We start from the raw sequence: 143,767 nt of genomic DNA, 5'->3' as shown, positions 1-143,767 counted from the left end.
TCCGAGATGGCCGTTGGAATATCCATGGCCACTCTGTTGAACCGCTGGATGTAGGCTCGGAGCGATTCGCGGGCTTCTTGTTTGATGGCAAATAGACTAACACTAGTTTTTTGATAGCGCCAACTGCTTGCGAAGTGGTGGAGGAAGGCAGTTCGGAAATCTTTGAAACTTGTGATGGATCCGTCCGGCAACCTCCGAAACCACCGTTGAGTCGATCCCGAGAGAGTGGTCAGAAAAACTCGACACTTTACTCCGTCTGTGTATTGATGAAGGGTAGCCGTGTTATCGAACTTACCCAAATGATCGTCCGGTTCGGTGGTTCCATTGTATTCACCGATCGCGGGGGGCACATAGTGCTTCGGCAAAGGGTCTCGTAGAATAGCCTCTGAAAATTGACGGTTGATCCGCTCGGGAGAGGCGTCCGCTCGGGGGGCTTTCCCTTTTTTGTTGTCTCGTCTTGGCATTTCATCCGAAGAAGATCCTCGATTACGATTAGTTGTTGCGGCTTCAGGAGTGCGGAATAGGGCCAGATGGAATGCAACTGTGGCCTACAGTGCTTCCGCTCGGCCGCCTGATGCTGATGTTGCTTGCTGCTCCGCCCGCTCGGCTTGTGACTTTTGTCTCTGTTCCATAAGCTTGGCGGCTCTTGTCTCGATCAAAGCATCGAGCTCCTCTGTGGAGAGCATCACCGAGTGCTGTCGTCCAGCTTCGTCCATTGCTTCCGATCGGATGCAGGAGCGTTCCCACAGACGGCGCCAAATTGATCCTGTCCGAAAGTTGAATCAACGGACGCTGGGCACGTGGTGCTCTCTTTGCTGACGTAGATCTCCGACCAGTCGTATGTCGCTCCGGCGAACCTGCACAGAAGTCGGGCCGGGGAGGGATTCCCGGCGACGACCCTCCGACGCTCAAGTCAGGCAAGCAAGTAACGAAGAAGTGGCTCCAAATATCGTAGCATGCGTACCTCCGGCGAAGGGTGAGGGCCTTTATATAGGGCTGTGGGGAAGCGAGTGCACACATTCCGAGGTGTACACATGTCCTTTCCCATACCATAGTGTGGGCTTGTCAGAGGAGCTTACCTTACACCATACTGCTACAATTTGAGCACGTCTTTGATGGGACAGCGGATCCTTCTGTCGTAGGATTTTGAGTATGGCTTGAACGTAGAACATGCCCGCTGTCAGAAAAAGATGTCCCTTGTCCTTTTCCCCTTACTCCCTGCCGGACGTCCGGCCCTGCCGGGCGTCTGGCCGGCCAGCCTAGGCCTTACGTCCGGCCGGACATATATAGTGGTCTACTTGGGAGATTCTTGGTAATGTGTTTTGTGGAGACTGTTAGCGGTATGCTACCTTATGTCTTCGGTCGAGCTTGTCATCCGCTCAGCCTTACGATCCTGTTCAACGAGTGTCGGAACCCCGACTCCCGCCGGGGTACTTTTTGCCATCAGTTGGACCCGGTCGGCTGGCCAGACGGTTGGCCCCCCACTCTCCGATCGGCATATCAATCCAACATTTTCTAAGGCGTCTGGTCGGTCCATCCTTCGCCGATCGGTCACCGGGACCGTTGACTTCCACGTGGCGTCGACTCTCCAGGATGGGGGTCCCTTGTTCTTACCACCGGATCAATACCTAAATCCATAATTTTGAATAGGTACATCATTTTCATTATTCCTAACAAGTATAAAGGAATTTGAACTTAGATTAAATATTAAATTAAGGATTACCTTCCCTTTTACCTTTGGAGCTCCCCTTCTTTTCCCATTTATTCAAATATGTCAATTTCTTTACCTTTGGAGCTCCTCTTCTTTTCCCATTTTTTCAAATATGTCAATTTCTTAAGCTCTCCTCTCCTTGGACACTTCATGTGGTAGTGTCCCTACTCACCACATGTGAAACATCTAATGTGCTTCTTCTCCTTGACTCCATCCCTACAATCCACGTTAGTTCTTAAAGTAACTTTACCAGGTTTAGGGATTACCTTTTTTTACCTTTTTGAGCGAAGGACACATATTCTTGTAGTGCCCCATCTTACCACACTCAAAGCATTTGATGTGGTCCTTTGTGCTCTTCTTGGTAGTTGAGGTGGAGGGTTGAGCTTCCAAGATCTTCTCTTCCTTAGATTTCTCTTCTTCCTCTTCACTTGAAGATGTCGACGGTTCCACTTCTTCTTCCCTTGAAGATGTGGATGATACCTCCTCATCTTCCTTCTCCTTCTCGGATGTTGAGCACATGCCAACATCCGATTGGTCCTTCCCTTGGACCAATGAACCCTTCTCCTTGGGTTCCTCCACTCCTTAGAGTTGTGTAGTATCTTCATGGAGCACAATCATCTTACTCCAAAGCTCATGAATACTCTTATACTCACCTACATTCAATACCACATTAGGAGGTAATAAATTAATTAAAATTCTAGTTACCTTCTTATCCGTCTCTGCTTGCTCTCTTTGCTTCTTGGTCCAATACCGAGGTCGGAGATGCTTCCCCTTCTTGTCCATCGGAGTTTCAGACGGAACTTCCAATACAATCCAATGATCCCAATCCATTTGGAACCAAGTCTCCAACCGCTTCCTCCAGTACTTGAAATCATCTCGATCGTATAGAGGTGGGATTCAGATATCCCATCCTAGAGGTCCTTCAGACTCCATCTTCCTCTAGAGCTTTGCTCCCTCGACGATTAGTCATTAAAAGAGCGACCCACTCTGATACCGCTTGTTGGGACCTTGACGCCGCTAGAGAAGGGGTGAATAGCTCATCATTTCCTACGCTTGTTAGTGCACAACGAAAATATAAAACTAAATTAACAAATAGAAAGCTAAACCTAGATGCAATAACCAAGACAATCAAACCTCTAACACGTTTATGTAACGTGGTTTGGAGATCATTTACTCCTATTCCACGACTATCCATAAGGTGGACAATCCTAATCCGTTGGTGGATGATTCCCTGGAGAACTTTCGGCTAGCTCGTGTAGCTCCTTATTGTTGGTGCAACCTTAGGTCAAGGTTGACCTGGTTGACCCGACTCGAGGTGACGTGACTCGAGTTGTATTTTGATGTTTGACTTGGAAAGATTGTTGGTGCAACCTTAGGTCAAGGTTGACCTAGTTGAGTTGCATGTTGATGTTTGACACTCGTGAGAGAGTTCTATTCTTGATGTTTGACAAGAATAGGTGTTTGGGAGATTGTAGGTGCAACCGTAGGTCAAGGTTGACCTGGTTGACCTGATTCGGGAAAAAGTCCAAGTATGGAGACTTGGCAACGGAAAAGTCCAAGCAGGGAGCTTGGCACGGGAAAAGTCCAAGTAGGGAGACTTGGCACTGGAAAAGTCCAAGCAGAGAGCTTGGCACGCGAAAAGTCCAAGTATGAAGACTTGGCACGGGGAAAGTCCAAGTATGGAGACTTGGCACTGGAAAAGTCCAAGTATGGAGACTTGGCACGGAAAAGTCCTAACTGGGATGTTAGGCAGTTGGAAAGTCCTGGTGAGTGAAGCCAGGCAGTGAGAAAGTCCTAACTGGGATGTTAGGCAGTGTGGAAAGTCCTGGTGAGTGAAGCCAGGCAGTGGGAAAGTCCTAACTGGGATGTTAGGCAGGTGGAAAGTCCTGGTGAGTGAAGCCGGGCAGGGAGAGTCCTAACTGGGATGTTAGGCAATTGGAAAGTCCTGGTGAGTGAAGCCAGGCAGTGTGGAAATCCTGGTGAGTGAAGCCAGGTGAAAGTCCGGGTGAGTGAAGCCAGGCAAGGGAAAATCCAGATGGATCAGGGATGATCGGACATCTGGTGTGGAATAGTCCAAGTAGGTCAAAGGGATTGACCGGACACTTGGCGAGGATTTCTAGCAGGTCAAGGGAGTGACCAGATGCTAGGGATGAAGTACCAATAGGTCAAGGTTGACCGGATATTGGTTTGGAAGGTTTGAGACTTGGTTTGGGCAAAAATCAAGCTCTGGATCGGTCTGCAGACCGATCCAGTGATACGTTGGCTGTGGGCTTACTGATCGGTCTGGGGACCGATCAGCATGGAGCCTGATCGGTCCCCGGGACCGATCAGGGACGCTGGGATCGGTCCGAGGACCGATCAGATTCCACACAGAGAGTTGGGCAACTCTGAAGCCTTCGATCGATGCGGGGACCGATCGGCCTGATCGGTCCCCGCGATCGATCAGCATCGATCAGTGCCTGATCGGTCAGTTCTAGCTTGCTACGCGGCTAGTTCTCTCTTCTTCTTCGCAGTATAAAAGAGGGCTACGGGACTTGGTGAAGGCTCTCTTTAGCTACTTCTTCTTCATGGAAGTTCTCTCCTCAAGCTTCGCTTCTTCTTCTGCCGAGCTTTGTTGAGCTCGTTGGGTGCTAAAGCTTCGTGAGCTTCCTGCTGGTTTTCTAGCTAGGCTTGGATCCGAGAAGTTGCTGCGGTTCCTGCTGACTTCAAGAAGGCAAGCAAGTGTTGTTTACATTTCTGTTCTTGTTTTCTTGTTCCTATTTGTACTCCTATTGCTGTTGCAAAGATTGTGGTGAGGTTTCTCCACCCACAAGGAGTATCTATTAGCCGGGTTTCCGGGGACTCATCCACCGACGGATTGGTAGGCTTCGTCCACCTTACGGACACGCCGAGGAGTAGGAGTTCATCTCCGAACCTCGTTATATGGTTTGTCTTTCTTTTCCTGTTTTCTTTCTACGTTGTATTTCTGCTGCACTAACCTAATCGTAGGAAGAAACGCGAAAGATTGGGGTCGGCTATTCACACCCCCCCTCTCTAGCCGTACGAAGGATCCCAACAAGTGGTATCAGAGCAAGGTTTGCTCTTCATCGGATTAACACCCGGGGAGCACGAGCTAGAGGATGGATCTACTCGGAGAAGATGCTACCATTCCACCCTTCTACGAATGCGGCGACTTCGCGTATTGGAAGGTAAGGATGAAGTACTTTCTTATGACTAACATAATGAATTGGTTTTGTGTACAAGAAGGCTTTTCTCCTCCGGTGGATAGGGAAGGAAAACCTCTTGAGAAGAAGGAGTGGACCGGAGAACAAATTCACAAATCCGAAATCAACGAAGAGGTAACGAAAACAATTGAATTTTCATTACCTACTAATATTTTGTGTAAGATAGGTAAATACAACAATGCCAAGGAGTTGTGGGATAACTTGGCCAAGTACCATGAGGAGAGCTCCACTTCAAGCCATGAAGAGGAGCCTAGTGAGTCAAGTAGCTCACATCATGGAGGGAGCGAATTGGGAGTTGACGGCTACTCAACATCCAAGGAAGAAGAGGAGGAGAGTTCCTCTTGCTCAAGTTCGGAGCAAGAAGAAGAAGTTTCCACCTCCGGAAGGGTTGAAGAAGAAAGCTCATCTCCATCCACAACCCTAGGTAACTCAAACACTGTGATTTCAAGCAAATTACACATAATGTGTTTTGAGTATAGGGAACATGGACATTACAAGAGTAAGTGTCCAAAGAGGGTAAGAAAGACTCCACCGGCGCCAAAGGTCAAGGAAGCCGGAGTCCCGAAACGCAAGGGCAAGGAGCACATCGTGTGCTTCCAATGCAAGCAAAGGGGACACTATAGGAGTCAATGTCCAAGGGGGAGGCAACCTCACAAGGACAAGAGGCCAAACACATGTAAAGGGGGAGCTAAGGCAAACCCTAAGGTAACCTCTAAGGTTCATTTTTGCAATTCTAATAAAATGCATGCTAGGAATTTTATTGCACTTGTCGATAATAACAAGCATGATAACCTTAGGAATCAATACATGTGCTTAGGAGCTAAACATGTGAATCTAGATAAGGATAATTCTAGAAAGGCTAACCCTAGGATCAACCCATCTAAGGCTAAGGATAACCTAGGTAGGAATCCTAAATCAACTAGACATATGCCTAGGAATACCTCAAGGAAGTGTGATAAATCAAAAATTGAGGTATTAGAGAAGGAGAATCAAGTCTTGAAGTCAAAACTTGATACTTTGGAAAAGACTCTTAAGAACATGGAGAAGTCATCTCTAGGGTTTAAGAGTCAAAAATCCAAGTCCAAGGACAAGAAAGGTTTGGGTCACAAACTTAAGTCCCAAGTGGTCAAGCCCACTTATCATAGTGTTCCATTCGATTATGGAACAAAACCTAGGGCTAGGAAGACCACAACCAAGGTCACAAGGGGAGTCACCCCTAGAATTGATCTTGATGAGTCCCAAATGACCAAGGCTTCAAAGCCTAAGAGGGTCATTAGGAGGGTTGCTAGGGAAGTCATCCCTAGTGAATATTTAGTGAACCCAATGAGCTCACATAGATATTGGGTTCCTAGGAGCATCTTCTCTACCCCATAAATGGGTTAGAGAGTGTCAACTCCAATAAGAAGGGTAGTTAACCCAACTTTGAGGAAATTGACACTCAAGGAGTAGTTTCAAGGTTTTGTGAACCTTTGAAAATGAAATGGAATTATCATTTACTCCTTGGAAGAGTAAAATGTGCCATTATGGAAAAGAATGATTTTAATTGGCACAATTTGGGAAAATCTAGAGAACTCTTGAGGAAAAATGAAACATGCCAAGTTTTGAGGATAAATTTGATCTTTAAGTGACATGAATTAATCTAGAGTTCAAGAAGTGTCAAAATTAGGATTTTGGCATTTTAGGGCAATCAAGGGTTAAATTTTAGATTAGCAAAGTGGTTAAAGGATACTTAGATAGGTAATCTAGGTATATTTATTCATGCTAAATCTTGCCATGATTGTTTGCCCTCACATGTCATGACATCATGTTTAGGTTTATTATCATTTGAAATGTCATGATAATGCTTAGGCTAGTTTTTATGTCATGTTTATTTAAGTTTCAAACTTTATGCCATGACATCATGACATTGGTACATGTTTTCATTTATGATACCATTTTATGCCATGTCATCATCTCTTGCATTAATAATCAATTGAATTAATTTAAGGATGAAAAATACACTTTGATATTGAGATCAAATTTGTGTTTAGAAAATGCATGAGACCTTAGTCTAAGATACCTAAACCCATATCTCACATCAAAATTGACTTGGATGTGTTTGATACACTTTAGATGTGAGTGAGATATTAGGATCATGAGTTAGGATCAAGGTGCATAGTTTTTGTACCTAGATGAGCCTAATTCAAGAAAATGGGGATCATAGGGAAAGCTTGTGTACAAGTCATGTACATTTAGCCCTAAGATTATGGTCCTAAATTCAAATGGTTTTAAAAGCATTTTAAAATTGATTTGAAAAACTTTGATGAAGCTTTCCTAGTGATAGCATTCATCATTGAACATTGTGATACAAAGTTGAGTTAAACTTGAACTATTTCAAAGTTTTTGAACTTTGTATCAAGATTGAAAAATGGAAACTATTTTCATAGAAAACTATTTTTCCTTGATAGTGTAAGATATGAGGAATGTATCCTCAAGGTTTTATAATTTTTGAAATTTTCTGGAATTGTTTATGGGTTTCTGAATTTCGGGTGAAAGAAATTCAGGAATTCTGATAAGGGAGCTTGGATCGGTCACTGGACCGATCCAGAAAAGAGTGGATCGGTCACTGGACCGATCCAGGGAAGTGTGGATCGGTCCGGAGACCGATCCAGTAAGAGGCAGTGAGGCAGTCCGATCCCAGTGAATGTGGATCGGTCTGGGGACCGATCCAATGGGATCCTGATCGGTCTGGTGACCAATCAGAGCGTGCCAGTTTCTGATTTTCAGCTGTTGGTCTGAAATTTCAGCTGGAAGTTGGGTTTTGTGGATTTCTAAAGGTTTGGAACTCTCAAAGGCATTGTTGGTGCAATGGTCAAAGGGGGAGTTGACCTTTAGGGGGAGTTTTACCTAATTGTCAAGGGGGAGTTGACTTTTAGGAGGAGTTTTTACTCCTTAAGACTTTTGAGGATTAGTGATATGGGATTATCACTAAGTTGATTGTTGAGTTTAGTATAAAGGGGGAAATTAAGAGTTTCAATGAAAGGTATGGGACTTTCATTAGGAAGAATCTCTTGACCTTGATACCCTCCTTTTTCTTTTTGATGTGTGTCAAAAAGGGGAGAGTGTTCATTGGAGAATTATTGGAGAACCCAAGTTAGGTTATCGGGTTAACCTAAGCTAGGGGAAGAATGTCAAGGAATGTTCAAGGAAGAACATTAGAATTCTTTTTGATGTGTGTCAAAAAGGGGGAGAATTATTGGAGAACCCAAGTTAGGTTATCGGGTTAACCTAAGGGGAGAATGTCCAAAGAATGTTCAAGGAAAGAACATTGGACATTGGAAGATGGTTGGAAAACCTAAGTTAGGTTATCGGGTTAACCTAACTTGATTATGGGTTTTGTCAAACATCAAAAAGGGGGAGATTGTTGGTGCAACCTTAGGTCAAGGTTGACCTGGTTGACCCGACTCGAGGTGACGTGACTCGAGTTGTATTTTGATGTTTGACTTGGAAAGATTGTCGGTGCAACCTTAGGTCAAGGTTGACCTAGTTGAGTTGCATGTTGATGTTTGACACTCGTGAGAGAGTTCTATTCTTGATGTTTGACAAGAATAGGTGTTTGGGAGATTGTAGGTGCAACCGTAGGTCAAGGTTGACCTGGTTGACCTGATTCGGGAAAAAGTCCAAGTATGGAGACTTGGCAACGGAAAAGTCCAAGCAGGGAGCTTGGCACGGGAAAAGTCCAAGCAGGGAGCTTGGCACGGGAAAAGTCCAAGTAGGGAGACTTGGCACTGGAAAAGTCCAAGCAGGGAGCTTGGCACGCGAAAAGTCCAAGTATGAAGACTTGGCACGGGAAAAGTCCAAGTATGGAGACTTGGCACTGGAAAAGTCCAAGTATGGAGACTTGGCACGGAAAAGTCCTAACTGGGATGTTAGGCAGTTGGAAAGTCCTGGTGAGTGAAGCCAGGCAGTGAGAAAGTCCTAACTGGGATGTTAGGCAGGTGGAAAGTCCTGGTGAGTGAAGCCAGGCAGTGAGAAAGTCCTAACTGGGATGTTAGGCAGTGTGGAAAGTCCTGGTGAGTGAAGCCAGGCAGTGGGAGAGTCCTAACTGGGATGTTAGGCAATTGGAAAGTCCTGGTGAGTGAAGCCAGGCAGTGTGGAAATCCTGGTGAGTGAAGCCAGGTGAAAGTCCGGGTGAGTGAAGCCAGGCAAGGGAAAATCCAGATGGATCAGGGATGATCGGACATCTGGTGTGGAATAGTCCAAGTAGGTCAAAGGGATTGACCGGACACTTGGCGAGGATTTCTAGCAGGTCAAGGGAGTGACCAGATGCTAGGGATGAAGTACCAATAGGTCAAGGTTGACCGGATATTGGTTTGGAAGATTTGAGACTTGGTTTGGGCAAAAATCAAGCTCTGGATCGGTCTGCAAACCGATCCAGTGATACGTTGGCTGTGGGCTTACTGATCGGTCTGGGGACCGATCAGCATGGAGCCTGATCGGTCCCTGGGACTGATCAGGGACGCTGGGATCGGTCCGAGGACCGATCAGATTCCACACAGAGAGTTGGGCAACTCTCTATGAAGCCTTCTGATCGGTCTGGGGACCGATCAGCACAGGGCCTGATCGGTCCCTGCGACCGATCAGGCAAGCCCCTGGCTACGCTGGTTCCCAAACATCTTTTCCAGTTTCGAGAGAGCTTTTCACTCTTCTTCTTCGGTATAAAAGATTGGAAGCCTCTCCCTTTTAGCCTTCTTCTTCCTTCTGGAAGTTCTCTCCTGCCTGAAGCTTCTGCTTCTTCTTCCTGCTGAGCTTTGTTGAGCTTGTTGGGTGCTAAAGCTTCGCGTGAGCTTCTTCCTGTTGCTGGTTTTCTAGCTAGGCTTGGATCCGAGAAGCTGCTGCTTCACCAGGGTTCCTGCTGACTTCAAGAAGGCAAGCAAGTGTTGTTTATATTTCTGTTCTTGTTTTCTTGTTCCTATTTGTACTCCTATTGCTGTTGCAAAGATTGTGGTGAGGTTTCTCCACCCACAAGGAGTATCTATTAGCCGGGTTTCCGGGGACTCATCCACCGACGGATTGGTAGGCTTCGTCCACCTTACGGACACGCCGAGGAGTAGGAGTTCATCTCCGAACCTCGTTATATGGTTTGTCTTTCTTCTCCTGTTTTCTTTCTACGTTGTATTTCTGCTGCACTAACCTAATCGTAGGAAGAAACGCGAAAGATTGGGGTCGGCTATTCACACCCCCTCTCTAGCCGTACGAAGGATCCCAACACTTATGGGTGGAGAAACCTCGCCACAATTCGCACAAAGTCACACTAGATCACTTGAAGAGCTTGGAACACTTAGGATACTTTTAATAAACTTTAACCAAGTCTATTTCGTCGACCCAAACCAAGCTCTAAAGCTTTGGTTATATAGGACTCGGATTAAAAAACCTCGCCTACCAGTTGACTAGTATACTAGTCGACTGTCCTCTGTGTAATTCAACCATTACATGTCAACGGATCGATACTAGTTGATTGATGAAAACACCAGTCGACTGCTACAGTATTACTATAGTGCTACTACAGTAACTGTTATAGTGTTGCTACAATGCTACTACAACAATTGCTACAGTGTCAGTTTACTGTTTTCATAGCCATCATGCATAGAAATATTCTATGCCTTAGCCCATTCGACTGGTCCAATTGCCAGTCAGTCGACTAGTAAAATCCTAACCCTAGAGTTTTGATCCCCCCCCCCAAGTACATTCACTCAGCACTCATCCTTGCACGACCAACCTAGACCTAGCCTTCTAGCCTCCTCCATCATCCTCGCGTCCCTCGGATGCCTCCTCATCCTTTACGCCTTGCCTTCTGGAACTTCATTCGGCCTTGTCCTGGTTATCGGGTCTTCCTTTGCCAAGAGGCTCTTCGCCTCCGGGACTTCAATTATTTCCAAGTCATACTTAAACTTACATTACCAAGACTACATACTTGGACTTAAACTGCCAAGACTTCTCTTGGACTTTTCTTCTTTGCCAAGATCACACTTGGACTTTCTTATTGTACCTGTATCTTACACACTTATAATGCATATCAAATACAACAATAAATCTAACTTAAACTTTTTCCTAAACATCAAAACCTACGGTCATATAGATTGCTCCAATAGGCTTCTCAGCGGCAATCGGATGTGACAGAGTCGTAGCAAGGCAACAACAAGAAGTTAGAGCAGTTGGAAGGCCAAAAGGATATATAGAAACTTGTAGAATTGATGTATACAATGTCTTGGTCAAACATCCCTTTTAAAAGGGATGGAACGCCTTCCATAGCACTAAAGGCACCTTCCATTGGCAAACTTTTATCCCGACAAAGCTACGTCTTATTGTCGACAAAGCCTTCTAACTTATTTGACTGAAGGTGTCTTCCATGCACTTAAAAATGTCTTCCATGAATAGTACTCAAGGGGCCTTCTAAGCTCTCAAAGGCGCCTCAAATACTATTCACCCAAGACATTTTATGCTCCTTTTATCCTATAAAATATGTTAGTCCAACATAAAAATATTTAACCTGTCAAATAAAGTTAGTACAATAATAATAAGCAATAATAATTAGTTCTTGTTCTTCCAAGATTAGGAATTAGTCAAGGTCTCAATTTAGGTTTCCAAAATAGACCTAAATTGGATTGCCGCCTACTGTCCTTTCAACCGGGACATGTCCTCACTGAGTCTCTCTCCTCTCGTGACTTACCTCCACTTACCTATCAAACATCTGGTCTTCTAGACCTGTTTGGACTTTCTCTAATCTTATTTAGTATCTGACCAAAATGATCTACTAAGACTTACCTGCAAGAATGAGTTAGCATAATAGGCAAAATAGTAAAGTAAAATAATGTTAATAGATTTCAGAATTCGCCAACCGAAAACCAGTCAGTCACATATGCTTGGAGTTTACTCTTCCAATACTTCTCATTACTTAGAGTTACCTCCACCTAGGATTGCTCAGCTTTACTCACTAGGACTTCCATTGTCTAGTTTCACTCACTAGGACTTTCACCACCTAGCTTCACTCACTAGAGTCCGACTTCACTCATCAGGACTTCCACTACCTACCTTTACTAACTAGGGCTCGACTTCACTCACTAGGACTTCTACTACCTACCTTCACTCACTAGATCTCGTCTTCACTCACCAGGACTTTCACTACCTAACTTCACTTACTAGGACCCGACTACTCACCAAGACTTCCACTTGTCTAACTATTAGTTAGGCTAGTCACTCAGTAAACTGCTCACCTGCCTATCCTTCGGTTTGTTGGTTGCTACTCGGAATATCGTTCTAGTTTCCCTGTATAAAAATTTATACAAGCATAGAATTATCCTAGCTACCCATGTGCTCTACTGAAGTTAAATTTGGATTGTAAATGATGCTTAACATTATTAATCCAAATTATCCTTCATAAGTTAAACTTGGATTGGAAACGATATTTAACATTTTTACTCCAAGTTTGACCGATGTGCTCTTCATAAGTTAAACCATATTACAGAAGTTAATTAAATATCTATTTCAAAGATCGGCTTCCAGGTTAAACATGGCGAGGCACTAGACCTTCTTGGGTATGAGATCATCCACCACTTCCTAGACAAAATCTTTCAAAGAAATCAGATATTTAACTTCTTACAGTAAACTAGGTTTAACTACAGAGACCTCAATAGAAGCACAATATCGAAATATGAAATCAAAAAATAAAATTGATAACAAAACGATAACCTAAAACCAATAGCCTCTTGTGTTTGATTTTTCAAGATCTATACAAAATGATGAACTAGTTATGATGCGAAAACAAATAACTAGTTATACCTTTTTTATAGCTTATAGACCTCTTGATATTCTGTTGTATTTCTCACCTTCTCTTGGACGTCGTATGAGCGACGATCTACCAAGATGAAATCCGCCCAAGCCTCTTCCTTTGCTTCCAAGTTTCGGCCACCAACTAACCTCCAAGGGATGCTAGACAAGAGTGCTTCCTTCTCTTCTTCTTCTCCTTCAAGCAACCGGCCACCAAGAGAAAACCAAGCTTGATGCCACCAGCCTCCAAGAAAGAAAACAAAAGGAGAAGAGAGAAGGAAGAGGGTCGGCCACCAAGGAAAAAGGAAGAGGAACAAAAGATGTTATTCTACCGTGAAGGCACCATCTACCTCTCTTTTATAATCCTTGGTGAATGTAAAAAAGGAAAGTTTTAAAATAAAAAATTCAAAATTCCTTTTATTTCTTTACATGGTCGGCCACATCATGTCCAAACAAGGAAAGATTTTAAACAAAAATTAAAATCTCTCTTTTAAAATCCCTTTTGTGGATAACTATAAAAGGCATGCTTTATAAAATTAAAATCTTCTCTTTTAAATCTTTTTGTGGATATCTAGCTTTCAATGTGAAACTTTGCTTGCAATCATTGCAACCCAGTAGAAGCTCCTCCCCATCCAACTGCATCTAGTCGAAAGTTGCTTTAAAGATGATGTTGACAGAACTGTCAGTATTGATTAATACTCACTTCACTCAATAATTGGTGATGAAAGCCTCGATTACTAAAGTATCATCATGAGGGGCCTCAATTCCTGTCAAATCTTTGGGTCCAAAATTTATGGAAGGACCTTGTCCTTTTTCTCAACTAGTGTTATCAACGTAACTTTCCAGCCTTCTACTGTGAGCCCTTTGGGCTCGATTGGAGTCCCCATTTATGGGTCCACCAAGGATTATGATTACAGTCTCTTGAGCATCAATCTTATTTTTACTTGTATCTTTTTCTCCTGCCTTCTGATGAGACCGAGAGGACTCTTGGGGTTCCTTTGAGGGAGAATGAGATCGCTGACTTGTGGGTCGGTCGATATTAGCTTCATGATGAAGATGACATTTGTAGGGCCTAGGAGATTTTCTTAGCCCACTTCGACTGCATTCGTTAATTAGCTATTTGTTTCAATTCCCTTGCATACTGCTTGCAATCCCAAATTGAATAAGTACTTGATTGATAGCAGGTGCAATATTGAATCACCTAGGGGGACCTTCGATCAGATTCAGGAGTCGATGTCGGGACTGTAAGATTGTAAATACGCTAGAAGGGGGTGGATAGAGTTTTTTAAAAGTTGCGAATTAAAGTGAAGTTACATAGCGGAATAATAAATTAAAAGAAGGAAATAATAAGGAAGAGGACAAACCAAGCGCTAACACAAGTAGTTTTTTACTTGGTTCGGAGCCTTCGGTGACTCCTACTCCAAGGCTCGCACTCATCGAGTGCTTTCGTTGGGCAATCCACTAATAGTTCGAATAGTTACAAATAAAGTATAGGAACTATATATGAAAATTACCGACAACAAAGAAATCTAAGTAAAGTTGAAGTTCGGTTGTCGGTGGAGCGTTGTAGCATCGTTAGAGCCTTTTTGATGCAGCGCACGGGAATGAAAGTTGTAACGGTTGGTGTTTTTTTAGCTGCTGGTCAAAGGCCCTTATATTGGCCCATTTCGGGCACCTAGAACCCCCTTCGGGCGCTTGGACAGTCGACACACTCTAACTCAGCTCATGGATGAGTTTTTGGGTCTAGATGCCTAGACCAACTTTGGGCCCCCGGACCACCCAAGTGCCCGCGGCACCCGCCCGGGCGAGCTAGTCCAGGCGCCCAGACTCCTCTTTTTTAAGACTTCTTCTCTACAAAAAAAGAGTTAGTCTTGGGCAACAAAAAAAAGTATATCCTACAAAATAGAGTTAGACCAATTCAGTAAAATAGTAGTAATTAGATCATGTCTCCCCGAGACCAGGATCTAGTCAGGGTCTCTGCTTAGGTTTCCCAAATGAACTTAAGCTGGACTGATGCCTACAATTCCCTCAACGAGGAACGCGTCGTCACTGATCTCTCCTCCAGTTGCTTACCTTCACTTACCACTTGCAGTAGCTTGACTTGCATTTGACCCACCAGGTTTTTCCGCCAGTTGTCAGGTCCATAGACCCAACTGGACTTTGGCCAGTTGTCAGGTTTCACGAATTCAATCGGACTTTCTGCCAAATATCGACCCCCGCGGACCTATCTGGACTTTCCACTAATTATCGGATCCACAAACCTAGCTAGATTTTAGCCTGGTGTTAGGTCCTTCAGATCAGTTAACTCCTGCACACTTGGTAAAGTAATTAGACTACAAAATACTCTAACTTTAAACTCCTTATCATTCATCAAAACCTGAGTTAGATCATTAGTTAAATTGCACCAACAGGGACTACTTCCACTGTATGTACCATATTTTTCCTTTTTTGATTTGTGAGCTCTCGGTTTTGTAAGGGTGGAGGAGGGGCTCTACGATCTGGATAAGTGGGGATGGGAATGGAAGTCAGAGCTTCCTTTCACTTTGCAGATTACTTAAGCACTGTTGGGGGCCTTTTCACTAAAGACCTAAAAATATCTCCATCAATCAAGCCTTGCAAGAAAGAACTAACCTGCACCTCTGGGTTGTTGGAACCCCAAGGTTATTTTGGTGTGATCAACAAGTTAAGTTAGGTCCTGTGTATTTAACCTTGTGTTTAAGTGTGCAGGAGCTTAGGAACACAGGTAGTCGAGCGGAAGACGCAGCTAGCGAGAAGGACGGCACGCTGTGCGTCCGAGGGACGAGGCGCTGCGGAAGATTATTGGTTGCTACTCGGAAAACCTATAGGTTCCACTGTACAAAAATTTTGTACAAAGATCTGAACCTTTTCCTAGCTACCATGTGTTCTTTTAAATTAAATTTTGGATCGCCTGCGGAACTTAACACGTTTGATCCAAAACTTAATCTATTTGTTCTTTTAGGTTTTGACTTGGATCTCTTGCGGAACTTAACACGTTCGACCCAAGTCTCCTTAAGTTATTAATTCCATTAAATATTAATTTCCATAAAAGGTTCCCAGTACTGACGTGGCGAGGCACATGGCCTTCTTGGATATGGGAGCAACCACCACCGACTAGACAAAACCTTTAATAGAAAGCTAATATTTAATTTCCTAAAATAACTTTAGGTTAACCAAAGAGAACAATCAAATCACAAGGAAAAGAAAGAAACAAAAGAACACAATATCGAAAAACATATTCGAAATACTAGAACGTAAGCCTCTTGTATTTGGTATTATTTCCATAAATAACTAGCATGATGCGGAAAAGGAAAAACTACTAGTTATACCTTCTAGAAAGACCTCTTGATCTTCTACCGTATTCCTCTTCTAACCTCGGACGTTATGTGGGCAACGATCTACCAAGATGAGAAAACACCAACCACCTTCTTCTCCTCCAAGCAAGGTTCGGCCACAAAGGAAAAACTTCACCAAGGAGGAAAACCAAAATACTAACCAAGCTCCAAGAGATGCTAGCTTTCTCTCCTTCTTCTTCTTCTTCTCCGAGTAGTATCCGGCCACCACAAGAGCTCCAATGGAAGAGGGAGATTCGGCCACCACAAGAGGAAGAGAGGGAGAGGTTGGCCGGCCACACCAAGGAACAAAAGAGGGAGAGAAATAATAGATGTTGTGTCTCATGAAGGCACCCTCACCCCTTCTTTTATATTCCTTGGCCTAGGCAAATTAGGAAATTTAATTACAATAAAATTTCCTCAATTTCCTTGATATGATTTAATTGAGAAAAATAAAATAAAATTTCCCCAATTACAATCACATGGTCGGCCACATCATTGGAGAACAAATTGGACAAGTTTTAATCAACAATTAAAACTTCCTAATTTATTTCCGGAAATTTTAAAATAAAATTTCTCTTTAAAATCTCTTCATGGTTGATAAAAGGAAATTTCTATAATTTTAATTTTATCAACATGTGAATAATTTTTAAAGATAAAATAAAACATCTCTCCAATCTACAAATAAGGAAAGAGATCTAATCTCTTTCTTTAATCTTTTGTAGATCTTTTACAAGAAAGAGATTTTAATTTTAATTCTCTTTAAATTATATCTTCCACATAATAATAAAATTAAAATTAAATTTCTTTTTAATTTAATTTGGGCCCTACTAGCTTGGGTTCAAGCTAGGCCACCCAATTTATACCTAGGCCGCCCTAGCTTGTTCCAAGCTAGCTTGGCCTACCCCTATTGGTGGGTATAGAAGGTGGGTATAGGTGGGTATAGAACTCTTCAAATAAGAGGCTACGATAGGGACCGAGAGGAGGAATTGGTTTTGGTCTCCCGATAAAATTAAGCATCCCGTGTTCGCCCCGAACACACAACTTAATTTTATCAATGATAATTCATTCCACTAGAGAACTATCATTGAACTACCGCACCAATCCCAAATTACATTTTGGGCTCCTTCTTATTATGAGTGTTAGTTTCCCTGTGTTTAAGACATCGAATGTCCACTAATTAAGTGAGTTACTGACAACTCATTTAATTAATATCTAAGTCCAAGAGTAGTACCACTCAACCTTATTATCATGTCGGACTAAGTCCACCTGCAGGGTTTAACATGACAATCTTTATGAGCTCCTCTTGAGGACATTATCAACCTAGTATCTCTAGGACACAGTTTCCTTCTATAATCAACAACACACACTATAAGTGATACCATTTCCCAACTTATCGGGTTTATTGATTCATCGAACTAAATCTCACCCATTGATAAATTAAAGAAATAAATATCAAACATATGTGCTTGTTATTATATTAGGATTAAGAGCACACACTTCCATAATAACTGAGGTCTTTGTTCCTTTACAAAGTCAGTATAAAAGAAACGACCTCTAATGGTCCTACTCAATACACTCTGAGTGTACTAGTGTAATTATATAGTCAAGATAAACTAATACCTAATTACACTACGACCTTCTAATGGTTTGTTCCTTTCCATTTTAGTCATGAGCTTCTGTTTATAATTTATAAGGTACTGATAACATCATCTTCTATATGTGACACCACATACTATGTTATCTACAATATAAATTAAATGAACAACTACAAACAAATGTAGACAATTAGACCAAATGTGATTCTTTATTCATAATGAATGTTTACAAAGCTTAGGCTTTCAGTATACACTCCAACAGAGTACACCGGCGGACGAGAAGGAAGCGCGCGGTGGTTCCGAGGGGCGAAAGCCGGAGCGGAAGATTGCTCGGGGAGCAAGAGACGCAACTAGCGAGAAGGTCGACGACCGAGGAACGAAGACTGTGGATGAGTACGCTGGCGGACGAGAAGGAAACACGTGACAATTCCGAGGGACGAGAAGCCGGAGGGAAGCACGCTCGAGAAGACCGGAAGTTGGGTTCGGGTGAGCCCTTTTTCCGGATGGCAGAGATCACCCAAGCAAGCTGATCCGGAGTAGAAGACCCGGACCGAGCCGAACCAAACCGGAGCAGTGGTCCCCGGATGAAAAAGTCAACGTTGGTTGACTTTGGGCTCCGGGGCGCCCGGAACAGCCCGGGGCGCTCGGAACCCTTCCGGGCGCCCGGACCCAGTATTTTGACCAGATCGAGTCAAAACTCGATCTAAACGTTGGGGGATAAAATTTATCCCCCCAGGGCGCCCGGAACCCTTCCAGGCGCCCCGACCAAGGCTATAAATATAGCCTTAGTCCAGAAGCTTTGAATCAACTCAGAAATTTACATTCCAAACACTTGTGCGCTCCTGTTCTAGTTTAGTTTCTATCTTTTGTGCTTTCACTGCTGTAAGAGGCTTCTCCGCCTGAAGGAGATATTTTAGTGCACGTTCATTCCTTGGATTAACAACCTCCTCGGTTGTAACCAAGTCAAATTGTGAGCCTCTTCTTTTAGTTTATTTCTTTCTTAATTTCATTGTATGCAAGTGTTTAAGTTGAAAGTTCGAGAAGGGTCTTTTATGTTTATTTTTTTTAGGACTATTCAACCCCGCTTCTAGCCGGCCAACGAGGTCCACAAGTGGTATCAGAGCCGGGACGTCAGGAGGACTAACCGCCGAACGAAGCAACGAGATGGTCGGATCTAATATCCACCCACCAAAATTGAGGGGACTTTGCAAGTTGGAAGCACATGGAGGTATATTTTCGCACCGATTTTGATTTATTACTAATAATGGAACTGGTTTTGAAGCTCCCAAAAGCAAAGAATGGACAAAGAAAGGAGCACAGTGGCTGGTAAACAAGAAAGCGAATTCCATCTGCTAACCGTACTTCCGCCACAAGAAGTCAACCGTGTCGGCACCTACAACTCGACAAAGGAGCTTTGGGAGAAGTTCCTTGAATTACACGAAGGAACATCCGAAGCCAAGCTTGCGAGACGGGACTTACTTCGCAACCAGCTCACCAACCTCCGTCTTGAAGAAGGTGAAACAATTGCACATCTACACTCGAGGATACAGGAGCTCATCACCGGACTTTCGAATCTCGGAGAAGAGGTAAGTAACCGAGATTCGCTCAGGTACGCTTTAAATTCCTTCCCTAGAAATTCAAAATGGGCATCATTAGTAGATGCCTTTTACATTTCGAAGGACTTAGAAAAAATTTCATTAGAAGAATTTTTTTCAACATTTGAAGTGCACGAGTCAAGATGTGCAGGAATGAGGGAGCCAAAGAACAATGTCGCCCTCAAAGCTTCGAGAGACGAACCTGAATCGGAATCTTCTCTCGACAACGAGGAAATGGTAATGATGGTAAGACGATTTAAGAAGTTATACAATTCTAGAAAAACTAACCATCCACAGGGTAGAAAGAAAAGAACGATCCGCTGCTACCATTGCGACGAAGAAGGGCATGTCAAGGACAATTGCCCCAAGCTGAAGAACAAAGACAAGGAAAAGGGTAAGAAGCCTATCCAAAAACGAAAGGCCCTGAAGGCGACGTGGGACGATACGTCGCCCGAATCGGAAGTCGAAGCATTCTCCGGACTCGCACTGATGGCGAGTCATCAAGACGACGACTGCGATTCAAGCTCTTCCGAAATGAGCATCGAGAGCATCGATGAAGGGGGAGACACGTCGGAAGAAAGCAGCTCAGGGGGAGAAACGGACAACAAGATCGACAAGGTAAATCAGGTACGATCTCTTCCTCCCGATAAAATGTTTAAGTTCGTTAAACTTTTAACAAAAGATTGCTGCAAATTAGAAAGTGAAAATAAAAATTTAAAAGTAATTCTAGCTAAGTTTTGTCCCTTAGAAGAATTAGATAAATTAAAAATAGCAAATGAAAAATTGAAAATTGAAAATGATGACTTGAAAATTCAAGTAGATAACTTGAAAAACTATGCATGTTCATCTAAAACCAATTTTAGAAGATTTAATAATTTAAATTGGTACTTTAAATATCACCCGGGACAAATTAGGAACATTTCAAGAAAATATGTCCCTAAAAGCTTTTTAAATAATCCAGTAGGATGGAATCTATATTGGGTTCCTAATGTTGGTGCAACCTTAGGTCAAGGTTGACCTGGTTGACCCGACTCGAGTTGACGTGACTCGAGTTGTATTTTGATGTTTGACTTGGGAAGATTGTCGGTGCAACCTTAGGTCAAGGTTGACCTAGTTGTGTTGCATGTTGATGTTTGACACTCGTGAGAGAGTTCTATTCTTGATGTGGGACAAGAATAGATGTTTGGGAGATTATTGGTGCAACCGTAGGTCAAGGTTGACCGGGTTGACCTGATTCGGGAAAAGTCCAAGTATGGAGACTTGGCACTGGAAAAGTCCAAGTATGGAGACTTGGCACGGAAAAGTCCAAGCAGGGAGCTTGGCACGCGAAAAGTCCAAGTATGGAGACTTGGCACTGGAAAAGTCCAAGTATGGAGACTTGGCACTGGGAAAGTCCTAACTGGATGTTAGGCGGTTGGAAAGTCCCGTGAGTGAAGCCAGCAGTGGGAAAGTCCTAACGGGATGTTAGGCAAGATGGAAAGTCCCGTGAGTGAAGCAGCAAGGAGAAAGTCCTAATCGGATGTTAGGCGGTGGAAATCTCGTGAGTGAAGCGGTGAAAGTCCCGTGAGTGAAGCCGTGCAAGGAAAATCCAGATGGATCGGGGATGATCGGACTGGTGTTGAAAGTCCAAGTAGGTCAAAGGGATTGACCGGACACTTGGCGTGGAGTTCTAGCAGTCAAGGGAGTGACCAGATGCTAGGGATGAAGTACCAATAGGTCGAGGTTGACCGGATATTGGTTTGAAGTCTTGGGACTTGGTTTGGGCAAAATCAAGCTGGATCGGTCACCGACCGATCCAGGATACTGTTGCTTCGATCGGTCCGGTGACCGATCGATACCGAATGTAAGCTCGTTGCCATCGATCGTCCGGTGACCATCAGATAGTTCTGATCGGTCCGCCGCATCGATCGCACAACGCATCGAGGCGCAGCAGTTCGGGAGAAGAGAGCTCGATCGGTCTACGGACCGATCAAGAGGTTCCGATCGGTCCGTGGACCGATCAGAGTTTGATCGGTCCATGGACCGATCGACCGAACAGAAGGTTAGGGAATGGATCGGTCCGTGGACCGATTCATGGAGCCCGATCGGTCCACGCATCGATTCAGCACCAGCCGCTGCACAACGGCCAGATTTCTTCGTGTTTTTCGCCGGGTTATAAAAGGAGGGCCGCGAGCCTACTCCTTCTTCTTCTTCTTCCTCCTTCCGATTGCTAAGTGGTGCTTGAGCTTTGTTGAGCTCGTCCAAAGCTTCGCGTGAGCTTCCGGTCAGTTGCTGTTGTGTTTGTCTTAGCTAGGTTATGACAAGAAGGCAAGCTAGGGTTATTACATTCTTGTATTGTACTTAGTTTTCTTGCTGTATTCTTGTACTTCTGTTTATCTTGCTGTTGCAAGACATTGTGGCGAGGTTTCTCCACCCAGAAGGAGTTTGATTTAGCCGGTTTTCCGGGGACTCATCCACCGACGGATTGATAGGCTTCGTCCACCTTACGGACACGCCGAGGAGTAGGAGTTTCATCTCCGAACCTCGTTACATCGACGAGTTTGAGGTTTGATCTTTCCGCTTTCGTTTCTTTGTATTTTCCGCTGCACTAACCTAATCGTAGGAAGAAACGCGAGAGATTTGGGGTCGGCTATTCACACCCCCCTCTCTAGCCGTACGAAGGATCCTAACAAGTGGTATCAGAGCGAGGCCGCTCTTCATCGGATTAACACCCGTGGGAGCAAAGCTAGAGAATGGATCTCTATGGAGAAGATGTCACCATTCCACCCTTCTACGAATGCGGCGACTTCGCGTATTGGAAGGTAAGGATGAAGTACTTTCTTATGACTAACATAATGAATTGGTTTTGTGTACAAGAAGGTTTTACTCCTCCGGTGGATAAGGAAGGAAAACCACTTGAGAAGGAGGAGTGGACAAGAGAACAAATTCACAAATCCGAAATCAACGAAGAGGTAACGAGAATAATTGAATTTTCATTGCCTACTAACATCTTGTGTAAGATAGGTTACAACAATGCCAAGGAATTATGGGATAACTTGGCCAAGTACCATGAGGAGAGCTCCACTTCAAGCCATGAAGAGGAGCCTAGTGAGCCAAGTAGCTCACATCATGGAGGGAGCGAATTGGGAGTTGAGGGCTACTCAACATCCAAGGAAGAAGAGGAGGAGAGTTCCTCTTGTTCAAGATCGGAGCAAGAAGAAGATTCTACCTCCGGAAGGGATGAAGGAGAGAGTCATCCTTCCCAAACCCTAGGTAACTCAAGCATTTTAGTTTCAAATAAATTACATATATTATGCTTGAGTGTAGGGAGTATGGACATTACAAGAGCAAATGTCCAAAGAGAGTTAGGAAGACTCCACCGGCGCCAAAGGTCAAGGTAGCCGGAGTCCCAACACGCAAAGGCAAGAAGCACGTGGTGTGCTTTCAATGCAAGCAACGGGGACACTATAGGAGCCATTGTCCGAGGGGGAGGCAACCTCACAAGGGCAAGAGACCGGGCACATCGATAGGGGGAGCTAAGGCAAACCCTAAGGTATCTTTTAAAGCTCATTCGTGCAAGTCTAGTAGGATACATGCTAGTAATTTTATTGCATTAGTCAATAATGATAAGCATGTTAACACTAGAAATCAATACATGTGCTTAGGTGCTAAACATGTCAACCTAGATAGGGATACTACTAGGAATGCTAACCCTAGGATTAACACTTCTAAGGTTAAGGAAAACCTAGGTAGAAACCCCAAATCAACTAGACACATGCCTAGGAATGCCTCAAAGAAGAATGACAAATCAAAAATTGAGGTATTAGAGAAGGAGAATCAAGTCTTGAGGTCAAGACTTGATACTTTGGAAAAGGCTCTTAAAAACTTGGAGAAGTCATCTCTAGGGTTTAAGGGTCAAAAACCAATGTCCAAGGACAAAAAGGGTTTGGGTCACAAACCTAAGTCCCAAATGGTCAAGCCCACCTATCATAATGTTCCATTCGATTATGGAACAAAACCTAAGGCTAGGAAGACCATTACCAAGGTCACAAGGAGTCACCCCTATAGTTGACCTTGATGAGACCCAAATGACCAAGGCTTTAAAGCCTAAGAGGGTCATTAGGAGGGTTGCTAGGGAAGTCATCCCTAGTGAATTTTTAGTGAACCCAATGAGCTCAAGTAGGTATTGGGTTCCTAGGAGCATTTTCTCTACCCCATAAATGGGTTAGAGAGTGTCAACTCCAATAAGAAGGGTAGTTAACCCAACTTTGAGGAAATTGACACTCAAGGAACATTTTCAAGGTGTTTGGGAACCTTTGAAAATGAAATGGAATAATCTTTGTCATTCACTCCTTGGAAGAGTAAGTTGTGCCAAAGTGAGAATATATTAATCTTACTTTAAATTGACACAATTTTGAAAAACCTAGAGAAATATCAAATTGGGATTTTGATATTCTCTTAGGTAATCAAGGCAATCCGGGCCTTAACTTAGAAGTGCTACTCTTGTAGAATTTTAAATGGTATAAATCAAACAAGAGATCAAGAAATGCCAACTTGGGTTTTGACATTTTCTTGGAGCACTTTGGGCAATCTAGGATTAGAATTTAAGTTAGCTAAGTGATTAAGGATACTTAGATAGGTAATCTAGGTATTTTATTTGTGTTAACTTACCATGGTTGTTTGCCATTTGCCATGTCATGACACCATATTTAATTTATGATCATTTGAAATGTCATGATAATGCTTAGGTTATTATATGTCATGCTTTATTTAAGTTTTCAAGCTTTATGCCATGACATCATGACATTGGCACATGTTTTTACTTATGATATCATTTATGACATGTCATCATCTCTTGCATTAATAATCAATGAAATTGATTTAAGGATAAAAACACATTTTGATATTGAGATCAAAGTGTAGTTTAGAAAATGCATGAGAACTTAGCCTAAGTTGACCTTAACCCATATCTCACATCAAATTGACTTGAATGTGGTTTGATACACCTTAGATGTGTGTGAGATATTAGGATCATGAGTTAGGATCAAGGTGCATAGTTCTTGTACCTAGATGAGCCTAATTCAAGAAATTGGGGATCATAGGGAAAGCTTGTGTACAAGTCATGTACATTTAGCCCTAAGATTGTGGTCCTAAATTAAAAGGTTTAAAATCATTTTGAAATTGATTTGGAAAACCTTAATGAAGTCATCTTAGTGATTGCATTCATCATTGAACATTGTGATACAAAGTTGAGTTAAAACTTGAACTATTTCAAAGTTTTTGAACTTTGTATCAAGATTGAAAAATGGAAGTTATTTTCATAGAAAACTATTTTTCCATGATTGTATATGTTATGAGGAGTGTATCCTCAAAGTTTCATAATTTTTGAAATTTTCTGGAATTGTTTATGGGTTTCTGAATTTCGGGTAAAGGAAATTCAGGAATTCTGATAAGGGAGCTTGGATCGGTCACTGGACCGATCCAGGGAGGTGTGGATCGGTCCGGAGACCGATCCAGTAAGAGGCAGTGAGGTAGTCCGATCCCAGTGAATGTGGATCGATCTGGGGACCGATCCAATGGGATCCTGATCGGTCTGGTGACCGATCAGGGCGTGCCAAAAGCTGAATTTCGACTGTTGGTCTGAAATTTCAGCTGAAAATTGGGTTTTGTGGATTTTTAAAGGTTTGAAACTCTCCAAGACATTGTTGGTGCAATGGTCAAGGGGGAGTTGACCTTTAGGGGGAGTTTTTATCTAATTGTCAAGGGGGAGTTGACTTTAGGGGAGTTTTACTCCTTAAGACTTTTGAGGATTAGTGATAGGATTATCACTAAGTTGATTGTTGAGTTTAGTATCATAGGGAAATTAAGAGTTTCAATGAAAGGTATGAGACTTTCATTAGAAGAAACTCTTGATCTTGATATCTCCTTTTCTTTTGATGTGTGTCAAAAGGGGAGTGTTCATTGGAGAATTATTGAGAACCCAAGTTAGGTTATCGGGTTAACCTAAGCTAGGGAAGAATGTCAAGGAATGTTCAAGGAAGAACATTGGAATTCTTTTTGATGTGTGTCAAAAAGGGGAGAATTATTGGAGAACCCAAGTTAGGTTATCGGGTTAACCTAAGGGGAGAATGTCCAGAGAATGTTCAAGGAAAGAACATTGGACATTGGAAGATGATTGAAAACCTAAGTTAGGTTATCGGGTTAACCTAACTTGATTATGGTTTTGTCAAACATCAAAAGGGGAGATTGTTGGTGCAACCTTAGGTCAAGGTTGACTGTTGACCCGAGTTGACGTGACTCGAGTTGTATTTTGATGTTTGACTTGGGAAGATTGTTAAACCTTAGGTCAAGGTTGACCTAGTTGTGTTGCATGTTGATGTTTGACACTGTGAGAGAGTTCTATTCTTGATGTGGGACAAGAATAGATGTTTGGGAGATTATTGCAACCGTAGGTCAAGGTTGACCGGTTGACTGATTCGGAAAAGTCCAAGTATGGAGACTTGCATCGAAAAGTCCAAGTATGGAGACTTCGGAAAAGTCCAAGCAGGAGCTTGGCACGCGAAAAGTCCAAGTATGGAGACTTCGAAAGTCCAAGTATGGAGACTTGGCATCGGGAAAGTCCTAACTGGATGTTAGGCGTTGGAAAGTCCCGTGAGTGAAGCCGGGAAAGTCCTAACTGGGATGTTAGGCAAGATGGAAAGTCCCGTGAGTGAAGCCAAGCAGTGAGAAAGTCCTAGTGATGAAAATCCTGGTGAGTGAAGCGGTGAAAGTCCCGTGAGTGAAGCCGTGCAAGGGAAAATCCAGATGGATCGGGGATGATCGGACTTGGTGTTGGAAAGTCCAAGTAGGTCAAAGGATTGACCGGACACTTGGCGGAGTTCTAGCAGTCAAGGGAGTGACCAGATGCTAGGGATGAAGTACCAATAGGTCAAGGTTGACCGGATATTGGTTCGAAGTCTTGGGACTTGGTTTGGGCAAAATAGCTCGGATCGGTCACCGCACCGATCCAGGATACTGTTGCTCGATCGGTCCGGTGATCGATCGATACCAATAAGATCGACGGTGACCGATCAGATTAGTTCCGATCGGTCCGCAGACCGACAACAATCGAGGCGCAGAAGTTCGGAGAAGAGAAGCCTGATCGGTCTACGGACCGATCAGAGGTTCCTGATCGATCTCGTGGACCGATCAGACTTTGATCGGTCCATGGACCGACCGAGACGGAATGTAAGCGGTTAGGAATGGATCGTCCGTGACCGATCCACATGGAGCCTGATCGGTCCACGCATCGATTCAGTACCAGCCGCTATGGCACAACGCCAGATTTCTTCCGTGTTTTCTTCGCTTTCAGCAGTTATAAAGGAGGGCCGCGAGCCTACTCCTTCTTCTTCTTCTTCCTCCTTCCGATTGCTAAGTGCCGTGCTTGAGCTTTGTTGAGCTCGTCCCAAAGCTTCGCGTGAGCTTTCGGCTGGGTCACCTGCTGTTGTAGGCGCTTGGAGCTGTTGCTTCATCCAGTCGACAAGAAGGCAAGCTAGGGTTATTACATTCTTGTATTGTACTTAGTTTTCTTGCTGTATTCTTGTACTTCTGTTTATCTTGCTGTTGCAAGACATTGTGGCGAGGTTTCTCCACCCAGAAGGAGTTTGATTTAGCCGGTTTTCCGGGGACTCATCCACCGACGGATTGATAGGCTTCGTCCACCTTACGGACACGCCGAGGAGTAGGAGTTTCATCTCCGAACCTCGTTACATCGACGAGTTTGAGGTTTGATCTTTCCGCTTTCGTTTCTTTGTTTTATTTTCCGCTGCGCTAACCTAATCGTAGGAAGAAACGAGAAAGATTGGGGTCGGCTATTCACACCCCCCCTCTCTAGCCGTACGAAGGATCCTAACACCTAAATCATGCCTAAACTAAATTGTAAAATTAGCGCTTTAAGTGACAAAATTAAACAAAGAATTTTCTTATGAGGCTTTGTCAAGGAAGTGTTTGTTGCTCCAATAACCAAGAAGGCCTAGTGTCTCGCCACGACCTGGAAACCAAAATATTGAAATAAATGTTTAATTAACTTACTAATAAAGCATTAATACAAAAATTAATTAGTGCTTTAAAAAGGTTATTCAAAACATTTTATTTTAGAAATTTACTTACTTAGAATTTTTTTTCCCTAAGTCATTTTTTTTTGTGCTTAAAAAATTCTCAAAAATTTAAGTTAGGATTTTTTTTGGGATTTTTCTTACTTAGAAAAATTCTCAAAAATCATTTCTTCCTAAGTTAAAAACTTTTTCCTGAAACTAGAAATCTCAGCTTAAATTACTTAGAAAAATTTTCTAGAAAAAATATAATTTTCTTAAAAATCTAGAAAATTTTTTTCTCTAAGTTTTTAAACCCTTAGATTGTTTTTCTTGGAACCCCATTTTTTTGTGATCAAAGGGGGAGAAGGGAAGTATAAGTCTAGGGGGAGGTAGATAGATTTAATTTTTTCTATCTTTTTGCACTTAAATTACAAATTAAGTTCATTTACTTAATTCTATTTTATGTCTATTTTAACCCTAGCTTAACTTGGGTTGATCACACCAAAAAGGGGGAGATTGTTGGAACCCCAAGGTTATTTTGGTGTGATCAACAAGTTAAGTTAGGTCCTGTGTATTTAACCTTGTGTTTAAGTGTGCAGGAGCTTAGGAACACAGGTAGTCGAGCGGAAGACGCAGCTAGCGAGAAGGACGGCACGCTGTACGTCCGAGGGATGAGGCGCTGCGGAAGAGTACACCGGCGGACGAGAAGGAAGCGCGCGGTGGTTCCGAGGGACGAAAGCCGGAGCGGAAGATTGCTCGGGGAGCAAGAGACGCAGCTAGCGAGAAGGTCAGCACGGGGAATGAAGACCGATGGATGACTGGCGGACGAGAAGGAAACACGCGACAATTCCAAGGGACGAGAAGCCGGAGGGAAGCACGCTCGAGAAGACCGGAAGTTGGGTTCGGGTGAGCCCTTTTTCCGGAAGGCAGAGATCACCCAAGCAAGCGGATCCGGAGTAGAAGACCCAGACCGAGCCGAACCAAACCGGAGCAGTGGTCCCCGGATGAAAAAGTCAACGTTGGTTGACTTTGGGCTCCGGGGCGCCCGGAACAGTCCGGGGCGCCCGGAACAGCCCGGGGCGCCCGGAACCCTTCCGGGCGCCCGGAACAGCCCGGGCGCTCGGAACCCTTCCGGGTGCCCGGACCCAGTATTTTGACCAGATCGAGTCAAAACTCGATCTAAACGTTGGGGGATAAAATTTATCCCCCCAGGGCACCCGGAACCCTTCCAGGCGCCCCGACCAAGGCTATAAATATAGTCTTGGTCCAGAAGCTTTGAATCAACTCAGAAATTTACATTCCAAACACTTGTGCGCTCGTGTTCTAGTTTAGTTTCTGTCTTTTGTGCTTTCACTGCTGTAAGAGGCTTCTCCGCCTGAAGGAGATATTTTAGTGCACGTTCATTCCTTGGATTAACAACCTCCTTGGTTGTAACCAAGTCAAATTGTGAGCCTCTTCTTTCTGCTTTTTATTTACTGCTAATTTACTTTATGCAAGTGTTCTGTTGAAAGTTCGAGAAGGGTCTTTTTTGTTTATTTTTTTTTAGGCTATTCAACCCCCCCTTCTAGCCGGCCCAACGGTCCTACATGGGTAACTAAGGGAGTGTTCATGGCATCCGATTAAATCATTACAAATATTCTTTCAAAACTTCTTTGAACTTCTGCCTAAGAGCAAACAAATCATGTACCGTTTTTTTGGTATTTTCAACCTGTTACAAAGTGTTGTATATGAAGACAACTTTAAACTCCTCAAAAGTTTGAATAGGAGAAATAGGGAATTGACTAAACCATCTTTGAGTTGAGCCCAAAAGTATAGTTAAGAAAACTCAACACTTGACGTTATCCGTATATTGATATAATAAAGAAGCATTCTCAAATTTACAGATGTAATCTTCAAGATCTGTAATACCATTATATTCTTCAATCTGCAACACCTGAAAGTATCTCAACAACTCATCCTAAAGGATATCTCTTGAAAACGGAGGACCTCAAAGAGCTTTTGGTCCACTAGATTCAAGACCCTTTTCTCTTAAAAAATTGTGGTGATGGGTTTCACCAGAAAATTCTATAGAGTGTTCTCTCATAACAGACTTATCGATTGATATAGAAGAAGTAATCTGTGACATTCCTGTAGGCTAAGGTACCCTCTAGTATGCCAGAGTTGCTTCAACCAATCAACTGTTGGGGTTGCAAGGTTGCAAACATAGTCCCACATTGAAAATACATGGGAAAGATCATGGGTTTATAAGAGAAAGATATCTCCATTAGTATGAGGCCTTTTGGGTAGAGCCCAAGAGCAAAACCATGAGGGCTTAGGCCCAAGATGGACAATATCATGTCATTGTGGAGATATCTAAATTCTTTTCGATCCTACAATTGGTATAAGAGTCAGGACTGCCAGAAGGTTTAATCGCCAACTGTGCATAAGAGCTATGGTCTGATTGAGCCATGTGGGTGGAATATTGACCTCGAATGAAGAAGTAGGGGCTCCTGTGCCCGTATCAAGAGAACCAGACACTAGGCAGGAAGTCCTAGTAGGTCGGATGGACCAAGGGGCAGAAAGTCTTAGTTGCGGCTAGGCAAGGAAGTCCTACTAGGTCGGGTGGACCGAGGGGCAGGAAGTCCTAGTTGCGGCTAGGCAAGGAAGTCCTAGTAGGTCGGGTGGACAGAGGGGCAGGAAGTCCTAGTGGGTTGAGGATCGGACGTTAGAGAGCCTATGGTCCTTTGTTTGAGGGGGGATTGTTGGGGTTGCAAGGTTACAAATATAGTCCCATATTGAAAATACATGGGAAAGATCATGGGTTTATAAGAGAAAAATATCTACATTAGTATGAGGCCTTTTGAGTAGAGCCCAAAAGTAAAACCATGAGGGCTTAGGCCCAAAGTGGACAATATCATGTCATTGTAGAGATATCTAAATTCTTTTCGATCCTACACCGACGTGGTGGTTTGGTTGAGGGATTGATTGTTGGTGAAGGATGCGAGGGTTTCCCCTTTAACACCGCTTGCACTATCACCGCTACCAATTTGTCAAAATCCTTGGTTGCTATGGGGATGACGTTAGATCTAGCATCATCCATCTTAATGTCTCGCTTCAGGTTTTTAACTCAATTTTCCATAGACAACGTCAATTTGATCCTACTTGTGAATGTCGATGAGTAAATCACCAGTGAGTTAACTTTATTACCAACTTAATCGTCAATCATTAGATGACAACAAGGATGATATTGTTTTACAAGCCTAGATGATAGCAAAATAGGAGAAAAAAAGGTTAGAACGATGGTCATAGGGTTTTGTGGTGCAGCCACTCTGACGCTTAAGTTAGAAGATGAAGAAGGAAAAGAACAATATTAAAGTTTTTATATGTGTAGGTGTGTGTATATACCTTGAATGTTGGAAAGGGCTACCTTTTATAGAGAGACAACAAACTTTTTTTTCTTTTGTTTCAATCATCATGTTATCATTATTTAATTCCTTAAATAATGCAAAACTTATTCATGTCACTATCTTTTTCCCTAAATAATATGATATTTATGTGATAATTATCATTTTCCTGAACTAATCCTATATTTATACTATAATTATCCTTTTCCTAAAATGATCATACGTGTTGGTGCAATCAGCGTCCAGGGTTTTGATATTTGATAATGTACCAAAGTTTGATCAATTTGACCTAGGCTTGATCTAAACAGAACTTGATATTTGGAACAGAGAAGTCTAGTCAGAACTAGATGATTATCAAGGGTAAGTCCTAAACGTAGATTAGGTAGGTAAGAAGTCTACTAAGTGACTAGTCTTAACTGGAGGTTAGGCAAGGGAAAGTCCTGGTGAGTGAATGCAGACAGTGAAAGTCCTAGTGAGTGAAGCTAGGCCCTAGTGAGTGAAATTAGATGGTGGAAATCATAGTGAGTGAAGTCAAGCGATGAAAGTCCCAGCGAGTGAAACTAGGTCCTAATGAGTGGAGCTAGATAGTGAAAGTCCTAGTGAGTAAAGCTAAGTAGTGGAAAGTCCTAGTGAGTGAACTAGACAATAAAAAGTTCTAGAGGAGGTAACTTTAGGTAATGAGAAGTCTTAGTAGAGTGAACTCGAAGCATGTGTGATCGAATGGTTTCTGATCGACCGCGCCAGTTGACCGGACTAGCGAACCTTGAATAGTGCTAACTCTGCTTTACTTTAATTATTTTCCCATTGTGTACTCCAACTTTTGGCAAGTATTTTAAAACCAAAAAGAAAAGTTTTAAAATAAGATTCACTCCCCTCTCTCATTCGTTTCGATCCTACACTACATTTCAATGTGTGTCGCCAAAGAGATGGGCATTGGGAGCTGGGAGGCCAAGGAGCCTGGAGACTAAAGAGGCGGGAGGTCTGGGAGTCAAGAGGCCAAGGAGCTGGGAAGCCTAGGAAACTAAGGAGTCGAGAAGCCCGAGAGCTGAGAGGTCAAGGAGTCGAGAGGCCAAGGAGCCAAGAGGTTCGAGAGAGGGAGGCCTAAGAGTCGAGCATCGACTCGACTTCCCCTTTGTTAGAACCACCACAACAAGTTCACCAAATTTCCCTTATCCTCGTGGCGCACAATGAGTCGAGAGGACATGGAGCCAGGAGGCCTGGGAGCCGAGAGGCCAAAGAGCTAGGAGGCTAAGGAGCCTGGAGGTAGGGGTGTCAAAAATGAACCCGATCCGATGACCCAACCCGAGTTGACCCAACCCGAGTTGACCCGAAAAAAATCAAGTTCGGGTTGAACATTTTCGGGTTCGGGTCGGGTTCGGATTGGAGGGTTAAAATTTTTTGGGTTGGGTCAAGTTGGGTTTAGGTTGACCCGGATTGACCTAGGTTGACCTAAATATAGGGTTTAGTGGGTTTTTTAGATTAAATTAAATTTTATTTTAAAAATTGAGATGTTTTTATATATATTAATATTATGTTTGTATAATAATGATGGAGTATTGAGATAAAAGTGAAGAATTATAAAAAAAATAGCCAAAAAAATCATTTTGAATTAGATTTTTGGGTTATCCGAGTTAGATTCGGGTTGGTCAGGTTTGGGTTCGGGTTTAGGAATTTTGGGTTGAACTCGAGTTCGGGTCGGGTTTGGGTTGGGTTAAAAAAACTCAACCAGATCCAACCCGATCTAACCCACCCGAATTGACACCCTTACCTGGAGGTCCGAGAGCGGGAGGCCCAAGAGCTATCCTCGTGGCACCCACTAAGCCGGGAGACTTGGGAGCTGAGAGGCCAAGGAGCTAGAAGGTTCGGAAGTGAGAAGCCTAGAATTTAGGCGTCGACTCAACTTCTCCTTTGTCGGAACTATTTCAGTAAATTCACCAATTTTTACTTATACTTGTGGTGTCCACCGATCATCCCTAGATGATATGTGCAATGAGGCTAATTTTTGTTGAGAGAGTAGATGATAGCAATTCCTTCTCAAGGACTGGCGCACGACAAATCAATGGCATGGCTCCAAAGCCCTCCTTGTTGATACAAACTCTGTGTTTGTCCTCTAGTTTTCTCATTGATAGTTGAAACAATTGTCGAATCCAGCTTCTAAAATTTGTCTCTCTTGCAAAAAGTGTGAAAGTTGGTTGTAACATTGCATAACTATAATAGCTATAACAAGTAAGGTTTATCTATCGTGGGATCGACTTTATGAATCCTTCGTTTGTGTTATTATTGCTCGATTGGTTATCAGGGATGGAGCTAGACATTTTGTCCGAGGGACAGTGGAGTCAAGGGCAGGGGGTCAACTAAGTACTAAACCCCTCTTCTAAAAAAATGTCGAGGGTGATAGAGTCAACTAGGTACTAAACCTAGTACCTTTTAAAAAAATTAAAAGGGGGAGGGGGGCAGTGGCCACCATCTGCCCCTAACTCTCTGTCATTGTTGGTTGTGGAGCTTACTTATATTGGACCTTGAGTTGGTTAAGATATTATTACAGGCCAAGCTATAAAAGGTATTGCAAGACAACTGAAAGCAAAGGGTAAAATATGAAGTACTTTATTGCTTAGTTTAAAAATTGATTAATCAGGTTAGGTAATATCGAATCTGGAATGACCGGTATGACCTCACAAAAGTTTTCCATCAGAAGCCATGATATATTGAGGAAGTGCATATGGAAGCTCATCCTGATAGCATGGTATTCTCAGATCCACTAACAATTAAGAAAAAAAAATACAAGATCCGCCAAGATAAAATACGAGGTACTTTATTGCTTAGTCTAGATTTTTTGAAAGCATTAACAATTTATGGACTCATTGGGGGCATTATCACTTTTATTCATGAATCCTTTTGTTTAATCCTCAAAATATTAAAATAATAATAATAACTTAGAGACTTTTTTTCTTCTTAATTAACTCTTAACTTAGAACTTTGCCAATTGGACTTTATCCTATACTATATTATCATTTATATTTAAATAAATTTTATTTTATTATTGTTAACCAAGTCTTTTTTTATCTTCTTCTTCCTCATTTGATATGCACATTTGTCATAGTTTATATCACCTAACTGTATCATTTATTGATTGTCTAAGTACATATTTGTATCATCTTAAATGTGTCTTCCAGAGTTTTCCTCAATAAACGTAATCACAACTTTCTCTTTAATATTTTTATTCCTTATCTTTTTTCATTCTTATATGTCCGCACATCCATCTTAACATCTTCATCCTACAACTTTTATGTTTTGCTTATGTGCTCGAGTCATAACTCAACATTCAACTTCATATAATATAACATGTCTAACTATGATTTTGTAAAACATTCCTTTAAATCTTAAAAGATATTTTACGATCACAAAGGACACATGATGTTTTCCTTTATTTCAACCATCTCAATTGTATTATATATAAGACATCTTTCTCAATTCCTCTAGCCTTTTATAAAAATGAACATAAATGCTTAAAACTCTAACAATTCATTATCTCCTACCTTAACAATTGTCTCATTACGTCTAATATTATTAAACTTAAATTTTATATATTATGTCTTTACTCTACTAAACCTAAAACCTTTCACTTTTACTATTTCCTACTAAGATTCGAGTTTAACATTTATTCATTTACGTGTCTCATCTACTAAAAAAATATCATCTATAAATAACATGCACTGTAGTACCGTATCTTAGATGTGTCTAGTGAGTTTTTCATGATTAAAAAGATAAGGACTTAGAGTAGAGTCTTGATATAATTCTATCTTTATGAGAAATGTTTCGATTAATCAGCTTGAAGATTTCACTCTTATCATTACATCCTCATACATATCCTTAATTAGTTCAATATATGTTATGCTAACGCCTCTCTTTTCTAGAATTTTTCATCTAATTTTCCTTGGGACTATATTTTAAGTTTTTTCTATGTCAACGAATATCATATGTAGGTCTTTCTTATATTTTCAATATTTTTCAATTAGCTATCTAAAAAGATGTATAGCTTCTATTGTCGTCCTTCCAAGTATAAATCTAAATTAAATTTTTGTCATCGTAGTCTCCTTAGTTTGTTTTATTACTTTTTTCTAAAAATTTTATGGTATGACTCATTAGTTTAATACCTCTATAGTTTGCATATACGTCTTTTTTATTTTTATAAAAGGGAACTAGAATACTTACCCTCCGTTGATTAGGTATTTTTTTAGTTTTCAATATCAGGTTGAATAATTTTGTAAGTCATTCAATACTTTATTTCTTTAGACACTTCCATACATCTATCGGAAAATCATTTAGTCCAACTATTTTTTCATTTTACATCCTATTTAAAGTTTGTTCTACTGCTGAAATTTAAATTCTATGATAAAAATTTAAATTTTTATACTCATTTGACATACTTAAATTACTCAAGTTAAATTGGTCACATAAACCTTCATTAAAAAGTTAATAAAAATATATCTCCCATCATTTTTTTATTCTCTCATCATTTACTAGTACCCTATTGCATTCATCTTTATACATCTTATTTGGATAGGATATATTGTCTTCTTCTCTCTCATTTTAGTTATTCTATAAATATCTCTTTCCATTTCTTTTATATCCAATTTTTTATATAAGCATTCAAAAGTTTAATTCTTAACTTCATTCACTGTTTTCTTAGCTACTGTATATTTTTTAAAAAATTTTCATCGTTCATATAAGTATATAATTTCTTATACGTTGTTCATTTTTCTTTCAATTTCTTTTATACTTTCTCATTCTACCACTAAGATTCTTTATTTGATAGTGCATATCCATTTGACTTAGAGGTGTTAAAATAAACTCAACTTGACGACCTGACTCGAAAAAAATTAGATTCGGGTTGGAGATTTTCGAATCGGGTTTGATTGGCCCGAAATTTAGATTTTAGAAGGTTTTTTAGGGTTAAATCAAATTAGATTTTAAAAATTAAGATGTTTTTATATATATCAATATCAATCTTAATATGATAATGATGAAGTATTGAGATAAAAGTAAAAAAATTATAGAAAAATAACAAAAAAATCATTTTTAATCAAGTTATTCGGGTTGGATTCAGGTTGGTCAAGTTCAGATTCAAGTTTAAGGGTTTCGGATTATATTCAGATTCGGATTGAAATTTTTTATAAAAATAATTTTCCAACCCAACCCGAACCTGATCCATCCGAATTGATACCCCTAATTTGACTCACCGAGTACAATTTTAGATATTATTTTCAACTTTGATATCATCTTATCTCATATTGTATCTAAGTCATCATATATTTCTCCTGATACTTATACTACTACTCTCTTCTTAAATATAAATATATTTTACTTGTCATCTATTAACTCCACTACTTAATTTTAAGAATAGTACATGTTTTATTTTTATTGATAATGACTTAAAATGTATATCTAATATTGTTGATTTATATTGGATAGTTAAATTTTCTCAACTAGAGGAATTGCCTGCTTCGTTTGCAGATCAAATAGCAGCATATATTTCAGGAGTGATTTCAAGAAAGGAAAGTGAAATAAGTTGCAAATGGACGGGCCTCACTCACACTGCAAAGTTTGTGATGTGTTTAACATTACTCTAACAAGAGTGTTTCACAAATTGAGTTCACTACGAAAAGAGTGAAGCAAAAAAAACTGACTTTTAACTAGGGTCTAAGAGAGTACCACAGTTAGTCAACTCAGGCACGTAATCTACTAGTTATGACATGACATTAACATGCAGATGGATTAGGGGTTTATTTAAGAAGCAGATGGATTAGGGGCTTATTTAAGAATATATATAAAATGATACCCTCCGCATTTTGACCTACGCGATGATGAATGACATCTAATATTCATAATTTAACATGGCCAAAAATTATTATTTTTTATTTCTCTTTCTCATCTACATGTAATTCTTTTCTCTCTTCTATCTATAAGGTGATGCTAATTTATACAAATCAACACCTAAGTGGTACTAGTTAATTTCTACAAATCAGTACCAGCACTGGTTTGAAACTATCACCAACCAACACCAACGTAGTGTTGATCTTTAAAGACTAGCACTAGCGCTGGTTTGAAACCCAGCACCAGGCCAGCACCAACATGGTGCTGGTGCACCCATGCTAGTTTCAAACTAGTGTTGGTGTTGGTCTTTAAAGACCAACACTACATTTATGTTGGTTTGTAGAAACCAACACGAATGTTGTGTTGGTGTAATTTGCACTAATGATTTAGTTTAGGTTTTGATGAATGACAAGTAAATTAAAGTTTGAGTGTTTTGTAGTGTAATTATTTTACCAAGTGTGCAGGAGTTAACGGATCTGAAGGACTTGATACCAGGTTGAAATCCAGCTAAGTTCGCAGGGCCCGATAGCCGGTGCGAAGTCCAGATAGGTCCGTGGGACCTAATATCTAGTTGGAAGTCCGATTGGATCCGCGGGACCTGACAATCGACCAAAATCTAATTGAGTCTGCAGACCTGACAACTGACGGGAAGACCTGGTGGGTCAAAGGTAAGTAAGCAACTGGAGGAGAGATCCAGTGAGGACACGTTCTCGGTTGAAGAAACTGTACGTATCGATTCAACTTAGGTCCATTTGGGAAACCTAAGTTGAGACCTTTACTAGATCATGGTATCGAGGAGACATGATCTAATTACTACTACTATTCTACTATATTGTGCTAACATGGTTTTACAGGATAACCATATTTTGTTGTTGTTTAGACTAACTCTTTTTTGCAGGAAAAGAAGTTGCTAAAAAAAAAAGTCCAGGTGCCTGGAAAGGGTTCAAGTGCTCGGAGTCCAGGCGTCCGGATTAACCTCGCCTGGGCGGCCTAGCCAGGCACTTGGACGGTCCAAGTGCCCGGAGCTGGTCCAAGCGCCTGGACCAAAAATTTCATCCCCAAGTTGAGTTGGAGCACGACAACCGATCATACCCACGTCAACGGTCCAAGCACCCGGAGGGGGTTCGGGCGCTTAGAAGTGGATAAACTTGACGAATCAAGTTTCGACGAGAGATCACCATGTCAGCAGTGGTCCAAGCACCCGGAGGGGTTCCAAACACCCGAAATGAAACTATATAAAGGTCTTCGACCAGCAACTTGAGAATAACTTTTTCTACGACTTTCATTCCTACGTGCTGCTCCGGAAAAACTCTTACGATGCTGTAACGCTCCTCCGACAATCGACGATCGAGATCTATTTATGTTCCATGTTGTCAGTAACATTTTCTTATAGTTCTTTACTTAAATTCTGTAATCATTCGAACTATTAATGGATTATCCAACGAAAGCACTCGATAGTACAGAGTTAGAGTAGGAGTTGTCGAAAGCTCCGAACCAAATAAAAACTACCTGTGTTAGCGCTGGACTTTTCTTTCTCCTTTCCTTCTCCTTATTGTTATTTCCGCTACGTAACTTGTTTTTAATCGTGATTTGCGAAGAACGCTATTCACCCCCTCTAGTGTCTTAATAATCCAACACGTTGGTGCTGGTTTATAGAAACCAACACCACATCGGTGTTGGCTGGTGTTGGTTTCAAACCAGCACTAGTGATGGTCTTTAAAGATCAATACAAACTAGCACCACCTTGTGCTAATTTGTAGAAATCAGTATCACCTTACATGTAGAAAAAAGAAAAAAGTTGTTTGCATGCAGGAGAGAGAAAAGAATTGCTTGTAGATAAGAGAGAAATAAAAATAATAATAATTTTGACCACGTCAAATCATCCATGTTGGATGTCCTCTACTGTCGCTCAAGTAAGAGTGTGCAGGTTAGTGGGCGACCGATAGGTGATTCTCAATGAGTCTGGGCGCCCGGACTACTCCTGGATGCCTTGAGCGACCAAAATCCACTCAGGGCATCCAAACTCAGTGAAAGTCACTCACAAATATATATATATATATATATATATATATATGACTTTCACTAATATATATATATATATATATATATATATATATATATTACAATCATACTAGTCATTGGATAGACGGTCGGACTCTTTCTGTCCATCAAATAAATCTAGAAAATGTGACCGCCCACTTCACCCATGTACATCAAAAATTCAATCCCTACAAGTGTTCTTGCTAGGGATTGAGCCCTTGCTACATGGGAGAAATACCCCATCACTTGCTACAATTACAATCAATAACCTGAATTCCATGTTTTTTCATGCATTCTTATTATAAGGCTTCTGAACGAAACTCCATCAAAGTTTGGATTGCCCTTTCTGTAAACAAGCTATTAGCATAAAGCCAGCTTCATCCTCTCAATAAAATCCAAATGATTAGCACCTTCGAAGATTCGTTTCTTTTTTGGCAGAACAAATAGTCTAAGTGAAAAGTGTCTTATTGGTTATCGCAACATACTTCACGAGCATCTTTAGGTTACCAAAGTGATTATTCATAGAATTGCCAGAACAAAAAGTGCATTCTCATGATCTGGAGCTGATACTACAAAAGGATGAAATGCAAGGTGGCCCAGTCTCATGTTTGCTACAAGAAGAATGAAGGAGGTCAATGGATTTATTAACCTGGACTTCCGCAGTCTTATGCTCCTTTTCAAAATGGTGTCATAAACCTCACATGATCACAACCTCGAGGAGGGAACTTAACTTTCTAGCCTTTTAACCAATTAACATAATCACCAAGAAGACAGATTCACTTGGACTGTTTTCAAAAATGAATTCTTCATAGTTCTATCAACACATAACATCCTAACATAGAAGCATCAAAATTGCATGGACAGCTGTATTTAACGGGTGAATGTTGCCACACAAAAATGGAGGAGTTGACAGAGTAATACTAAGAAATCAATCTCACACAAGTTTTGACATTCATACTGGGCATATGCAATGTCAACTATCAATAACATGATTGATGTGCACCTCAACATACCTCCTAATGTTCATTTCTCTCTACAAGATTAAACCCTTCCCAAGTGTCCCCCTCAGCTAGCTAACAGCCACAAATCAAAGAAGTTGATTGGATCAAGGCATTTTGGCAGGAATAAGCAGATAGATAAATCACCTTCCAGAGCAGTTACTGCTAGTCACGTTCGAAGTTCAAAAGATCACACAAACAAGCAAGCTGTTTGTTAAATATTTTGGAACACCGAGCATCTCCTAATTCCATTTCAATGTTATAGAGGAAACTCAGTTGTTCTTTGTATAATAATTTTTACCCCATGATGCTGGTGTGATTTTGTATCATTCTGAGAGTGATGGTGAGCCACCAAGAATAGGTATCTGATTCAGTTGACCATGAGGAGAGGAATCCTGCAAACTCACTATTCAAAGCCTGTGACATAATAAAAACATTACAGAAAACAATTGACATTACTTTAAAATACCTGTTGAAGTCGTGGTTAAGAAAAATATCCTGTTATTGTCACAGCCGGTGGAGAATCTTTATTCTCCCAAGATCACATTCAAATGGTTATTCCGTGGTCCCTTCGTTAATTGCACTTCTATATGATCAGCTTTTCTATTGAATAAATTATACCACAGTCAACCAAAAGCCACAAGTTCAGAATCTAATGTATATTTTCCTTCAATCATGTTACCATAAAGGCTATTCAACATGTCATGGATGCAATCCTTTTCCTGCCTGCAAGGATCAGCAGACAGAAACATGCAAGATTGATTTCTTATCTCAATTGAGCTGATTCCTGGCTCCTTAAGAAGCTTCTTTTCCTTCATTAATGTTCTCACTTCAACTACATATTTCCACATATTTGCAGCTGCAAATGTTTCAGCCAATGCAACAAGAGCGGAGCTGTTATCTGGTTCCAGAAGAACAATTTGGTCAGCTGCTCGTTTACCCATCTCAGGATCTCCATGCATTTTGCAAGCCCCCAGTAGTGCTCCCCACACCACTGCATCAGGTACTATTTGCATATTTCCAATAACAGATTCAGCCTCTCTCAGATAACCAGCTCGACCAAGGAGATCTACGATACAAGTGTAGTGCTCCCTTGTGGGTTTAACATTGTGATCTTTCTCCATCCGTTCGAAGAACTCCAGGCCTTTCTCTATCATTCCCAGATGACTGCATGCAGAAAGTAAATTTATGAAAGTGACATGATTTGGTGCAACTTCTGATTTCTGCATTTTCTCATAGATGTCAAGAACTTTATCTCCATGTCCATTTTGTGAATACCCTGTCAACAAGGCATTCCAAGATATCATGTCAGGATATATCAAGGATTTAAAAGATACTTCAGCATCATCAAGAGCTCCACATTTTCCATAAACAGTGATCAAAGCATTGCCTACTCCCAGGTCAGATTCATATCCTCTTCTCACAGTCCTACAGTGGATTGCTCTGGCTTGTTCTAGAGCACCAATGTTAGCACAAACACTCAAGGCACAGTTGTAGGAGAAGTGGTTGGCTCTGACAGATGATTTTTCCATACGATAGAAGAACAGCAGAGCAGGTGGGTTCCTCATCACATTGAGAGAGTTGAACTCCAAGCTTCGACATTTCTGCAAATGCCCAAACATCATTGTGTTCCATGATATTAGATTCTTACTTGGCATTCTATCAAAGATGTCAAGAGCTGCATCTAGATTCCCATAAGAGATGTAAGCAGCAACCATAGCTGTCCATGAAACTACATCACGAGAAACCATCATGTCAAAAATTGAACAAGCATCACCAATATTTCTGTGTTCACCATACATTGTAATCAAGGAGCTGCATACTGGAGTCTCTGATTCCAGGCCTCCTTTGACCACATAGCCGTGAAACTTCTTGCCAATTCTTGTATGTTCTGGATTTGAGCATCCACTTATGAGGCTCGTAAAGGTAAAGCTATTTGGCTTCATGCCAACTTTCAACATATCAACAAACAGTTCAAAAGCGTTGTCAAGCATCCCGTTCCGCACATAACCATCAATCATTAAATTCCATGTTCGCACATTTTTTTCCGGCATCTCTTTAAATATCACCTCAGCCTCCAAAATGCTCCCATTCTGAGCATACCCTCCCAATAAGATAGACCAGGAGATAACATTATGCTCTCCAATATCATTGAAAACTTTCTGAACTTCTTGTAAACCACCACATTTTGTATATATATCCATCAACACACTCCCAACGAGCATACTTCTCACCCATCCCAATTTGACTAAGCAGCAATGAACTCCCTCACCGTACTCCAATTGTTGAAGACTTGCACATGCCTTCAGAACCGCAACAAATGTTAGCTCACTCAAGGCCTCTCCTTGCGTCTTCATTATGGAAAACAATTCCAATGCCATCTCATGACACCCTTCTCTCTGATAAGCATTGATCATCGAGTTCCAAGAAACAGTGTTTCTAGCGGGCATCGTCTCGAAAAAAGTCATGGCCCTTTCTAATCTGCCGCTGTGTGCGTAGCCCGAGACCATCGCAGTCCAAGTGTAGACGTCTCTCAGAAGCATACCGTCGAACACCTTCTCCGCGTCGGCGACGCTGCCGCACTTGAAGTAGAGATTGATGAGCGAGTTGGTGGCGGCAACGTCCATGGGTAGATTCTTCTTGAAGATGAAAGCTTGGATCTGCCTTCCCTGGTCCAGCGCGCTGAGATTGGCGGAGAGCGAGAGCGCATTGGAGAGGGTGAACTCGTCGGGGTCGAGGGCGGAGGTCTGGAACCATTTGAAGAGGCGAAGAGCTTCCAGCGGGCGGCCATCAAGGGCGAGGCCGGAGATGACGGCGCTGAGGCAGCGGGGATCGCGGTGGGTGGCGTCGGAGACTGGGCGTGCTTTGGCCGATTGAGCTGCTCGGGAAAGGGAAGTGACGGCGGCTCGTGCGGCCGTAGGATTCGGGTGGTGCATTTCGTCAAGAGCTCCGCTGCGTTGTCGAACCGAACCGAACCGAACCGAATTTAAAAATTAAACCGACCGGAACGTGTCAACAATACGTAAGATTTGCCCGGTCCAATGGTAAGATGCTTGTTAATTAGGTATTCACAATTCTTCATTATGACGTACTACGAAATTAAATTTTTTTAAGAAAAGACAATCCACTGACTATGGAATGGCGTGTGCGATTTACTCTGATTGAGAAACTTTTACAATATCGGATCGTTTATTTTTAGGATAATTAATTAGAAGGGCTTAATTTGGATTTAGAAAAAAATAAAAAAAATAAGATGTCATGCAGTACGTTTCATGCATAAGGCCGTCAATTAGTTAGGGACATCTTTTCGTTTTCACATACCCAAAGTCAAACTTATACCTTCCCTGATGACGCATTTATGGTCATCGTCGGCTTTTAACATCTCCAAAGTCAAAGTCAACGAATTTTTGGCTAACGACTCCACAGCCAAGTGGACGTGGATGATGCGCTCGGTTTCACTCCATGCCGCCGTTGGTTGGTTGAATCGTAATAAAAAAAGGGTCAAAAGTCAAAAAAATATTCCTATTTTTTGAAATATAAAAGGGTGTTTCTTTTTTATTTTTATTAAAACATCTTATCCCACTAACAACCCAGATGTAATTACCTAACTGTTTTTATTATTACCATTATTATCTCCTGTTTAAATTCCAAAATGATCAGACACATTATTTGTTACTTCTATAACACTAATTCAATTGTATTAATATATAATTTATATTATAATAATTACGAAATCATAATTATTATAACCTTATAGCAATTATGATTTTATAGTTAGTATGATAAGAATTAGACTTATAACAGAAGATTTTCTAATTACTATAACATGCCATAGTTTTATAGCTGCAACACTCTTCTAATAAAAAATTTAAAATGGATATTTTATTTGAAAAAAAAAATAGATTTTATCTTTGATTAATATTAATGGGATCAATCTTTCCAACATTTTTATTTCATTTTAAAATTTTTGATGCTGGTAAAAATCATAAAAGAAATTTTTCTTGAATTGTGATGAAATGAAATGGTCGGAAAACGTAGAAGGCCTCCAAATTCATAGTAATATACAAAGGGTAGAAATTAAAGGTCAATTAGAGCCAGAGAGCTCCAGCCTCCTTCAAGATAGGCACGAGCTCGCCGGTGATGTGGACGGCGAGGAGTCGGTCGAGACCGCCGAGAAGCCTTCCCCCCACGAACACCGCAGGGAGAATTAGCGGCCGCTGAAGATCCCCATCGGAGACTTGGATCTCGGCCGTCCCCTCCACCAGAGCCGCCGCCTCCTCAGCGGCCTCCTCCCCGAACTCACACACCACTGGGTTGACCCCCAGCCCGATCAGCAGCCGCCTCGCGACGTGGCACATGAAGCAGCCTCTCCGGCCGAGGACCACCACCGGATTCTCCGCCACGACCACCCTCATCGCCCCAGCGGCCTCGCCGTCGACCCCGGAAAGGGACGCGGAGGGGGAGGACGAGGAAGACGTCGGCAAAGTCGAAAATTCTCCTGGCGCTGTCAAGCGCCCCCCGTAGCGCGGCCGGGCCGAGGAGTACGGGATCGCTTCCTGCATCCTTTTGCAATTCTTTACCCCTTTTTTCCGATGAATTCCAGAAAATTGAGGGAAAACGAGACACGGAAATGGAAAGAAGAGAGAGGAGGAATATATAGAAACAGAAGCGCCGTGGGGATGACGTAACGCACATCCTATGGCGTCAGCAAGCAGCTGTCAACTTGCAAAACCACCGCCTCCCCAGGGTGACGTCACCGTCACTCCTTCCCAGCGGATCCCACGCGCAACCTACCTCGAGTCTGATGACATCAGCAAACCCGGGTTGTCAACATGCTATCCTCCCCTCCCTCACTCGGATGACGTCACCGTCACTCGTTCGGTCGTTCCCAGCGGATCCCACGCGCAAACCTACCTCGAGTCTGATGACATCAGCAAACCTGCAGGAGGATCGGCTCTCTTTCGTTCAGCTACCCATATTTCGCGTAGGATTGTAAAAGAACATTAGTGAATAAATATGAAATTTAGTTTGATAAAATTTATTTATATTTATTTAATATATATAATTAATTAATTAAATAAATTTAATTAATTTAATTAAATAAATAAATTTGAGTGTATATATATTCAATTTGTTAATATTCATGAATATTATTTATAAAATATATTTATTAATAAAATTCTTTTAATATGTTAAATAAATATTAAAATAAAATATAATAAATAAATAAATAAATATGATAATCAATTAAATAATTAAAAATATTAAATAATCAAATAAATTTGAATTAAGAATTTGATAATATATAAATGAATCACGCTCAAGTTAAATTTCAACAATCTCAAACTCATAACAAATAAATCAAACGAAATTTAAATAATTATTTCAAAATTTTAATTTATTTTAAATTCAGCTTAACATAGCTTGATAATCTTATCAAATAAATTTCAACATTTTAAAATTTAACTCGATTCAATTTATTTATAATTCTAATTTCGCATTCGGACAAATCGGACCAGATCAGGTCCACTCCACATAGTATTAGAATAAAGAAGATGGTTGGATTGGCGCCTCCGGTTAACACACATTCCGGTCAACGCACGAGTTACATCATCAGTGGCGGGCCGGTTAGTGAGGGATCTGACGATTCAAAATCGTCCACGTAAGAAATGAGGAATATCGGATCGGATGTGGTTGACGTGCCATTGCCGACATCGATTGACGTACGCCGTGAGATCATGAAACATCTGCTTAATTTCGTGATATTAGTAATTCATATAAGTGTAGGCAAATATTTAAATAAAAATAATTTTTAAAAGTTAGTAATTCATTACTGATGAAACTAATGAAAATATTTTAAACAATTTTTATATTTTAAATTCTTATTCATAATGTTTTTTTTAAATTAAGTGAAGCAATATACTAAAAATGAAAATGCATTTTTATTTATTAAAAATATTTGTGTTAGACACTATTTACAAAACTTTATATTTCCAATATATATAAACACTCATCTATGAAAATTCATGAGCATTTTATGTTAATTTTTTTATAAAAAAATATTTCTTTTATTGTAAATACTAAATCATGAGCACCTGGTGTTTAGGATTTATTTTTTTAATTGGAATTAGATATATGACTCTTTAAATCTTAGGATAATTGACTTAGTCCCATAAAAATTTTTCACATACTATTAAGATTTAAGGTTTAGTGTTTAGATAAAAAAAAAATACTTTTTTTTAAAAAAAATTTAACATTAGATGTTCGTGAGTTGCAAATAAATATATGTGCAAAGTAACAAAACTTTTATAGTGAAATGTTACTCTACACAACCATCTTATAAGTGTTAATTTTTGTTTTAAAAAATAGGGCTTAAGATTTAAGGTTTAATATTTAGGCTAAAGGAAATAAAAATTATAAATAATAATAATAATAATAACACTAGATCTTCACAAGTTGCTCACGGATGAGCATACAAGTAACAAAACTTTATATATATAGTGAAATATTATATTGCACATTCATCCGTTAGCACCTAGTATTAAATTTTTTTAGGACTTAGAGTTTAGCAATTAAGCGAAAGAAAGTGATTTTTTTTTTAAAAAAAAATAACTAACATGAAGTGTTCACAGGGAGTTCACGGATGAGTATGCAAGATAACAAAACTCATATAGTGAAATGTTATCTTACACACCTATCCGTGAACATCCCGTGAGCACTTAGTGTTAATTTTAAAAAATAAATAAATTTTTTTAGGACTTAAGGTATAGTATTAAAGCTAAAGGAAGTGAAAATAAAAAAATAAAAAATATTAGGTGCTCATGGATGAGTGTGTAAAGTAATGAAACTCTTTATATATATAAAGAGACATGTTATGCTACACACGCCCTGGTGCGCGCCCGCATATGCACCTAAGGGCACCTGTTCACGTGGCAGGATTAATTGTCACCTATGATTAAAATAAACGAGAGAGGGGGGCGTGAATCTAGTTTTAAAATTTTTCTGTTCGGTTTTGAAAATTTGTAAAATAAACTAAGTATGTAGTGAAAAAATTAGATAATAAAAGCATAGTGGAAAATAAGTACGCAAGTTGGTTTTATTTAGTTTGAAGCCTTCAACTACTCCTACTCTAAGACTCATGACCCCTTAGACTGTATCAATTAGGTAATCTATTAAATTCTCCTCCAAAAAATCTTCAAGCAGAGAGGTCGATTATAGAAATTAGGGGTGTCAAAAATGAACCCGACCCGACGACCCAACCCGAGTCGACCCGAAAAAAATCAGGTTCGGGTTGGGCATTTTCGAGTTTGGGTCGGGTTCGGGTTGGAGAGTTAAAAAATTTCGAGTTGGGTCGAGTCGGGTTCGGGTTGACCCGGGTTGACTTAAATATAGGATTTTGTGGAATTTTTTGGGGTTAAATCAAATTTTATTTTAAAAATTTAGTTGTTTTTATGTATATTAATATCATGTTTGTATAATAATGATGAAGTATTGAGATAAAAGTGAATAATTATAGAGAAAATAACCCAAAAAAATCATTTTCAATCTGATTTTCGGGTTATATGGGTCGACTTTGGGTTGATCGGGTTGGTCGGGTTCAGGTTTAAGTGTTTTGGGTTGAACTCGGGTTCGGGTTGGGTTAAAAAAAAACTCAACCCGACCCAACCCAACCCACCCGAATTGACACCCCTAATAGAAATGAGGAAAGTGTAACAATAAACATTTTCCTATGCAGGTATAATAATAACTGAAAATACACTTTTATTGACACTTCTAGTAGTTATAATTCATAGCTCGAGGTCGGCGACGCTCTAACTGTAACAGTTGGGTGTAGCAAGGTCGCAACAGAGCGGTAGCAAAGAGACGACGCAACAGAATGACCAAAGAAGCTTGTTCAGAAGTGACGTGTAAAGAGCTAGTTGAACCCTTCTTGACCTACATTGGAGGCACCTCCAATGGCCTAGGTCACCTCCATTCAAGCTGATTCGATCGAGTTTATTGTTGTTTATTGACCTTGGGGTGCCTTTAATCCTCTAAGGGTGCCTCCAATCCTATTTGAGGCGCCTCTAATCAATCCAAGGCGCATCCAGTGCCTTACTTAGAACGCCTCCAATTCGCCAAGGCACCTCAAGCACTATTCATTAAAAGCTTATTTTTTTATTATAACTCTTACAAAACATGTCAGTCCTACAAAATAGAGTTAGCATACTAAAATTTATGAATTAGATCCTATTTGGCATGATCAAGATTTAATCTTGGTTTCAACTTAGATTTTCAAAATGAATCTAAGTTAGACTAGTGCCTACAGTCCTATTGAGACTTATCCTCACTGGATCTTTATTCTCGAGTTATTTACCTAACCTTACCTGTTAAACATCTAGTCTTCCAAACTTGTTTAGACTTTCTCTGGTCTTACTTAGTGTCTGATCGACTAAGACTTTCTTGCAACACCAAGTTAGCACAATAGATATAAAATATTAAAGTAAAACAGTGTTAGCAGTATTGAAGATTCGTTGGTCCGGTCGACGATGCACATGCTTGGAGTTCACTCCTCCAAGATTTCTCATTACCTAGGTTTACCGTCCCTTAGGATTTTTCACTGTATAGCTTCACTCACTAGGACTTTCCACGGCATAGCTTTGTTGGGGTTACAATGTTGCAAACATAGTCTCACATTGAAAACACATGGAAAAGATCATAGGTTTATAAGAGAAAGATATCTCCATTAGTATGAGGCTTTTTGGGTAGAGCCCAAGAGAAAAACTATGAGGGTTTAGGCCCAAAATGGACAATATCATACCATTGTGGAGATATCTAAATTCCTTTTGATCCTATAATTGGTATCAGAGACCGGACTGTCGGAATGTTTAATCGCCGACTGTGCATAAGAGCTATGGTCTGATTGAGTCATGTGGGTACAATATTGACCTCGAACAAAAAGAAAGTGGGGCTCCTATATTCAGATCGAGATGACTAGACACCAGGCAGGAAGTCCTAGTTGCAGCTAGGCCAGGAAGTCCTAGTAGGTTGGGTGGATCGAGGGGCAGGAAGACCTGGTGGGTCGAGGATCGGACATGAGAAGCCTGTGTTCCTTTGTTTGAGGGGGGAATTGTTGGGGTTGCAAGGTTGCAAACATAGTCCCACATTGAAAACACATGGTAAAGATCATGAGTTTATAAGAGAAAGATATTTCCATTGGTATGAAACATTTTGGGAAGAACCCAAAAGCAAAACCATGAGGGTTTAGGCCCAAAGTGGACAATATCATACTATTGTGGAGATATCTAATTTCTTTTTGATCCTACAATTAGTATTAGAGCCTTCCGACGATGATTCCGATAAAGAGCAACCTTGCTCTGATACCACTTGTTAGGGTCGTTTTGGTGCTAGAGGGGGGATGAATAGCTCGTCGCGCGTTTCGTTGCTTGCTTCTTTGTGATGATGTGCAGCGGAATGAATAAGAAACAAACTTACAATGCTAAAACAAGGGATTTACTTGGTATTCACCTCAAGAAGAGTTAACTAATCTAAGGATCCACACGCGACACACACTTCACTAATCAAAACACTCATTCTCGGTCGCAGCCGAAGGCGGAGAAGCCTTGTACAAACTCACACAATAATATACAACATCCACAAGAAGAAAATACAAAAGATACAAATGAAAACGCTTTCTTCTTGCTTACTTGTTGCTTGTTGTTGCCTTTTGAATCTTGGAAGTGTAACTATACTTGTCTCCAAGAGCCTTCAAGAACTGGCTGTGAAAGTGTGGAGAAGCTCGCTGAGATCGCCGCTAAAATCGCTATTGTCGTTGGAGAGGAACACGCGAAGAAGACACTCATCAACGACTATAACCTATGCAACGGTCGGATCCCAATCAATTGAATGACTCTCAATCGATTGGGGAGACTTTGAACCGATCGGCTGATCGATTTAGAGCACCTCTGTGTTCTCTGGAAAGCGCTTGAATCGATTGCTCGATCGATTCAGCCTCTATCACGCGATTTCTAACTTCCTAATTATTCGGCTGATCGATTGGAGACTTCAATCGATCAACTGATCGATTCAGAAGCTCACTATTCGCTCAAAAACTCTCCCAATTGAATGGGGAAGTTTTGATCGATTACCCAATCGATCAAGATAGTTTCTGCATAAAATCACGTCAACCAATCGATTGGATGATCGATTGAACCCCCCAATTGATTGGCCAATCAATTGACAAGCAGAAAACTGTGTAGAGCTTGAAACGAGTTTCGTTTCGCATCTGAGATCACCTCATTCCGATATCCGAATCAAAAGTTATAGTCTTCAAAAAGTTTACTATATCTGAACTTCCTAGTTCTATGCCAACTCCCTATTGGACTTATGACCGCTAAGTGTTTGGTCAACTTTTGACCCATCAGGACTTTCTCTTTGCCAACTTCTCGTTAGACTTCTGATCACCAAGTGCGGTTCTCCTTGACCCACTTAGATTTACCATCTCATGCCAAGTGTCCTGTCAATCCTTTGACCTACTTGGACTTCTCAATACCAGGTGTCCAGTCAACTTTGACCCACCTAGATTTCCACGTGTCTGACTTCACTCACCAGGTCTTTCCATCTGCCTAGCTTCACTCACTAGAACTTCCTATCTGCTAGGGTTTTCACCTGGCTTCACTCACTAGTGTTGGTGCAATATCCCTTAGGTCAAGGTTGACTGGTTTGACCAAGCTTGAGTCTTGGTTATAGTTTCGATGTTTGACAATACATGTAGACACATGGACAATGCATGTGCAGTTGTTCATATGGGGAGATTCTGATCAGGGATTGATCAGTGTGAATGAAGAAGAGTCAAGTAGGTATACCTGACTAGATGGAAATCTTGGTGAGTGAAGCCAGGTGAAAGTCCTAGTGAGTGAAGTTAGGCAGATGGAAATCCTGGTGAGTGAAGCCAGGTGAAAGTCCTAGTGAGTGAAGCTAGGCAGATGGAAATCCTGGTGAGTGAAGCCAGGCAAGGGAAAATCCAGATGGATCAAGGATGATCGGATATCTGGTGTTGGGAAGTTCTGGCAGGTCAAGGGAGTGACCAGATGCTAGGCATGATGGACCAACAGGTCAAGGTTGACCGGATGTTGGTTTGAGAGGCTTGGGACTTGGTTTTGGGCAAAAAAATCAAGAGTTGGATCGATCAGTGGATCGATCCAGGAGCTGGATCGATTAGTGGATCGATCCAGGCCTTTCCTAGCGAACAGAGAGCCTCTGAATCGATCAGTGGATCGATCCAGAGGTCCCAATCGATCAGCCGATCGATTGGGACGCTGCTGCTTAGCACGATAAGCGCTGGATCGATCCGTGGATCGATCCAGGCGTTTTTCCAGAGCACAGAGGCGCTCTGGATCGATCCGTGAATCGTTCCAAAGCCTCCCCGATCGATTGGGAGTTTTCGAATCGATCGGGATCCAACCGTTGTGTCGTATTTGAGCTGCAGGCGGGCGTCTCCTTCAGCACTTCTTCACTGATTCATTTCAGATCTTCATTAGCTCCTTCACAGCTCTTCTCAAGCTCGAGATCGCCAGTTCTTGAAGGTTCTTGGAGTTTCTTCCAAGTCAAGAGGCGGATCAAAGCAAGGAGAAGAAACTAGGGTTAGGGCTTTTGCACTCATTGTAAGCTTGTGAGCTTGTATTTCATTACCTTTCTCTTTCTTCTTGTATTGAGTCTTGTAGGGCTTCTCCGCCCTTGGTAGTTACCATAAAGGAGAGTTTTATTAGTGGATGGTGTGTGTGTAGGTGTGGATCCTTGGACTAGTCACCTCTTGTGAGGTGGATACCAAGTAAACCAACCGTGTTAGCATTGTGTGATTTGTTTCTATATTTTCCGCTGCACATCTTCGAAGAAACAAGCAACGACGAACACCGGGCACTCGACGAGCTATTCACCCCCCCTCTAGCTACTTTTGGTCCTAACAACTAGGGTTTACACCTGGCTTCACTTACCAGGTCTTTTCATCTGCCTAGCTTCATTCACTAGGACTTCACATATGTCTGGCTTCATTCATCAGGACTTTCACCTAGCTTCACTCACTAGGATTTTCACCTGACTTCACTCACTAGGATTTTCACTCTATTTCACTCACCAGGATTTTTCCACTGCTCGGCTTCACTCATCGGGACTTTCACCTGCCTGACTTCACTCACCAGGACTTTTCCACTACTCGGCTTCACTCACCGGGACTTTCACCTGCCTGGTTTCACTCACCAGGACTTTCACCTAGCTTCACCCACTAGGATTTTCCAATTGCCTAGCTTCACTCACTAGGTCTTTCACCTGGCTTCACTCACTAGGATTTCCCATATGCCTAACCTCCAGTTAGGACTTTCCTAGTTAAGTATCTAGTCAATCCTTTGACCTACTTGACTCTTCTTTATATCTAATTGGTCAGCCTTGAATAGAGGGGAATTGTATCAACTATCTTCCCAAACGGGCGATTGCATCTGCAATCTTTATGTATTGACAAACATCGAAATCCAAACATCAAGACTCAAGCTTGAGTCAACTCAAACATAGTCAACCAGGTCAACCTTGACCAAAAGGATATTGCACAAATAATCTCCCCCTTTTTGATGTTTGACAATACCTTTTAGTTAGACTAATTCCATATCCTCAACTTCCTTTCATGCCAAAGTATGAATGAGAGTTTTCTTTGTTCTCTCCCTTTTCTAGAGGGTAAACTTCTTCTTTAGGTAATGAATACCTATTTAAACCCTATATATATATATAATTTAAATTTTTTATGTGTTTAATTAATACTATAATTTAACCGATAATCTTAAAATCTTACACATAATCAAGAGCTTAAAAAATATAAAATTAAAAAAAATAGTATTTCACTTATCCTGAATATCGCTCGCACATGATAGTAAAGGTAGAATCTGTCACTCCAGTACTCTCACACGATTAATTCCACGATTATATATGATGAAATAAATTGGGAACCTACAATTAATCAGTGCGGAGAAAGATTTTTGTTTTCTTAACCTTATCAAAATTCGAACTCTTACCTCATAACAATTCTATTATGCACTAGCCAACTCAACCTAACCTGAAAGGCAAATATCGCCCGCACATGTAACAAGTATATTTATCTCCATTTTGCCCATTTTATAAAGTCGCTTCCCATTGATTTCTGCGCTCTCGCTCTAAAGGAACTCCGGCGAGCGGCAGAGGAAGCGTCTATGGCGACGACATCCACTTCTCGCTCGCACAACTCCACGGCCCCCCGAATAAGAAACGCTGCATCAACCCTCTTTTCCGACAACCAATCCCTCATCTCCGTAAGATCCCACAATCCAATTTTCTCCCGAATTCGTAAACCCTAAACCCTAATTCATGGTTTTCAATGGATATGATGTATGAAGCCTTACTATCTTTTACGTCCCCATCTTTTAGGACATTCGAAAAGCCATAACCATGATGAAGAATGTTGCTGTTGACTTAGAGAAGGAACAACAGTCCGAGAAAGTTGGTTTTTGTCTCCCCACTTCATTATGAGCCTCGTTCCCCTTCATGACACTGATTCCTTTTCTTATTGGCCTCAATGCAGGTTAAAGAGCTGGAAAATTCCATCTTAGAGCTGCTGGAGACATACGATGATTGTGCTCGTTTCTCGGAGGTGATCCAGACAATTGGCAGCAATTACATACCATCTGAGCAGGTAAATAAAATTTTAGTTTCTTTAAATTGGCTTTGTGTTTTATTGTTTAACCAAGAAATGTGGTTTACTCTCACCCTTTTAATTTTGTTTGGATGGTTTGCAGCCTACTGATTTCAAGAGGTTGCTAGAGGATGAGGTAGCTAAAAGCAAGGAATCTTCTCCTTCAATGCCTCAGAACAATCCATTATATCGTCAGTTCAAGGAAGCCATATGGGTACATTTGTTAATCTAAGTTGAATTTTTCATGGGTTCTTTCTAGTGTTTATTGTAGATCAGATCTTCGGTCTGACAACAAACTTTTTTGGACTTCCTGATTCGTGTTTTACTTCAAGCCTTTAGTTTTGTGATCAATTTATATTTAGTCTTCTTGAGTGTCCTGTATATTACTGAGAATATAGGTCGCTAGGAAGAATGTGAAGTTTCCACCTGTATGCAGCAGACATTCTGCTTGCTTTCCATCGTTTTGGATGCAAATTAATTTACCTCGGTCATCTTTTTCAGTATGATCATCATTTTGATGTTATAACAAAGAATTTATTTGGAGGAAAAGGAATAAAACGCAGATGCATTATGTTGCATCCATGGGTGAATAAGGACATGATCTATGTACAATTGGTGTAATATACTAGGACTATCACTTTCTATAGACCTAAAATCTCTGGTATGACCGGACTGCATAATCTAACTTGAAGAAATTCCAAAGCATTAACCTGAATGCTAACAAAACCAAAGCTAATATTTACAATGGGAGCTATTTTCAGTCATGGACTGAAGTTTTACTGCAACAAGAATAATTTAATTTCCAGATCATAAATTTAGAGAGCAAGGGTATTCTTAGAAATTGTTTGTTGACTGTTTTACTAGTCATGGGTTGATCATGACTCATTATGAACCTGGATAGGCAATCATGAAAGTCATGGACATTATGTAGCAAAGACGGAGAGATCACATGTCGGTTGACATGCTGATGGAAACCATTGTGCATATTATGGAGTGTTTACATGTTTTGGTATGGTCGTTGGCTATCATTTAGGCAATTTGTAGTCAAAATTGATGTGGATGACGGAAAGATTCTTAGTGTCTAATAAATTGCCCTAAATTTTTGCTGGAAAAAAATTGTAGTTTCCCACACCAGTTAACCATCCAACATTAAATAGATGGTATTTGGAATGTCAATTTTAGGTTGCCCTGCTTGCAATTTGCATTCACATTCAAAGTTGACAGGTAGCCATCCCTACTAGAAATTTCCATGGTCCTACCTTGTAAATTACCATAGACTTTTTTTTGTTTCCATCATGCACATAATTTAAATTAGCCAACAGATTGTTGGATGATGCAAAGATGAAAAATATTGTACATTACCTTACAGCATCTGGCTTCAACTACTGAGAGTTTTGTGTGACCGAATTCAATGAAACTCTTTAATTTGTTGAACAGGTTAGTCCAGTTTTAATTCATTTTCCCTTTGCCATCCTCCAAGGAGACATAAGCTTTCTTATCTCAATGAAACTAAGGAAATCTTTCTCTCTCTTCTATGACCGAATGCTAATAATTTTCATGTATCCCATCCTGTTGTGTTCCCAACAGTTGGTATCAGTCATTTAATGGGCAGCTCATGTCTATGCTTGGATGATCCCCTTATACCAGCTTGCTTCAATCACTTAAAGAGTTTTATTGAGATAATGTTGGTGTATTTGAAGATCACACAAGAAGAATGATACCAAGAAAAATGCTGCCAAAATTTGCCTTCTGCCCTCCTTTGTTTTAGGCATCTCTGCTCTCTTGCTTTATGCATCTCTAAAAGATCTCTGTTCTTTTCCCCATGTTCTTGTCTCTTCTCCCTCCCAATGCCAACTGGTACAAAATAACCTGTACTCTCTCCCCTTTACCTTACTTAAGTTACAGGAAAAGGAAATAGGCTAACACACTTCCTTGTCTCTTGGTCCTTGTTGCAAACTTGTTTGTTTCATTCAAAGTTATCCTCTCTCCTTACATTATTGTTGGTGTGTGTTGCATATGGGTTCCACAACACTCACCCCCTGTATGCCATAATCTCACCTTCTCTAATTTTTTAATCTTGGTCCCCTATTTATCTCTGAAAACTCATTGCACTTTCCCATTCTACATCCCGTGCTTCCTTTCCCTTTCCCTTTCCCTCATCTCCATTTCGTAATCTTCAAACCTTTGCATCTTGCTCAATTGAAATTTGGCCATCCCTATCTTTGACATCGTGATCTCTCATCCTGTTTCTCCGTAGTGTTGTGATTCACCTTTTTCTCCCTCTTTGCACAAACCTCATCCCTTATTTGTCGTAATGTACTCCCTTGCTCTCTTGAGACAAACACTTTATCATCCATAGCAGGTTGTGACCATTTCTTCACTCCCAATTTTATTTCTCTCCTTTTCCTTCTCATTGAAGCCCATAATTCCTTCCCTTGCTTTTTTCTTCCCTGTAAACATTATCATTCTAAAGCCACTTCCCCACAACTAAATTGCTGCAAGATGGCATACCCCCTCATGACATTATTAAGATCAAACTCATAACTGAAGTTTGGTGCTTGGGAACAAGCATGCTTTCAATGAGAGGAATGATATTATTTGCATCGCCACGCCACTAATAAGTTTTGACTCTATGTAAGCGTAGGTGTATCCTTATTCTATTTAATTTAGTCCTTGATTGTGTTTTGTTTGGGGCCGTGAGTGTGTCATAATTGGTTCTAATAAATGTAGTGGGTGGACCTGAACCAACGTATCAAGAATGACATTATTTTTTTGGCCATAGATCAAGTTTATAAGAGTTGGCTCTATGTATATGTAATGTAGTACATGAAGGACATCAATCAAGTCTAATCTCAATTAATCCCCTTTATCTTCCTCCAAGAAGATTGAGTTTCTTCACTCAACAAATCCAAAAAGTTCTTGCATGATTCTCCTGAGTGGTAAATGCTAGTTACTGTCACTTGTGATATCAATTCTAGTTTGCCCCTATGAAATTGCCAATTCTAGTTTGCCCCTAACACAATTTCATATGCCAATAGTAGTTTTTGTGGTTGTTGTTGTTGTGATGCAACTCAAGGTGCGGCTATGAGGCTACTTGTGAAAATGACACTTCCACCAAAATCACATGAAGAAAGCAAATCCGGCAGATTTAGTTCATTTAAGATGCAGAGAGGGTGCTATACCCATCAACAAGATGAAATGATGACATTTAACTTTTCCTTATGAGATGAAATATTCTAAGTGGCTGGCTAGTTATCTTGAAGTGTTGTGTTAATTTTAATTAATTAGATAGTTGAAACTGGAAGGGTTTAAAGAAAGCTTATTGGTGTGTTATGAAAGAGTCTTGACAAAATGAAATTTCTCAAGTTAATGGGATGTTTTACCAGCTCACTGTTGATTCAGTTAATACCCTCAGTAACACCATGCCAACCTCATGCCAAAGAATTTTGTCCATGGTTCCAATTCCATGTAGAAAATTAAATCATGGGTCATCTCAAAAGGGAATGTGAAGACTATTATAGCTAAGCAAATCATAAGAGAAGAACATATTTTCTGACTGTAATAAAAAAATACTAAAACTAATGCTTGCCGTTGCACCATATGCGTGAAGTTTATTATCCTGCTATTCTTTTATGAGTGTGTGATCATATTTTCAGCTTGGTATATGAAAAAACTACATGGTTGTGTTGCCTATTTTCATATGATTGAATGCCTGCCATAAGTTTTTTACTTTAAAACTGGAATAATAAGTTTTTGCTTACATATGTTTATGACATTTCCTCTGCATTCATTGTTTATGGTTAAGTTATTTTCAGTTTTTTCTCCTCTATTTACCAATTAGTCTATGAATTTTGGTTTTTGTCATTTCTCAGTTTTTTGTATGAATTAAGCATGTTTAATTGTGAAAAAAAAAAATCCTCTTTTCTTTAGTGTGTTTCTGTTATTCAAGAGTCATGCATATATTGTCTTTATTAGTGATGTGAGGGTATGCAGTCAAGAGAAACATGTATTCTTCAATTTTATTTTAGCATGCATTTGGTCGAAAAGTATCCTGGCATTGTTAAATTGTTACATAATTTATGCAGAATGTTCACCATGCTGGTCAACCAATGTCGGGTGAGGAGCAAGAAGATATAGTCATGACCAGTACCCAGAATAACCTATTAAATACGAAGTGCCCTTTGACAGGAAAGCCTGTTATAGAATTGCAAAATCCTGTCCGCTGGTAAAGTAGTGCTTCACTCTTTACCAAAATTTTGTAGTTATGTTTTTATCCAATATAAATTAAAATTTCCTAATTTTTTGTTTGTTAGTAATGAAAGATGAAAACATAACAGTCAAGTGAGATTGTTTCATATGTACAAAGCCATTTTTTTTCTTTCTGAATGAACAAATATTAAACGGTTCACAAGTTAACTGAAAACAACTATTTTAAGTGAACTTCTTTCTTAAAATGCAGAGCTTGGTTTCCTTGGAAATTATGTTCCTTCTTGAACCATATTCAATTTGGCATGAGTCCTTATTTGATTAGTTATGAACTATGAATTTGTGTGTTTTGGAGAATGCAATGTGAGATATGTTAATGCTCAAAAAAAATCTTTTAACAGATTTTGTTGATTCAATTGTTCATGTTCCTTGAATAATGCTTGATGTATATTTATTTATCAAGTGATGCTGTTTCACTTTTTTTTCTTCTTTTTGTTTCCCAAGCAAAGGGTATGTTATTATTATTATTATTAAAGTCATAAACCGTGTTCTTTCTATCTGTTGTTCTTCATTAAGCAGCATGGACTGCAAGCACATTTATGAGAAGGAACCAGTAATCCACTACATAAGCACAAAGAAACCACATCCTCGATGCCCAGTTGCAGGTAAGTGCCCTATCTGTTGCAGTTGATCTTGCGTTGTCGATCTTTTTGCTCATTGCACCTACACCTTATCAGGTTGCCCAAAAATTCTCCAAGTTGGACGGGTTGTATGCGACGCCTTGCTTACAATAGAAATTGATGAAATGCGTTTGGCATCAGCTACAAACATAAACTCAACAGTGGTAGAAGATTTTACAGAAGTTGACTGAAAATGGCAACACTGCTCCCTGCAACTGTAAGCTTGTTATAATTTGTTAAGTATCTGATATGGTATTGTAAATTTTAATAAATATTTGATACATTAGTCTTAGCTACATGAATACTGTTTGGAATTTCCAAAATCTACATATTTGTTTGGTTGATCTGAGTCCAGACAAAGGAGCCAAACTTCTGAGGACAAATATCACGAGAAGTTGTAATTTTTCTGGAACTATCAATCCTGGTTCAATTTTTTTAAAATGTTCCTGATCATGTCCCTTGTTTAACTTTTTTTTTCCCGCTAAATATCCTTTGCTCATATTGAGTTTCCTCCCATCCTTGAACCTCTCAATCACTTGACATTATTAAATCAGTTTATTTTGAACTCAACAATTTGGTGCTTGCAACGTTCTAAATTTCATTAGGCGCTAATCGGGTGATAAACTAGCGCCTAGCGCCTAGGTCGCCTAGGCAGGGACTAGGCGTCGCTAGATGACTGTCTCGATATTCCTTGATATATGTGTATTGTGGACAATGTTAGGGGTGTCAAAAATGAATCCGTCTGACGACTCAACCCGAGTCGATCCGAAAAAAATTAAGTTTGGGTTGGTCATTTTCGGGTTCGGGTTGGAGGGTTGGAAAGTTAAAAATTTTCGGGTTGGGTCGGATCGGGTTCGGGTTGACCTGGGTTGATCCAGGTTGACTTAAATATAGGGTTTAGTGGATTTTTTTTTGATTAAATCGAATTTTATTTTGAAAATTAAGTCATGTTTGTATGATAATGATACAATATTGAGATAAAAATAAAGAATTATAGGAAAAATAGTCCAAAAAAGTCGTTTTGAATCGGATTTTCAGGTTATCTGGATTGGGTTCGGGTTGATCGGGTTCGGGTATCAGAGCCAAGTTGCGATGCCTGTCTTTTTCGTATTCTGGATTTTTGAGTAATCTGATACTAATTAGTGGTATCAGAGCGGGTTTCGTGATCTGGATTTTTGAGTTGATCTGATACCAATTTAGTGGTATCAGAGCTTGGTTCGAGTCAAAAGCTGAGTTTTGTGTTTTTGAGATTTCGACTCGGTTTCGATTTTGGATTTTCGAGTTAATCTAATACTAATTTAGTGGTATCAGAGTAGGTTTACGATGTCTGTTGTTTTTCGTGTTCTGGATTTTCGAGTTAATTTGATACCAATTTTTAGTATCAGAGCAGGTATATGATGTCTGTTGTTTTTCGTGTTTTGGATTTTTCGAGTTAATCTGATACTAATTTAGTGGTATCAGAGCATGTTTACGATGTTTGTTTTTCGTATTATGGATTTTCGAGTTAATCTGATACCAAGTAGTGGTATCAGAGCGTGGTTCGAGTCAAATGTTGGGTTTTGGTGTTCTTAAGATTTTGATCTTGTTTGGATTTACGATTTTGTTTTCGAATTAATCTGATATCAATTTTTGATATCAGAGCCACAGGTTTACGAGACTTGTTAATGTGATTTGTATTTCGTGATTTGATTTCTCGATGTGACTTTGTCGATTTTGGGACCAGGCAGCGGCAGGACATCTCCAAGCTATAGGAAGTAAGGTATATCTCTAGGGTTGCTATAACTTTTGGATTCACTACTTAGATTACTGTTAGATCATTTGAATGTTTATTGGGTGTTTATAACTTGGGTGTAGCAGGGTGATACTTAGTGAGATTGTTTACATTCGCAAACGTGGTCGAAGTCAACCACGGAAACAACCAGTTGCCAATGATTGTTGACCATTTTATTGACGTTCCCCTTTTTCATGGAACCTAAAGGCGCAGCGGGTGGGCCAAACAACTACACTGACCCCTTTCCTTTATGTTGTTGCCACTTATTAGTTCTGTCTGGTGCCAAGCCAGAAATCTCTTTATTAAAAACAGGAAGGTGGAGTCAAAGAAGGCCACCTAATGTAAGGAAGAGGCAAACTGGAAGCAGTTTGTTACAAAAGAGAATGTGAATATAAAGCTAATATAATATATCTATGAATTCTTTGACCACCATTCTGTAAATTAAGCCATCAGGGGATATTTGGATGTTGACTTTCCATTTGCAACCAATAGACTTATAAGGAAGAGAGACAAGTTTACATGCATCCTTAGAATGCTTTCATCTTATCCATTACGACATTGTCTCTACCTTAGATCTGATAGAGGCTTTAAGCTAGTGTTGGGAATACCAATGGAATTTAATGCCGATGCTAAAATGGAGAGATGCATATCTAGAGAGGTTTGATGAATGCTTTTCTTCATTGTTGGCATTGCCCTATCAATTTTGATGACCAATGACCAATGACCAATTAAGAAGACAAGTTTGCTTCATGGCATTTGAATGTGAACTGCATTAGCAGATTTGACCATAATTATTAGTTTAAATAGTCTTCTAGTGATCCAACAATGGAGTTGCTATTGCACATGCCTTGAGTTATCATGTTTAACCACCATATTTTGGATATGTTGGACAAAGTATTTTAACTGAGTTTTACCCACGGTTGGCTAGGTAGTAGTGGGGGAATAGCGGAAGCAGGGTGAGCTCATAACCCACAGAGTCAACTCTTACGGTTGAAGATTTGTTCATGATATTTGGTTGGAGTAGTATGTGAGTATGTTGCTTGGTTGTTACCCTTAGATGAAGATCCTTTGGATGAGCAGTAAATTTGGGGATCAAATTTTTATTAGTGGAGGAGAATGTAAAATACGGTGCCCAATTAATAATTAAATAATAAGATTATTTGACCAATAATCTTATTATATTTTTCAGAAATTTTTAGAAATTTTTCTGGAATTAATCAGCTCGTACGACGTATTTAGAGGGGATGCACTTATGGGCTCAAGAAAAACCTGTTTGGAATACCCGGAAGTGAGAGTTGATTGAGGAATGGATCTAGGGTTCAATTTACAAATCCCTAAGTTGTAAAAGAAAATTATCCCCATGCCCTAGCTCCCCACACGGCGTCAAGTTTCTTACCCCGAGCCCTATCCCTCTGGCGACTCACCTCCTTCGCCAAGCTCTCCTTCCTTCACTCTCCCTCGCGAGTTCTCGCACCAACAGCCGGCGAGCTTCTCCTTCTCCTCACGCGAGCACCCCAGCCACCGAGCCACAGCAGACACCAACTCCTCTCTTCCTCGCACCCGAGCACCGCAGCAGCAGGTGATCTCTCCTCCTCACGCCAGCATCGAGACGCTGCGACGAGCCAACGGCCGACGCCGATCCTCTTCTCTCCGAGCCGTGCCCTAATTGATCCAGCAAGTATCTTCCTTAGTGGTGGCAAATAGAGCTGTTAGGTATGTGATTTCGGTTTCATGTTTAGTCTAAGCGATCGCGGGAGGTTTTTGTGTTCTAAATCTGGAAGTAATTGAACGATATGAAGACTATAAGTTATTTTGATGATTTTTGGTTTGAGGATCATGGATTTTCGTCGGAGATTGATTTATGTTCCCGATTCCTCTCTTAACTAGTAACTCTAGTTTCGACCACTGTTTTTGGTAGGTTCAATGGGGTATCTGGTTCGGTTTTCACTTATGTGTTCTGAGTTAATTGAGTATGCCATTTGTGCATGATCTATATGGTTCTTGTGGTGTGATTTGAGTCGTTTGGGTATTCTGTTATGTTTTTGTGTGATCTATTCTGTTCTTGAGTGACCTATTTCATTCTGGTGTGGCCTGAGTTGATCTTGAGGTGAATGTGATTTGGTTTTTGATGATGCTTTGCTTCTTCATGATGATTTCAGATGTTGTTTCCGAAATGGAATACATAGGTGGTAGTTAGATTATGATGTTTTCTTGTGGCTCCATGATAGCTTTGGGATTTTCAGATAATTATGGGGACTTTTGGTTCGATTTTGGTGATGTGAGCGCTTTCTTGTGTTAGCTAAATTTCGTGGACAGATTTAGTAGGTGGGTAGCAAGATTTCAATGTGGGTTTGGTTTATGTGATGGCTTCGGGTTATTTGAATGAATTGGAAGATGAAATAATCGGTTGATTGAGGATTATTGGATTATCATTAATTAGGGTTAATTAATGATCATTTCGATTAGGATTGTTTCCTAATTAAATTGGGTTTGGGTTTGATTAGTTGTTGCTTATGACATTAGCTAAAATGTATAGTATATGATTTGCAGGACGTTATTTCGAGACGAGCACTCCGACGCGGGAGTTGTTTGGCTCGAGCTATATATTAAAGGCGGGTACTTCTTGCTTTGTTTCTTTTAGTAATTTGACCTTGGTGCATGAACTATTTTGGATAAGAAATTATTTTTACCTTGACTCCACTCTTATTTTCCTGCTCTTGATACTTCCACGCGATCCTTGAGAAATTCGTTTTCATATCTATACAGTTTTTTGTTGTTGTCCATGATCAGTAGCAGATACTAGATACTATGTTTGTATGCTTTGACCGTTGTTTATTTATGTACTATATTGAGCATGCTGACTTCATATAGCATACCTAAATTTTGCTTATATTTGTATGATGATTGTTGCATTTGGTGCATCATGTCATGACATGCATGTCAACGACCAATTCTCCCTTGCGGTTGAGAGAGTCGTTGACCAGGGCCGCATCCTTGACCACTCGAGAGAGTGGTAGCTGGAGTTGATGCTGCTTGTCCTGTCGTGCCGCACTCGGCCACTCATGGGTAGTGGTAGCTGGAGTTACGAGCAGCAGGGACCCCCGTCGCAGATGTAGCTAGTTAGCTACTATGCAACTGTCCCCTCGGGCACTCGAGAGAGTGGTAGCTAGAGTGGTGTACAGTCTGTCACTGACTCGGCCTCTCGACCATACAGGGGTCATGATGCGGAGAGGTGGGCAGGAGTGACCATCCGTGCATACGCTGTTATTATACTTGCTTTGACTGCTGCTGTTTACATATGCTGTTATTCCTTAATGTTGTTGTTCACTTATGCTGATATGCTTCCTTATGTTGAGATATGCTCTCATTGTAGGTGGTTAGACATTGGTTTATTTATTGGAAATGTTTATATACCTTACATATTACCTCTGTAGCTATGAGCAGTACTGTAGCAGATTAGTACTACTTCTGACCTTCTATTACTAGCCTAGGATATGGTTTCAGGTATGGGTATTTATTATGGTTTTATTTTAGTATCTGCTAATTCCTCTTATGAGACTGTATACTCTTGGCTCACTTTTTATTTGTATATATGTTCATGCACTATCTTTCCTTACCCGCTGAGTTTCAATACTCACCACCTCGCAAACTGGTTTTCTTTCGCCAGGTAGCAGTAGACGATTCATGGATACTTAGAGGGATGCCAGCTGCCAGTCCTGGGTCCTGCGTTATATCGGTTTTATTTTCGCTTTACTTGTGTTTTTAATATACAGCGATTTTGGTATTGTATGAATTGGTCTGTGTTTGGAGTTTGATTCGTGGCGTTTTGCTTTCGTGCTCTTGTGGTTGTGTAAGCTTAATTGACTAGTAAACTTTAGTTGTGAATTGTGGGTTTCCTCTTTGTTTTTCCGCTATGTTTTTGATACAACCGTGTGGGCTAAACATTAACTGCGTGGTTGTTTTATTCATTTATGTCCAGCCGGGTAGACTGCGTATATTAACTGCATGGTTATGTTGTTTCTATTTTATGTATGTTCCAGCCGTGTGAGCTGATGAGTATGTTGTTTATGTTTATATGTTGTGATGTATGTATATATGTTTCATATTATCGCCGGTACAGGGGATATATTATCGGATTTTTATCTGGCAGGACTCCTCTGGGGCGTGACATCGGGTTTAGGTGTTTTGGGTTGAACTCGGGTTTGGGTTGGGTTTGGGTTTGGGTTGAGTTAAAAAAAAAACGCAACCTGACCCACCCGAATTGACACCCTTAGACAATGTCATATGTAAATTTGAATGTTATCTTAAACAATTGCATAACAATGGAGATCTAACTATGTATGTTGAAATAAATGCATATTTTTAATATCAAAAAATGAAAAATTAGAAAAGAAAATTAATAGTTTTGTGTAAAGGAAATATAATAGACTCAGTAAATACGAGAAAAAAATAATTAAACAGTAGAATATGCAGTAAGTCATCATAATCATATAGTAAATAGTAGAACATTTATCCAACTTAAATTTTAAAACCTTGCTATAAGCTAAAACAACTTTAGTGGTGGAAGACATTAGAAAATAGTAGCAAGAGTTCAATTCAAGATTATATCATTATGAACCACTAAGTAAAATATAATTGTTGAATAATATAAGTCATGACTTAACAAAATGAATTTAAAATTATACAACTAATAATATCTCATAGATTTATATTTATTTTACTTCTTCTTTTTCATAATTTTCAATAACTCGTTCTTCATTGGACATAAACTCAATATTATTATTGTGATCCTCCTCTTCTTCTTTGGATGCAAAATCATCTTCATGAAATTCTCTCACTCTAGAGCTTCTTCGTGGTTGTAGATTTTCATTTGCTCCACTTGCTTCATCAACTATTTGTCAAGTGAGCACGAAACCTAGTTCAATTTCATTATCTTCTTTACCATCCACAATCCAACCTTGTGCATTTGAAGCATCTTTTGCAAGAAGGACATCGATATTCATTTCTTTTTATCCTTTTTGTTTATTCAACAATCTATCATTAAATTGGACAAATACTAGATTGTTCAACCTGTTGACATCCAACTTATTTCTTTTCTTTGTATGAATCTAAAAAAGAGAGAGAGAAAGTAAATATTATAGTTAGTACATGAATATAACTTTTAAAAATTATAGCTACTTTAATTAAAAACTGAAAGTTTAAAACTTACTCATTCAAATGTACTCCAATTTCTTTCACACTCAAATGAACTTATAATTAATGAAAGTATCCTCAATGCCACCCTTTGCAAGTTAGGTGTATGAGCACCGTATGTACTCTACCATGCACATGGATCAAATGTATCATCATTTTTTCACATGTTTTTCCAAATAACTCAATCTTATCTCTATATTTTGCAAATTCCTTATTAATAATTGTATCTTGTAGATCTAACTTATTGACATATAAAATTTTCATGCATTCAAAATTTCCTGTCGTGACCTCCTCATAAAGAGCCATAAAATTATTTTTATATTAAAAATAGGGATTCAATTAAAAAGGCAATGGTATGCAATGATGATCAAGCCTGTCCTTCATTTTGACTCAATAATGATTATGATAGGTTGATAATTTGATTTCACGTTGTTCAGGGCCACATTGATATCTTCTTTAGTTTGAAGAAGCTCCCCATATAGAAACCCCATCGATGACTTTTTATCTCCATCTATCAATCGAAGAACTCTTACCAAAGGAGTAAATATTTTCAAACAAAATGTCGCACCATTTCAAAAACTCATGCTCGTCACTGTAGAGTAAGCCAATTTCCCTTTCTTTTTGACTATTTATATTTCTCCTACATATCACTTGTAAACATGATCCTTAAACTAGTTTTTTTTTCAATCAAACTTTGTAATGTGAAGAAATTTGATGCAAACTTGGTAACTCCTGGTCGAACTGTCTCTCTTCTTCGTGAAATTTTTCATTAACAACAAAGTCTTATGGTGAGCATAGATGAAAATGCTAGAAAACTTGGCTTGCTCAATAACCTTTTTATATCGTGGTAGCTTGTCAATACTTTCAAGCATGAGATTAACGGTGTGAGTTACATATGAACTCCAAAAGATCCCAAGTCATTTTTCTCTCATCAATTTAGCTGCAGCCATATTATTGGTAGCATTGTATGTTATTTTGAGTAATAATCTGAGTTCCTACTTGTTCAACACACTTATCAACATACTCAAAAATAAATTCAGTTATATATGTCTCGTCTGAAGATTCTTTAGACTGTAAAAATATAGTACCCAGCTTGCAATTAACACATATATTTAAGATGCTTCTTCTTTTTCTATCACTTCATGTATCTGTCATGATCGAGTACTCATTCTTTGCCCATTTTTCTTCATATTTCTTTAGCAGTAGCTTTGTTCTTTCAACTTCGACTTTTAACAATAACTCCCTAAGTTGATATTGAGTTGGAGGCTTAAATCCTGCCAAATTGACCCACTGCCTCCATTAGTTGCTTGAAGCTATCATTATCAATAGCATTAAATGATATTCCATTTTCATAAATTCATCTCCCAACATATTGTTGAACTTGTTGAGTTCTCTTTTTGAAAAGAGCCTCATTTATATTTTGTTGGCGAAGTACTTTACTCCCACTAGAGTCTGCATTTTCTGGAGCAATTGCCAATGCATATCTATCCATGGGGCCAAGTAGAAGAAGTTTTTTAATTCCATCTATCTATTCAATTTCAGGACCTTCTTTTTCGTCAAGAGAAATAGTCATTTCTGTTTTGCAACTTTGTTTTTCCATTATTTTGTTCTTCTTTCTGTTCCTCCCTTTTAAAATAGCATGTTTGCACTATTTTATCTTTTTGAGATGTTTTAGACAACCAGATACATTTTCAAGTATATTTGCTATGTGCTCCTTGATCTTATACACTTCCCCGACATCATTTTTTCACATAACTTGCATTTAATTTTATCGAGGTTCTTATGATCAATCAACATCTCAAACTCCCATCCAATGTCATTTGACTTTCTCCTAAGAATCTTGGATTCAGGTTGAGTGACAGATGTTGTCGAAGATGGATTACTTGCCATTGTGATAATCTGAAAAAATTATATCTAATATATTAAAATTTAATTATACGATAGAAAATTTAGTATTAATAAGTCTGAAAATATTTTTTTATATATTTTAATTAATTAATAAAATTTATTAGATATTTATTAAAAAAATAAAAATATAATTTTTAAAATTTTAAATCTGATTTATATAAATTAATAATATTTACTGGAACTTTTAAAGATTAATATAATTTTTATATTTTAAAATCTAATTTATATAAATTAATAATATATAAAATTTATAAATCTGATTTATATAAATTAATAATATGGGTAGAATTTTTTTTTACATTTTAAATATAATTTTTATATTTTTAAATCTGATTTATATAAATTAATAATATTTATTAGAATTTTTTAAATTTTAAATATAATTTTTAAATCTGTTATATAAATTAATAATATTTATTAAAAAAAATTAAATTTTAAATATATTAAATTGAGATAATTTAATTAGGTTTTATAAAATCCTATTAAAATTATTTTAATTAGGAGTTAACTTTATTTTATTAAATCCTAATTCCTAAGCACCGTATCATGGTCACGCGGAACCATGCCACGCGATGATCGTTACCACCGGATGCCTCACTATAGGCGTCTGATGTTGCCAGAAGAGTCGTCAGACGCATCTGACGAAGTCTAGCGTTGCATCCAGCAACATTGGAAGCAGTGCGGAAAGCTTTCCGCACGGTAGGAAGCATCGCGAGATGCTGTCGGACGCGTCTTTTGATGCTTCTGGAGCTTTTGACGACTATGGACGCATCCCACGATGCGTCCCACGCCACCGGAGGTTTGCCGCGACGACGACTCATCAGGAGAAACAAAAAAATTAACAGAAATAAAAAAAAGTAAAAACTTATTGGAAGCGACGAAGCCCGAAGACACAGCGATGAGAAAAAACAAAGAACCTCTTCATGCAAACTAGCAAATTAGAATTTTAGATTTACAACCATATTAAAACTTAAAAGCCTAAAATATCGTCGCTGCAAGGCCTGTTGAGGCCTGTCGTGAGCCGCTGAGGGCCGCCGAGGACTGCCTAGGCGGCCGGGCCGCTTAGATCACCCGCTTTTTAGATTTCTGGCACAGTCTGCCGCCACACTAACACCTAGGCGCCGTCTAGGGCAGTTTTCGAACACTTGCTACTTGAAATGTTCCTCTCCACTAGGGGTGAGCCATAATGAATGCGAACATCTCAAATGTCACTGCATTATTATTATTATTCCCAACAGATTGCTGTTGTTATTATTATTTAGTTTTTGCTCTTCATCATAAATCTCCCTGCAAACATCTTCGGTTATTTGTTTAATTTAATTTTGTTCTCATCATATGGGTGATTGTAAATGCACAGAATATTCTCAAACAAGTTCATGAATCAATTCAAAGAGCTCATCTAATGTGTTGAACAATTTATAAATAATTTCATTTATTTACTTATCTAATGGTATTGAGAGGAGAACCATGATCGCATCACCTCACTTACAGAAATAAATAAAAAGATAATAGTTTGAATTTCAATAGGGAGGTCAACCTCTAAATTGTTCTGGAGAGTAGGAAACAAGATCTTGACATACCAGTCAGAGGATTGTTCTGGAGAGCATTCTCTTCAACACTTTGAAATTAAACATTAAGTGAATGTAGATCACCATATTATCATAAAAAACACAGAATGCAAATCATGATCAGTCGGTCCTCCTACCAAAAATTTTGCCAACTCCCAACTTTTTCACCCTTTTTTAGAAGAATAATAAGTGCAAAATTAAATTACTTCATGGATGTTCATGGGAGGTATACTCCAGGAGCTCATCAAGAACATGGTGAGCTGCTTCCGCGAGCTCTCTTATTTTCCAATAACCACCAACTATAGCACCCCATGCCTCCCTGCTAGGGATGCAGCCCTCAAACAACATCTCGCCGACAACCGATGCCGCCTTGTGGACATGTTCTCTCTTGCAGGAGCAAATGACAAGCTGGTTAAACGTCTCTGGCTCAGTGGAGATGCCTCTGCTCCTCATGCTCCGGTGCACCTGGAGCGCCCTACTTGAGTCACCCGCAAGACACAGTCCCACGACCACTGCATTGTGAATCCTCACATGGAGGCTCCATGTCACACGGTTCGGCGCAATCCCGCTAAGAACCATCTCGTCGAGGTAGTTTGCAGCTTCTTGAGCGCGGCCGGAGTTGCACAGCCCATCTATGAGTTTGCTGCACAATCCGGCATCCGGCTTTCGACCATGCAACCGCATCCTATCCAGAATCTCCAATGCCTGCTGAAGCCTCCCTTCTTTGCACAGGCCGGTAACCAGGGCAGTGTAGGTGATGGCATTTGGCGGGCAGCTTTCCTTCGTCATACGATCGAGTAAAGCCAATGCTGTAGTCGACTGCCCTCCTTTGCAGAGACCATCCACCAATGAGGTGTATGTGAATACATTAGGCTGTACCCCTCTGTTGGTCATTTCGTCGAACACCTCCAGTGCATCGGCCAACAAGCCAGAGCGGCATAGACCGTGGATCAAGGTAGTGTAGGTAACCACATTAGGGGGAGATTCATTGCGAATCATCTCTTGGAAGAGCTCTTTGGCCTCGTCGATCCTCCCTTTCTTGCATAGGCCGTCGATGAGAGTGTTGTAGCTGCAAGTATCCGGCGGGCAGCCGCGATCCGGCATTTTGCGGAAGACTCGGAGGGCGGCGTCGACGTCGGCGCCGCTCCCGGGGTCGGTGCAGTGGGCCTTGAGGAGGACGTTGTAGGAGGCGACGGAGGGCGGGACGCCTTCGGCCTTCATGCGCGCAAAGACGCGGCGGGCGAGGTCGAGGCGGTTGTGGGCGACGAGGACGCTGAGGAGTGCGGTGTAGGAGCGGCTGGAGGGACGGAGGAGGAGGAGGCGAGGCGCGTTGCTGAAGAGGCGGAGGGCGTCGAGCGGGCGGCGGTATCGGCCGTGGGCGCGCAGGAGCGCGGCGAAAGCAGGCTCGGGCGGGGCGTGGCCGAGCTCGGAGGGGATGCGGGAGAGGAGAGAGAAGGCGTCGGGGAGGAGGCCGGCGGCGGCGAGGCGGGTGGAGAGGAGGGCGAAGGTAGCGGCGTCGTGGCGGAAGCCGGAGGGGTACTCGGCGGTGGCGGAGTCGAAGATGAGGAGGGCTTTGCGGGGGTCGGGCTCGGCTTGGATCAGACCGATGACCTGCGAGTTGGTGATCTCTTTGGTCCATCGGACGGCCGCCGCGCGCCGCCGCGCCATCGCTACAAATTGTAGCCGAGACTTGGAAATGTTGTCGAGGAGGCCTCAGCATTTTATATATAGGAAAGTGATATACATTTTAAAAAACTAATAGATGAATTATAAATTTAAAAAATATTTTTAAAAAAATCAAAAGAATATTGAGTGGTAATTTAGGTTCAAAATTATAATGATTAAATTACTTTAAAATAATAATATAATATTTTTTACTAAAATAAATAAAAATGAAATCCCCCCTTTCTTTCTCTCTTATAAACCTCAAATTAGAAAAAAAAAATCTTATCCATTTTCTCCGTTTTCTTATTTTTATATTTTCCCCCTATTTATTTTTTTTTCTAGAGAAGTAATAGTATTCATTAAATTGAAAAAAAGACAACCTCTTCTTTTCTTAGCAATTCTCTTATCATTATTCACTAAAATGTCATAATTCTCATAAGCTCTATTTATATTATATTCTTCAAAACACGCATTCTAATTACATTTTATTCATTTAACAAAATCATTAATTTGAAAATGGACTGACTAAATTTGGAGGTCATCAATCCGGTCTCATAAATATTTTTCATCATCATAATAATAAATCGGGAAGCGCTCATAAAAATTCATTGAAACGATCAATTTTTTTTATATTTATAATCCCGTTAGAGTAAAATTTTTACAGTATGTCCAAGTTAAAATTTAAATATCTAATTAACCGTCTGAAGGAATTAATCGTTGCACCGTAGCGCCGGGAGTATAATTGTTTTTCATGAACCACCTTTGAGATTTAGATGATGCCCACCAAGATCATTCCATCTGCATCACCTCTAAATTAACCTTGACAAAGATATCAATTTGTTTTTTCATGCAATAGATTAGGGATAATGAATACTTCAATTATACATACAGATCAATTAAATCACCATTAATTAATTAGTTTTTTTCAGGACCAGTTTCAGAAGAACAAAGAGAGAAGAAATATTTACAAATTAGGCTACAAAATACGCGCACACAATTCGTCAATGCTGATAATTAGCAAGGAATTTGCCTGACAAAGCACTGCATCACCGACACCGGCAGCTGAATGAGGTCGACGGCGGCGTTGGCGACGGAGACGCAGCAGCAGCAGCACGGGCACAGGCAGCTGATCACCGACCTGAATGAAGCAAGCGCGCATTGTTGTACAACAATGAGATCGGAAAAGGGAGAGAGAGACGATGTATTGAGTAAAATATTGCGAGGAAAGAACGGAAAACGGGGAGAGAGAGAGAGAGAGGGGCACCCGACGAGCCAAACGGCGGCGCCGACGAGGGACAAGGCGAGGGAGAGGACGGCGAAGGGCAGGCCTAAGAGGAACGCCAAGGGCCGGCAGCAGTCATCCATGGCGACCGCTAGTTGATTGCCTAATGTTTTATGGATTTTAGTTTTTTTTGTTTTCACGATGGAGAAGTTGAATTTGCCTTTATTTAGGATGGTTTTCTCCACACCGTTGAATTTAAGAATCTAATAATAAGATTGGATATCTATAGTAGCAAAATATAATAATAATAATAATAATAATCTGATTTTAATTTAAACTTATCAAATAATATTTAATACCATTATTAAAATAATCGAAATTATTAGGGTAAATTTGCATGCACTCCCCATTGGTAAATACAATTTTACATGCAGTCCTCATCCATGAAATTCTTTTCACTCCCCAGTCAAACATATTTACCTAATTACCCATGATATTTTTAGGTACAAAAAGTCCAAAAATCAGTATAAATCCTTTTAAATTCAGTATATTAAATTAAAATCTAGTATATTTTTTATTAAATTGAGTACGATTCTTTTTTCACCTCAAAATATACTTGATTTTAGTTTAATGTGCTGAATTTAATATAAAATATACTCGATTTTTAATATAAAGTACTGATTTTAAGAAGAATTATACTCATTTTCGGACTTTTTATACTCAATTTTTGACTTTTTGTACCTAAAAAATATGGGTTAATTTCAATAGAAAATATACTCGATCCTAGTATAGAATATTGGATTATAGTGTAAAGTGCTGAATTTAACAGGAATTATACTTATTTTTAGACTTTTTATACCTAAAAAATAAGAGGGATAATTTTGATAGAAAATATACTAGATTTTTAATATAAAGTACTGACTTTAAGAAGAATTATACTCATTTTCAGACTTTTTGTACTCAATTTTGGACTTTTTGTACCTAAAAAATCTGAGGGGCAATTTAGGTATCAATATATGCATGAGGGAGTTGAAACAAGTAATATTTTGCATGTAGGGAGTGAAAACAAAGTTTTTTAGGCATGGAGATTGCATGCAAAGTTATGATTACCATTGGGAATTTTTCTCTAATTTACCGAAATTATTATATATTATTACTTTCTTTAATATTATTAATATGTATTAGTATATTTACGGACAAAATATATTAAAAAGGGCAATCTATCATATTTTCTTTATAAAAAATAACTTTTATTTTAATATTGTAATAGCTATTATGTAGAGTATTTTGTATTAAAAAATTATTTATAAACTTGAATAAAATTATTTTGAAATAGTCAAAATCATCATAATAGTACTTTAAAGTGATTTTGACTTTTTTTATAATAATTTAAAATTTTTAAAAAATAATTTTAAGATTAAATAATATTGATCAAATTAATAATTTTTTAATATATAAGTATTTTATGTATAATATTTTTTATCAAATTCAATTAAAAATAATCATTTTATATATTATAATAATGGTGACAAAAGACGAATATACTCACCTAGTGTGTCAATCTGATTACTAACCTTGAGAATAATTTTTAACACATAAAAGAAGTATTTACCTTAACTATAATAATTATACATATTATAGTTGTTACACTAATTCTAAAATAAAAATATTTTTAGAAATAGAAGGGCTGTTATGACATTTTGAAAAAGAAAAGTTAAATCCTCTGTCCCGAAATTTCTCTGTCTCCGTGTCCCCTTGCCGATCGTATGAATCAGATTACATCTCAAGGATGCCTTACACATCACAAGAATACTGCACACATCTTAAAGATGCCATGATACCTTAAGATGTAATCTGGTCCGTCCGATCGATAGGGGACACGGGGACAGAGAAATTTAGGGACAGAGGATTTGATCTGCCTTTTTTATGATTATGATACTTTTAATTTTTATCCTACATTTATTATAAATATTATCTCATAATTTTATAATGATAATTAAGATCTATGATACAGATAAGATATTCAAGTTGTTACCCAAACATTCAAAATTTAATTCCCAATTTTGATGAATTTATAAAAAAATTTACTCCAAATGGAATGCGGAATCAAAGAATACTGAACTTCTTAATTGTCCGTCACAAGCACTTTTTGATTTATACTGACTGACTTTCTGATTTATACTATAGCTAGTCGAAAAATTTTGTAGGACCAAATAGGTCATCCCAAAATTAGTAAATGAGAATAGTTAGATTTATCAATTTTTTTTCCTCTAAGATTGATGGGAAGATCTAGTACAAAATTTTGTTTATTTCAGAATCTATCGGTGCGTCATAAAACATCAACTAAAATTTAAAAGAGGCAGTGGGCTAAATTCATTTGGATTCCTACCAGGTGGTGAACGCCCTCAAGTTCATCTGCTTGGAACTTCAACACCAGGATCATTTTCTGCACCAACTGGGATTGATCTCTGAGGTAAAGTTGTCACTCTGTGGCCACGTTTACTAACTCATACTCGATCAGAGACAGATTGTTGTCCTCTTTCACTGTGAAATCAGCAAGCTCAGTCGCCTCAATGCGCCCCCATTTGTCGACAGCTAGCCTCATTGAGCCTTTAAACATGTCAATCTTTGCGTTGCGGAGAATGACTGTGGTGCCTGGCTTCATCGTATCAACTGCAATAAAAGAAACTAAGTTGTTTAGAAAATTTTTATTAACACAACTCTCATATCAATGGGCAACATAAGTTATTTGTTGTCCATAGTTGCTTGAAGAAAATCTTCAGAGATTTGGAAACAAGTTATGAGTTCCCCCAATCCATAATCATATATTACTATCATAGCATCTAAATTTCCTACTTGAAATATACTTTGTCACTTTATGTTTGTTTCAATGAATGCTTAATTACAACCACTATAAAACAGAAATGGGTAAACGGCGCATTGTACTATAATCATCACATATTGAAGAAATATAATACCATACATTCACAAATTCTCATAAAACATAACAGTCATATCTTCTGGACCCTCCTTTAGTAGTGGCCATTGGCATATATCACTGCCTCCTCCTCAGCATCTACCTCTCTCTCTTTCTACTTTGTACCTCCGATACCATGATGGACGTGTCTTAGACATCCTGGATTGTCGACCATTATCCTCAGGACCAAGTGTGCTGTCTAATTTGGCCTCAATAAATAATTCAAAAGCTTTGTGACACTTGATAATGTTACACAAACTAAAAATACCGCTACATCTTTTCCAAAGAATGTGTCAAGGAAAGTGATTCATTATAATATATTACTATGTTAGCAGCTTAATCTGTTTCTTACTTTAAATGTCTCTCTATTATCTCTTTATTACCATTCTATGTCAAATAGTGCACCATTGTATTGTAATATATTGAATGAACAGAATATTATTTTTTCCACAAATAATTTTACATGGTGTAGTTGCTTAAATCTGAAGGGAAATTTATATACCAACACTCTTATTTGCTACCTTTTCTATGAACAATTAATTTGGCAAAATACATTATCTTTCAAGGGTGACATGTATGTTCCACTCATTTATGAGGTTTTTACTCAGATAAAAACAATAAATGCAAGTAATAATTCAAATATTTAAGTCCTAATAACACTAAGATCAAAATCTCATCTTCTACTGCGATTTTCTCATCACTCATACACGCCCTAGATGCTTATCGAATTTCAATGACCTGTGTGTATATCCTACACAGTTTTTCATCCAGCATTAGTACTAAAAATTTTTTCAATAATTTGATAAAAGGATGAAAATTGTTGACAACAAAACATTGAATACCTAAATCTCCCCTTTGAATGAATTCTCGAAAGATGTGCCTAACTGAAATAACTGGGAATCTCTATAGCTAAAAGAATTTATTTTTGAAAACCTACAATCAGATGATGAAAAGTAACCCCATTTCCTCCATTTTCATCATACTTAATCCGTACATCAAAAGAACATATACACTGTGCATCCTCATCATTAATTTTACACATGTTACAGGTTCAAGTAAGGGCGGAGTTCGCCTCCATGTCTGAATTGGTCACTGTATGATAGATTTACAAAAATGGGCAAGGGTCCATTCCCAAAGAAACCAACGGAAATACCCTCCCATGTGGAAGTCTGTTCGGTTTTCTGAATGTGGAGCCAGCCGTGTCAACGTATGACCTTTTGCAAAAATTAACGCCGAGTTCAAATTCCCATGTATGCAAGATAGACTCTTTTTCAATTTCATGCCTAAAAGCATCGGTAACCCAATCGATTACACTACTGGCCATAGTGGAATCCATGAGAACATGGACAAGTTTTGCATCTTAATCAGGCTTCTTCCAAGAACAGATAAATGAAGCATTTTATTTTAGAAAAAAAAAAACAATTTAAGCTTCATCCAAATTCAACATATATTGCACGGTCATCTTCGGAAACCAATAGGCTTCGGCAACAAATGAATCAAATCAGAGAGGCCAGAGAGCGGAAAGATCAGACCTTGCTCGTTGCGAGCCGTGAAGACGATGGTACCGGTCTCGTCTCCGATGAGGCACTCAGCGATCCTGGTGGGACGTAGTTGTCCTGCAGCGACGGCGGCGCGGCCCTTGTAGACAGTGGTATCGGATTTCAGCACCTTGACGGTGAGGGTATGGCCGCTCGTCCCGGGCTTCAGCTGATCCACCTTCGTGAACACCGGCTTCCTCTTTGCGCCGCTCGCTCCTCCTTGCTGCTGCGTCGCCATGACTGCCAAGACCTAACCCTAGACTACTACTCAATCCTCTGTGATTCTCTCGTCCCGATCAATGTGCCAAACACCAACGCGATCCATCGATAACTCCTGGGGACACTGATATGGGCCTCCATGGAAACCGAAGCCCACCCCGGCCCAATAGGGAAGCCTAAATCATGTGGGCCATCATGGATGTTTACTACTAGGGAAAGAAACAAATTCGATCACGTATACCTGTTAATATTTTAAGTTTACATCTGAGTAAACATTTAAGTAAACAGGACGGCGTAAAGGACATTTTTATTATTGAATACTTCATTCCCACAGGGAACAGTAATACGGCTCTGCACAAGTTTCCCACTCCCATTCCCCTCCGCCGTTGTGGTGCGAAGCAGAGCACCCTGTTCTCCCTTCACACCAAATCACACCTCCCATCTCGAGCAGCTCATCCACGTACCAACCGCCCATCTCGCCGCCGCACGGCGACTGATCTCCGGTCGCCGCCGCGTCCCACTCGGCCTGATCCTCCTCCACGAGGCACGCCGTCGTCGTCGAGCGGCTGCCACCGCCCGTCAAAATGTCCTCCATTCTGCAGTCCTCGCACCTCCCGCTGTCATGCATATTCGAGCACTGCTCCGCCACCGAGTCCTCGTCGGCGCCGAGGACCGCGGCGGCGGAGATCTCCGCCTCCAGGGACCGGATCACCGACCCGAGCCGCTCGTCGTCTATGAGCAGGACGCCGCCGATGTCCAGCTCGTCCAGGAACAGTTCCTCCTCCCACGCCGATTCCGCCTCCATGATCTCCATGCAATCAACGAATTAACTGGCAGATGGGAGAGCCAGGCTAATCGCATCGTATATAATGTGGCCGCAGGCGTGAGACCAATTTTCATTTTGCACCCTCCGTAATTTACACACTTCAAAAGTCACCGTTTCAGCAGCACAAGGCACATGGTGATGTTGGGCAGGTGGGTAGTAGATGCGTAGGGCATGCCCTAACTGTGCCGGCACCATGATGAAGTTAATTCATCCCTCCCAAACAACTACCGCTACTTAAAAGTTCCAGCATGATTTAAGATGCACGAAATTAAATTAATCTGTTCACAGAATGTGGCAATGGACCCTCAAGGACAGAGTCATGGCTATCCACATGATGATGAATTATAACTACAGGACACAGCGTAATCATGCATATCAGACACCCAAACACTTGGGCGCATGCAAAGGAACAAGGAATTGAGAGGATGAGGCTTGTCTGATACAGGTAAAACAGTAAGAAGATTAGAAGAGGGAGGGGGACATGAATCCATGCAAAGAGCATGCATCTGTGTGTTTCTTCTGTTCAGAGTAGGCATATGTAGTGTGTGGTCAGGACAAGAGAAGAGAGAGCCTGTGTAGTATGTTCTTTAGTGTTTTTCTGGGATAGCATATGATATCTGCATTATTGAGTATTCTTTCAGGAATTCATTAATTGGAAGAACAGGTACAGAAATTTCTCATAATAAATAAAAGGCAGCAGAGCCGCCAGCCAAGCTTCTTCATCTGTAATGTCAGACACTCTTATTACCCATGGAGCCCCCCACAGGAGGCTGTAGCAGTAGAACCTTGACTGAACTCTGCTCCGTGATTCAGTTTTCTTTTAAGGTAAATAAAAAAAATTAAAATGGCTCTTTTTTTTATTAAATAAATGACATTTTTATAATTTTCATCCAAAATAACATGGGCAAAATTGGATATTCAAAAATAAAAATACTTTTGACTAACAAGCAATTTGAATAAAATTACTTCGAGTAGTTTCAGCATCAGTTAAAATAATTTCAGCTGAATTATAATTATTGTAATCTAAAGCAATTTTAATTAAATATATATAATGAAAAATGAGATAAAATTGATATAATATAACCTAATTTTCAATTAAATTTGTTAAATTATGATGAAAACGTATCATAAAATAGCAATTTCAATAAACCAGATTACTCCCTGCAAAACAAAAGTATTTTTATAATAAAAATAAAATATCAGTATAGTATGTTTTTTCAGAACAAGGTGACTTCTTAAGTTTTCAAGTTTAACCCAAATAAAGAACGGTGAAACAAACCGAACAGTCAATACAAACATTGGAGTTGAATATTGTGGGTGACATCGATAAAATGAAAAGGTTGAATTTCGTTTGTTTAAATTTTTTTTTTTTTAATTTTTATTTTGTAAATCAAAGTAGCAACGGAATTAAAAAAAAAAAAATCACACAAGAATGTAATAGGTTTTACTTGATTTGTAATCCAACGACTACTACTCTAAGATTTACAATTCTTATGTTGGTGCGAGAAGCATCCGACGATCAAACTTTAGTTTTGATAATGGCAAAGAGATTCAAAGTTAAGATTATTTGTTATCTAATATATTCATGGAGCTTGCAGGAAAGCCCTAAGTGATACTTAGGTAAAAGTCTTAGCTGCGGTTAGGCAAGGTGAAAACCCTAGGGGGTGGTAACCTTAGATCCTAGGGGGTGGTAACCCTAGGTGAAGGAAAAAAACCTAAGAGGGGAGGAGGGGGGATAACCTTAGGTCTTAGGGAGTGGTAACCCTAGATGGAGAAAAACCCTAAGGGGCGGCAACCTTAGGTCCTAGGGGATCATAACCCTAGGTGGAGAAAAACCCTAAGCGCGGTAACCCTAGGTCCTAGGGGGTGGTAACCCTACGCAGAAAGTCCAGTTGATCTGGAGGACCAGACTGGCATCAGGTAACTCTCCTGAGTGGAGTAGGTGAGGACGCGTTCCCCGTAAAGGGAACAATAGGCGTCGGGTCGACCTAGGGTTTCCGGTCGGAAATCTGAAGTCAAACCCGGACAGTTCGGAGACTGTCATTTACTGTCTTTACTATATTTTATGTGTGCTAATATTTGTCTTGCAGGGTAGGTTATTGTTTTGGAGCTAATACATCTTGCAGGTACAAAAAACCAAAGTTAAGCCTCGGATGAACAGTGTCTGAGGCGCCTCCATGGAGCTTGGAGGTGCCTTGGATGCAAGCCGAAGCTAGCTGTCCAGAGGAGCTGGAGGCACCTCGAACGTAGTTGGAGGCGCCTTGGACCAAGGCTTGAAGGCGCCTTGAAGATGCTTGAAGGCGCCTTAAACCAGATAAGGTGCGACCAGGTCTGTGCTGATCCACGCGTGCGACTCGACAGCCTAGAGGCGCCTTGGACAGGCTTGGAGGCGCCTCCCGCACTGTATAAAAAAGGGGTTCGAGCAGCAGCTTATAACAACAACACACGAGCCATCTTCTTGGACAAATTGCTAACGAGACGATCCGACGAAGCTACGACTTGATGTCGACGACTCGGAGACTTAATATTATTATTTTCCTTCTATTGTTGGTATAAGTTTACTGTTTTCCTTGTACTTAACTTGTAATTCATTTTTGATATTATAGTTGTTGCCCACCGAAAGCGATCAACGATCGCGGGCTTTGGAGTAGGAGTCGCTCAAGGCTCCGAACCAAGTAAATCACTTGTGTTCGCGTGTGTTGTTTATTTTATTTCTGCTGCGTTATTACTCTAGTTTTGCGATTTCGAAATGAGTGAAAGCTACGAGCGCTATTCCCCCCCCCCCCCCCCCTCATCCTCTAGCGCTTTCGATCCAACACCTTGATCACTTTCAAATAGACAATTGCTAAAGTTCTTCTCTCCAAAAATTTTGAGAAAAGAACTAAACTCATACAAGAACAAGGAGAATAGAAACAATACTACTTTTTTTTAAAATGTAAGTGCAATTAATAAAACAATACTGACAATGAATACTAGAAGGTTTAGTGTAGTTGTTGGTACCCCTAGGGTATAACACAGATGGTGGATGTATGATATCTTTGGCATAATGGTCAGAGATCGATTCTCATGAAATGATGACCAAATGTTTACCCCACCATGCATCTGACGCCTATGTACCTGCATGTACCTCTCTTCCATATCCGTGGGACCGACACTAGGAGAGTTGTTAATGTAACGGATCTATATTTTTTTTAGTGTAGTTGTTGGTGAGCCTCTGATTAGTGTTGTAATAGCAGTACTTGCACAAGTAGAAGCAACAGAAGTGAGATGAGATGATTAGGAAAATTGATCTTGAGCCTTAGACCTCGATGTTTCTTTTATAAGCTTCTATCATTCGACTAGTAACTGTTCAGTCGACTGAACTTTTATAAGGTGACTGGTTCCCGCTCCTTTCCTTGTTTGCTCGGATCCGATCTAATCTTTCCCATGAAATTTGAGTTTTCGATCAACTAAATCCCGTTCGGTCAACTAGTCCCCAGGGTTTCTTTCTCTGTGACGATCCGATCATATCTGTAATATTTTTTCAAATGGGGTTCAGTCAACTAATCTCCTAATCAGTCGACTGAAGTAAGCTTTCTCTTTGTAGTGATATGAATTTCTACGTGCCTATCCACCTAAATCAATCGACTGAACCTCCCTGGTCAATCGATTGAATCGCTCGGCCAGCTAGAATTTTATTTTTCTGCAAAATAAAGTTAGTACAATAATAATACAAATAATGATTTTGCAAAATAATTTTAGAAACATATAGTAATGCATGAATAAGATGGATAGTTAGGACTGTCTTGATTTCGACTTAGAAATTTCTATTGGTTTATTGAGTCAAATCAACGCCTAAGGTTTGTCCCGACTAGGACATGACCTCACCATTGTTCTTCTCAAAAGCACCACTCTACTTCAGGAGCTTATCTCAATTTTCTGCCAAACATATGGTCCTCCAGATCTATTTGGGTTTTCTCTACCCAGTGTCGATTGACTTAATCCAGACTTTCCTACAAAACAAAATTAGCACAATGCAAAACATAATAACAACATTGTATTTCAGTTTACCAAAGACATTGGTTCGGTCGACTGTAAACGTATTGGTCATACTTACTTGGAGTTCACTTCTCTAAGACTTCTGACTATCTAGCGTTCAATCCTCTAGGTTTTTCCCTTTGCTTGGAGTCTACTCTTCCAAGACTTCTCATTATCTAGGGTTAACTCCTTAGGGTTTTCTCTTTGCTTGGAATTCACTCCTCCAAGACTTCTCACCACCTAAGATTTACTCCCTTAAAATTTTCCTCTTGCCAAAGCATCTGGTCACCTTTAACCTGCTTAAACTTTTTAGTCACTCGGTATACTATTTACTCTTGCCAAACATCTGGTCACCTTGACATTTCTTGGACTTGTCAGTCACTTAGTAGACTTCTCACCCTTGTTAGTCATCTGATCAATCTTGGCCTGACTAAACTCCCAAACGTTAGGTCTTGTTTGGATAACCCTTAGTCAAACATAACTAGACTCAATTAAACATATTGTTAAACAAACATCAAAATCTTGGAGATCGATTACACCAACAATAACAATATATAAATATTCAATTGTCGAGTTTGAATAAATCTAAGGTATTCAAGGTTGTTTTCAAGCGTGCACTTTGGAAACAATATTATTAAGGAATTCATTGTATACTAAAGGAACATTTGTTTAGTTTGAGTGTATCACCGTGGTGGGAGCAAAGAAATTCTTAACGAAAGTGAGTGTACACATCTTGCATTTGTTCTCTAATTTATTAAAAGATTTACGGAGTTCCACGATAGTGGCAATTCCCTGACAAGAGTAGAATTGAAGAAGCAAAATCCTGCAACAATCGACATCAACAATAATAGTTTCTGGACAGAAGCAGAATCAACCAGATTTCTCACCAACAATCTTTAGAAACTCTTTATAATTTCTTAAGGAAATCCGCTTCATAATTTTACTGCGGATTTTGTCATGTTGGAAAGGTTCAATGAAGAAAACTTTCGGCGTTGGCAAAAGAAATTGTATTTCCTACTCACTTCGCTATATGTTATTCCCACACTTAAATTGGCGGAAAAAGAAAATAAAATTGTGGCACAAACAAGGGTAAGACAAAAATGGGATCAAGACGTTTATGTGTGCAAGGTGCATGAATAATGATGTTTATTCAATTGTGTTCCTTTACTTATTAGTGTCTTTTGACAGCAAAAGGTGAAATCATCATCTCGACGACCTCTCCAAGGTGACCCCCCACATTTCAAAGGGAGGTAAATCATAAGGAATTTTACCTAGTAGTAATAACACATGCAAGGAGGGTTTGAGACAACCAGCGGGACATTCCGCATCCTCTTGAAATCGACCCCAAGTCTATTGGCAGCAACAATAAGTGGGAGCTACTTATTGATGTTTTTTTATATATAATATTTTAAACACTATGAAACATCGTTCTGCACAAATAATCCAACATCTTCCTAGTAAAAATCTTTTCTTTCAAAATTATTTACTTTTCAAAGTGTTATTTATATATTATTATGCTATAGTAACAATATATAAATATTCAATTGTTAAGTTTAAATAGATCCAAGATATTTGGGGTTATTTTTAAACGCGCTCTTTGGAAATAGTCTTACTAAGAAATCTATTATATCTCGGAGCAACATCAGCATAATCCGAGTGCATCGTAGTAATAGTATGAGTAAATAGTTTTTTAAGAAAAATGTACACGTTTTGAATTCCCTGACAAAGTAACGAGAAGAAAATTTTTATAATAATCGACAATGGTAACAATAATTTCTTGATAGAAATATAATCGATTATATTTCCCACTAATAAATTTAAGAAGAATATTTCTGAATTAGCATGCAACATTGTTAAAGAATAAAGATATGATTATGATAGATAATTAATATTTTTTTTCATCTTTGTTTTAGGTCAGATAGTTTTTTTTAAAGGTACGGTTTACCAAAAATTCAGTTTTTTAATAATTGTTTTGAATTTTATCATCTGACTAATATCTTTCACACTTTAATTTTGTATTTTTTTTAAAAAAAATTTATTACTTTAACGTAGATTGTTTGGTTTTCTAAATTGTTAGATTTAAATATGAAAATATTACTATATTTTCAAAAAAATGTAAATTTAAGTGTATAAGGTGCTACTTTATTGATTATATTTATACCTTATATATATTTTTATTCTAAATTCTAATAGACGAAATAATTTTCTGGTTATTAAAGAGTTTAATGAATAATTAAGAGACAATCGGTTTGATTCTTCTTGTAACATTCTAATTTATGTGAAATGAGATTATAACTTTCTTTTTTAGATTTTAAACCAGCTACAAATATTTTTGATTAGATATAATTAGAAAATTGAGATTTTGTGATATCAGCATTCAATATATTCTATATTTAGATTTATTATTTTTTGAATATTATCTAACGCTCGTAAAAAAAATATTTAACTTTAATCATTCAACTAAAATCATATACAATAATAAATAACAATCACTAAAAAAAAGATCTGTATTACTAATGGAAATTTTCGTAGTGACGGAATTACGATGAAGTTATAATAGTCAAGATATATTGCGTCGGATACAGTTTTATCAACGGAATTTACCTCCCATCGTTGGAATAAATTTCCATAACTAAATTTATGGATAGAATTTATAATTCCGTTAATACATTTAGCAATGGAATTCATGTTTCCATCAGTATATTCGACTATGGAATTAGTATTTCAACGATAATTACTGATGGATTAACAAACAGAAATCTCTTCTGTAATGTTATTTACCGATATAATTTTTTAATTCCATCAATAACTACCAACGGAAACGTAAATATCATCGGTAACCTATTCTTTAAAATTTCTTTTAACTACGATACTTACCGATGGAATCTTATTTTCTATCAGCAAAAATGACGGAAACTTTGTTCTATCGGCAAACACCAACGAAACCAAAGTTTCCATCCGCAAACACCGACGAAACCAAATTTTCAGTTGGCAAATACCAACAGAATTCATGGATTCCATCGGCAAATTACGATACTATTATAATTCTATCGATATTGACCCACGGAATACGTGTTTTCATTAAGAATTACAGACGAAAAATAATATTTCGTCGGTAAAATTTAAAAAGAAAATTGCAAATTACCTTTTATATTCAGAATATACTCTATATACACTTTGCAAATATATATAAACAATCACAAATTATGACAATACAAACAAAATACATACATCACAATTATACAATCTATACAATCATAATTAGATGACCCCGTGGGTCATCCGAGATGGCATCGGGTGGAAGTTGCTGCAATGAGGTCATCGGGTCGAAACTCAGTGGCAGCGGGGGAATAAATCCCCTATCCCTATATCCCACCCGGTCCATCCCATGTTAGCTCGGGTGTTACGATTTACCTCCCTCACAATAGCCGTGGGTCCGATCGGTGGGGGCCCTGGGGGCGAGGGTTTCACCTTAATTGCTACAATAATTATATGAACAAACGCAATTCATACAAAATATTTAGAATAAAATATCTAAATTTATTCCATGATAGAAATTCATTCCAAATATTACATTCATATACAATTATATAGATAATAATATAAAATACTACAGAAAATGTATATATATATATATATATATATATATATATATATATATATATATAACTAATTTTACATATAATAAAAATAAATAAGGGAATATTAGATCGTGATGATGAATATATCAATAGGGACTCCTAAAAAAATATAATACAATATTTATAAATGAACCAATTAGAATATTAAAATAAAATAAATATATTTTGTATGGTTTATGTATAATAAATAATAAAAACTAAGTTATAGTTGAACAAACCTCATAATAAGCTAATCAATAGGATTTGATGGGTTTTGAGTCTCTTATGACTCAAAACTATGCGGTGTCGGGGTCCAATTAACAATGTCTGCTCGCATCTAGCCAAGGCAGCTTCATGACTTGCTTCTCGTTCGACCCTCCTCTATTCCTCAACAACCCTCCTCTACTCCTCAGCAGCCATTCTCTACTTCTGAGAGGTCATTCTCTAATCCATTGAGGTCAGTTGAATGTGTAGTTCTTGATTTTTCCGTCTTAAAGTATGCACTTTAGTATAAGAAGAAGAACTAGCACATTCTCTAGAAGTCTTCAACAATCAAATGTCACTTTGGCCTTGGAGCTAAGGCCATAGAGGATGGAGTTCTTTGTCATTCCACCAACAACATCATAATATATCTCATTTATCATCTTGGTGGATAGAGTTTGTGGCTCTCCCCCTTTGTTGGTGGTTGAGATGCCTAAGACACTTTATTTGTCATTTGCTCATGTGTGGAAAAAAAATATTATTAATATCAAATTCGATCACAATTATTAAAGTTAATCATTTTTGATGATTAAATATAATAAAGTTAATAAACTTATCTGTATCACCTGAGATTGAGGATCGATAAATGTATCATCCCTTTTATTGTGAGTCTTGATAAAGACCTCCAACAAGTGGATTCAATATAGAGAGCATTCCTACATACACAAACAAGTTGAGTTAAAATTATACAAGTTTGGTAATAAATTAAAATTTTACTTATATAATTTTAAATTAAATTCACCAAATCCATGACATGCTCTACAATAGATCGGGATATGAAAGTACGCCAAGTAGTTCTGGTGCTCGGGTCACCAGACTCTGTATTTCTATTAGCTCAAGCATTTTCAGCATTTGGCTACCACCTTTCTATACTCTAGGTGGCAGTCCATGCAGCCTAAATATCTTATGATATATATGTTGGTCTCGTTCCCTTCTTTTTCATATAGTATTGAAGGTCTATGTACTGTTTTGCACAATATATATTCCAACTGACTATAAATTGTGCCTCGTGCCCTTCTTCACATGTATATTTTTCTGTAATTATAAGTTAAAAATTTAGTATATTAAAGGATAAATATATTATACAATACCAAACATATTAAATTTACTTACTATAAATTCTTTATAATAGCAATCCTTTGTCTCCTAGTTTATATGCCTCCATATAGTACTAGAAGTGCAAACTCTTTCTTTAAATTTTCTAATGATGAATGTTGCTACTCGATGCCCATATATAGTAAAATTGCATGAAAAAAAATTAAGGTATGAGAAATAAATTATAAATAAAGTCATATGTTAACTTGAATTACTAATAACAAAAATACTTATGACTCTCTAATAACCCTTAGAATTACATGGCCACAGAGTGCTACTACTTGCCCTTCCATGATAACATCTGCAAAATAACATTACAACATATCATAATAAAGTTTACTAACATAATAATATTTGCACCAAACATTACTGTTCACATGAAAGGGGTGTTTAAATGGTAAAAATTCATGATGATTATCAAACTAAGACACCTTCCCACTGAAAGGTAATGAAAATACATCTAACTCTGTCATACAACATGAGCATGCCAATTTACAAGTCGTGCTCCATCCTGATAATATTGAGTATGCTGAAAAATCACTGATTGCTCATAATAAGGCAGCATGCAATGTAAAATTAGTTTTACTTGCAACATCATAAGTCACCAACACTACATTCCATAATTCATTCAGCTCGGCAATCAGAGATTGCAAGAAAACATCTATCTTCTCTTTGCGATTAGTTGGACCAAGAATAAGCACAGTAAGAAACATAAATTCATCTTTCATGCAAATCCATAGCGGTAAATTGTATGGTTTTAATATAACTAGCCAAGATGAATATTAGTGTCCCAATTAACCAATGGCTAAAATCCATTTACGAAAAGTTTCAATCTCAAATTACATGGTTTCATTTCAAAGGAGGAAAATATAGTATCAAGATGTTTCCATGCATGAGAATCACAAGGATAACGCATTATACCTCCTTTGTGCTCATGCTTATGATGACACATCTGTTGGAACCCCAAGGTTGTTTTGGTGTGATCAACAAGTTAAGTTAGGTCCTGTTTGTTTCTAACTTTGTGTCTAAGTGTGCAGGAGCTTAGGAGCACAGGTACTCGAGTGGAAGACGCAGCTAGCGAGAAGGACGGTAGTCCGAGGGACGAGGAGCTGCGGAAGAGTACACCGGCGGACGAGAAGGAAGCGCGCGCGGTGGTTCCGAGGGACGAAAGCCGGAGCGGAAGATTGCTCGGGGAGCAAGAGACGCAGCTAGCGCGAAGGTCGGCACGGGATGCGACCGAGGGACGAAGTCTGCGGATGAGTACGCTGGTGGATGAGAAGGGACACGCGGCAATTCCGAGGGACGAGAAGCCGGAGGGAAGCACACTCGAGAAGACCGGAAGATGGGTTCGGGTGAGCCCTATTCCGGATATCAGAGATCACCCAAGCAAGAGAAGCCGGAGCAGAAAGACCCGGACCAGAGGCGAGCTGAACCGGAGAAGAGAGCACGGACCAAAAGTCAACTGGGTTGACTTTTGGCTCCGGGGCGCTCGGAACTATCCGGGGCGCCCGGAGCTGTCCGGGGCGCCCGGAACCCTTCCGGGCGCCCGGAACAGACTTTTTCACAGGATCGAGCTTTGACTCGATCCAACCGTTGGGGGATAAATTTTATCCCCCCAGGGCGCCCGGAACCCTTCCAGGCGCCCCGACCAAGGCTATAAATATAGCCTTGGTCTAGAAGCTTTTCATCCATCACAAGCTATTCATTTCCAACACTTGTAAGCGTTCTTTTAGAGTTGAGCTTCTGTCTTTCTGAGCTTTAACGTTGTACGAGGCTTCTCCGCCCGAAGGAGTATTTTTAGTGCGATCATCTTCCTTGGATTAACAACCTCCCCGGTTGTAACCAAGTCAAATCCGGTGCCTCGTTTACTTTCTATTTATAATTATTTCTTTAATTATTTTACAAGTGTTCTGTTGAAAGAACGAGAAGTGTATTATTTTTTTAGGGCTATTCAACCCCCCTTCTAGCCGGCCCAACGGTCCTACAAGTGGTATCAGAGCCGAGGCGCTTCAGGAGGACTAACCGTCGAACGAAGCAACGAAATGGCCGGACCAAGCATTCACCCGCCGAAATTCGAAGGGGATTTCGCCACTTGGAAAATGCACATGCAGGTATTCTTTAACACCGATATTGAATTAATTTTAACAATGAAACGTGGTTTTGAAGCTCCAGAAGAAAAGGAAATATATGAATGGACAAAAAAGGAGCAGGCCGAATTCGTGGCGAACGGCAAAGCAGAATTTCATCTGCTAAGCGTTCTTCCACCTCAAGAAGTCAACCGGATCGGGAACTATAACTCTGCAAAGGAACTTTGGGAGAAGTTCCTCGAGCTACACGAAGGTACGTCCGAAACCAAGCTCGCTAGACGAGATCTGCTTCGCAATCAGCTCACCAGCCTGCGATTTGGGGAAGATGAGACAGTTGCGCACCTGCACTCGAGAATCAAGGAGATCATCATCGGACTCTCGAATCTCGGAGAAAAGGTAAGTAACCGAGATTCGCTAAGGTACGCTTTAAATTCCTTTCCTAGAAATACCAAATGGGCATCATTAGTAGATGCCTTTTACATCTCTAAAGATTTAGAAAAGATTTCGTTAGAAGAATTCTTTTCAACATTTGAAGTGCATGAGTCAAGATGTGCAGGAATAAAGGAGCCCAAGAACAACGTCGCCTTCAAAGCTTCGAGAGATGAACCAGAGTCGGAATCTTCTCTCGACGACGAGGAAATGGTAATGATGGTAAGGAGACTTAAGAAATTTTGTAAATCTAGATCTACTAACCATCTGCAGGGGAAAAAGAAAAGGACAATCCGCTGCTACCACTGCGACGAAGAAGGGCATGTCAAGGACAACTGTCCTAAGCTGAAGTACAAAAACAACGAGAAGGGTAAGAAACCTATCCAGAAGCGAAAGGCCCTAAAAGCGACGTGGGACGATACGTCGTCGGAATCGGAAATCGAGGCATTCTCCGGGCTCGCACTGATGGAAAGTCATCAAGACGACGATTGCAAGTCAAGCTCTTCCGAAATGAGCATCGAAAGCATCGATGAAGGGGGAGCCACGTCGGAAGAAAGCAGCAGTTCAGGGGGAGAAACAGACAACGAGATCGACAAGGTAAGTGAGGTACGATCTCTTCCTCCCGATAAAATGTTTAAATTCATTAAATTTTTAACAAAAGATTGCTGTAAATTAGAAAATGAAATTAAAGATTTAAAAGCAATATTAGCTACATCTTGCCCGTTAGAAATGCTAGATAAATCAAATTTAGAAAATGAGAAATTGAAATCAGAAAATAAAGAATTGAAAAGTCAATTAGATAATTTAAAAAACAATGCATGCTCATCTACTTTTAGAAAATTAAAAAATTTGAATTGGTATTATAAATATCACCCCGGACAAATTAGGAATATTTCTAGAAAATATGTTCCTAAAATTTTTTTAATTAATCCGGTAGGTTGGAACCTATATTGGGTTCCTAAAACATGCTTGAATTAAAATTTAAAATTAATTAATGTTTTTAAAAAAAAAGTTTTTTTTAACATAAGTCAATTTTTTTTACTTAGAAATATTTTTCATAAATTTTTTAAGTTTTATTGGTTGCAAAATCAGGATTTTTCTTACAATTAAAACATTTTTCACTTAGAAATATTGTCTATCCGATAAGTTTAAAAATGACTCTAAGTCTTTAGACCCTTAGATATTTTTCTTGAAACCCCATTTTTTTGTGATCAAAGGGGGAGAAATATTAGTATAAGTTTAGGGGGAGGTAGACCAAAAATAATAATAATTTTTCTATATTTTTTGCACTAAATCGCAAATTAAGTTAGTTGTAATTTTATTTTATGTCTATTCTTTGACCCTAGCTTAACTTGGGTTGATCACACCAAAAAGGGGGAGATTGTTGGAACCCCAAGGTTGTTTTGGTGTGATCAACAAGTTAAGTTAGGTCCTGTTTGTTTCTAACCTTGTGTCTAAGTGTGCAGGAGCTTAGGAGCACAGGTACTCGAGTGGAAGACGCAGCTAGCGAGAAGGACGGTAGTCCGAGGGACGAGGAACTGCGGAAGAGTACACCGGCGGACGAGAAGGAAGCGCGCGCGGTGGTTCCGAGGGACGAAAGCCGGAGCGAAAGATTGCTCGGGGAGCAAGAGACGCAGCTAGCGTGAAGGTCGGCACGGGATGCGACCGAGGGACGAAGTCTGCGGATGAGTACGCTGGTGGACGAGAAGGGACACGCGACAATTCCGAGGGATGAGAAGCCGGAGGGAAGCACACTCGAGAAGACCGGAAGAAGGGTTCGGGTGAGCCCTATTCCGGATATCAGAGATCACCCAAGCAAGCGGAGCCGGAGCAGAAAGACCCGGACCAGAGGCGAGCTGAACCGGAGAAGAGAGCACGGACCAAAAGTCAACTGGGTTGACTTTTGGCTCCGGGGCGCCCGGAACCCTTCCGGGCGCCCGGAACAGACTTTTTCACAGGATCGAGCTTTGACTCGATCCAACCGTTGGGGGATAAATTTTATCCCCCCAGGGCGCCCGGAACCCTTCCAGGCGCCCCGACCAACGCTATAAATATTGCCTTGGTCCAGAAGCTTTTCATCCATCACAAGCTATTCATTTCCAACACTTGTAAGCGTTCTTTTAGAGTTGAGCTTCTGTCTTTCTGAGCTTTAACGTTGTACGAGGCTTCTCCGCCCGAAGGAGTATTTTTAGTGCGATCATCTTCCTTGGATTAACAACCTCTCCGGTTGTAACCAAGTCAAATCCGGTGCCTCGTTTACTTTCTATTTATAATTATTTCTTTAATTATTTTACAAGTGTTCTGTTGAAAGAACGAGAAGGGTATTATTTTTTTAGGGCTATTCAACCCCCCCTTCTAGCTGGCCCAACGGTCCTACAACATCATGTGATAAGCTATAGCAGTAGATGCATATACGCGTTGAAGTATAGCAGTTAACAGGAAGTAATACATCACTTTCTAAGTAATATTTTTTCTTTTTCTTCCCTGGTATGCGAGTATGATACTTGTAATGAGGGTGAGTATAAATTCTGCATTCAATCAGTTCTCTGTCTTCATTCCAAAATATCATGCAGTTGTTTATACAATAATTTTATCTTCTCTATAGGTAAACCTAAAGCTTTAACCAATTTCTTTGTACTATAGAAGCGATCAGTCATTATATTATCAACATGGAGCAACTCTGACATCAATTGACATATGTCATCATAATATCTTTCTAAAAAATGATGTTCTACTTTCATATTTAATAATTTTGCAGTAGCTGATGGATGAGAATGACCAGAAAGAATATCTTCCTACATTTCTCTTTCACTAGCCTTTAACATTTCATATAGTTGTTGAAATTCAGGTGTTGATATTTTATCTATATTGGAATAATCAACTGCATTATTGCATCGTGCAATATCATTAGTTGATGATTCCCCAACAATAGTTGTGCCAGATAATGAATCACCAGAAGACCTAATTAATTCATACAAATAAGGCTCTTCGTGACAGTACCAGTTGTAGTAATTTGACACAAAACCATTACTACATATATGTACTTAATAAAAAATACACATCACACCTCGACCAATCAGAGAGTAATACAGAGTAAGTCTAACATCATCTTAAGCATCAATGCGAACTTATGGAGTATATATTGTTTGAAGGAATGTATAATAAACAAAAAATACAAGCATTTTGAAGACATAATTTATCAAAAAAATCTGAAACATAAAAATCCATGGTACCTTTAGTAGAATGTGAAGGATCGAAAAGAATTTAAATATCTCCATAATAGTATGATATTGTCCACTTTGGGCCTAAGCCCTTATGGTTTTGCTATTGGACTCTACTCTGAAGACCTCATGCCAATGAAGCTATCTTTACTTATAAACTCATGATCTTTTCCAACTATTTTCAATGTGAGACTATTTTTGCAACCTTACAACCCAACAATCCCCCCTCAAACAAAGAACCACAAGGTCTCCCTCAAGCATCGGGTCACTCTTGACCTGCTCAGTGCCTTCTCTCGAGCATCGGGCCACTCTTGACCTGCTCAGGGCCTCCCTCAAGCATCAGGTCACTGGCCTACTCAGGGACTACCCTACTTCGTTCAAAGTTTCACCCACATGGTTCGATCTTGGATCATGGCTCTGGCTTATGCTTCTTCAGGTGGTTAGTCTGTGAAGAGCGACCTCGCTTTGATACCACTTGTTGGATCGTAAAGATGCTAGAGGGGGGGGGGGTGAATAGAGTTCTTCAAAAATTATGATTTAAAACAAGCTACACAGTGGAATAAAGAAAATAAAAACATACACTAATATAAGTAATTTTTTACTTAGTTCGGAACCTTCGACTCCTCCTCCTCTAAGACCCACACTCATCGAGTGTTTTCATTGGACAATCACTAATAGTTCGAAAGGTTACAATAATGAAGTACAAGAACTATAATGAAAGGTTACCGACAACAGAGAAAACTAAGTAAAGCTTGATGTCTGGCTGTTGGTGGAGCGTTCTAGCGTTATAGGAGCCTTTTTGGAGTAGCGCGCAGGAACGAAAGTTGTAACAATTGTTGGTCTGAAACTATTGGTCGAAAGCTTTTATATATGCCCATTCCAGGCACCTGGAATCCCTTCGGGTACCTGGACTACTGTTGACGTGGTGATCTCTCATCAAAACTTGATCTGTCAAGTTTATCCACATTCGGGCGCCTGGACCCCCTCCGGACACTTGGATCGTTGACGTGGGTTCAGTCGGTCATCGCGCTCCAACTCAAGTTCGGGATGAAATTTTTAATCTGAGCGCCTCGACCAACTTTGGATGCCTGGGTCGCTTGGGTGACTAGCCAGGTCGCTTGGGCGCCTAGCCAGGTCGCTTGGGCGAGGCTGGTTTGGGTGCCCGGACCAGCTACGGGCACCCTGAGTCTGGGCGCCCGGACCACCTCCGAGCACACAGACCACTTTTTGTCTCTTTTCTTCCCTGTAAGAAAAAGTTAATCGAAGCATAAAAATCACCTTGCAAAACAGAGTTAGCATAATACAACAGATAGGAGTAGGAGTAGTAATTAGATTTTGTCTCCTAGATATCAGAATCTAATCAAGGTCTCAACTTATATTTCCCAAATAGACCTAAGTTGGACCGACACCTACAGTTCTCTCAATCGAGAATACGTCTTCACTAGATCTCTTCTCTAATTGCTTACCTCTACTTACCAACTACAGTCGTTTGACTTGTTTTTAACCTACTAGGTCTTTCTGTAGTTGTCAAGTCTCTCAGACCCAACTAGATTTCGGTTGGTTGTTAGGTCTCATGGACTCAACCAGACTTTTCGTCAGATATTAGGTCTCGCGGACCTATCTAGACTTTACACCAGCTATCGGGTTCCGCAGACCTAGCTGGATTTCGTTAGTTCCTTCAGACTTATCAACTCCTGCACATTTGGTAAAGCAATTAGACTACAAACACTCTAACTTTAATTCACTTGTCATTCATCAAAACATGAGTTAGATCATTAGTGCAAATTACACTAACAGAATGTTCTTCGTCAGGTATTGTCTTTCCAATCCTAGCCAAAGCTTCCTCTTCAAAGTGTTCTTGTCCTTCTAGTAATATACTTAGATACTTATAAATATTACTTTGTATCATCAGTTTTATGTTTTCCAATTCATCTTGAGAAAACTTATTTCTATCAATAAACTTAGCTTGTTCAAATCATCAAGCCATTAAAAAGAAATTAAATGACCATCAATGATTTTAGGATTTCTCGAGATTAGACTTTTCTAAGCCACTAGAGTGCTGGAAGTAACAAAATCACTGCAAAAGTTAGAAAAACATAGAGCAAATTAAGATACTATTTTTTTGCATTTAAAGATTGAAAGGATTAATTCCTAAAATATATGTTGCTTCATTAAGATTTACATGCTTGATCAACATTAAAAAAATATTTGTATTCATACAAGAGTAGTTGCTTAAAGGAAAGACATTCCTATTTATGAACATTCATATACTCTTTAGATGGATGCAGGATTAGAGTTGAACATAGAAACTTTATTGAAATTTGTTAATTTAGAAATTATACAAAAGACTAATTAGGTTATATTGAGTCAGAATTATTACTAATCTTGTGACAGATCGATTTATGCAGAGGTACTTGGAACATACATCTTCTGACAGTGGAGTTCACGGGAGGTAAGTAATCACTTCCTCGGTGGAGATGGCGAGTAGCGACGGTAAGGGAGAGGAGAGGCGGAGGGGCTTAGAGTTAGAGGAGCGGAGCACGCCATGGTGAGGAGCGCCATCAGGATGAAGCAAAGGAAGGCGAAGGTAGATTAGTCTGACCATGAGAGGAGTCTTGTCAACGCTGAAGCTAAGAAGTCGAAGAACGTGAGAGGAGTCACAGTGAAGGGTCGAACGCCTCACTGTTGAGTTGCCGGAGAAACGTCGGGGGTGACGGAGGCGAGTCTTTAACAAAGGAGGAGGGTCTTTGATGAAGGAAGGGAGGGTTTTTTTGTGATTGGGACTTTATGAAATATTTAGGTTTAAGGACATTAATATTTTAATCAAAAAAATTATTATTTTCAAACCCAGAAAAGCAGAAAAAGACAATGGTCGGAAAAACCATTGTCGTAGCCCTTGTAACAATAGTTAAACACAATGGTTTTAAAAATCCGTTGTCGTAGCCCATCCAAACAATGCTAAAGGATAACGATTTTTCAAAAGCAGTTGCCTTTGTTTAAAAAAAAATAAAAGACAACGATTTTTGTTAAAACCATTGTGAAAGGCTCTAAAACAACGATTTTTCCCTCAAAACTGTTATCTTTTAAATGTTATTAATTGAAGATTTTCTTGTAATGTTTCACGATATCATTATCATAGAAGAAGACTTTATTTCTATATTTGCAATGATTACACATATACTATAACTCAAAATCATTAATATATTCTAGATGACCCTTACCCTCTGTTTGGATGGGGTGAGCGAAGGTTCATTAACGGAAGGGGAAGGGAGGGAAAGGGAGGGGAAGTAAAGTATTTATATTTTTCTTGTTTAGGAGGAAGGGAAGGTTTATTAACGTAACATGTGTTACTATGTTTGGGAGGAAAGTAAGGGTAATGAAAGTTAAATATATAAAGTTACAACATTACCCTCACTTTTGTTAAAGACTTACGCGTTCAAGAACCTAGTGCATCTTGCATACATTTATTGGTTAAGAATTATGTATTCAAACATTTGTAGCTCATTTGTTAAAGTCGGCGTTGACATCGAAGTTGGCGCCGACGTCGAAGTCAGTGTTGAAGTCGATGTTAGCATCAAAGTCAGCGTCGACATCAGTGTTGGCATCGAAATCAGCATTGAAGTCGGCATTAAAGTTGGTGTCGGTGTCAACGTCGACGTCAACAGAGTGCGAGCGTCGGATGATACGAGTCGAGCGGTGCGAGTGTTTTTTCTCACGATGCAAAGAATATCTAAAACAATAATTTTTTGAATTAATATAATAAAATAGTAATAAAATTAGAACACAAATTTTTTAAATTTCCCTTACCTTTCCTTACATTCCAAATCGGGATATAAGAAATTCTTTCGTTTCTCTGTAGCTCACTTCCTCCCAAACAAAGTTTCAAGTTTCCTTTCCCCTTCTTTACCCTTCCTCCCCTTCCCTCACCTTTCTCCCAAATAGTGCACTAGTAAAGTTCACAAATTGTTCTAACTTCAATAATTAAATAGTTTCTAATAAATCTATTTTCTAATCGATTATACATTCAAGCTTTAGTCATATACATTAGTGCTCCCAGGGCGTAGCGCAGACGGTGGCCGCATGGTATCTCTGGCGTAATGGCCAGGGGTCGATTCTCAGGAACTGACGACCTGAGGTTTACCCCGCCATGCGCATATGGCCTGTGTACCTGCATGAACCTCCCTCCATATCCGTGGGGCCGGCACTAAGGGGGCCGCTAAGGTAGCGGATCTACCTTTTTTTAGTCATATACATTAGTACCTAATGAGAATATAATTTGAAACATTATTAAACTTGTAAAATTTGAATTAAGCTTGTACATTATTAAACTTATAGTATGTATCAAATCATAAGAAACCTAGATTTCAGAACAGACAAATAGTATATATTATCATACATTCAGTATTCAAGAAAATCATCGATATAATTTTAAACTATAAAGTCTTTGTAAAGGTCTTATTTGTAATAATTCTATCTTTCATGTTCCAACCAAAGACAATAAGCTCTAAAAATAACATAGATATAAATATATCAACACTAAAATAATAAAATGATTATATCATGTTATAGATCATAATACTAAATTAACTTACATATAAATCCAACCATGTAAACTAGCATCACGGACGACCAAGCTCATGGGCGGCCAAGGAGATAGAGATGAGAGAGAGAGAGAGAGAGAGAGGAGCATACCTAGATTGGATATATCACTGGAGATAGAGGACGATGGAGAGAGAGACGTTGGAGTCAATCGCTGAGATCGCCACGGGAAGAGGAGGGATTGCGAGTGTAAAAAAAATTAGTAGTTCAACCCTAATTTTTATCCAGGGTTATCATCAGAATTATTTTTCCGTTGAGGAATTTTGACGGAATTGTGATTCTATCGGTAACCCTTCCCGATCGAATTGTGATTCCGTCGGAATAATAATTCTATCGGTAGCCTGTGTTCGATGCAAGCACGCTCCTCCCTTCCAGACGGAATATCAATCATGTCAAGGGTTATTGACAGAACCACAATTTTGTAGGAGTTTTCCAATGGAATACCATGATTATATTGTGATATATACTCTGACCAAATACAATTCTCTTGGTATTTCCATTTGTATTCTTGGATTTTTTTTAGTGAATGAAGTTCATTGTCTAATGGGCCGGTAGAAATAAGCTGAGCATATATTAGGAGAAAATAATAAATAAATAAATATAAAATTAAAGTTATAGTAAATTAAAAATGTCGACAAATTACCAAATTAGATATATGAAATTTCAAAATACTTCAATCATTACTTAAATTTTAAAATGATTAAATCATGTAACTCATATCAATTTTACCCTTCCCTATTTATCTCAATTGATTATTGTACTATAACAGACTAAGCAGTCGATTAAAAAAATCTATTTTATACTAAAAAATAACTACTCTTACTACCGTATATTAAATTAATGTTTAAGGATATAAATATAATTATGAGAACTAAATGAATACGTTTGACCTAATTTTATATCATTTCGAGCTCTAGTCCATCAAATAATTTTGATTATTTTCAATTAAAATCGATTGATCAGTATAGAGAGCTCGGAATAATATTGATTCATATCCTTTATATTGGTCTAATTTTCCTTATTATATCAATACCTTTCATCCTATATATCCTTTATCTCCGTCCACTTTCAACTATATAACTGTAGTTATTATTAGTCATGTAACCACCGTTAACTATAATTAATCCTCATCGTTAACCAAATAACTACTATTAACTAAATTTAGTGCCTACTACTAGGTACGTATTTGCCACTGTCACATATTTTCTATTTTTTTATGATTAATTAATTAATTGTTGATGAAAATATTTTATGATTATTATTATGCAAAACTTAAGTTGCACTATGTAATCAAATTTTCTCCAATCGGTCTATGAAGTCGTACTTCACTAGTCATATTTCTCTTGTAAAATACATCTTCGGGTATTCGATCTTTTCACAAAATACTCCTTATAATTTATCTATATATAACTGTAGCATCGAAATCCGGTAATACTGAATCATTTGATATGGACGATATCATCTCTGCTCATTCGTCATGCTCTTTCTTTCATTCTTTCACCCGGTGAAAATTGTAATTATCACTGGGAGGCATGTGGGAACCACTTAGGCTACGTTTAGTTGGGTGTAATATAATCTAGTTTGTAATGTAATCAAATTTGTAATGTAATGTAATGTAATCTTGATTACATTACTACGTTTGGAAATATAATGTATGTAATATTTGATTACAAGGATGATTACATTCTTTTGTTTAGTATCTATTATTTTTTATCAGGAATATAATTTGTATTATTATAAAATGACAAAAATGTCCTACGATCTCTACTGACGGTCGCCGCACTTCTGCCGGAGCTTGCGGCAGCTACCGACGGCAGCAGGCGGCGGCCGACGGCGGTGGGAGGCGGGGACCGACGGTGGACTAAGGGTATATTCGGTATTTAAATTTTGATGGGACGGTGATCTCGTAATGTAATCGGATTACATAGCATTTGCTTTGTAATTCAGATTACAAAACTTCACTACATTTTGTAATCCAGATTACATTACATTACAAGTTTAAAAGTGAAACAAATAAAATAATCTGCCTTATAATGTAATCAAGATTATATTAGATTACGCCCTACCAAACGCAGCCTTAATGTCATCATCATTTTTTTTCAAACAAAAAAAATAAAAAATAATTATTTATAAATTCTCACTTTAAGTTGCCCCAAATCCACTTGCTCACGGCATTCAACATCCACTTCCTGCCACGTGTAACTTGTGTGGTCCCACCATCCACCTGCTTTCTCTGGCGTTCGAACGTTTTAGTACCTTCCCACAACGGCTACTTCACTCCGTTTCCTTCGATAAATACATCCATTCCCCCCTCCCCAATCTCTCCCTCTCTCTCCCCACTTTACCGCATCTCTCTCGCTCGATCGATCGATCGATCAATCAATGGCGTCGTCATCGATGAAGGTCACCGTGAAGGTGCCTCTCTTCCTCCTGCTTCTCGCGTCAGTAGCAGCGATCGTCGTCGCGCAGGAAGCTCCTGCTCCGGCGCCTTCACTGGACACCGGATCGGCCTCGGGGCTGCCCCGTTTCATCGCCCTTGTGCTGGCCGCCATGGCCTCCCTTCTCGCCTTCTCTGCTGGATCGATGAATTTATAGGCTGGGCCCATCCTCTCATGGCCCGTGGATCGTAATTAGGTACTGTTGTTAATAAAACACTGAGACGATCACATAGATATTTGCCGTAAGATCCCTTGTTAAATTGTGTCGATTCGTTGTTATCTACTTATTAATCGATTCGTGCATGTTCGTTCACTGATTTTGGAGTTGAAGAAGTAATGCAATAAATAAGAGCATTGCTGCAGTTGTAGATCTATATTCCACGGTTTGTACCGCCAGTGGGTAGAAAATAGAGCTTGAGAAACCGATTTTTAAAATGGTATTAAAATTTATTTTAAATTTTAATAAATTAAAAAAAGATTTACTATGAAATTACTAATTCAGTGTACATAAATAAAATATATATATATTTGAAATAGAATTTAAAATGAACTAAAAATAAATTTATAAAATAAATTTTTATAAATAAAAGTAAATTCAGATTAGGAAAAGAATCTAATACGAAATAAATTTTATTCGTATAAAAATCTGTTTATAAAATTTTAAACAGAAATAAATTATGTTTTAAATTTATATAAATTAAAAAAATATTAAATAATTTTATTTTAATAACTTAAATCCCTATTTGTGTTGTTTGTGTCTCCGTGTCGACTTGTTGACTTGTTTTCGTTCGTCGCCCAAGACTAAGGTGACGTTTGATTCTCTCCTAGGAATCGAAATGCGAATGTGTATCATAGTATTATGAAATGAGAATGAGTATGAGCTTGAGTATCATTCTTAAAAATAATGTTTGGTTAGTTGAATATTTTCAATCAGAATGAACCTAAATTTCCTTTTTTAACCTTAGAGAAAAATAAGAGAAAAGATTAAATGAAAGAGACAGCTGAATGTAAGAGAAACATATGATGAGAGAGAATGTGTGAGGGGAAAAATGAAGAGAGTGAAAGTGTGATGAAAGAAAATGAGAAGAGAGAGCATGACAGGAGAGATTGAGAAGAGAAAAAGTATAATGAGAGAGAAAGTGTACTGAGAGATAGAGTGATGGGAAAAAAATGAAGAGAGAGAAACTATGATAAGAGAAAATGGGAGATTGAGGAGAGAAAGTAGGATGAGAAAATGTGATGAGAGAGAAAGTGTGATGGGAAAAATGAAGAGTGGGAAAGTGTGATGAGAGAAAATGAAGAAAGAAAGTATGATGAAAGAAAATGAAGAGAGAGAAAGGGTGATGGGAGAAAATGTGGAGAGAGAGTATGGTAAAAGAGATTGAGGAGAGAGAAAGTATGATCAGAGAAAAAGTAGGATGAAAAAATAAGGAGAGAATGAAGAGAGAGAACATAATGAGAGAGTGTGTGATAAGAGAGAATACAGAGATAAAATGATAGAGAATGTGTTATGAGAGAGAATAATGAGAGATAAATTATGTTGAGAGAGAAAGTTTGATGATAGAATGAGGAGAGAGAAAATATGATGAGAAAAAATAAGGAGAGAGAGTGAAATGAAAGAGAAATTGACTAAGGGTATTTTCGTCCAAAACTTAATTCTCATTCTTATTCTCATTCTATCAAAACCGAAGGGAATGGGTAGGTTTCATCCATACTCAAGTTTTTGGATTTCATTCCAAAATCTTGATTCTATTCCCATCAATCAAACACAAGGTTTGGGAATGAATCCATTCCCTTATTCCCAAATTTCTAAACCAAACGCCACCTTTTGTTCCTCTCTAATAGGTAATCCTTAATTTAGTCTTCTTCCTTTTGTTATGACTACTCTTGTTGATGACCACTGCCGTGGATACTTGCGTGATCATAGAATCACTTGAGGCAGCACCTGCCTTGGCCACGTGAGCGACCAAATTGCAACGACTGATCGCCTCCTTGGCCGTGCATGCGACCAAATCGCGCTGCAGTTGCTACCTAGGCTGTTGCTGCGACAGTTCTGCCTTGGTCACGTATGTCCTACCTTGGCCGCTACTGACGTTCCTTGGCCACGACTGCCAACGACAACATTGTCTTGGCCACGACTACCAGTAGAAGCCTTGCCTTGGTTATTTTGAAAAACAACCTGTGTTGATTGTCATAAACAAGAATGATATGCATCAATTTTTATACCTTAATTACGTGGAAATACTTATCATATATACCATGTTATAAAGAATTTTTTTTTGCTGAATTTTATTTGTTGTTTATTGTAGTTCTCATTTACAGAACTATGTTTGATGTTTACCATAGAAATTTTTGTTTGTTGTTTACTACAGGAGAGTCCTGCAACAATTTTTGTTTGCAGAATACTGTAATTCTCTTTTGCTGAATTTTGTTTCTTGATTTTTTTCTTGTATTTTATTTTGCTGAATTTTCTTTGTTAAATTTTTTTCATTTATATGAGCTATATATCTCTTTCCATATGATGAATGGTTGGTTGATCCCTCATGCATCTAATCTTTGTAATTCAGTTTGTTCTTGTTATGTTTTTATTTTGCTCTTGTTTAGTTTTCAATCTGTTTGGATCTGTTAATGGTGTAATCTATAGTATAGAGTGGCAGTATATTGTGAGTTCATGATTAATAGATAGATAGGATCTCTTTTATTGCATTAGATTTAGTTTCATTTAGGGGGTGTTTGGTTGATGGGTTTGGGAATGAGGGAATGGAATGATAGTAAAAGATAGTGTTTGGATTGTGGGTTTGGGAATGACATTTTGGAAATGATTACTAAATTTATGGGAATCAACTAAACTCATATAACTTGATGGGTTTCATTTCCATTCCTATTCCCATTCCATCCTACTATCAAATCCATACCCATAGTGATTCCCATCATTTAACCAAACGCCCCCTTAATGTCTTATTATTTCATTCCTTAGTTTAATTCTATTGATGGTGAAATCGTAGCGTAGAGTGGTAATGTATTGTGAAATCACTATTAATGGGTAGATAGGATGTTATTCATTTCATTAGGGTAAATTTCATACTTGTTTTGTTATCTTATTTGTTAAGTTTAGAATCAAAATCCAAAAAACCCCATTTTCATATCAAAAATCCAAAAGATAAACAACATACAATTCTATGGTTATCATTTCATCGTTGCATTCAATGGGAGATGACCTGAGTCATCTCTATGCCACATTAGTATAGAATGAATTTAGTCACTTAATTCTTTTGATACCCATTTCATGACAAAATTAAGTTTATCACTCACCCGAACCCAACTCTATCCCTCTCCTCGAGCAGTCTTTCTCCTGACTTCTCGTCCCTCAGATGTGTCACACATGTCTTTCTCACTCCACTAGTGTGCTCTTCCTCAACTCTTTTTCTCTCAGATGAACTAAGCTCGTTGACTCTCTTCCTATATCATCTTTCTCACTCACTACTATAAGTACCTCGAGTTAGTTTTGATGTTATCAACTGAATTAAGGTAGACCCTATATGTCTGATGTCTTGTGTCTGAGTGTGCAGGGACTTAGGAACACAATAAGTCTAGCGAAAGATGCAGCGAGCGAGAAAGATGGTACAAGAAATGAGTCAGTAGACTTAGTGCATCTGAGGGATGAAAAACTATGAAAGAGTACACCGATGGATGAGAATGATGCGAACGGAGTGTTTAAGGAACAAGAAGCAGAGGAGGAAGCCTGCTTGAGGAGAATGTCAGAGTTGAGTTCATGTGAGCTTAACTCCGGATGACCGGAGCATCATCCAAACGAGCTCAAGGAAAAGAATAATTGACCATTAGGATGAACAGGGCTTGAGGCGCCTCAAAGGGATTGGAGGCACCTTAAGCACTAGCAGTGCTTCTGTCACAAGCGAAGCTAGAGATGCCTCCATTGAATTGGAGGTGCCTCAGATGAATAGTAGATGAGGCGCCTCAACTGATCGGAGGTGCCTCGAGTGAACAATAACCGTAGAATTACCGTTTGATGAGGATAGCATTTTATCCACTTAAAGATTCCTTGGATGGCTTTAGAGGTGTCTCCAAGCCACATCAGCATAATGATAACTTTTCTTAAAATGCTATAAATAACACCCTGAAGCTAGGAGTTCAATAACAATATGTGTATTCATTTTTTGACCTATTTTTTGAGTTGCTAAAGTCTGTAAGAGGCTACTCTGTTTTCATGAAGAAGATCTTTTATATTGGAAGATTGTTGATGCAATCATTCCCCGGGCCAAGGTTGGCCAGTTTGACTAAGCTCAAGTATATTCAAGCTTGAGTTTCAATGTTTGGACAGTATATTATGGACAACATGTTTGTACAATATATTGTTGGACAACATATGAGAAAGGTCAAGTATGTCAAGGAGGACCGGTACTTGACTGGCATAGTCCTAAGTAGAGGTTAGGCAAGGCAAGTCCTTACTCAAGGGTTAGGAAAAGGAAAAGTCCAAGTGGGTCAGAGAAGACCACATGTTTGCAAGGAAAGTCTAAGTGGGTCAAGAAGAACCGCATGTTGGCAAAGAAAGTCCTAATTGTGGTTAGACAAAGGAAAGTCCAAGTGGGTGAAGGAAGATGACACGTTGACAAGGAAAGTCCTAACTGCAGTTAGGCAAGCAAAGCCCAAGTGGATCAAGGAGGATCAGACGTTGGCAAGAAAAGCCCTAACTGCGGTTAGACAAAGGGAAGTCCAAGTGGATCAAGGGAGACCGTATGTTGGCAAGGTAAAGTCCTAATTGTAGTTAGGCAATAGGAAAATTCAAGTGGGTCAAGAAGAACTGCACTTGGTGATCAAAAGTCCAACAGAAAGTTAACAAAATCCAAGTGGGTCAAAAGGTTGACCGGACACTTAATAGAGAAGTCCTTAAAGGTCACAATTGACCGGAGGTTGGGCAAAGGAACCCTAGACTTGGGTTAAGTGAGTTAGGGCTGGGCAATCGATTAGGTAATCGATTGTGCCAAAATTGAATCGATCAGTGGATCGATTGGGAGCATATCTTCGCGAAGCAGAAAGGGCTCGGATCGATTGGGTAATCGATCAAGATCTGCACCAATTAGTAAAGTGATTGATTGGGCCCGTTTCTTCACGACAGACAATAGCTTCTTGATCTATCAGTTGATCAATCAAGAGGAGTTTTTTTGTGAAGTACAATAGCTTCCTCATGAGAGCGTGATAAATTAGGTAATCGATTAGGAGAAGCTCGGAAGCAAACAGTGGCTTCGTAATCGATTGGGTGGTCAACTAAAAAGGCCCGTAGTCGATTGGCTAATCGATTAAGTGACGAAGAAAAGTGTCGTTGTGAGGTTTGGATGGCTGGATATCTCGGATCTGACATGACAATCGATTGGAGGTAAGGTCAATCAATTGGGAGTCGTAATATGTGGGATATAAATGCAACGACCAAGATTCAAACTCAACAACTTTTTCTCCGACGATGCAGTCGCTGCTACAACTATGTAGTAGCTACTACAACGGTATAGTAGCTACTACAATGGTACTATAGCAACTACCCATTGTAGCAGCTACAATGGTACAGTAGCTGCTAAAACGATGTAGTAGCTATACAATAGAAGCTGCATGCTACAATGTGTAATAGTTATTATGTAGTAGCTACTATATAAGATGCTACAACGTTGTAACAGCTACACCACCTTTAAAAATAAGTACTACAGTAATTGTTGCATGCAATCATAGGAGAGAGAAATAAGAATTTTATTTTAATTTAAGAAGAAAAAGAGAAAAATTGCTTATTTAAATTTAAGAGAAAAAAGAGAAAAGTTGTTGTATGTAGATGAGAGAAAGATTAAACAAATTAGATTTTAGTTGCGTTAGATAGCTCACGTCGAATTTTGCTCACAGTAGTGCAGAAGCCGTCGAACAACATATATTTTTTAAAAAATATATCAAAAACTAAAGATACGCTGGGCGTTCACAGGCGCGCACAGTTCCGGCGCTCAGCATATCATTATATTATATATACACATGAATATGTTATGATGGGTGTCTGCACCGTACGCGATTGATCGCGCCCATCATAACTCAAGTTTTTTTTTATTTTTTTTTTATGTTTTTTCAAGTTCCCGGTTATATCAATCAAATTTTATCTTTAGGGTTTAAGGGTTAAGTTATAGTATTAAGCATAAAAAAAATATAAAAAAATTAAGATACTCATGGTATATATATAGACACGCGCGCACACACATGCAGTTATTATGTTGTGCACTGTGAGGTGCGCAATATTTTTTTTGTTTGTTTTTATATTTTTAAACTTGGGGTTTAGCCATTTAGGGTTTTAATTTTAGAGTTTAGGAATTATATATATACACCACACCTATTTAAGGAGAGTGAATGTCTGAAAGGTGATGCACTCAGATTCTCCATTGATCAAGCGACTATTACATATTCGAGACCTCGTCCTATTAGCTGACGCTACATAGAGAATGACTTATTGGTTTGAGCATGATGGTGGAGTGACTAAGGCTTATAATTTCTTTAGGCAAGCCAACCCTAAGAAACCTTGGGTGCGGACAATGTAGAAAACTTATATTCAATCCAGTCATGTAGTTACGATTTGGATGCTAGAACAAAGATGCCTTCCTACTAGAGAGAAAAAAAAAAGTACTATATATGAAAAATAGACAGTATACTTTTTGTTAATAGGTACTGGAGATACAAGAATATATATTATTTAGTTGTTCACCAATTACGGATTTATAAAGGAGGAATAAAGTTTGGCTTTAGGATCAGAGATGCCTATCTACCAGCCAATGCCTTATTCACCTTGTATGAAGAATATGTAATAATAATTTCTTCGATGAAAACCAGTTACATTGTGAAAGAATTTATAAAAATGTGCAAATTCATATATGCAGGAGATTAGAAGTCTATTATGATCTGATACTCATCTAAAATGCTCAAACACCAAAACTTATAATTTGGTTTCAAAAGAAAAAGTTCCACAACCCAAAACAATTTGGTCGATAAACATCAAAAATAATTAATAAACAGCACAACCAAGTCAACAGACAAAGTAGGCCTATAAGTGTCCTGAGGGCTGACGGTGATACTAGGGGTAAACGTATTCATCTTTTAAGTGCAGCTTCCTCTTCACCTAGTGATGCGTCCTCTTCTTCCAAATCTCTCCGAGCATCTGCATTCCGGCCATCTTTCTCCACCCTCTACCCCCTTCCTCCTCCCCCATCTCCGCCGGCGATCCCCAACCATCGAGATGATTGTCCATCGACCTGCACCGCCTTCCTCCTCCCATCTCCACCATGAACCCACCCTCCCCCGCGGCCAGCAGTGCAGTGGCGGTCTCCGCCGCCTTGCGCCATTGCTCCATTTGCACCCGCATCCTCCTCATCTCCGCCTCCACCGTCTCTTTCTCTCCCTCAGTCACCGCCAACCGCACCGCTAGCTTCCCGGCTCTCGCCTCGCTCTCCTTCAATTCCGCTTCGATGGAGACTATCTTAGCCTCGAGTTCCTCTTCCTTGGCTCGCGCTGCCTCCAAGAGCTTCGTAGCTTCTTCCTCGGACTTTCGCTTGAAGATCATGTTCTCCTCCAGCAGAATCTCCACTTTCTTATCTTTCTCCAATATCATGGCTTTCAGCTCCATGATCACATCATTCCTTTGCTCTTCCAATTTCTCCATTGAAATTCCTTCACTGCCATCATCACTAGGCTTTGACTCTTGCTCCAATGATTGGTGTGGTTCTTCTACTTGGGGAGTATGAACAGAAGCAGAAGCAGAGCAGATCTGTTTCTTGGCCTTGTCGAGTGCTTGTTCAGCATCTTCCTTGGCGAGTTCAGCGGAGTCCAATCGATCACGAAGCTTCTCGAGCTCTTCCCGGGCTTTGCTCAATTTGGTTGCTAGATCATCCGCCTTAGCACCGCATTTACTCTGTGTTTGTGTGAAGAAACACAAGTGTTATTATTGGATCTTTAGCCACTAGTGAGAAGATGAATCACAGGATACCTCCTTAAGCTTTAGGCTTTGATCAACTGTTGCTCGGAGATGAAGACTATTGTTAACTTCAGGACTGATTGTGTTCTTGAGGTGAAGGGGAACTCGCGGAGACTGCTGTTGCTGCTGGTGCAAATGCGTTCCTCTGGTGACAAACACAATTTGAACAAAAGAAAGTCAAATTTGCCACCCTTTTCCACTTTTGGAGCTAGTCGATTGAACAAGAGATCGTGGAGAGAAAACATTACCTAGCCCTCGACATTGCACCGAGCTACGAAGATCAAAAATGGCTCGCACCTTCCTTGCAACACCGATATCGAAAGATTTTCGATGATAAGTAACTACGAACCTACAATATATTATGAACCCTTTGAGTGAGAGGATTGAGGTCCTTTTAAAAACTTCAACCAAACAAAATTTGAATATAACAATCAAATTTGGGGACAAATCAAATCCTACAATTCTATATAGGAAGACAATTACCATGACTTTCTTGAAAGTCTTATTCTCCTAACAAAGAAAAACCTACCAAAACAAAAGCTTTCAGAATATAAGTAACTTTTATAAATCACCTTCCTTCCCTCTTTAATAGACATTTTGGCCATATCCCAATAGGAAGCTCAAATTACATTTGAAATGATCCATTGTGAAACACGATGAATATGTTAAGTGTGAGACCTTAATGTGTTTGTGTGTTAGAGAGGAAGAAGAAGAAGAAGAATTACACTAAGAGAAAGAAAAGGGAAGAAATTCTATGGAGAATCTATTTGAGTTCTCCTTAATGACTATGCTATTAGTCTTATTTGTAGATAAATTGGTGACTCTTGAGAATGACCCCTACCAATTTACAAAAGTTTCACCAACTTAGGTGTTACCCTAGGATGAACCGAAGTACATCTCGATCTATCACCGGCTGTAATGCCGTCATTACTGCTCTTGTGAGCATCCTGGATCGGTAGGCTCTCTCCCATCCATGAGCTCCTAAAACATCGAATTACCTCTTATTGACAATTGTGAGAGATCTCAGTTCAAAAGGGGAGTGAGACATGATGAATCATATCTGCCTACTAATGCCTAATGTAAGAAGTCACAGTACTAACCTCTAAAATACCACAAAATAGATACAGCTTTTATCAATGCATTACTTCTTTTTATTTTTTTTTTCTTGGAAGAACTACATATTAACGATCTATGATAGTACTTTCTTCAGAGAAATTCATAACGGTGTAGAGCTGATTATTAAAATCAAAATTCATTTTCTAGAATATTTTACAAGATCTAAAGCAAGCCACCTTTATAGAGGTAAAAGAAAAGAGGAACTCCACCTAAAAAGCCAATCTTTTGAAGAACTCCAAAAAGAAACATTATGAAGTTTAAGAAATTGCTTTCTCAACATGCTCAAGGAGGATCACAAGTAAGAAGCTCATCTCACACAAACCTCTTCACAAGAAAAAGAAAAAGAAAGTCTTTGATGAATACTTGCTAAGAGTGAAAAAAGAACAACAACAACAACAACAGAAAGGTAAAAGAAAAAGTGAAGAAGAGTGATCGAGTCCGCAAACCTCTAAAAGGGTGAAAACATTTTAAAACCAGTTCCGTCGCCTCCCAAGAAATGCTCCAAGGGAGACACTGAGATCTCCATAGCTCGGAGAGGATGAGACAGTAAGAAGAAGAAGAAGAGGAGGAGGAAAAAGAAGAGAAGTGGTGTGAAGCAGAGAGCAGAGACTGGATCGAGTGTTGTCTGCTAATCGAGAACAGCTTCTGAGGGTGCTGTCATCTTGTGGCAGAAGGTGAGCATGTGGGAGATGGATGGTGTGGGCTGGAGTGCGCTGTTTGTAGCTGAACAGAGTAATTAATGGAGAGTGGTTGGAGCGTGCTTTTGGGCTTGGATTTTTGAATCGAGGTTGTTTGAAAAGAATAAAAACAAATAAAAAGGGTGGCGTTGGAATCTAGAATATAGTAAACCACTAAATAGATTTCCAAAGGATCTTGCTGTTTCTCCGGTTTTTTAGGAAGTGTGGGGTTTCTCAGTTGTCTTAGTCTTACTACTGCTTTTGTAGAGTAAATCCTTATAAATTTGCAACCTCAATCGAATTCTGGTACATGTATGCATGTATATATTATGACGGGTCAGATTTTTTAGGATGATTCTAATAATTAGCACATGAAATATTATCATCATGAGATCTGGAGTTCAAATCTTGATAAAGCCGAGGTAAATGTCTCCTTCATGTACTAGTCATTATTTCAAACACTAGTAACCGTCAGTGATTTACCTCCTCCATGTTAACCCTGGGATGAATTGACGGGGACGCTAAGGATGAACATATTTTCCTTTTACCATCATTATGACTGATCAAATTTTGACCATTTAACATTATTTTTTTATCAGTAATTCAAAACATGCTCATCTTTTTAAAAAGATAATGTTAGGAGTTCTAATGATTAATTACTTTTTTTTTAAATATATTAATGTAAATATAATAATACATGGAATAAAAGTTTAAAATATACAAACTGATTTTTTTTAATAATTTATTAAATAAATCACTGGCACATCAAGAGCATTTTAAAATAACAAAAAAAAAAATCATTCATGTCCCTTGATGACTCATTAAAAAAAATTAAAAGAGGCACAACCGTAGATATTAATGAGTTATATCCGGATTCGAACATGGTATGGTAATGGCACGAGCATGCTCAACTTTTTTTCTGTCGAACTAAATCTGTGAGGCTTCATATGTTGGAGGATTATTAGTAATATAAAAGAATTAAAAATAAAAAAATAAGCTAATTTTTATTAAATATTATTTTAAAATATTTATTATTAAAATTTTTTAATTAAAACAAAATAGACTCATCTTATAGATCATACTTGGCTTAATCTATAGCTCTCAAGGCATAGTCTAACTAGTCATTATATAATATATTTGTAGAAATGAACAAAGATCAATTTTTGAGATGTCCAGAGTTAACGTATGATCTTTTACATAAAATACTAGGCTTAATCCAATGGTTAGATCTATATAGATCAGATCTCGACATCTAATTTAAACTCAATAGTATCTAGTTTAAACCTAATAGAATAATTGGGCATACGCAACATAATTTAAATTAGCCAAAACCTCAAGCCACGATCTTGACCTACATCGCATGGTCTAATTAGACTTCTAGCATATTTCTTTGAAAATAAAAAAAAACATGAGAATTAATATTAAAATATTACTTGAGAGCTAATAGATAGATGTGGTCCGAACATTCTTTAATATTTTCCTTATTTTTCAAAATTTCCATATTTTAAAAAAAAATGTTTAATTTTTTGTTTATGCTTTAACAAAGTAAACAATAAAAAATGACTCCTGCGAGTGCACAACAAATTAGGTTATGTGATTGATTAATTGATTTAACACTCCTGTTTTAGGCCTCAAGAGTCAAACTTTTGGTGGCGTCCGGCATGGATTAATAAGTAAATTACGTGATGATTCAATTACTAGTATATTGCAGTGGTTACAACTAATAGTGTACCATGCTAATTTGTTATATTCTTTAGCTAAAGGTTTGGTGTAGGATGAAGAAATGAGATCAGATTTCTGATTCATAAAAAAACTCAGGATGCACTATTTATAATTACAGTTAGATGAAGGTCTAGATGAAGGTCGCGATGTAATTATAATTAATTACGATTATTGTCCCCCCTAAATTATAATTTAAATGATGACGGTGACCGAAAATTATCCGAAGTGGTTAGGTTATTGGGCGTCGAGCAAGGACTGACCTCCTACCATCCATCCCGACCTAAACTATAACCTAGTAGGATAGTGAACACAGAGAGAAATCACAATCAATTACGACCAGATCATGACCATGATTCCACTATCATTATAAGTGGTTCATCCTTAGGCTACTCTTTTATGGATGAGGGACCGAGCCTCTAAACAAATTACTCCATCCCATATAAAATAACATAATTATCTTTTAATATTATTTTACTATTATCCCGCCTATATCTTTCGTCTAAATCATGAACCGATTGAGCGTATTGTAACAGTTATGAAACTAACTGTAACTACTACACATATTGTAATAGCTTGAAAAATAACTTTAATAAATAAAATTAAAATTCTCTGAAATCTTTTAAAAGACTTTAAATGATTTTTTTTTCTCCTACAATTAAGTTGTTACAGGTTACACCCGATAACAAATGTAGATCACTGAATGAGTTAGGATTTGATATTATGCATCTTGTAATTCAACGGGAGTCAAAGTGATGGTTTCTAAAAGTTTATCTAATATTTATATTGTAACAATTATAATTTTATAATTACTATAGCTGCGTAACAGATATCATCAAATCATATTTGTTACAACTATATTACAACTTAATTATTGTAATTATAAAATCGTATTTATTATAATTATTTAATATTATGATTTTGCAGCCGCTAACATGCGCTCTTGATTTAGAATTTAAATAAGAAATACATGTGAGACATCGTAATGAAAATAATATAATCAAGAATAGTTTGATAATTATGTTAGGATAAAACACTAAAATCAAAGTGAGACATATCTGGATGATTTCAAAAATACAAGAACACCTATTTAATTTTTGCCCTTGTATTTATAAAGCTCTCATCGCTTTACATGCGTCACGTGATGAGACCCATGCTCATGGCACATAAAGTAGGGAACGTCGTCCTCGCGGACCTAATTGAGATTGTAAATAGATAGTTGTATGAGGTCATATGAGGTCAGATCGAATTTTAAAATATAATTCACCCCTCTCCACCTCTCCTCCCATTCACTTACCATCTTCTCCATAATTCATAGACGGACTGAAGGGAGAACTGGGACAAACACTTCACCTTTTTTTGCCACATAAAGGACGGAAGGTACATTAAGAAAGATAAATCGAAGACAGTCATGATTACGATTGATCGAGCTCAAGATTAATTCAAACTCTGTTCCTGATTTTAAAAGGCAAGACTGCATGTGAAGGACCCCACAGTGGATCTCGCGCTGGACCTAGCAATATCCCGTCACAGGATCACCACAACCTCTACATTTACGGCCATTAATTCAATGATGTAGGTAGCCGTCCATCACGCTAAATATATAGATGGTCCCAACACAGATCTATAAAATAATAAAAAAAAAAAGTAACAACAAACAAAGAGAAACATGGGCGAAAAAATGTAAAAGCTTAGTGGTAGGAACAAAGAAGACAAATAAATAACCAAAACAATTGCAGAGGGTATTTCCACAAGCGCGAGCTGAGAAATTAGTGTTAATGGCATGATAAAACTTTCAAGTAAAGAGACGGTAGGGGATACAAGCTTGAAATTTGGCAACTACATGAAGAGTTGCTTATAGAAGATATATAACAGCATTTTCTCGACACCTTGTTCATTGTCAACATCTTAATATATGGATGAATAAACTTCCGCTGTGGGTAGATTACTGCAGTGGTCTACATTGAATTTTTATGCGCCTGTGGCGTACAGACGAGTCCACTCTTTTGCTGCATTGTCCGATCGATTCATGGGAGTCAAGACAAGCAACTTGAAATGAACTACATTAAGTACTCAGACCGAGAATGGCAAACTACCTGTTTCGACAGCTTCTGCTTCGTTCGACTTCCAATGTTTGGCGATGTTCTCGGAGAGAGGGTCATCTGGATTTGGGGCACTAAGAAGCGCTTGAATGCTGAGGGGTTAAAGTAATAGAAAGTGCAATTTAGAAAATGAAGTTAAAGAATTATTATTTTCAAACTAAATACGATTTAGATAGACTTAAGGGAGGATGAATATTTAGATCAGTAAGGTAGAGATCCAAGGATTGCTTTAATTGCAAAGCATAAAAAACAAGTGTCCTTAAGCCTTAACATTGAGTTTTAGAAAGAACAAGACCACGATTTTTGGAGTAAGCATACAATTAAGTACTTTCTCATAATCTTGATTTTGATACAGTATAACAAGTCAGGTGAGACAAAGGACTAGGAAAACCATTGTTTAAATTATTCCAATTTACTTACGAGACTGTATTGGCAACAGGATAAAGAAATGTTGAGTCAAGAATAAAATGTTGTGCTAATGGAATGTTGTGGCGTAACCATCTCATAAATGCATCAGTTGTTTCCCTTGCTTACTAAGGAAAGAGTAAGTAGGCACCCAAGAAACAAATCCCATTGTAATGCATACTACCAACTAAAACAATCATGTCACCTGAGTAGTACTGTTCTGATTTGGAGGGCTGGACTCCATTTATCTTTCAGGATGTCAAGGCATATTCTTCCAAGCTGCACATCAACTCCATTATATTTGAATTGCATTTTATATAAATTAATAAACGAAAAAAGAAGGGTAAAGCATCTTACCTTGTCAATGTTAGGGTGGTATATTTTGGTAAGAAAGCGGACCTGTTCCAAATATATTTTATAAAATGTCAATTATTGCAAATAACAGATCTTCTTATCACGCTAAAAGGTGAAAAGAAACAAAGATCCGAAGACAATTGTGCCTAAAATTTAAAATGTAGCAAGCTGCTCTAGTCCACGCCTCCACAGTAAAGTTTAACACAAATTATTACAAAAAAAAACTAGCAACAAATGAAATCCAAGATGTTAGTTCAAGACAATATTAACCAACGATTTAGCATGGGTAAACTTTTTAAAAATGTGCTTTTTATAGAGGTTTGAAATCACAAGGCGAGCCTTCCAACGTTGAATCAAACATGGGCGAGCTTGAGCTTCCAACATAGAATCTAACACAAGGAGGCAAACCTTCCCTCATCTAGATCCCACACATTTTCCCTCTCCAGCAAACCTTCCGGCTCTTTCCCCTTTCTCTTCTATGGTCTGGCACGCCAACTAGCACCAACACGCAATATGCCCATTACGTCTCATTCATACTAAGGATTAATACCCCAACTCAGAATAAGAATTCAAACCTTGATACAATTTACAAATTATATTTGTCCCAAGTTTTGTAGACGACTAGAGCATGAGACGTGCCCTGTTATAATTTTCCAATAGGCAAATTATATTTGTTGTCTACAACTTGTGCAAAAAAAAAAACATGAACTTATAATTGTTTCCTATACAAATGCATGATGCCAAAATATTTGTCTTGTTGGCTATGTAACTAGTTCATTTCTGCAGTTCTAAGTAATTAGCATGTTACAACATGGACAAACTCAAAGGGTTTAAATTCAGCACAGCCCAGGGTTTGAATGGAAATGAGCTGGAAACTCAATTGGAATTTGGACAAGAGGCAGCCTCAGTGCTATTGCCAAAGTGACAATCGATTAAGACAACCAATTTATTGAGTTCCATGAACACAATCAAGTTGAGTTCCAAAAGACATATATTGATTCTAAAAGGAGTAAAAGGAGAAAAAGAGAAAACAATAATGAAGATGATAGAAAAAGGAACTTGCAATTCATCCTGCAGTTTGAGGCCTTGGTAAGATGATTACACCTCTTCACAATTAAAGAGGTTTCTCAACAGATGGACAAAGCATCAAAATGGATAATATCCTTCCAATCACAACTAATAGAAGGAAAAAAGACAGGAATATAATCTGTAATCTGCGTGCCAGAATTACAAGGTTCCCTGGGTATTTATGAGTAGGTTTGACAAGAACAGAATGACAAAACCAAAGACCAGACTGACTTAAAAATGACAACCTCAAAGGCCAGAATGCAAAAAAAAGGCACTTTCACTTTCTTCAACTTCTAATTGAAGATTAATCCAACTTAGTTATATGAGTTTACATTCAAAAAATGTTTCACTGCCTAACATTTTGAAAATAAAACATAGAATATATATATGAAAAAGAAAAAAAAAGGTTGAATCATACACCTAAGCCCACACCTGGTTTCAGATCAAAACCATGGTATAGAGTAGCAAGCATGATATATTGATATTATTATTCGTAGATTATTGGCTCCTGTGTGGATCATAGTATAGTAAAACACATTGAACAGCTAACACATTAGATAAGATTTGTCTCTAGGTATCAGAGCTGGATCTCTACCTCCAAAACATAAAAGGAATTGAAGCTCAGATGAATCACATCCATAGTCCCACATGATGTGGAGAAATGTGGTAGTCCATGGTAGTCCCACATGAAGCTCAGATCCCTTCCGATTGACTAGTCATTTTATGTTGGAGCATGCTCCATTCAATTACAATGCATTCATATAAGTCATAAATCCTAAACAAAACTTAAAGACAAAACCCCTAGTTCGCACATCATTCAATAGCCGAAAGTGGGTGCATCTGGGCCCTTAAAAGGTGAAAGAATTCAATGTTCAAACAAATTTACTGAGCATCATTTGCTCCATCTTTGCGCGACAATAAAGACACTCTGCCATGGCTTGTGCAATCTTTCACTGTCATGGCACTGGCAGAGCCCACATGTGTGAGCTGGGAAAAACAGAATCTAGAGGGTAAGTTGAAAAAGATAAAACAAGATATAATCCTAGTTTTGCCATTATGGATACCATAATTATCAAATGAGATACTCTGTTTTTCTATAACCAATGTGCCTATAACACTGATATGCCAGATTTTTTTCTTACTATATAAAAGAGACACCAGGCCTGGATAGAAGGGGAATGGTGAGGCAAACTGGTATAAATTTAATTTATTAGTTCTTACTAAAAGAAAAATGTCTAGTTAACTTGTTTAGAGCATAATCTTAACATCTAAAATGATTTCTAAAGAGCCTAACTAGCAAACTTCAAGACTTTATCCTTTAGTCTTTATAAACTAAAAAAAAGTATGAGAATCATTATGGAGATAATGACAATGGAAATCTCATATCATCATCATGACATGTTTGATCCAACTACATGGACTGGGTTACTAGCAGATCTTATAGAGTCAAAAATTACTATGAGATAAGTTTAGAAATGCCAAAATGCAAACATCTATACCCAAAAAAAAAACATAAGCATAACAAAAACTAAACTGGAGTTAAAATAAAAAAAACTGGAGAAAATTTTGTGTAGCTAGTTGTCAGTTTACTAAACCTATAATAAGTGACTTGCCCAGGGGTTAGGGATAAAACTTAGTTAGTGCATAGACTTTTGCCATAGGCTATCAATTGAGAAATTTGCCCCAACTAGATGTTTTTTTCCCCAAATGTATAATCATGTCCAAGGGAAATACTAATCGCATAAAATATATAGATTTGGTGGATCGCACAGTTATCATTAGAAGAAAAGAAATCTTGAGATATTTGGCACTGTACAGTTGGACCATTTTCATTCAGTTCAACTTTTTCTTTCTGAAAAATATTAAACAGTTTTGGAAAATGTATTTGGTAATTTGATTTCATGAAATGAGACCTAAAAGATGAGAATATAATAAGAAATAATTCTATATTATGTTATATTATTTATGATAATATACACTTTCATACTATTTATCAATAATATACAATATTAACAAATATAGAAAATTTATAAACGATATTTATCAGAATTATAATAGCATAATCCTACTATGTTAAAAATTTAATATGTCATTTAATATCATAACAAAAAAAATCTAATATAACCTGGTTGTATTATAACACGATTTTGTTATAATAATATAATATAAAATAAACATTTTTATATAATTAATTTAGTTATATCATAATACACTTTTTTTATCAAATATTTCAGGATATCATTTCAAAGAAATCAACTTACCAAGCACATCTTTGAAAATTGTTTTCTGTTTCCATGAAACTGAAAACTTGAAACTAGATGAAAATGATCTGAGTAAATAGGGTTTTGTAATAAATCTATCACACAAAACCCAATTGAAAATTTTCTGTTTTCATAAAAATGAAAACTCAAAACAGGATGAAAATGATCTGACCAAAGGGCCTTGTTGTAAATGCATCACACAATACTCAGTTGAAATAATATCTTAGATCCGTCATAGGCAAAAAAACTTAATCCTGACATTACAACAGCACATCAACACAGTAATTTCTTGGATGCAACTTAATCAAAAAGAACAAAGCCATTAAAATTGACCAAGATGCTAAGTAAAATTGTTCACAAAGGTGACCCTAATATAAAAAGTATTTTGGGTGTCAACTTACTACTGATAATTTGTCGACACATTCTCACAATCTGAATCCACTAAGAATTGGGAGTTACCAAAGCACAACTTAATCAAGGTGCAAAAAGTACGAATCCATTGAAATTGACCAAGATGCTAAACATTCAGTAAAATTGTTGGTAAAGGTGACCCTAATATAAAAAGCATTTTGGGTGTCAACTTACTACTGATAATTTGTCCACACATTCTCACAATCTAAATCCACAAAGAACTGAAGGGAAATAAAGAGATGCATGGCAATGTTGGACAAGTAATTGTACTAAATAATGAACCTCATATATATGCTAACTTTCGAGGTAGGGCAAAAAAGTAATATCAGTGAATACCTTGATTAAATTCACTATGAACATTTTTGTAAAACTTTTTAGCTATATTGGGTGCTTGAATTATTATACATATCACATTTGCAGAAAATGGTCCTAATAGTAATTTACATGATAACAAAAATTAAACAATAGTCAAATTTTCAACTTAATGTTATTATATCAAGACTTTCAAGCTACAAATTATGCATATTAATTTCTTTCGGATAAGTTGCATTAAGCTGAAAAATTAAAGGTTCCAAAAAGTAGCAGAAAGTTGATAAATTTTTAATAAACTCAAATTGTTCAGAAAAGGAGTTAAATGTGATATCTAGAAACTCAAATTTTTAATAAACTCATATTAAACTCAAATTTTTAATAAACAACTCAAGCATGGCTAAATGTTCTAGCATGGCTAAATGTTTATATCTAGAAAAGAAACAACTGGAAGCATCTACAACAATTGGCTTCCGACTGAGATTGGAAGAAGACTATAACTATGGGATATCTTACCTTTGGCGCTGCCATGGGATATTCTTCAGGCAAAAACAACTCAAGCTTGAAAACTCCTCCTGATGGTAAGCAAAACAAAAAAATAAAATGCAAACAAGAAAAATAACTTCAAAGTTTCAGATCGACATTCATATCATTAACAAGTGAAACCAAGCCAAGGTACTCAAATAACTCGTAAGTCGTCACCTTCATATGGAGACTGTGTTGGCCCGAGTATCATCACATTGAAGTAGCGCATATTATCCTCGGACGGAGATGCACTGATGCCGGGAGCTGCAAAAGATAAAGAGTCGCAAAAACCAAACAGGATCAACAATTCCCAAGACGAAACACTATAATACCCAGTTACCCACCGCCCTGAAAATACTTAACACTAATCAATAACAAAGAAAAACATACCGGGTTCGCTAAGGAGTCGCTGAGTTTCCTGACAGACCGACAAGATAAGAAATCAAAAACAAATTAAAGCGCACATTCTCAGCACAAATGAAAGGAAACCCTAGTAGAACGATAAACAACCTTCGATGCTATTCCCTGGAGCTGATCTTGCCAAATCGGCGAGAAGAGGAACGGAAAGAACAAAAGTGAAAGAATCTAGTAGAGGGCTTACCTTGATGATCCGGCGAGGAAGGTTGCTGTTGGCCATCAGGACGATGATACGGATCAGGCCCCCTGCTGCGCTCTCAAGGCTTCTCGCGGTCCGATCGGAGGAATTGGAGAAGAAAAAGAGCGGAAGGTAAAGCGCAAAAGGGCAAGTCAAAAGAACCTCGCCTCGTCTTGATCGATTCGAATCGAATCGATTGGGATGGCGTTAATACAAAGCTCCATTCGTAAAACTATATTTTCCACGAGTTTTTTTGTTTTTTTTTTGGATATATTTCGTTTCACCCCTTAAATTCTGTAATTTTTAAATCTTAATTATAAAATGTTTCTATATTATGGGAATTTCAACTATTCAAAATCCGAGTAAACTAATAAGAATTCGTTATGTAGATTTAAATTTTTTATTTTTTTTAACGAAGCTATTTGAATTTCAGTTAATTATTTTTTGAAATCTTTAAATTTTAAAATTATCATTTTGCCAATAAATTTTATAAGGTCATGCCATGTCGCTTCGCTTCACTACTATTATTATTATTATTATTATTATTATTATTATTATTAAAAGTTAACATTGGGCTAACACATACAAACTAAGCTTAGTTAAATTTTACGCTGTTCGAGTTTATTTAATAAAGTATATATTCAAATTTAGTTTAATTTCTTTTTTATGAAATTAAATTTAAGTGATTATTTAAAATTTTATTATTTCTAAAATTATTTGATTAGTAAGTTAGATATTATAATTTTATTTGTTCATTTTAAAATTTAATTTATCTATTTACAAATTTTTGAACTGAGTTTATTCATGAATATTTTCAAATATTTATTTATGAACATTAACCCCGATATTATATATATATATATATATATATATATATATATATATATAGAAGATTGTTATCCTATCTATCTTTTTCTTAGACGACGGTTGGACGACTCATTGAGTCAAGACATTCGGAACCTGACTGAAACCTCAAACTCTCATCCTGAGAGCATCTCCAATGCAAGTTTTATTAGAGGTTTGTAAAATTAAAAAACCTCACCAAAAAGAGCTTTTATGGTTGTGTATATAAGGTTTGGGGTTTTAATTTAAGAGCAGGTTTGAGTTTTCAAACCTGCTTTTTTTTCTCTTAAACATAGAGCTAATAATTAATGTCAATGATTGTCATAATGTTTTATAATGTTTCATTTTATAAATAATTAATAATAAGTCCACTTAGGGAGAAAATTAATGTGCATGAGCCATGCAATTACATGTGGAGAGAATTAATGCGCATGAGCCATGTAATTACAAGCGGAGAGAATTACAAAAAAAGCTCACTTAGAGCTTTAACCATTAGAAATATTTCAATGAGTTTTTATAATATTGATGTGGCATATTGAAATATTCAAAAAAGCTCATTCAAAGCTTTAACTATTGGAGATGCCCTGACTGAAACCTCGGACTCAATGAGAGTCACATTCGTCAAGATAAAGGTAAATTTGCATGCAGTCCCCAATCATAAACTCAACTTTGCATGCAGTCTCATTGACCAAAATCTTTGTTTCTACTCCCTAGTCCAAAATAATAGGTACTAATTTACTTAATTGTCTCTGATATTTTCAAGTATAGAAAGTCTAAAAATGAGTATAATTTTTCTTAATTCAACACATTAAATTAGAATTCAGTATATTTTCTATCAAATTGAGCACGACTTTTTTTCCACTTTAATTAGATAAAAAATATACTAGATTTTCTTTAAATGATATTCAATTAGATAGAAAATATATTAGATTTTCTTTAAATTATGCTGAATTTAAAAGGAATTATATTAAGGAGGAAAAAAAGATTATGTTCAATTTGATAGAAAATATACTGAAATATGAGGGACCAATTTTGATGGAAATATACTGAATTCTTATTTAAAGTGCTAAATTTTGATAACATTATACTGTATTTTAATTTAAAGTGCTGAATTTAAGAGAAATTATACTCATTTTTGGACTTTTTATACCTAAAAAATTTGAAAGGCAATTAAATAATGATATTTGCACGAGAAAATTGAAGTAAATGAAACTTTATATGCAGGGAGTGAAAATAAAATTTTTTTAATATAGAGACGGCATGTAAAGTTAAAATATTATTAGGAATTTTTTTCGAATTTACCGTCAAGATAACACTTCTATATATATATATATATAATTGACTTTATATATAGTGAATGAAAATAAACAAATAAATTCACACTTAACTTACGTACGATTATTTAATTCATCTATATGCTTAGCAGCAAAGCAAAAAAATTCAAATCTCTAGGGGCATTATAAAAAAACCAAAAACTGGAGGTGGAATTAAAATGTTATCTCTGTTCCTTTTGTCGATTTCTTTTTATCATGCTGTTAATTGGTCCATTGGAAGGCAACATTTGTTACATAAAAGATGGCATTAAAATACATTTTTGATTACTATTAAATGGATCTTTTCCCGGAATCCCTATGACAAAAATTTCGTACAATTGCCCTTTTTTATTATTCAATTGGATGAACAAAATTCATCTCATTGATCCAAGAAAATTAAAACATATATATTTTGGGACATCCTAGATAGATCATAAATTCAAAAGGCTAAGTGAAATTTTCCTGAATTGAAAAAAAAAACATATTGCAAAATTTGATTTCATAGCTTCAGCAGAAATTCCAATGATAAGAGACTGTAGCGAAGAAAATTCAGGAAATCAATGCAACTCTCCAACATATCAAATGCCTGATCCAAGTTTTGACAAAATTCTTAAATCAAGTTAGAAATGATAACAGAGAAAAACTAAAGACAAATGGCAACAAAATGACAGATCGCCTAAGGATGTTCCTCCAACAGGTTCCAGTTCATCAAACCTTCACTGCAGAAATCCCCCCCAAAACGTAATTTTAGCATCCATCCATAGAACATGAAAATAGAGAAGGAACTTTCTATGTCGTGTAGGAAGTTGAACGCGGAGTCAATTCGATGAGCGTATTAATGGAGTTCAGGGGAAAACCTACCTCTGCCTCTTCAGGTGCAGCAGGCTTCCCATGGTTTTCCTTTGTACCGTCTTCAGTTGCTGCTAAAATCGCCGAAAAAATATTAAGCATCTTTGGCTACTCTTAAAGAAACCCATCCAAAGATTTCGAACACTATTTCAAACCCATCTCTTTTATAACATATTGTGAGTGAATATTTCAAGACCAGAGTTGAGTCCTCTGTTGCGAACCAAGCTCTTACTCCAGCAAAACAAGTTGAGAATTCCGGGGATGTGAGTTCAAGTGATTGTTTTTTAGCCAGATGAGTACAAATTTAAGCAGTAAGATTCATCTAATAGTAGAAAAAACTAATTACCCAAATTCTCAAAAGCTTAGCAATACAAAATGAAAGATTAACGGAAAAGAATGACATGAATTTTCAAAGAGAGAGACCAACATTAAGTACAAATATTAAATGGGTTACCCTTGTACTCTCTGAACGAATTTCCAATACCATCATCTACCTGTTGGTGTTTTTTTTCTGTCAAACTCAAAAGTAAAGAATCTAGTACCGTTTTAATTAAATTAACTATTTATTTCGATTTTTTATTATAAAAAGGGAACATCTCCTAGGAAGAACACCACCTTGGTCAACGGGTGTCTTCTAGAGACATTTGCTCCTTATAAAAGAGGAGTCATTCTAAAGGTTCAAATCAATACACCATTGAAAAGTTCTAACCAAGAAGGATAGAAACTTCTCTAGTGTCCTCCCATAATTTTTTAATATTTTCAAAACAATATTTACTACGCCACTCAACATTGAAAGGATCTACTACAAGCCTCTACAATAAAATGTTGCATAGAAGTAAGCTTGATACTATCCTATTCCTAGGGGTAAAAGATCAGAAACATATCCACATGAAAGGGTTTGGTCTGTTTTACGACTATGAGCTCTGGCAGCTTCAACTTGCCTCCAAGTTTTATTTTCTCTTATATACTTATATTTATATGCATTATTTTTGTTGATTAATTGATTGTCTCTCTTGATTGGAATAAGGCCAATTGACAGAATCAATAATGTTATCCAGCAGTTCCAAACTTACCTCGATAGATGAATAGAAGGGAGAGAGAAATGAAACAAGCAAAAAAGCATCGCAAGACAAGAAATGCTATATGCTACTATTTTTAAGTACAAAAACATGGGAACAGGTACAGAGAAAAGGGTGTTACTAAGGCACTAAACAGAATATTATAACCCTGCTAATCTTTGAATTGGTGGTAGGTAAAGTTGAATTGTTAAGCAATAACATGCAACATTCCTTATTAAAAAAGGCACAATATTTAACATGTAAAAAACACCACAATATTTAGTAGCTTATTGTGCAAATATTCCCTTCATAATGCATGCAAGAATAACAATCACAATCATCAACAATTACCTCCATCTTCAAGGACATCGGAAGTCCACAAAGTAAGATTATCCCTCAATAGTTGCATGATCAAAGTGCTATCCTTGTATGATTCTTCACTCAGTGTATCAAGCTCGGAGATAGCTTCATCAAAAGCTTGTTTTGCAAGTTGGCAAGCCCTGTATTTAGATACATTGTGTACAGAGTCTGAATCAGATGATAAGCATATATCTAAAGAGCTGAATTTGATAGAAATTACCGTTCAGGTGAGTTCATGATTTCATAATAGAAAACAGAGAAATTCAGTGCCAACCCTAATCGAATCGGATGAGTAGGAGGAAGGTCCGACTCAGCTGCTTTTGTGGCAGCCTAAAAGCCCATAGTTTAGCAAAAGAATTCAATAGTAAAGAAATGTAAAATTTAGAAGAGGAACAAAACAAATAAATCAATAATTCCAAGAATTGAGAGACAATAAAAAAAAATCAGAGACTATCCAAAAAAGCAAAAGAAAAAATGTGATAAACTCATAACACATAAATGTATGCTATATCCACTAGCCATATTACAGGAATCTTAACTCCATATTGCACCTTAGCATATTGCACCTTAGGTAACATACAAACATTAGCATCATTTATCCTCTAGCAGTTCAGAGTTCAAGACTTCAATTTGCTCAAAAGTAAAAACCAACAGAGTGCTTTAGTTGTTCATAATTAATGATTTTGAGATATATAAAATTTATGTATTTAGCTGCATACTGAGGAGAGCTACATATTCCCTTGAATTTCTGGTTGGTCTCCAAATACCTAAGTATAGAACAAAACAAACTATTTTAACCAAGGTATAAATCCAAATGCAAAACTAACTATCTCCAAAGGGCTTGTCTGCAATAATAGTGCAAACTTCTGTTTCTGAGCATAACAAGAAAACACATTCATGGGACTTCTGAACAAACACAATTTCATTTATCAAAAGCAAAGACGTACAATGAAGAGGATAGGCTCCATTGGATCAATAAATAAACCTAATACACAATAATCCTTCTGCATCAACATCATGCATAGTCAAAAAGTCAAATGGAAGTATAGTAGTTATTGACATTCAGAAGTCAAATATTGAAGAGAATAAAAAAAAAACACAACTCAGACCCATTCAGTAACAATGCAGAAAGAAGAAACCCCACACAGGGTGACAAGTACTCAGTTCTGTTGTCTACTATGTGTTTCTGTGATTGTAAAAAGTTAGGAACACTTTCCAAACTCAGCATATGCCACGGGCAAACTATCATGTTTAAACATACATTTTGAAATTATTCGTACAAACTATAAAGAAAAATAAGAGAGAGAGAGAGAGAGAGAGAGTACATAGAATAGGCAGTAATGCTATCTTATCGTAATAAAGCTTTCCTGAAAATAAATACTTCAAATATATCAAACTCATAGGATATCAACTAGCTCCAATAGAAATAGATCTGAAAACAGATGTTAATTTGGACGTGTAATTAAAAATAGTACCATATTTCGTCAGTTAAAGCAAGCTCTTACGTAAAATAAAATATGGAAGAGGAAGAAAAATGAAAACTACCTCATACGATTTGAAGGACTGCTCTGCAGCTTCTTTTTTATCGCCTCCAGCTTTGAACTCTGCCAGGTAACGATAGTAATCGGCCTTCCTGTGACAAAACGAGAATAAACTTTGTGACCCATGAAAAGAACATCAAGCACCAAGGTGATTTCTTATGTATATAACCGACATCTTGTGGTAGAATACAGATGTTTCGCCGGCCGAAGCTGAGGGGATGAGGTGCTCATCGATCAGGGAAATAATATCGGTGCAAATATTCGAAAGCTCCGTCTCCACCTTATGCCGGTAGTCCTTGATGTTCTTCACGTGGTTCTCGTTCCCCTTCGCCTCTTCCTTCTGCTCGATGGAGGAGAGGATTCTCCAAGAAGCCCTCCTTGCACCGATCACATTCTTATAGCCCACCGAGAGCAGGTTCCGCTCCTCCACAGTGAGCTCGACGTCGAGATTCGCAACCTTCTTCATAGCATCTACCATCTCTGCGTCGATCGGCACGGATCAGATCGGGAGGCCACACAGAAATCCCAAAGACATGATAAAGAAATGGATGGAAACCCTAAGATTCCAGACCGGAAGACCTACCATCGTAGCGCTCGGCTTGCTCAGCGATCTTGGCGATGTACACGAAGTCATCTCTCTCCTTCTGGGACGCCATTGCCGATCGAGTGGGAACTCTTCGCCGCGATCGCCTTCTCTTGCCCTCAGCTTTTCGCCTTCGGTTCGGTGAAGACAAGGGAACAAATTAGCGGTCTGGACGGTGAAAGAAATCAAATAAATAGAAGCTTCTTTTTGTGTGCGTGTGTAGAAACTGAAAAAAAAATCAAAGAGATTTTTTTAAAAATGTGTTAAATTTTCGATCTCTTCCACAAATTAAAATGTAAATGGAAAAAATTTAAATAGCTAATTATTATTTTTTATCCTATATTTTTTCTCTATAAAAATTCTTGTTATATTATACTTTCCTCTCCCGCAACTGCCATCGACTTCTTTCTATGCAAGATCAATTGTATTATCTTTTTTATCATTATAATTATGGTCATTATAATCATAATTTTATTTTTTTTATAACTCAAGTTTCAATTTTTACTATCTGACTATTCTTAGAAATGATTAATCTGGTCCAATTAATGAAAGTTTTTCACCGATCCTCAATACTAAATCAAGTACTCTACTCGAAAAGATAAACTGATAAATTTTTTCTTGTCATGTCCCCAGAGGAGTCCCTGCCAGACAAAAATCCGGCAGCATCTCCCCTGTACCGGTGACAATATGAAGCATACATACATACATCACACTATATAAACATAAACAACATATTCATCAGCCCACACGGCTGGAACATACATAAAATAGAAATAACATAACCACGAAATGTATCAATTATATATATCTATCCATAGACTACAATTATTATATAGATAAACGACATCTGTAACAAAAATACAAAAATGTAAATACAGCGAAACAAAAGTAAAACAAACCAGAAAATCAGCACGTCGAGATCTCTGAGCAACTCTATGAAAGTCCAAAATCAACAGTAATATCAAAAGGATCCCTGTGTCTGCAAAACTGGAGACCAAGGAATGTAGCAAATTAGTCAAATGGCTAAGTGGATACTCAAGAAAGATGTGCATGAATTTAATCTTATTGCAGAAGTCAAGGAAGTAGAATAAATCATCATCTTTTGTTACAACTTTAGGATTATTCTTAAAGTTCTACATTTATACATATATATGTATAATCATCTTCTCATTATCTATAATCAGGTAAATTTTTTAGATAGAGTTTGGGATCTTCACCTTATCATCACTTGTCATCATTAATAAAATCAATTTTAATCACTCAATTATAAGTTATCATGGTAAGATCAACATGTATATCAATAGTCTGAATCTGATAAATCAACTAAAAAGTGAATCACTAGAGCCAAGATCATCAGAGTGAAATATCATATGGATAGGCTAAAAGCCTCCTAAGAGTATAAAACTGTCGCATACGTCATCTGACGTACAGGCTATCAGCCCTCACCGGTGGAAGACATAATAAACACTGACCGAGGGCTACATCACGCCAACACGCCTCGGGTGTACGGTCAGATACTCTGGACCGCGGCCACCGCGCTACCACAATGACATGTGGGCGGTCCAGTACTCTAATATAGAGCTCTGGTATAAAGCTAGGCTCATAGTCTTCACTTTTTAATTCTTCATTTACTATCTTTATTAATTCACCGTTATGATTATATTCATCCATTTATCATGATTATTCTCTTTTCATATTGAATGGTCAATCAAGGTAATATTTTCGTATCAAATCTATTAAGTTATCATTATAGGGTCCACAGATAAAAAGCTACAAGTATCAACAGATAGAGTATCAAAAAGCATGAAGTATGAAAGGTCAAGCAAGTCAAAAGAGACAAGGTATCAACAGAAGAGTAATTCAGAATATTTCTTTAATTTTTAAAAAAACAACCCTTCCCATATCAATCCCAATATGAACCCACATGTGAACAAGAAATGATATTAATTATTTACCCTCCAATAATTTTAATATTTTAACCCATTTCGCTATTTATAATATCAGTTTAATCCCCATTTTGAAAACAATAATACAACATATACATATTCCAATTTATATATTTATTCATGCACAAGGAAATAGACAAGAGTAGATGTATCCACCTTATATACAGCAAAATCTCCGAGTATCGGCAGGTCACCGTGCTCCACTCGAACTCGGATCTACAAACACAATACCAAACATAACTTAAATAATCAAAATACTATCTAATAATAATAATGACCTAAAATCTACACATTAAGTCTGATTCAAAATCAGTGAATTATTTTGATCTCGATACCTCGTACCACTTTGCATTCCTAAATACAACATCTGTTCTAATCTAGATAACCCTTCTAACTACACATCAATTTAACCAAAAGCAACCTAAAATATACCTTCTAAGGGTTTTGTGTGGCCCCCAGGGCGTAGCGCAGACGGTGGGCGCATGGTATCTCTGGCGTAATAGCCAGGGGTCGATTCTCAGGAACTGACGACCTGGGGTTTACCCCGCCATGCGCCTATGGCCTGTGTACCTGCATGAACCTCCCTCCATATCCGTGGGGCCGACACTAGGGGGGCCGCTAAGGTAGCGGATCTACCTTTTCTAAGGGTTTTGTGTGGCTGCTGGAAATGAGGACAGCAACTAGGGTTATTTTCCCTTCGTCGTTGGCCGCCTCAGCTAGCTCCGGCGAGCTCCGGCGGTGCTGCCAAGAAAAGGGCAGCAGCTAGGGCTGCTGTTGGAGAAGACAAAAGGCAGCAAAAAATGCTGCTGTTGGTGGGGGAAAAAGGAGAGAGCAACTAGGGTTTTGTTTCCTCTCTTTTCCCGGTGGTTTGGTGAGCTCCGGCGAACTCCGAGGAGCTCCAACAGTGCTGCCGAGAAGCAAGACAGCAAGGAAGGGGGAGCTTGTTGCCGTCGGAGAAGAGAAAAAGAGAGCAGGGGGTCGCAAATCTGGAGAAGAAGAAAGGGAAGGGATCTACCCTTCGTCACCACCGGAGAAGAGAAAGGAGCTGCTGCGATTTCTCCTTTTCTGCTGTTGACGAGAAGCAAGGAAAAGAGAAGAAGGAGGGGTTGCAAAGTTCGGTGGGGGAAGGGAAGAAAACAGGAAAAGAAGGGGGAAGGGGGCACGTGGACAGGTATGGCTTGTTGAATTTTTTTTTTTTTTTTAATACTTAACATTTCTACACGTGGATATTTCAACCCACGATCTCTTAGCCTGAGTTTTCACTAAATTTAACGTCAACATATACTCCAACGGAGGATCAAACCGTGATACTATAGAGTATCCTCGTTGTGCCTTCTCGTTGCATCATGCCAGGAGTCATAATTCGATTAATTTGATGTTAATCGAAATAACCAATTTGGTTAATTCAGTCTTAGTAAAATTTTAATTCGATTCAATAGTCAATATTAAATCGATTTTCGATTAATTTATAGACCGAATTAATTCAATGTCCACCCCTAGTCATAATTATATTTCTTATTGCTTCCATATAGTATGCATGCCAATTATAATTATTAAAGTGTCATTTCAACTTTCAAGTAGGGTTTGTGAGAGAGAGAGAGGGGGGGCTTATTAGGTTGTGGTTCCAATAGATTCAACGCTGGAGGATTCATCGCTTGTACTAGAACTTGCCTCCGTTATTGAGGATTCACCGTTTGTCAAGTATCAACAATCTACTATGGACACTTCATGGTTTACCTATTGGATATCTTATTGGTGGAAGTATTATTCAAAGTGTTGGATAGAAACTACTGAACAGATCACTGAGGTGACTAATTGGAAGGTGGTATCGGGATTCTGGAGGAGGTCCTTGCTAGAGATTGTTGTGGGGCGAGGCACTGTAAGGGGAAGACTATCCATATTGTTGGGATTCAATCAAATCATATATTAGAAAGATTTGGTAAAGATCATGGGTTTAAAAAGATATAGGATATTTCCATTAGTATGAGACCTTTTGGGTAGAGTTCAAGAGCAAAGTCATGAGGGTTTAGATTCAAAATGGATAATATCATATCATTATGTTGGGAAATGATATTATTTATATGGTGTGTTGTTGATTATAGAAGGAAACTGTGTTCTAGTAATCTAGGTTGATAATGTCCCCAAAGGGAGCTCATAAGGATTGTCATGTAAACTCTGCAGGTGGACTTAGTCCGGCATGACGATAAGGTTGAGTGGTACTACTCTTGGACTAAGATATTAATTAAAGAGAGTTGTCAGTAACTCATTTAATTAGTGAGCATTTGACATCTTAAACACAGGGAGATTAACACACTCATAATAAGAAGGAGCTCAAAATGTAATTTGGGATAGATGCGGTAGTTCAATAATAATTCTTTAGTGGTATGAATTATTATTGATGAGATTAAGTTGGGTGTTCGGGGCGAATACGGGAAGTTTAATTTCATCGGGAGACCAAAACCAATTCCTCCTCTCGGTCCCTATCATAGCCTCTTATTTATAAAGTGGTATACCCACCTATACCCACCTTTCTACCCAACCTTAGGTGGCCGGCCAAGCAAGCTTGGAGTACAAGTTGGGGTCGGCCAAGCCAAAGGTTGAGCCAAGTTAAGGTGGCCGGCCATGTATAGAATAAAAGGGATTTTATTTAAAATCTTTCCATATGTGGAAGCCATGATTTTAAAAGAGGGTTTAAAATTTAAATCTTTCCTTTTATAGCTTTCTACAAAAGATTAAGAGGAAGATTATATATCTTTCCTTATTTGTAGTTAAAAGGAAGATTTTAATTTTGAAGAAAACTTTCCTTTTTGGAAATCATCCACATGTTTTAATAGAGATATTTTAATTTATAAAATTTCATTTTATAACCAATCATGAAGGGAAAAATTATTAGAGAAATTTTTATTTTAAAAATTTCCGGAAACAAATAAGAAAATTTTAATTTTGTGTTTAAAACTTGCCTTATTTGGAGCACATGAAGGGGCCGACCATGTAAAGGGTTAAAAGGAATTTTTAATTAAATTTTCCTTATTAACCAATGGTAAGGAGAATAAGGGAATTTTAATTATAATTAAATTTCCTTATATGCCAAGACCAAGGAATATAAAAGAGGGGGTAGAGGTGCCTCACCTCACAACATATCTTCTAGTATTCCCCTCCTCTCTTCCTTGGTGTGGCCGGCCCTATTCTTCTCCTCTTCTCTTCTTCTTTAGTGGCCGGTGCATCCCTCTCTTGGAGTTCTTGTTGGTGGCCGGTTCTTGCTAGGAAAAGAATGAGAGAAAAGAGGCTTTGCTCTTGCATCCCTTGGAGCTTGAAGGTTAGTGGTCGAAACTTGCAAGAAGGAAGGAGTCTTGGTGGTTCTCATCTCGGTAGATCGTTGCTCACACAACGTCTGAGATAAGAAGAGGAATACGATAGAAGATCAAGAGGTTGTTGCTTACAAAGAAAGGTATAACTAGTAATTCTATTCCGCATCATACTAGTTTTTCTTTGTAAGAATTTTGAAATAGCAAACACAAGAGGCTAGTGATTCTAGGTTTCACATTTGTTTCGAATTTGTGTTTCTTTGTTTTTCGATCTTGTGATTCGATTGTTCTTTTTGGTTAAACCTAGGGTTACTATAAGGAAATTAAATATTGAATTTCGTTAAGAGGTTTTGTCGAGGTAGTGGTGGATGTTCCCATACCGAAGAAGGCCAAGTGACTCGCCATGTTTGACCTGGGAACCAATTTTCAAAATTAATATTTAATTGAATTTGTAACGCGGGTGGATTTGGATCAATAATGTTAAGCATCGTTTGCGATCCAAGTTTAAACCTCTAAGCACAGATAAGTTAAATTTGGAATCAATAATGTTAAGTTCTGTTTGCGATTCCTAATTTAATTTCTAAAGAACACAATAGGTTGTTAGTAATGGTTCAAGACTTGTACAAAATTTTTGTACAGGAGAACCGGTACGATATTCTCAGTAGCAACCAACAGAATACACTCATGAGAACTAAGTTGTATCAGGGAGAGTCTTGGGTGAGATATGTCAATGCTTACATAGACGGTAGAACAGTTTAAGAACATCGTGTCTACTGTGAGTCAGTAAACAAATAAATCTTTACAAGTGAAGGTTCAAAGGGTAAAACCTACATGTCCTGTATTGGACTCAACTACTGAATGTTATCACATACCCTATTTTTATTCATGTGGGGATTGTTTGATATATGTGAATGGAGAAGAGGTGGAAGAGGGAAGAAGTTCCATTGTGAATGAGATTTTAGTCTCATATTGAGAGTTTCAAGGCATATTGGTTGATTTATATTGATTCACATGCATTGATGATGTGAACAAATGCATGGGGAGAGGTTCTCTCTCACACGTGGGTGCATAGGGGGTACAAATCCAGGGCTCGGATTGCACTGAACCAAGTTGACTCCTTTGCGAGCATGACCTGCGCGCGCCGAATGCCGGATCAGTCAGGGCAAAATTTACCCAAGTGGAATAACCAATATTTTACCACACGAATTCTTTTTATTTGCTGCTCAAGAAGGTAACGGAAGCATTAACAATTGTTAATGGTGATTTTGTAACCTCCCGAATAGTAATAATTGACAATTGATGGTTGTCGGCTATCATTAATCCTTGGATATTTAATGGTCATTACTCGGCGTTCAATGCAAATAAGATATAGTGCTCCCATATAAAGGGAGACCATGGTCTTGAGCAGCACATGCACAGAAAAGCTGAAGCTCTCCACCTACATTCCCCCTCCTACTCTGTCGTGCATCTTTTGCTCGACAAGTACCTATAATAGTAATCGGGTACCTCTCAGTTCATCGTGACACCAGTGCTTGGTGGAAATCATGGTTAATCATTGTATCCTGGGAAACTGACGACCCAAGAAAACCTCGAAGCACAGCTGGAAGTGGGGCAAATCTGTTTCAAGGAAATTACGACCATCGCAGGCCTCGGTCCACTTGCTCACTCGACCGCACTACCCGATTGGCCGATTAGCCCAGTCGGTCACTCTGTCTGATCTGCGATCGGCCACCCTGCTCACTTGGCTACTTTGTGTCACTCAACCTAATTAGCCACTCTGTTGTACTGCCAAGTCAGCGACTCTGCTCCACTCGTCCACTAAGACTCGGTGCTCGACGGTCTCCACTGCTCGACCTCTCAGTCGCTCAGACGTTGGGTCCACTCGGCCTATTTGCCCACTTGGCTAATCTGCCAGCTCTGCCACTTGGCTACTCTACTTCATGACCTACTCTGCCCACTCGACCACTCTGCCCACTCGATCAATCTGCCCACTTGGTTGGTCTACCTCATGGCCAGCTCTGCCCGCTTGACCGCTCTGCTCACTCGGCCACTCTGCCAGCTCAGCCAGTGTGTAGTCTGCACTCAGCACTTAGTAAAAATCAGCCCCCACTAGTAGCCTGAGATTATCTGCTCAGGTCATCTTGACAGATAAGTTGAATTTAATTTGGTGTAATTTAAATTTGGCTAATTTTCTAAAATCTCTGACAGATTGTCAAACAGTTTTGACCACTTAGACTTGATTCACCTAGCTTCCAATTAGGAATTTGTCTGTCAAGTTTTAACCACTTGGACTTAATTCACCTAGCTTCCAATTATGAATTTATCTTCTTAGTCCCAACCAAAACTTAGCTTATGCCTAGATCTGCTAGGATATCATGCACCTGTAAATTAACACAGTTGGTTAAATCACAATTAATATAACTTTAACCTTAGTTATATATTAAAACCTTAGATTATATGTTGTGTACCCAGCACCAACATAGCCCACTTCTTGATTCCATAGTCTAGCGTGTTAATGGGTGGCCGAGGCACACTCTCTCTTATGTGGGCAAGGTGCAACTTATTTCATCGGTGCTTTAAGGTGTAGAATGCTTCTGGATGTCCATCTTGTCTGTGCCTCTAGGAGTCATAAACCATATCTACAGCATTTGTAGATATTTCATGTTGGCATCTAAGCATCTTCTAGTATCTTGAGCTGATATTTGTAAACCGAAGGAGGAAGGTGGCTTGGGATTTTAGGAGTTGAAGAGTTGGAACTTAGCTATGATAGCTAAGGTACTTTAGCATATTGAGGTGAAAGCATATGTTTGTGGATCAAATGGGTTTATCATAGGTATCTGAGGGGGGCAGATGTGTAGTCTTAGGAAGTAGCTCTTATAGACTCCCCCCTGATAAAGAGGTTACTACTTATATGAGACCGAATTCTCTTGGATGTGGGCTTGCCAATTGCTGTTGGACAAAGACTAGCGAATTTGTTTGCACGGGATGGAGGAGTGGCTTGGCATATGATTTCTTTAGACATCCCAATCCAAAAAAGGTATGGACCCATACGGTGTGAAAGACTTACCTACAGCCTAGTCATGCTACTACTTGTTGGATGCTAACCTTGAGACGTCTTCGCACTAGAGACTAACAAGAGTACTTGGAGAATCGATAGTGCACTTTTTCTAGATATGTGTTGGAGATACATGAGCATTTGGTTTTTTGGGTGTCCCGATTATTAAGCTTTGGAAGAGGGTCAAAGACGGGCTTTATATATATGTGGTAGGAGATATCTACTTTACATACTCTGAAGGTATTTGGGAAATGTTACCGTGAGAATAAAGTATTAATGAAGGCTTGATATTTTACTTTGTCTTCGTTAATACACTATGTGTGAAGAGAAATAAAAGTATTATAGAAGACAAATTATTATTATTATTTGAATTCCTTTTGTTTCTATTACAAATTTATTTTATTTATAAATGGATAGTAAAACTATATATTTATATAAATAATTTACGAATTGTAGAGATAGAAATCTTAGACGGTAGCGAATCAGATAAATTTGAAATAAAATTTATATACATTTATTTAGAAGGATAATATGTAATAAGTAGTGGAGTAAAACTCACATAAATACAGAGTTTCAGAGAATGACCGAATCACCATGAATCTATTACACATAATTTTACTTTTCATTGCAAGAGATTATTTTTACGGCTCAAATTGGTAAGGTCACACACAATGACCCTCAGGCTAGTGGACTCTTATATATTTTGCAAGCATCCATTTCATTTGATCTATTATTTTCATTGCATATTATATCGCTATTCTCGAATACGACCGGATCAATCGTTCCAACTGTTTATTAGGCAACAATGCCGAAAAGTGTTTCAGACGACACTGATCGTCTATAATAAGCACACAACAAAAACTGGGAAGAATTAGCTTACACAAGCAAGAGAAGCTTGCATTGTCTTATTTAAGGGACCGGAATCCGGATAGATATCGACGAGAGTTCATAATTTAGCCAGTGTTCTGCATTCCGGCAGCTATGCCCTTCATAGTCAAGATGAGGGTGTCCTCCAGTCCAGGGGCATACTCACTGCTTGGGTTGAGCTTCACTAACTCAGCAGCTGGTTTACTGGACTCTGTAATCTCCCTTGACAGATGAGGCCTCACATTGACATGGTATGATGGATCCCTTATTTGCTTCAAGGTATACGCTTGGCAAGCGTTCAGAGTCGTGATATAGGCGTCTCGCAGGCGTAACCTCTGCTTCAAATATGGATCCCCTTCCAACAGATCTTTGTGACCAGCAACCTACACCATGAGAATCAAACAGTTTCAGCTAATTGAATGGCAATTGTATTTGCTTGTTCACAAGAAACTTAAGAAAGAGCATCTCACCTGAAGAAGAAGTTGCTTTGTTTCTTCGTAATTGGCTCTTAGCTGTTCCCCGAACTTCCACAAATCTTCGGAAACTAACAATTTATCGTACAAAGTAGCTATGCCGGGATCTCCCTTAGCGAAAACCATCTCGACCAGGTCAATGGTGACCCTGAAAAATGGCCACTCATTGTACATTTGCTGAAGAGTTCGAAAATTCTTGACATCTTTTTGCAAGACATGTTTGAACGCTGCGCCAAAACCGAGCCACACTGGTAGATGGAACCGGGTTTGTGTCCATGCAAATATCCAAGGAATTGCACGGAGCGATTCGATGCCCCCACTAGGCTTCCGTTTAGATGGTCGGCTCCCTATGTTCATCCTTCCATACTCCAGCTCAGGTGTAGCCTGTCAGTTGTAACAAGAATTGAATTATAGGGAAGTAAAAAACTGAAGAAGAAGCCTAAGACATGCCAATAGATTACTTACAAGGCGGAAATACTCGACAAAACGTGGTTCTTGGAAGACGATAGATCGATATTCCTTTGTAGCTACAACCGCCATTTCATCCATCAATGCGCGCCATTCTGGCTTGGGGGGGATGGGGGGGTGCATTCCATGTTCCAGTGTAGCAGCTGTGAAACGTTGGAGTGTCCTAAAGCACAAATGTTCCTCTCCAAATGACTGCTCGATAACTTCACCTTGAACTGTAACTCGAAGTGATCCATGAACTGTATCCGGAGGTTGAGATAGGATAGCCAGATGAGTAGGACCGCCTCCTCTCCCGACAGTTCCACCTCGCCCATGGAACATGGTCAGCTTTACTCCATACTGGTTGGCGACTTTTATAAGTTCTTCTTGAGCTTTATATAACTGCCAGGCAGCAGAAAATCTACCGGCATCCTTCCCTGAATCCGAATACCCGATCATAACTTCCTGCTTCCCGTTAATTCTGTTCCTGTACCAATCGATCGAGAAAAGTCTGGCTAAGGCTGCTGGGGCAGCTTCAAGATCTGCAAGTTTCTCAAACAATGGGACTACTCTCAATGGAGTTTTCACATGGCACTCGCGCTGCAGCAGCTCAACAGCCAAGACATCTGATGGAGCAGTTGCCATCGAAATGATGTAAGCCCCAAAGCTGTCTGAAGGAAGCTCTGCTATGACATGGAACGTGTCCAAGACATCAGCAACTTCTTCCGTCTTCGGTAAGTCAGATCCAAATAAAGGGCGTTTTCCATTAAGTTCAGACAATAACCATTCTTGACGTTGCTCCTCAGACCATTCCCGGTAGGATTGAATTCCCAAGTGTTTAGTGATAGCATCAAGAACGTCAGTGTGCCTGTCTGATTCTTGCCTGATATCGAGTCTGACAAGGGACAAGCCAAAGGTTGACACTTGACGCAGAAAATCAAGAAGGCTCCCGTCGGCAATAGATCTATCACCACAGTCACAGAGTGATCGATAGCAGAGTTCAAGAGGTTCCAAAAACTGCAAGAAAGGGATCGAAAAGGTTAGTAAGTATTTCAGCTAATAAGATTAGAGATCATTATAGCACCTGTTCAATGCTGGTGAAAGTTGCTTCCTCAGGAATGTCAGAGTATCCATTTGAAAGTAAATGACGAGAGTACTCTCGTGTGCAGTATAATTTATCTCTCACATCGCTAAGAATAACACGGTATGGTTCGCTTGGAGGAACTCGCTTCCAGAACTCTGTTAAACAGTAGGTGGAAATGAATAATGAATTGCTAAAGTTCAAATGAACTTGAGTTTGCAAAATCATTTGTACACTGGAAAACAAATCAATAAACAAACAGTACCAATGTAGTGCTTTGCATCTTTTTTTGAGGATTGGTGCAGCACATCAGCTTGTACTCGAAGTTCAGAATTACAGCGCCACATAGACAACTGCAATAAATAAAGAAATATCAACAACTTGCAAAGATATCACTAATGGAATTTCAAGTGACCAAGATCAGATGAGTTAAAACCTCAAACATCAAATCTTCGATTTGTGAATAGTACAAGTTTGCTGCCATCATTCTGGCCAACAAGCACACATCCCTTGTTACTTCTGGAGTAACTCTTGGGTTACCTAAATGCATAGGAAGTTTATAAGAACAATGCACCAAAGCTCCAACTCATTTTCAGGAGTTCAGACATCTACATTATAGTCAAATTTTAAGAAAGCAAATGTATGACTTGTCTAAAATCAGCAAGATGATATACCATCACGATCACCGCCCATCCAAGATGAAAACTGAATAAGAGGAGCATTATAGGGCATACGCTCATCTATCCCAAGGTTTTTCAGTGCTGTATCAACACGTCGTAAGAATTTCGGAACACCTTTCCATATGGTTTCATGGAAATAGCTCATTCCGGCCCGCATTTCATCTTGAGGAGTAGGGGGAGTTCTTCGGATTTCATCAGTTCTGAAGGCAGCTTGAATCTGCACAAACTCCAACCAATTAAAGAAAACTCACCCAACTTTGAGACAATCATAGAATGAGATAAAATCATATAAGGGTTCAATGCTCCATTTTCCTATGAATAACCTTGATAGAAAGAGAATCGAATTAATTTTACAGAGAAAATCCTGTAAAAAAAATGTATAATTACCTCTCTCTGAAGAGCCTCATCAAGTTCCTGCTTGTCATCTGGAGTAATGTCTTGCGCATTCAGCTGAGTCAAACAATTCCTTATCCTGATAAAGCATAAATGATAGGTAAAACAACTTATTTTCTTCCCATCATAGTTAAGCAAGCATAGAACATCCAAATGGTGGAGATGTTAAATCACTGACTTAAAAGATACATCTTTTTACGATTTGCAATGTGGATATATTTTGAGGATTAACAATTAAAACACTGGCAATCAAGCATTACTATGACAAATATTTCAAAATGAATTGTAGCATGTACATATTGATTGGTAGTTTAGACAAACCTTGCATGCTTCTGAAGCAAGGATCTTCTGACTGACTGTGTTGGGTGTGCGGTCAAAACCAGATCAATAGTCTGATTCTTTAGAGCATCAAATACCTCTTCTTTGGACTTATTCAGCTGGCCCACAAGGCGCTTAAGCGTTTCCTCTATGTCTGATTCAGTAGCTGCAGAATTTTCATCAGCAAAATCACCCTTTTTCAGCTTGGCCCTCCTACGATAAGCAATCTGAACCTCCTCAGCTAGATTAGCCAAGTTAAGCATGTGGGAGAATGATTTTGTGACCACGATTGTGTCACCCGCATCCAAACTAGTAAGCAGTTTCCCCAGATCCTCTAGCTTCTGAGGCTCATGCTTGTCTTCATATTCGGCAGAAAGCTCATACAAATCTTGAACCTGATACCAATAGCAAAAGCCCAAATCGAAGCAAAAAGTTTCAATAATCACAAGCTCGCTCAAGTTTGAATAACAATAAGGCAAATACATGATCATGAAATCATGAATGGATGAACCATCGAGAGAACAAAAAATGAAAAATCCAGATGGTTAACGCCCCTTCCGACCTAATCTATCAACCACACACACCACCAAAATCCTTTTTTTCCCCATCGAAAACAAATACCCGAAAAAAAACCAGATATACCGTTTCTCTGATCTCCTCGCCGTGGAGATCCTGAAGAATGTCGAGGAAGCGATCCAAGAGGAGCGCGTCGTACTCGACCAACTTATCGTCCTCGGAGACCTTGGCGGGGGCAAGAAGCCTGATGTGGGCATCAATGGATGCCATCTTCTCCACCTTCGACATCTCTGCCGCCGATCCCGATCCACTCGCTCCTTCGTCTCGATTTACGCAGCGCGAGAAAGTGAGGACCACGAGGTCAGGGCACGGCACGGGTGCCCGCGAAACCCTAGATTGCTTCCGCAGTCACCTCCGCGAGACACCGAAGAGAAGCGCGGAAAGCAGCGATGAGTCAATGCGCTCGATCGCTCGGCTTCTATTTATAGAGAAGCGTTTAGCAACTCTTGATCACTCTGTCTGCTACAAACCGTTATATTTAAATTGACCGATTTTTTTGAATTTTAATAAATATGTCTCGGTAACAAAATGGCATATATTATAAAAAATATTATATTTCTCAATTTTAAAATATAGAATTAATTAAATTCGGTGAAGCAATTTAATTATTTGGAAGTTCAAAAATGTTTGAAATTTTTTTTGACTATGTATTTTTTTTATTTTTTATTTTCATGTTTTTTAATGTCTCTTCTTAATTTTATTAATATTTTTTTTTGAATTCTCTGCCTATATTATAAACGAGTTAAATTGTATTAAGCTTAATAAGGTAATTAAATGAGTCTCCTGTTGTTCGTCATGCTGCATCATCACTCATGCGGTATGGATGACTTTCTATTTTAAGAAAAAAAAATCTGTTATCTACGTCTAGATTCGTGGAACTGATCGATTAAGTTGCTAAATTAAATGGAGGCATGGCTGGTGACCGGTGAGTAAGATACTTGTAGACGGTGGATTCCATGCTGTTGCATTATCTAAATTAGATTCCTTATAACGTTAAACAATGTTTTTTTAATCACTAAAAGATTTTTTTATATTAAAACATTGAAAAATACACTTGATCTGAACTCTTATATTATTATAAAATAAATAAATATAGCAATAGAGTTCATCATTGGCAATAAAAAAAATATATATTGGTGGTTCAATGCATGTGTACACCTAATAAAATTAGCTATTTTAACTCAAGCTGTTGCATAGCCAAGTTTAATCATATTTTTTTTATTTACACTTCACTGTTTAGAAAAAAAATTAATATACCTCTAAATTTATAGAATTTATATTAGTTTATTATTATTATTTGTCAAAATGTATATTTTTAGATTTATAACTTTTTTAAATTACAATTTCAATCGATTTAAACTATATATATTGATACGGATATGAGTATGGGGCAAGGAAGAGATTAAAGGGAAAAGGAGGGGCAATTTGGTCTTTTCATTTGGTGGAGAGTTTTGAGGGTTTAAGGTGGCACTATAGCATGCACGTAAGGGGGGGGCTTCGTTTTTTCTCCGCCGCAGCCCACAGAAAAAGCTTCTTCTTCTTCCTTCTCCGACATTGTCGCCGGAGCTGATGTCGGCCACCCCCTCTTCTCCACTCCTCTCCTTCTCTTCACCACTGGCCGCTACCGTTCCTCCCTTTCCCTCTCTTTCTCTCCGCCGCCAACAGGGCTGCTTCGTGGAGGAAGCTGCCGCCAACTCCTTTCTCCCTCGGACGTTGCTCGTCGGCGCCGACCGCCTCCTCTTCTTCTCCCTCCGATCATCTCTTCTCCTCACCCACGCGACCCTCGCCTCGAATGTCACCGTCGTTTTCTCCAGCGATGCCGCAGCTCCTTCCTCCTCCTCGCAGCGCCGGCTGTAGCGACGACAGCCACTCTCTTCTTCCTCCTCCTTGCAGCGATGACAACCTTCTCGTCCCCCTTCTCCTCACGACGCTACCACTGAGCAGCAGCACAGCGCCGCCATCCTCCTCTCGCCGTTGCCGCCGGACAGACCGGCCACTGCTTCCCTTGTCCTCCTCATGGTGCCGGCCGCAGCCCCCTCTGCTGTTGGCCATCGTCGGCACAGCGTTGCCGCCGTAGACTCGTGCATCTCTCAACCCCCTATGCTGCTGGTTGAGGCCATCCACAGCCAGGTGGCACCGTCTTCGACGGTTGACGATGTCCTCCGGACCATCCTCATCAGTGTGTGCCCCTCCGATCCATCCTCATCAGTGTGTGCCCCTCCGATCCATCCGGTCATACCTGTTTGATTACGGTCCAGCATACCGCGTGGTTCCTCTCATTTAGATTGTCTCCGGCCTTCGTGTCGTTACTGTGTTCGGGTCTTCGCGCCTATCTAGCTTGTGCACTATGTTGCAGTGTATGTGTTGATCTCGTCTGTGTATCGTTTCCCGGCCTGCGTGCCGGTCTAGTTTCCCGGCCTGCGTGCCGATCTCGTTTCCCGGCCTGCGTGCCGGTCTCATTTCCCGACCTGCATGTCGGTCTCGTGTTCAGGCCTGCGTGCCGCTAATACCCCCGGCCTGCGTGCCGGTATTTTATCCCGACCTGCAGCTCGTCTTCCGAGCCCGTGCCGCGTCCAGCTCCTCGCCGTCAGATCCAGCTATATAGCCTGATTGGAGTCATCCACTCTTCCGGGTCGCGACAACTCGAGTCGCGTCCCATCCGAGGGCGCCCCCCTGGGCCAGGGTACGTTCCTCGTTCATATTTCATATGCATTTTCATTATTTCATGGCTTAGTCTTGTACTCATATATTCGTTGGATCTGCCTCGAGTATCGGGGTACCAGGGGCTGGGTCAACCCGGTCGCTGGCTGCAGGTAGCGTTGACCAGAGGACTTCTGAAGACCTGGTCAACACGGGAGCCATCTCAGCACACCCCCCTCCGGGACGTCGCGATTCCGTCAACATTCTCGACACCTCACCCGACGGTCCATCCGACTCAGCTTCCGGACCGGATCAAATTTGGCGCCGTCTGTGGGAACACAACAGCCTGTTCTGGAACGTGAAGATGGATTACGTCGGGAGGAGTCGAGGGATCGAGTAGAGCTTCAGCTGGTTGACAGGTTAGTTTTTCCATTATGTTTTTTCCCTGACTCCACGGGTATTCGGGAGTTAAGGGACCAAGACAAACCCTTAGCCGGTTGCCACGGTTTCCCGATCAGGTATGCTACAAGCTCTGCTCCCTTTTTACGATTATAAGAACTGCTATATTTCCCTGATTAAAGAGTAAGAGCCTAGTTCCTTGATCAAAGACTAGGGTCTTCGATTTTTGATCGGACACTAGGGGCCCAGCTCCCCACACATACACTTGGGACACAGCTCCCTGCTCATACTCTAGGGGCACAGCTCCCCGCCCATACACTAGGGACACAGCTCCCTGATCATTGACTCGCGGTACCACTTCCCGATCAGGATCTAGGGGCCTCGCTCTTTGATTACAGGCTAGGGGCCTTACTCCCCGATCAGGGATCAGGGTTCCAGCTCCCCGATCAGGGGTACTACAGGCTCTGCATCCTTCACCATGAGGCTCTGCATCCTCTTACTGCTACAGGCTCTGCATCCTTCACCATAAGGCTCTGCATCCTCTTATTGCTACAAGCTCTGCATCTTTCACCATGGGCTCAGCATTCTCTTACTGCTATATGCACCTCACTCTACTATTATTATATATGCTCTGCATTCTTCACTTGTTGTGCAGCCTCTTACATATACATATGTTGCTCTCTTCACCTACGGTGCTCTATTTCCTTCTACGGCTATGGGCTTTGCTCTCTTATATCGGCTTTACGCTCTTTATCTTCTCCCCTCGCTCCACGGGTATTTGGGAGTTGAGGAATCGCGATAGATCCGCAGTCGGTTGGCACCACACCGCTGTCAGGTATGACATAAGCTTTATTTCCTCATGCTGCTACATGCTTCGCTTTTGCTAGCTTCAGGGCTTATCCTTCCCCGTTCGGTAGGGGTGTCAATTCGGGTGGGTCGGGTCGGGTTGGGTCGGGTTGAGTTTTTTTTTTTTTTTTAACCCAACCCGAACCCGACCCGAACCCGAGTTCAACCCAAAACACCTCAACCCGAACCCGAACCCGACCAACCCGATCAACCCGAACCCGACCCATATAACCCGAAAATCCGATTCAAAACGACTTTTTTAGGCTATTTTTCCTATAATTCTTCACTTTTATCTCAATATTCCATCATTATCATACAAACATGATATTAATATACATAAAAACATCTAAATTTTTAAAATAAAATTTCATTTAACCCCAAAAAACCCACAAAACCCTATATTTAAGTCAACCCGGGTCAACCCGGGTCAACCCGAACCCAACCCGACCCAACCCGAGACTCTTTTACTCTCTAACCTTCCAACCCGAACCCGACCCGAACCCGAAAATGCCCAACCCGAACCCGATTTTTTTCGGGTCGACTCGGGTTGGGTCGTCGGGTCGGGTTCATTTTTGACACCCCTACCGTTCGGGGTTGAGCGGTTGTCACTGGTCTCAAACCAGCTTATTGGATTTCTTATCTCCCCCGTTCGGGGTCGAGTTATCGCCACGGGTCTCGGACCGGAGTATTATTACTGGTCTCGGACCGGCGCCATCGCCACCGGTCTCGGATCGGAGTATCATTACTGGTCTCAGACCAGCGCCATCGCCACCGGTCTCGGACCGGAGTATCCCAGACTCTCGCCTCAGTGCGAGTTATAAGTGAGCTCTGACCTCACGCCCAACGACCTTTCAGGTCGACTCCCATGCGAGAATTAAAAGTGAGCCCTGTGCTCGCGCCCAACGACCTTTTAGGTCGGTAGTCCCAGACTCTCGCCTCAGTGCGAGTTATAAGTGAGCTCTGCCCTCACGCCCAACGACCTTCCAGGTCGGCTCCCATGCGAGAATTAAAAGTGAGCTCTATTCTCACGCCCAACGACCTTTCAGGTCGGTAGCCCCAGACTCTCGCCTCAGTGCGAGTTATAAGTGAGCTCTGCTCTCACGCCCAACGACCTTTCAGGTCGGCTCCCATGCGAGAATCAAAAGTGAGCCCTGTGCCCACGCCCAACGACCTTTCAGGTCGGTTGTCCTAGACTCTCGCCTCAGTGCGAGTTATAAGTGAGCTCTGTTCTCACGCTCAACGACCTTTCAGGTCGGCTCCCATGCGAAAATTAAAAGTGAGCTCTGTTCTCACGCCCAACGACCTTTCAGGTCGGTAGCCCCAGACTCTCGCCTCAGTGCGAGTTATAAGTGAGCTATGCCCTCACGCCCAACGACCTTTCAGGTCGGCTCCCATGCGAGAATTAAAAGTGAGCTCTGTTCTCACGCCCAACGACATTTCAGGTCGGTAGCCCCAGACTCTTGCCTCAGTGCGAGTTATAAGTGAGCTCTGCCCTCACGCCCAACGACCTTTCAGGTCGGCTCCCATGCGAGAATTAAAAGTGAGCTCTGTTCTCACGCCCAACGATCTTTCAGCTCGGTAGTCCCAGACTTCTGACGGTCAGGGCTCAGATTATTCTCTTCTCCCCTTGCTCCACCGGTATTTGGGAGTTGCGGGACCGAGACGGATCCTCAGTCGGTTGGCATCACTTTGTGATCAGGTATGATAAAAATTCTGTCTCTTTATATTGCTACAGGTTTCGCTTCTATGGGCTTCAAGGCTTATCCTCCCCCGTTCGGGGTTGGGCT

The 143,767-nt window shown here is 38.9% G+C and overlaps 10 protein-coding genes and 1 long non-coding RNA gene across 14 annotated transcripts; 2 read left to right on the top strand and 9 right to left on the bottom strand.

The window, feature by feature from the left end:
• Positions 1–39,401: 39,401 nt before the first annotated feature.
• On the bottom strand, positions 39,402–43,478 carry LOC122006846 (pentatricopeptide repeat-containing protein At2g13600-like). Of its 2 annotated transcripts, none has more exons than XM_042562499.1 (3): positions 40,313–43,478; positions 40,100–40,233; positions 39,402–40,036 (listed from the first exon to the last, which is right to left on the bottom strand). In XM_042562499.1, exons 1-2 carry the CDS (start codon positions 42,564–42,566, stop codon positions 40,217–40,219), a joined length of 2,271 nt encoding a protein of 756 aa, XP_042418433.1. In that variant the 5' UTR covers positions 42,567–43,478; the 3' UTR covers positions 39,402–40,036; positions 40,100–40,216. The 2 variants fall into 2 exon arrangements, with proteins under 2 accessions (XP_042418433.1, XP_042418432.1); XM_042562498.1 differs by having other exon boundaries at positions 39,402–40,025.
• A 138-nt stretch (positions 43,479–43,616) lies between these two features.
• LOC122006847 (glutaredoxin-C9-like) lies at positions 43,617–44,259 on the bottom strand. The gene has a single exon (XM_042562500.1). The coding sequence runs from the start codon at positions 44,190–44,192 to the stop codon at positions 43,719–43,721; it is 474 nt and encodes a 157-aa protein (XP_042418434.1). The 5' UTR covers positions 44,193–44,259; the 3' UTR covers positions 43,617–43,718.
• An 8,491-nt stretch (positions 44,260–52,750) lies between these two features.
• On the top strand, positions 52,751–58,659 carry LOC122006845 (E3 SUMO-protein ligase MMS21-like). Its single transcript, XM_042562497.1, has 7 exons — positions 52,751–52,940; positions 53,056–53,127; positions 53,210–53,320; positions 53,424–53,534; positions 57,406–57,545; positions 58,106–58,191; positions 58,264–58,659. The coding sequence occupies exons 1-7, from the start codon at positions 52,842–52,844 to the stop codon at positions 58,395–58,397; spliced, it is 753 nt and encodes a 250-aa protein (XP_042418431.1). The 5' UTR covers positions 52,751–52,841; the 3' UTR covers positions 58,398–58,659.
• Positions 58,660–61,319: 2,660 nt separating this feature from the next.
• Positions 61,320–63,891, top strand: LOC122006844. The gene is made up of 2 exons (XR_006118783.1): positions 61,320–61,690; positions 63,645–63,891. It is a non-coding gene; the product is annotated as an uncharacterized LOC122006844 (long non-coding RNA).
• A 4,687-nt stretch (positions 63,892–68,578) lies between these two features.
• LOC122004055 (pentatricopeptide repeat-containing protein At5g46100-like) lies at positions 68,579–70,338 on the bottom strand. The gene has a single exon (XM_042558997.1). The coding sequence runs from the start codon at positions 70,312–70,314 to the stop codon at positions 68,854–68,856; it is 1,461 nt and encodes a 486-aa protein (XP_042414931.1). The 5' UTR covers positions 70,315–70,338; the 3' UTR covers positions 68,579–68,853.
• Positions 70,339–71,325: 987 nt separating this feature from the next.
• Positions 71,326–71,787, bottom strand: LOC122004054 (signaling peptide TAXIMIN 2-like). The gene is made up of 2 exons (XM_042558996.1): positions 71,576–71,787; positions 71,326–71,449 (listed from the first exon to the last, which is right to left on the bottom strand). The coding sequence occupies exons 1-2, from the start codon at positions 71,674–71,676 to the stop codon at positions 71,326–71,328; spliced, it is 225 nt and encodes a 74-aa protein (XP_042414930.1). The 5' UTR covers positions 71,677–71,787.
• Positions 71,788–73,809: 2,022 nt separating this feature from the next.
• On the bottom strand, positions 73,810–77,329 carry LOC122006843 (uncharacterized protein At4g28440-like). 2 transcript variants are annotated; one of them, XR_006118782.1, is made up of 2 exons: positions 76,043–77,329; positions 73,810–74,206 (listed from the first exon to the last, which is right to left on the bottom strand). XR_006118782.1 is itself a non-coding variant. In XM_042562496.1 (2 exons), exons 1-2 carry the CDS (start codon positions 76,284–76,286, stop codon positions 74,016–74,018), a joined length of 435 nt encoding a protein of 144 aa, XP_042418430.1. In that variant the 5' UTR covers positions 76,287–76,390; the 3' UTR covers positions 73,810–74,015. The 2 variants fall into 2 exon arrangements, 1 of the variants encoding a protein (XP_042418430.1); XM_042562496.1 differs by having other exon boundaries at positions 76,043–76,390.
• Positions 77,330–105,813: 28,484 nt separating this feature from the next.
• Positions 105,814–108,673, bottom strand: LOC122006842 (interactor of constitutive active ROPs 4-like). The gene is made up of 4 exons (XM_042562495.1): positions 108,428–108,673; positions 107,114–107,214; positions 106,878–107,010; positions 105,814–106,802 (listed from the first exon to the last, which is right to left on the bottom strand). The coding sequence occupies exons 2-4, from the start codon at positions 107,125–107,127 to the stop codon at positions 106,014–106,016; spliced, it is 936 nt and encodes a 311-aa protein (XP_042418429.1). The 5' UTR covers positions 107,128–107,214; positions 108,428–108,673; the 3' UTR covers positions 105,814–106,013.
• Positions 108,674–112,146: 3,473 nt separating this feature from the next.
• LOC122006841 (ubiquitin-conjugating enzyme E2 36-like) lies at positions 112,147–118,623 on the bottom strand. Its single transcript, XM_042562494.1, has 8 exons — positions 118,414–118,623; positions 118,203–118,230; positions 117,990–118,076; positions 117,804–117,862; positions 113,242–113,283; positions 113,090–113,163; positions 112,474–112,571; positions 112,147–112,386 (listed from the first exon to the last, which is right to left on the bottom strand). The coding sequence occupies exons 1-8, from the start codon at positions 118,447–118,449 to the stop codon at positions 112,349–112,351; spliced, it is 462 nt and encodes a 153-aa protein (XP_042418428.1). The 5' UTR covers positions 118,450–118,623; the 3' UTR covers positions 112,147–112,348.
• Positions 118,624–121,111: 2,488 nt separating this feature from the next.
• LOC122006840 (14-3-3-like protein B) lies at positions 121,112–125,138 on the bottom strand. Of its 2 annotated transcripts, none has more exons than XM_042562492.1 (7): positions 124,955–125,138; positions 124,545–124,851; positions 124,376–124,463; positions 123,051–123,160; positions 122,822–122,970; positions 121,425–121,486; positions 121,112–121,282 (listed from the first exon to the last, which is right to left on the bottom strand). In XM_042562492.1, exons 1-7 carry the CDS (start codon positions 125,025–125,027, stop codon positions 121,280–121,282), a joined length of 792 nt encoding a protein of 263 aa, XP_042418426.1. In that variant the 5' UTR covers positions 125,028–125,138; the 3' UTR covers positions 121,112–121,279. The 2 variants fall into 2 exon arrangements, with proteins under 2 accessions (XP_042418426.1, XP_042418427.1); XM_042562493.1 differs by having other exon boundaries at positions 121,425–121,483; positions 124,955–125,137.
• An 8,887-nt stretch (positions 125,139–134,025) lies between these two features.
• Positions 134,026–138,500, bottom strand: LOC122006839 (phosphoenolpyruvate carboxylase, housekeeping isozyme-like). The gene is made up of 10 exons (XM_042562491.1): positions 138,162–138,500; positions 137,523–137,914; positions 137,196–137,280; positions 136,803–137,025; positions 136,565–136,668; positions 136,394–136,481; positions 136,132–136,286; positions 135,066–136,064; positions 134,598–134,984; positions 134,026–134,510 (listed from the first exon to the last, which is right to left on the bottom strand). Exons 1-10 carry the CDS (start codon positions 138,321–138,323, stop codon positions 134,214–134,216), a joined length of 2,892 nt encoding a protein of 963 aa, XP_042418425.1. The 5' UTR covers positions 138,324–138,500; the 3' UTR covers positions 134,026–134,213.
• Between the last annotated feature and the right edge of the window lie 5,267 nt (positions 138,501–143,767).

This window comes from Zingiber officinale, chromosome 7B (genome assembly GCF_018446385.1).
Source record: "Zingiber officinale cultivar Zhangliang chromosome 7B, Zo_v1.1, whole genome shotgun sequence".
Lineage (NCBI taxonomy): Eukaryota > Viridiplantae > Streptophyta > Magnoliopsida > Zingiberales > Zingiberaceae > Zingiber > Zingiber officinale.
This window is presented reverse-complemented; position numbering and strand designations above follow the sequence as displayed.

Excerpts from the sequence above, each read along its gene's own strand:
- LOC122006846 (XM_042562499.1), bottom strand. The coding sequence starts at position 42,566 with ATGCACCACCCGAATCCTACGGCCGCACGAGCCGCCGTCACTTCCCTT.
- LOC122006847 (XM_042562500.1), bottom strand. The coding sequence starts at position 44,192 with ATGCAGGAAGCGATCCCGTACTCCTCGGCCCGGCCGCGCTACGGGGGG.
- LOC122006845 (XM_042562497.1), top strand. The coding sequence starts at position 52,842 with ATGGCGACGACATCCACTTCTCGCTCGCACAACTCCACGGCCCCCCGA. Across the intron at positions 53,321-53,423 it reads ATTACATACCATCTGAGCAG|CCTACTGATTTCAAGAGGTT; the intron begins GTAAATAAAATT and ends GATGGTTTGCAG. Across the intron at positions 57,546-58,105 it reads TTGCAAAATCCTGTCCGCTG|CATGGACTGCAAGCACATTT; the intron begins GTAAAGTAGTGC and ends TTCATTAAGCAG.
- LOC122004055 (XM_042558997.1), bottom strand. The coding sequence starts at position 70,314 with ATGGCGCGGCGGCGCGCGGCGGCCGTCCGATGGACCAAAGAGATCACC.
- LOC122004054 (XM_042558996.1), bottom strand. The coding sequence starts at position 71,676 with ATGGATGACTGCTGCCGGCCCTTGGCGTTCCTCTTAGGCCTGCCCTTC. Across the intron at positions 71,450-71,575 it reads GCCGCCGTTTGGCTCGTCGG|GTCGGTGATCAGCTGCCTGT; the intron begins GTGCCCCTCTCT and ends TGCTTCATTCAG.
- LOC122006843 (XM_042562496.1), bottom strand. The coding sequence starts at position 76,286 with ATGGCGACGCAGCAGCAAGGAGGAGCGAGCGGCGCAAAGAGGAAGCCG. Across the intron at positions 74,207-76,042 it reads CACGGCTCGCAACGAGCAAG|TTGATACGATGAAGCCAGGC; the intron begins GTCTGATCTTTC and ends CTTTTATTGCAG.
- LOC122006842 (XM_042562495.1), bottom strand. Across the intron at positions 106,803-106,877 it reads AAAGCCTAAAGCTTAAGGAG|AGTAAATGCGGTGCTAAGGC; the intron begins GTATCCTGTGAT and ends ACACAAACACAG.
- LOC122006841 (XM_042562494.1), bottom strand. The coding sequence starts at position 118,449 with ATGGCCAACAGCAACCTTCCTCGCCGGATCATCAAG. Across the intron at positions 117,863-117,989 it reads AACACAGTCTCCATATGAAG|GAGGAGTTTTCAAGCTTGAG; the intron begins GTGACGACTTAC and ends GCTTACCATCAG. Across the intron at positions 113,164-113,241 it reads ACCACCCTAACATTGACAAG|CTTGGAAGAATATGCCTTGA; the intron begins GTAAGATGCTTT and ends GTTGATGTGCAG.
- LOC122006840 (XM_042562492.1), bottom strand. The coding sequence starts at position 125,027 with ATGGCGTCCCAGAAGGAGAGAGATGACTTCGTGTACATCGCCAAGATC. Across the intron at positions 124,852-124,954 it reads GCAAGCCGAGCGCTACGATG|AGATGGTAGATGCTATGAAG; the intron begins GTAGGTCTTCCG and ends CGATCGACGCAG. Across the intron at positions 123,161-124,375 it reads AGTCCTTCAAATCGTATGAG|GCTGCCACAAAAGCAGCTGA; the intron begins GTAGTTTTCATT and ends ATGGGCTTTTAG.
- LOC122006839 (XM_042562491.1), bottom strand. The coding sequence starts at position 138,323 with ATGTCGAAGGTGGAGAAGATGGCATCCATTGATGCCCACATCAGGCTT. Across the intron at positions 137,281-137,522 it reads TTGCTTCAGAAGCATGCAAG|GATAAGGAATTGTTTGACTC; the intron begins GTTTGTCTAAAC and ends ATGCTTTATCAG. Across the intron at positions 134,511-134,597 it reads CAAAGCAACTTCTTCTTCAG|GTTGCTGGTCACAAAGATCT; the intron begins GTGAGATGCTCT and ends CTCATGGTGTAG.